Source organism: Oryctolagus cuniculus, chromosome 4, assembly GCF_051225735.1.
Source record: "Oryctolagus cuniculus isolate XC-2025 breed Fujian yellow rabbit chromosome 4, ASM5122573v1, whole genome shotgun sequence".
In the NCBI taxonomy this organism is placed as follows: Eukaryota; Metazoa; Chordata; class Mammalia; order Lagomorpha; family Leporidae; genus Oryctolagus; species Oryctolagus cuniculus.
Window position 1 is genome coordinate 32,958,116 of NC_142870.1, and position 144,179 is coordinate 33,102,294.

Below are 144,179 nucleotides of genomic sequence, written 5' to 3' on the forward strand. Positions count from 1 at the left end.
AGGAAGCGCCTGGCTCCTGGCTTCAGATTGGTGCAGCGCTGGCCATGGTAGCCATTTGGGGGGTGAACCAACGGAAGGAAGACCTTTCTCTCTGTCTCTCTAACTCTGCCTGTCAAAAAAAAAAAAAAATTTTTAGTTGAGATTTTAAAGGTGATACTCTTGTCTACACAGCACACATTTGAAACGACAACTCAGGATGTGTCAGGAGATTTCAAGGACTTGTTTGGCACTGTATCTTTTTGACCAACTTTAACAGTTCTTTTATTTTACCATGACCTGAATTATTGAAATTCAATTAAAAAAACCAGATTAGTGAACATGAGAATATCTAAAATGTCTGATTTCGTTTTCAAATTTCAAGTTTCTTCTAGCATTTGAAGTAAAATATACAAATATATACTTAAAAATAAATAGATTTTAGAGAATTAAAATTGGAGAATAAAACTCTCAAAGACAAAAAGTTTTAATGATTTTTAAATATGTAGCACAGGAAAAACAAAAAACTGAAAATTATGCTAGACTGTGGTAGATACAAACAGCCTGAGAGAAGTTTTAAATTTTTAAGTATGAATGACATACTTAAACAGGTGAATTTCTATGTCTTCTAGTTGGTTTACTTGTTAAAGATCAGCTGGAAGTGATGGAAAGAATAATAAATATGTTCTGTAGTTTTTACATTGTACTGTAGTTCATGTAATACTATTTCAAGATAATTTCCTTACAAACTTAAGCTATTCTTGATTGTTAGAGACATATACACATTTCCTGTATGAATCACAATGAAATCATTTAAGGATAAGGTAAACAGTGCAAGAATTAAAGAAAATGCTGATAAAGTTAATGTGTTCAAAGATATATTACTTTCTAATTAGACAGCAACATATTTTTCTCTTTAACATCATTCTAAATTGCAAAGATGTGAATTTAGAAAGAAAAACCTTCATCTTTTTGGATTTGAATATCTGAACATGAAAAGATAAAGTTACATAATGCAGATTTTAGCTTGTCATTAAGATTAGATGGAAATAGACTAATATTTGCTTTAAAACCACTAGTTTGTATTTTTATAATCAAGAATTCAGTTATTCTGTTTGTTAAAATGTATCTCTATTCTTTTACATAATAAATACTTAAAAAGTACTATGCAACATGCAAAGAAATATTCAACCATTGTTTTTCCTATAGACATGGTTCACGTCATGACTCTTTCAATTGGCATAATTATTTATATAAATATTTATGTGTAACTATAAAATTATTGAAAATGACTAATTTTATTTGTAGTCTATTTATCTTCTAAAATAAATGCACCAAAATTGGGAGCTTGATATGAACAACAGTTATTAAATATCATACATTAATGAAATATCATATTATTCCATTTACCTGTTCACTATCAAGTTAAATTGTTAAATATATTCTCTCAAACTCTCCTTGCAAAAGAGTTGAGCATAAATACAACACAACTAATATTCATGATATACAATTAATAAGTAAGAAGACGCAGGTAGCCCTGTGTATATAAAATCACATGGAAGGGAAATGACCTAAAAGCTAGTTCTATGATAATTATCTTTCCTTTGGTATTATAGTCCTAAGTCCTAGTTTTATGAAATAAAACTGTAGGAGAGAAAGGCCCAGAACCAACATATTTAGACATAAAAATTTAACAAAGTCTGCTTATTCCGTCTCTAATAGTAACAACACATAACTTTTAAATATCTGCACAAATTTCTTTCAGAAAATCCACTGCTCCATAACTAATCTCAATGTATCTGTAGCTGAGCATTTTAGATGATAATTTAGGGAGGATGGTTCCTGGTTCGCAAATGTATAATAAACATCTTTTGAAGAACAGTTTATAGACTTTCATAATTAATTCTAAAAATTCCATGAAGTGCATTCCTAGTTGATAATGGGTCAAAAATATCACAACAAATAGAAAAAAGTAATACATTACATTGCCTTTACAAAGCTTCTGTCATTCAAGGAAAATAGTCAGATATATCATATTGTTATATATTTCAAAAATGACAAGCCAGTCATGAAACTGGTTATTGGATAGAATACAGTTTTTGTAAGAGAATTAAAATGAGGGCAGACACATTTCATTCGAAGGTCATGCTAATATTTTTTCTTCTTCTTACACTTCCGGAACTTCTGGCTGTATTCATTTCCTCTATTGTTTTCTGAGCTGCTGTCACTGTCACTGGGTGGTTTTTGCCTCTTTCGTTTACTCAGCTGATAGAGGTCAGAGTCACTTGGTTGCTGGTGAGTCCATTCGTAAGAGCTGGGGCCAGCCTCCAGGTCTGGAACATGATTGAGTGAGGAAGACACGGGCGCGCTGCTTGGAAGTGGAGCTGTCATCTCATAGTAAGGAAGCTGTGGCACTGGATTATGTGTGAACCATTGCTGTGAAAAAAAGACACCCATCTACTGAAACAAATCCAAAAAGTTGAGACAAAGTTAACAGCTCATGTGGTTTATACAAATAGCCATGAGTAAACCACCAGACAATACAGCTATTTTCGTGAAGACAGACACTGACTTATCATGGTAGGGATGTAGGAGTTTCCTTAAATGGTTAACATAAAAATGTTTGTACCTTAATCCAGTATCCATTAGCCCTGTCCAACAGAAATAATGCAAAATATATATGTGGTTTGAAAACTTCTAATAGCATATTAGATAATATGTATGTAACCAATTATATGATTATAGATAATATGTATGTAATAATTAATATGTATGTAACATATAATATTTAACCCATATGAAATTATAAGATGTTTTACCTTTATTTTCACACAAAGCCTTCAACTGTGGTATGTATTTAATACTACAGCACAACTCAGTTTGGATGCTAAAACTTGATTAGACTTTAATTATATAAAATTTAAAGTTGAAAAGTATATTAATATACTCAAGTAATTTCGTATTTACTTAAAAATTTTCCAGTAACTGAACCACGTATAAATTTTTAAATTTTAATTTAAATTAATTAAAATTAAATAAGAATTTAAAACTCAGCCCCAAAGGTACATAAATGGTCCCATTTTAGTACAACACAGGTACTGATTATTAAATAAAGAGAGATGCTTTTTTTTTTTTTAACAAAACAAGTCCTTAACTCAAATTTCTAACTATTCAAAGCAGTTCAAAGGACCTGGAACCAACCCAAATGCCCATCAACAGTAGACTGGATAAAGAAATTATGGGACATGTACTCTATAGAATACTATACAGCAGTCAAAAACAACAAAACCCGGTCATTTGCAACAAGATGGAGGAATCTGAAAAGCATCATCCTGACTGAATTAAGCCAGTCCCAAAGGGACAAATATCATATGTTCTCCCTGATTGGTGACAACTAACTGAGCACCAAAGGGGAAACCTGTTGAAGTGAAATGGACACTATGAGAAACAGTGACTTGATCAGCTCTTGTCTTGACTGTTGATGTACAATGTAATACTTTATCCATTTTAGTATTTTCTCTTTGTTTTGTTCTAGTACTATTGGTTGAACTCTATAATTAACACACAATTATTCTTAGGTGTTTAAATTTTAACTGAAAAGTGATCCTTGTTAAATATAAGAGTGGGAATAAGAGAGGGAGGAGATGTACAATTTGGGACATGCTCAATCGGACTTGCCCCAAATGGTGGAGTTAGACTCATGCCAGGAGATCCCAATACAATCCCGTCAAGGTGACATGTACCAATGTCATCTCAATAGTCCAAGTGATCAATTTCAGTTCACAACTGATCACACTGATAGGTCTAAGAGTCAAAGGGATCACAAAAAAAAAAAGACTAGTGTCTGCTAATACTAACTGAGAGAATCAAAAAGGGAGAGAACGATCCATCGTGGGAAGCAGGATACACAGTAGACTCATAGAATGGCAGATGTCCTAAACAGCACTCTGGCCTCAGAATCAGCCCTTAAGACATTCGGATCTGCTGAAGAGCCCATGAGAGTATTTTAGGCATGGAAAGCCAAGACACTCTGGAAAAAAAAAAAAAAAAAAAACCCTAAATGGAAGATCTCTGCGAGTGAGATCTCAGTGGAAAGAACGGGCCATCAAAGAAGGAGGTACCTTTCTCTGAAGGGAGGAGAGAACTTCCACTTTGACTATGACCCTGTCGGAATAAGATCGAAGTCGGCGAACTCAAAAGGCTTCCATAGCCTTGGCAACTCATGACTAGAACCTAGGGTGATTACTGAGGCCATAAACAAGAGTGCCAATTTGTTAAGTCAACAACAGGAGTCACTGTGTACTTACTTCTCATGTGGGATCTGTCCTTAATGTGTTGTCCAATGTGAAGTAATGCTATAACTAGTACTGAAACAGTATTTTACACTTTGTGTTTCTGTGTGGGTGCAAACTGATGAAATCTTTACTTAATATATACTGAATTGATCTTCTGTATATAAAGAGAATTGAAAATGAATCTTGATGTGAATGGAATGGGAGAGGGAGCGGCAGATGGGAGGGATGTGAGTGGGAGGGAAATTATGGGATTTAAAAAAACCTAAGGCTCTTATCTATAAAATAAGGAATTCAAAGGAAAAAAAGAAGTTCTTGTTTAACAACAAAAACCACCACTAAGACATCCAGGGGCAGGTGCTATGGTGCAACAGGTTAAGCTACTGTTTGGAATGCCCATAGTCCTTACTGGGGTACTGGTTTGAGTTCCAGTACTCTGCACTTCCTATCCAACTTCCTATTTAACATTCCTTGGAGGCAGCTGATGACAGCCCCACTACCCAGTGTGTGCATTGCATGCAGGAGATCTGGATGGAGTTCCTGGCTGCTGACTTCTACCTGGCCTGGCCCAGACTGTTGTGGGCATTTGGGGAGTGAACCTGCAGATGGAAGATTCTCTCTCTCTCTCTCTCTCTCTCACCCTCTGCCTATCAAGAAAGCAAATAAGTCTTTAAAAAGAAATTCTAAACCAGGGGTAGGCATTTGGCACAGGACTTAAGTTGCTGCTTGGGATTCCCATATCCTGTATCACAGTGCTTGGGATTGTGACTCGCTTTGATTTCTAATGCAGTTCCCTAGTACTGTGCCTGGAAGGCAATAGATGATGGCTTGGGTTCCTGGCACCAATGTGGGAGCCTGGGGTAGATTTCCCGGCTCCTGCTTTGACCTGTCCAAGCTCTGGCTGTTGAGGGTATTTGGGGAGTGAACCACTGGATGGAAGATCTCGATTTCTCCCCCTCCACTACCTCTGCTTTCCAAATAAATAAATAAAAAAATAAAACTTTAGGGCCAGCGCCGCAGCTCAATAGGCTAATCCTCCACCTAGTGGCACCGGCACACCAGGTTCTAGTCCCAGTCAGGGCGCTGGATTCTGTCCCGGTTGCCCCTCTTCCAGGCCAGCTCTCTGCTGTGGCCAGGGAGTGCAGTGGAGGATGGTCCAAGTACTTGGGCCCTGCACCCCATGGGAGACCAGGAGAAGCACCAGGCTCCTGCCTTCGGATCAGCGCAGTGCGCCGGCCGCGGCGGCCATTGGAGGGTGAACCAACGGCAAAGGAAGACCTTTCTCTCTGTCTCTCTCTCTCTGTCCACCTTGCCTGTCAAAAAAATAAAATAAAATAAAACTTTAAACATAAATAAACTTGTCTTTAAAATTTTTTTCTAGACCAGAACCAAACTTTGAGATTCTCTAGAAGTAATGTAGTTTATCAATTGAGAACTGTCACAGTTTTGTCTTTAAAAAGAGAAATTTTTTAAACAACCTATGTCCAATAGCAATCTATCTGTTATTGATGATAACATATAAAAATATGTCACTAAGTGAAATTATTCAATTCTAAAACCATCGTTTAATGCAGTCATTTAAATGAGAACTCTACTCAGGATGAACTTGAACCACAGTGTTTAATCACTACCATCTGGCCCTTTCGGCTGCTGCACTGGCTGGCTGGTAAGGTATTGTGTGGGGGATTTAAGTGATTATGTTAGCGCAGTGCATTACCAGGGCCCAGTCTCGGGGCATCGTTTGCCTTCAACCTAGATTAAGATTTGAGCATCAAATGTTACAGAGGGTGTTCATGTTCTTCATAGTTTGCATCATATTACAAACTGAGCCAAACACATTTCAAACTCACCATCTTCTGAAAGTAAAAGGATTCTTGAGGCACAGCAGCATTATTAATTGGAAAAAATTGCATGGGAAAGGATGATCTGCCCATCATTTCTTCATTCCTTTGGGGAAGTAAAAGAAGAAGCAACACTATGTTAAAAATCTTATGTACCAATGTCATTTTTTCTCTTAAGAAAGATAGATTTTGATAATTATAAAGAGCCTCTTTGATAGCATTTACTTGAGATTAATTAAATACCTTAAATGCAACACACAAATAGTCAATTACATGGGTAAGATGGTGATATAACCCAAATTACACACTTATTAGAAAATAAAATCTCATATATTAACAGCCACATTTGACAGGAAAATGTTGGATAACATTACATTTATATAAAACAATGAATACTTATATATTAAGAGAGGAAAGCAAATCATTAATGATCACGGAGGGTACCTTTGATTTTCTCCAGACATAGAGTACAAAAAAGGTGAAGTTTTCATCAATCTATATTTAAATATATTTTTATGTTTAATGATAAACATTATGCTCTTTCCCAAATAGACTGCTGATGTTAACAAGTGCATCTACTTGCTGACGTCTTCCACATATCAAGATCAAAAATTGCTAATTAAAAACTGAGTTGTTCCAAAGTTTCATTTATAAGGGTAATATTTGTTTCTGTGGAAATGGTCAGTAAATTTCAATGTTACCAATACTGGCTAGATTTTATTGCTACTCTTCAATATTCTATTTGCTCCATAGTTTGTCATTTGTTTAATGTTAGGGCTACCAATCCTTAGGATAGGAAATGGACTGTGGGCAAGGTTAAAATCTGCACAGGCAGGTAGAAGCAAACATAATAGAAAGAGAATAAGCAAAAGGAGTCAGATGAACAGTCATATCTCACCTCATTTCTAAGTAGTGAGACTATTACCATAGAAGCCATGGGAAACATGCATTACATTAAAGAAGGATATGTACAACTTTAATGTGCCGATTAAAAATAAATACGTAGTTATGAAAGAAAAGAATTCGACAAGTGTCTGTTGTTAAAGAGCAATACATTGAACAAGCATTGAGGCCACCACACTGCTGGTCAGAGGTTCCTATAACCTTCAAAGAGCAATTTCCATGTAACAATAGGGTTGAGAAGTGAGTGGGAAGAAAAGATATGATGGGTGAAGATTTTTCAGTGTGAGGAAGCAGAAAAATATCACATTCTTATTTGGAGATATGGTTCAGAGAGATCGGAACGTGTATTGGGGAAGTACTGGCAAAAAAAAATGAAATTCTGAACGATGTTACAGAGTGGGGAAGATGCGACTTGGAAGCACAGGTGGTGAAACTAGCACCATTATGTTAACAGTGGGAGAGTCTCTAAAGCGGTCATCTTATGTGAATCTTGGGGCATACACGGCTGTCTGCCTGGGGGAGACACATACAATCAGGAACTCTCATGGACTGAAGTGTTACCCCCAAAGTTAGCTGTTCAAATCCTAACCCCCAGTTTCTGAGAAAGTGACATTATTTGGAAATATGGCCACTACGGATGTCATTAAATAATACAAGGTCATATGGGAGCACAATGACCCTTAATCCAATATGGCTGGTGTCCTGAAAAGAGGAAATTTGGAGAGCAATGCACCCTGTCAGAACACCAAATGAAGAGAAAGGCAGAAATTGCAGTAATGCTGCTACTAGCCAAGTAATACAAGATTGCCATTGAACCACCAAACTAGAGAAGAGGCATGGAGTAGATTCTCCCACACAGCTGTCTGAAAGAACCAATCCTTCTGACACTTTCATCTTGGACATTTAGCCTCCAGGATTGTGAATCAATAAATTTCTCTTCCTTATGCCTTGTGTTTCTGGTATAGGTTAAGTTTCCCTTTGGAACCAAAAGTGTTTCAGATTTCAGATGTTTTCAGATTTTGATATTTACATAAATTTTACCAGGTGGACATTCCTAATCCTAAAATCTAAAATATGGAATGCTACAAAATCTAAAACTTTTTAAGCATCAAAATTTGATTTTGGAACATTTCAGATTTCCAATTTTTGGATTAAGGATGCTCAGCCTCTATTTTACTACACCAGAGAAAACTAACATAGAAACGATATTCATTGAAAAGTAGAAGGTAGGAGAGGCAAAAAGAAGCCCAAAACCTCAATTCCAAGGAAGACTAAAGACTAAGATATTATAAGGACACCGTTTTTCTCTGTGTGTCATTTGTAGGACTTGATAACCTATTCTCATACTTCCTCTATAGTTTAATAAATATCTGCAGAATAAAGTACTGTGAATGAAATGCAGTATCAAGCAACATACATATAACTCAGTACTACCTGAAATCTGCGTTGATTTAGAAACAGTGTATTAAACAACAGTAGAGAATATGAGGATTTTACTGCCATCTTGTAGTGCCCATCTAGACTTTTTTCCTTTGCTTAAATCCTACTAACATCTTGTTCCTAACACCTGAGAAAAAAGAGGTATATTTTCCACTCAAAAAACAGTGGAAGGTCTGATATTAAACATGGCTCAACCTGTAAGTCTACACTGCTTTGCTGAGCAGAGTGGTAAATCTCCCCTTTTCTCCAAGCATCCTGCTGAATCCTTACTATGTGGCCAGCATTTTAAGCGTTCTGCCTTTATTATAAAATTTGACTTTCATTGTAAATTTTTCAGGTATTATCTTCCTTTGAGAGACGGGGGCATAGAGAAGACAAAGAACTTGAGCAGAATCACACTGTTAATGAGACGGCGGGGGTAGAATTTAAATTCAGGCAATTTCATTTCAGCATCTACGTTCTTCACTTCTTCTGAGTTCACTGATACAGAAATGCTGACGAGCATGAAGATGTGAGCCCACTGCATTCCGTCTGGGGGTAGGACGCTTCTCCAGACGCTAAGCCACTCTCCCATGCTTCAGAATGCTAATATAATGAACAGAGTTGGGAGGTGCTGCTATTATTAGCTACCCTGATAATATTCAGTTCTGCGGTAGAAGACAAGAAAACAAACAGGATGGATGAAACACCTAAGAAATACTTAGTGTAGAATATAAGTATGCTAGTAGTTTCTGTGATAGTGATAAAACTGTGGTAGGGGTAAGAAAAAGCAAGTAACCTGTAAGACATGGGCAGAATTCATAATATGTGTTAAATATAAATAGTAAATAAGTTACTTTCCCATAAAATAAGCAGATTCCTCTATCTTTATCTCCTAAGATAGATTGAATAGAAAATATGATGGAAATAAATAGGACTGTTACTTTCAGGTGCAATGGGGAAATACCAAGATCTGATAATCGTAAGATAAGAGTCGACAGACAATGTAGTTAAGCAAACAGGAATATACTTATGGATAGAATGAATACCAAGATCTGATTATGGCAGCTCTGGGCTAAAAGCTATGCCCCTCTTCTTTTCTTCACTCTGCCAGCTAAATTTGGATAAAACTAGCAGCCATCTAGCAGGCAACCCAGCAAGCTACTTCTGTGGCCAGGTATGACTGCCCTTACGACTTACTGAGAGAACAAGTGAGTCATCTTAGTTCTAGGAACATCCCACCTGACTGGATACCCTGTCTTGAATTCAACTCCTCTCCTCATAACCATGCTGTCAACGCGGAAGGCTGATGCAGCAGAGAAACAGAGTATGTGATTATTAGTGTGACCAGAGTTCAGCTAGCTGTTCCCTCTGCTCACCTGTACCCTACTGAAAGTGTGCTAACCTCTCTCTTTCCTCTTGCTTTCCATTGTGTCATTTAAATGGGCTTAATAAAGTGTGATTTGAACATGTTAATTTAATTGGAAAGCCTTTCTGTTCAGTGACCTCTCGAGAGTTTGCCATATAGTGCATTTGGAAGCTACTGTTGCATAGAGAAATCAGGCTACACAGATTTCTAGAATATTATGGAAAATTAACAGAGAAGTTCTAAAAATAGTAAAATAAATAGTTAAACAGCTTAATCTCAGAAGTCTTAGTTTCAAGGCTAGCATATTATCATCCATGTGACCTTGAGGACTGGTTAACATTTGCATCTGCATGCACTCAAATAGAAAATATGAGTAACAGTATCTCTATAATCCATCACAGTAAGACCTTGTATACTTAAATGATTTAGTAACTATAAAAAGCAAATCAAAAACTATAAAGAACCTGATGAATGCAAATCTCTCCCACCTACTGCTGAAAATATTAAGGGTGAAATTTAATGAAAGTATTTTCTGTCACTTTTCATGAGGTCAGGAGAAAATGAATTCCTTAATTTTTTCCTATGTCTAAATAGTAAAGTTTTATAATACCTCAGAATATATATATATATATTTACTTGTTTTACCTTTATGAAAATGTATTTTTTAATTACCTGTAGCTATGTGAATTTATCTTAACACAGTTCTCAAAACTTTGGTTAGCTGGTTCAGAAGAGCGTGAACTTCCTTTAAAAGAAATAAAAGAATAGTTTATGGTGAATTTTTTGGAGTTCTAATATTAAACTATAGACTAACTGAAATCGTTTAGCACTGAGTATTGATTTAAAAATCCCATGCTGATGTTAGATGTATTCACATCATTTTTCAAGTAATATTTACAGATTACATATATTACTATAAATGAATTAATTATAATCAAGCTTTGTCCAAAGCCATGGTCAGATACAGGAGTCCATAAGAATTATGTTAACTTGGGTATATATGAGTATAAGGTATGTGGAGTAATTTTGTTCCACACATTGAACAAAAATGGCAACAATCTATATTACTTTCCTCCAGCATAGAAGATCTGAGTTTTTTAAACTGCACACACAAAAGACAATTCTATTTTATAAAGGACACATCAGAATGTAACATGTCCTGGCTGACTTCTACCAGCCTGCCTGAGATAACTGGACAGTACCAGACAGCATGAAATAATCAGATATTTTTAAAAATGCAAAGAGAAGCACTTTTCTTTTGTGGAGGGCATTGTGTTTATTATGCTTTTTTTTCTATTTTATTTTTTTAAAAAACTTTTATTTAATGAATATAAATTTCCAAAGTACAGCTTATGGATTACAATGGCTCCCCGCCCCCCATAATGTCCCTCCCACCTGCAACCCTCCCCTTTCCCACTCCTTCTCCCCTTCCATTATATGTTTGCTTTTAGCAAATGACAAACAAACCAGCAATACAATCAGTAAGCTTGAACCATTTAGGGGAGGCAATAGAAGTATCACAATGATTACCACATATACTCTATCAGTTTCCTGAAATGTGAAAGCATGAGAATAATAGTACAACATTCTCTGGGCTTCTACTCATAGATGACCAGTTCCTGCTGTGTGTGCATGAGAAGGAGTTTGAGACCATTCATGTCAGGACATTTTCTTTTACCACTGGTAAGGTTTATGCTACTGCTGGTAGGGTTATGCTGCTGCCACTCTGCCCTTAAGGGTTCCAGTCCAGAGCAACAGGCATAGGACAGTTTCTCCAGAAGAAGGAATTATGCATCCACTGTATCTTCCAAGTAGTAGATTTCTAATGTCATGTAGTATCTGTGACACAAATATCAGCAAGTAGCCTCTCTCTATAAAAGCTAGAGTTCTATATCCCAGATCACTTATATTTGCTAAATTACAAGAGCCAAGAGCAACCATCAAAGCTACTTGCTGGCTGATTCTAAGAGAGAACATTTCACATTTTAATCAAGAAGAAATTCTATAGAGTTAGCAATGCAATTGGCAATGTTAATTATATAACCTTATGAAACAGGCATGTATTCTGAGAAAACTTAACAGTGATCACACAGAGACTGTTTTCTGTTGTTGTTTGTTTTCTAGGTTTTATTCTATGTGGATAGCAAAATGCCTTGACTTCTGAGAACAGCAACAGTCACAATACACAGTTGAAGATTCATCAGTGATAGGACCTACCAAATCGATATTGCACATTAATTGGTCTTCCATATAAACGAATTCCATTCAGCAAAGCTATGGCATAAGACACTGATTCTGGGTGTTTAAAGCAGACAAATCCAAAAGACTTCGGCTTTCCTTCTCTGTCTTTGCATATAGTCACTTTGGTTAGTGGCCCAGCCTATAAGAAACTTAAAAATTATTTTCTCATAAATCCAAAGATTTTTTTTTACAATCAGATAAATCAAGTACATTTAACTTTAGACTAAAATAATCTTGTCAGTAATGCATCTTCCTAATAATAATCATCATACTTTCTCATAGTTTCACTCATTTTCTGGTTCATCGAAGAAACATTCACGGCAGTAAGAACATATTTTAGCTGATAGTTTCAAATCTTAAAAGGAAAAGAGAGGTAGGCTGCCCTATTGTCAGATTTAACAAATTAATTTAGAGAGCATTTAAATCTAAGATTAAAATACTATTCCGTCTCCATACACATTAAGAGTGTTGAATGCTGGGGCAGATGTGGCGCAGTGGGTTAAAGCCTCTTCGGCCTGCAGTGCTAGCATAGGTTCGAGTCCCGGCTGCTCTATTTCTGATCCAGCTCCCTGCTATTGCACCTGGGAGAGCAGTGGAGGATGGCCCAAGCCCTTGGCCCCTGCACCCACATGGGAGACCCAGAAGAAGTTCCTGGCCCCTGGCTTCGGATTGGCTCAGCTTCGGACTTTGCAGTCATTTGGGGAGTGAACCAGTGGATGGAAGATCTCTCTCTCCCTCTGTGTCTCTCTTTCTGTAACTCTGTCTTCAAATAAATAAAATAAATCTTTTAAAAAAGTGTTTAATGCAAATATAAATTGTAATGATGAATTCAATGTTAGTTGTTCTCAAAAAAAAAAAAGAAGAAAAACTGGCAACATTATATTATTATTATTATTGCCAAGAAGACAAAAACAATTCTTTATAAGAGAAACTAAATTTATCATGAATTTTGACCTAGTAATCCTACTGGGTAAATATTCCCAAAGCAAAAATGTTTTCATATGTTTAAGACTTATAACAGTGAAAAATTATACTCTAAATTCAGTAACTGGCGATATTTCTTGGTGTATAATTAAAATCAAGTAAAATATCATACATTATAAATATTCAGGTTGTATTCACAGAAATACCTAGAAAAAGTAATAGAGAGTAAAAAAGCAGGGTCAAATATCATAGAGAAGTGTTCATTACAACTGAGAAAAAATTACAGCAGCTCCACAATCAACAAAGGAAGCACTCACAAAGATCTAACCATAGCAGATTCAATGGTGAATGGCCCATATTCTTATGGTTATTTTTCACTGTATAGCTGGATAGATATATTAAAAATTGCATTTATTCTAAAGAAAAAGAATCATCTTCCTTAAAAGTTCTGCTGTGTCTTAGGATTCAGTTTTTTCTCATTTCATTCTTTATGTCACCTGTGGAATAACTCATCCAACCTTCTGGCTTCAACAAATCTATTTTTCCACTCATGTCTCTTTCATGGGGAAAGCCTCCTAGAGAAATGTATGTGATAGTACTTTAAACTCAACATGTTCAAAATGGAATTGTCTGTCCCTTCTAAACGTGTACTCTAGACTTTCTTAGTTAAAAGCTCAGCATCAATAAATCTTAGTTTCTCCCTTCAAAAGATAATCAGAAATTTGAAAGAAGCCAGTAGAAGATAAATATACAAGAAAATAAAACAACTTTAAAAACTGATTTATTTTCTTTTACTGTATTTGAAAAGGGGGGGCAGATGAGAGAGGGAGAGAAAGAGAGGGAAAAGGAGGGAGGGAGAGAGAGAGAGAGATATCTTTTATCTCCTGGTTTACTCCCTAAATACCTACAACAGCTGAGGGTGGGTCAAACTGAATTCCAGGAGCCTGGAATTCAACATGGGCATCCCAAGTGGGTGTTAGGGATTCAAGTACCTGAGCCATTCACTGCTACCTCCCAGGCTCTGCATAATCAGGAAGTTGGAATTGGAAGTAGAGCTGAGACTCAAACTGTACTACTAACATTAGATATACTGATTTACAAAGGTAGACACTAGGCATAAATGATTTTAATTTGGATATAAATCAATTTAGATATTCCAAAACATTTTGAAAGGTAAAATTCAATGGGATTTGGCCAGCTTAGTGGGTAAAGCCACTGTCTGCAGCACCAGCAACCCATATGGGCACCAGTCCCAGTTCCAGCTGTTCTACTTCTGATCCAGCTCCATGCTAATGCACCGGGGAAGCAGCAGAGAATGGCTCAAGTCCTTGGGCCCCTGCACCCACATGGGAGACCTGGAAGAAGTTCCTGACTCCTGGCTCCTGGCTTCGGATGGGCCCAGCTTTAGCTGTTGTAGCCATTTGGGGAGTCAAACAGTGGATGGAAGATCTCTTTCTCTCTCTCTCTCTTTCTCTCTCTCTCACTCTCTAACGCTACCTTTCAAATAAATAAATCTTTAAAAAAAATTCAATGGGGCCAGTGTTATGCTGCTGTAGATTAGGCTGTGGCCTGCAACACTAGAATCCCATATGAGTGCTGGTTCAAGTCTTGCTTGTTCCCCTCTGATCCAACTCCCTGCTAATACACCTGGGAAAGAAGTGGAAGATAGCCCAAGTGTTTGGGCCCCTGCCCATATGGGAGATCCATATGCAGTTCTGGGTCCTGGTGTTGCAGCCCTTTTGGGAGTGAACCAGCAGATGAAAGAGGATCTCTTTTTCTATCTTCCTTTCTCTCTCTACAACTCTGCCTTTGAAATAAATAAATCTTAAATAAAAGATAAAATTCAACATGAGTGTTTGATATAGTGGTTAAGATGTCATTTGAGATGTGTGGGCATCTCATATTACAGTGTTTGGGTTTGAGTCCAGGCTATGCTCCCCATTCTAGCTTCCTGTTAACGTGCACCCTGGGAGGCACTAGGTGATGGTTCAAGTCCTGGGTCCCTATCACCCACTTAGGAGACATGGATTGTGTTCCTAGCTCCTGTCTTCTGCAGACCCAAGCCCTGGCTGTTGAGGGCATTTGGGGAGTGAACCAGCTCATGAAATATCTCTGTTTGTTTGTCTTTCTCTGCCTTTCAAATAAATAATAAATTAAAAAAGTTATATTTTGCCAGTTTTAAGCCTTTCTATAAGATACCTCACCTGAGCAAATACCTCCAGTACCTAGGCAAAAATAAACACATTAACATGATTTTTCCCGATGTATTAAATATAATTTCCTTATCTATTATGTGATTAACATTTTGATTAGGTGGAAACTATGAAAAAGGGCTAGCACTGTGGCCTAGTGGGTAAAGTCACTATCTGCAGTGCCGGCATCCATAAGGGTGCCAGTTTGAGTCCTAGCTGCTCCATTTCCAATCCAGCTCTCTGCTAATGTGCCTGAGAAAGCAGTAGAAGCTAACCCAACTGCCTGGGCCCCTGTACCCATGTGGGAGATCCTGAAGAAGCTGCTGGCTCCTGGCTTCAGCTCCAGCCGTTGTGGCCATTTGAGGAGTGAACCAGCAGGTAGAAGTTCTCTCTCTGTCTCTCCCTGCCCCCCATCTCTCTCTGTAACTCTGACCTTCAAACAAATAAATCTTTTACAAAAAATAAATTATGAAAAATGAGAATATATATAGACTATGGATCTACAAAACTGGATTCAAAACTGGATTCAGTCATCACTGACTAGAAATAATGTGTGGGTATAAAGTGTCCCACTTATCAGCTCCCCCCGTCTGCTTTTTCTGGAGCTGATAAGTGATAAGTGCTTTTTCTGGAGACAATATGAAGAGCAATTTTTCTTTCTTTTCTTAGAGTGATAAGTTTCAAATGATATTTGATGGGAAAGAAAAGGATTAGTCTTTTAAAGAGGCAAAATTATCCAGATGTCCATTAACTGAAGACTGGATAAAGAAATTATGGTATATATACCCAATAGAATGCTACTTGGTTGAGGAAGGAAGGAAGGGAGGGAGGGAGGGAGGGATCCTGTCGTTTTCAGCAAAATGGATGCAACTAGAACCATTATACTTAGTGAAATTAGCCAGTCTCAAAAAGACAGATACCACATGTTTTCCCTGATCTGTGTTAAATAGAGTACCCAAAATGTAATGTATTGGAGTAAAATTGACATTTTGGGATTTGATGATTGCTTACAGCCCTTGTCTCTACTGTTTAAGTGCAGTGTTTTTTCTTCATACTACTTGTTGAACTCTTTGTTCAGTGTAGGGTTAATCTTATGAGTATTATGAATAAATGGAAAATAGATCTTTGTAAAAATTAAGAGTGGGGATAGGAAAGGGAGGAGTAGGAAGGGTGGGAGTATGCGTGAGAGGGAAGGTAGGCCGGGAAGTGTCACTATGTTCCTAAATCTGTATATATGAAACTTGTGTACATTAAATAAAATCTAAAAAAATTTAAAATTAAAATTAAAAAAGCGGTTAAGTTAAAATGATGACCTATTAGAAAGATACACATAAAAAGTCTTAAAATCAACAGTACTTTTTCAATAATAGAAAGTTTTATGTCCAGGAGGGAAAATTATATTCCCAGAGAGAATTCTATCAAATTGTCTATATCTAATTCTTGGGTTGGGTAGGTTCAGTTAAATTAGAAGACAAAGATCCTTTCCAAACCAATAAGGCTATAGCTTTGTAGTGTGCTTTGAAATCAGGTATTGTGATACCTTGGTTTTTCTTACTCAGGATCACTTTGGCTATTAGGAGTCTACAAAGCTCTAGCAATTAAAATAGTTTGGTACTGGCATAAAACCCAATACATAGGGGCCGGCGCTGTGGCTCACTTGGTTAATCCTCCGCCTGCGGTGCCAGCATCCCATATGGGCGCTGGGTTCTAGTCCCGGTTGCTCCTCTTCCAGTCCAGCTCTTTGGTGTGGCCCAGGAGGGCAGTAGAGGATGGCCCAAGTGCTTGGGCCCTGGTCCAGCATGGGAGACCAGGAAGAAGCACCTGGCTCCTGGCTTTGGATCAGCACCGGCCTTAGAGACCCTTTGGGGAGTGAACCAATGGAAGGAAGACCTTCCTCTCTCTTTCTCCTCACTGTCTATAACTCTACCTATCAAATTAAAAAAAAATACATAAATCAATGGGACAGGATAGAAAGGCCAGAAATTTATCCATGTACATACAGCCAACTGATTTTTGCCAAAGATGCTCAGATCATACAGAAGTGTAAGGATTCTCTTCAACAAATGGTGCTGGTGAAACTGGATGTATGTATGTAGGAGAATGAAATTAGATCCATACCTTTCACCATATATAAAAATTAAGTCAAAATGGATCAAAGACCTAAATTTAAGACCTGAGACTATGAAATTAGGGGAAGAAAATATAGCGGAAACACTCCAAGACATTGGTGTAAGGGTCATGACCCCCAAACAAAGACACCAAAAGCAAAATTAAATAAACTGGATTACATTTAACTCAGAAACTTTTGCATGTAAAGGAAATGATCAACAGAGTGAAGAGACACCCAACAGAATGGGAAAAATACTTCCAAATCATTTATCTGACCAAGAAAATAACATCCCAAATATACCAGCAACTTAAAAAAAACTCAGCAATAAAAAGTCAATCCAGTTTAGAAATGGGCAAAGGGCATCAACAGACAGTTCTCAAAAGAAGAAATGCAAATGGCAACAAATATATTTTTAAAAATTGCTCAACATGACTAGCCATCAGAGAAATGCAAGTCAAACCTACAATGAGGTATCACCTCACACCTGTCAGAATGGCAAAAATGCAAAACACAGAGAATAACAAATGTTGGCAAAGATGTCGACAAAGAGGAACCCTTATACACTGTTGGTGGGAATGTAAATTAGTGCAAACACTGTGGAAAGAGTATGATTTTTTTAAAAACTAGAAAAAGACTTGCTATTGGATCCAGCATTCTCACTACTGGGTATACACCCAAAAGACTTGAACACAATGTATCAAAGAGATATGTGTACCACCATGCTCATAGCAGCACTGTTCACAATAGCCAAAATTGGGAATCAACCAAGGTGTCCAACATCAAATGAACGGGTAAAGACAATGTGATATATTCAAACTGGATTCAGAAACACAAATGCCCCATGTTCTCCCTTACATGTAGGAGCTAAAATTATAAAGAAAGAAAGAAATGTCTGTGTGTATCAGCACTGCTGCAAACACAGTTTTGTAAAATGCTGCTTTAGCTCTTTGTCAAACCAGTGGTTAAGAATATTCTACTAGTATAGTTTAAGTGATATGTGATTACTTTAAATTTACCTTATATGCGTGAAATGGCCATGTCTCTGATAATTGTTTATAGCTGTTGTCTATATTCCTACTAATGTCTTTTGCTTTTTATTTGTTGAACTTCTTATTCAGTGAAGTATTAAGCCTTTTTACTGTAATGCAAATTTAAAATATGCTATCTCAAAAACTAAAAACAGAAAGGGAGAAGAAACGAGGGTGGGAGGGAGAAAATGGATGGGAGAGAGAGGGAGGGAAGGGAAAACTATTATGTTCTTAGAATTTTATCTACAAATCACATTGAATTTGTTAAAAACTAATTAAAAGGTAAAAAAAAATAAAGAACCCCTTTCACCTCTGATACTCATACTCAATCTACAAGTTTAGCTTTGCAATTGTCTCTCTTGGGATTTTACCTTATTTTGATGGGGGAAGTTAATCTTGATTTCTCTTGATGTTTGTGTTATTACCAATTGTACAAATTGAGTGCTGTTAATTTGAAAACCCAAATTTGGAATTCCAGAGCATTTCCAATTTTTCAGATTTTGAATTAGTGATACTCAATCTGTAAAGTATTTGCAAATATTAAAATAAAATCCAGAATCATAAACACATCAGGTCCCAAGTATTTCAGATAAGGGAAACTCAACCAGCATCAGTAGCACCAGCAGTAGTAGTAGCAGCAGAGACCAGCAGTAAGGGCAGGCTCAGCTTTCTCACCCATTTTCCTTAGACCAGCTGATTATTCTATTTTCCTTAGACCAGCTCAGGTGTTCACTCAATCTCATCATGCTGTCCACAGTTTTCCTCTCACCTGACATTTGAAAAAAGCGGCCAAAGTCACATTGCTGACTTCCGAGCTCACAGTCCAAATCACTTCTCTACAGTTAGTACCCCATGCTTTTGTACATTCCTCTAAGTCACAGTAATTAACTTTGGCTCCCTTTTTAGGAAGACCAAGGAGCGCGTGTTACATTTGTATGGCCAGAACTGGATTTGGTATCTGCTCTGCAGTTTGGGATCATAAACCCTTTAGCTGAATGGCGGAATAAGGACCCCTCTAGAGGAAGTGAGACCTAGGTGACTACAACAGGTGAGTGTGTTTACAAACCACGGGAGGCTTCAGCCTGGAGGTAGGAGGTCTCTAGAAAAGTTTCCCAAGATTCTTTTGTACGAAATAAAGCGCCTTGGCCACGGAAGCAACTGGTCACAGCCATGCCAAATTGGCAGCTCCACCACCTCAAACCTCGTTTATCATGCTAGAATAAACATACTCCCAGCATCAAAGGGCCTGGGCAATGACTAATGCATAAAGGAACATTTAAAAAGCTACGCCTCCCATGTCGCGGCGGTAAGGGGCACGGGTGCTTATGGACCTGAGGGAAGACGAAGGCAGGGCTGCTTTCTGTCGGGCCCCAGGGTCCCCCACCGCCCAGCAGCCCCCTGGGGGAGATCTCAGCGCTGGGGGGTCGGAGGACCCCAGCTAGTGGCCCACCACCGGCGTTCCACAGCGGGGATGCGGATAAAGATGGGGCTGGGGCTCACACTAAGCCACTCCGCACCCCAGCCTCTCCCCTGAGAGACAGGTCCATCAACACCCAATTAAACGGAAACCAAGCACAGGAGGGGGCGGCCAGGGGCCGGGCTCCCGGGGGGAGGGGGGGCAGGTGAGCTCCACCCCTTCTGCGCCCCTTCCCCGCGGACGGTACCTGAAGGAACAGCTCGTAAAGAATCTCCTCCCGCACGCGGGCCTCTAAATTGCCCACAAACACCGTCCTGTCGGCCTCCTCCTGAGCAGGGAACATCCCTTCGGTGCGGGCCCCAGGATGGAGGAGGCGCCGAGACCCCGCCCCCTCGGCCGGCTTCGCCGCGCCGCCGGGGCGGAGGGGGCGGGACCGGCGCCGGGCGCGCGCGTGCGCAGGGGCGGGGCGAGGCTGCCGGGCACGCCCCCAGCGCCCCGCGGGAACCGCCCGCCCTCCAGGCTGAGGAGGTGAGAGGTGGGTCAGTGTACCTGGGTGGACCCTCTGCTTATGGCTGACCCTTTATTGTCTCTGGCACTTCGTTAGTTGATTTTTAATGTATTTGACCAATGTTTTAAAGAAAATGACCGCAGAGAAAATTTAAGATACCGCTGGTAGTAACCTCACCAGAGAAGCTCCTGGGCTAGTGAGCGAAGGTTAGGTTTGTCTCCAAAGGGTAAAGGAGTAAATCACTTATATTGTATAATTAAACTATTCGTAATCAGGCTTTGTAAGAATGAATACCTGCAGGGGCCGGCGTAGTGGGCTAAGCGCCCACCAGAGGTGCTGACATCCCATTAAAGGCTCCGGTTCCTGTCCCGGCTGCTCCTCTTCTAGTCCAACTCTCTGCTATGGCTGGGAAAGTAGTAGAAGATGGTCCAGGTGCTTGAGCCCTTGCGCCCACGTGGGACACCCCGGGCCTGGCTCCTGGCTTCATGATCAGCCCAGCTCCCGCCATTGCCACCATCTGGGGAGTGAACCAGCAGATAGAAGACCTTTCTCTCTGTCTCTCCTCTCTGTAACTCTACCTCTCAAATAAATAAAATCTGAGGAAAACAAAACAAAATAAAACAAAACACCTGAATGGGTACAGCAGATCACGTTGAGTGAAATAAGCCAAACAAGAAAAGAAATGTCAGTGTCTATCATCCGTATTGCTGCAAATATAGTTTTGTAAAACGTTTATACCTTTGTCAAACCAATGGTTAAGAATGTAATACCACCACAGTTTTAATGACCTGTGATTACTTTAAAATTTATTGTATATGGGTGAAATGGCCATTGTCTGTATTCCCACTGAACTAGGGTCTTTTTGCTTTGTACTGAGTAAATTTCTTACTCAGTGAAGTATTAAGACTTTTACTGTAATCTAATTTTAAAATATGTTATATCAAAAACTAAAAAGGGAGAAGGAAAGAGTGGCAGGGAGAGACGGTGAGGAAGGGAATATTATTATGCTCTTAGAATTTTATCTACAAATCACATTCACTCTGTTAAAAACTTTAAAAATTAAAATGTAAAAAGTATGAAACATAAATTTTAAAAAAAGAAACCCTTACGCAGGAAGCGTTACCCAGGTAAGTCTTTGAAAATAGCAAGAGATTTTAGGTGGACTCCAGAATTCATTTGAACTTGACCAGAGAGGCTACCCCAAGCAACACTAGGAATAGTAGAGCAAATTTTGTGACTGAAGCAAGAATTCTTGAGGATGACAGTGAGATTATAACAGTATCCTGCAGTGGGATCAGAGCTAAGCTTTGTATGTTATGTACCAGATTATTCTTGGGGGCCACCATTATGGTGTAGTGAGTAAGGTTACAGCCTGCGATGTAGAAATCCCATACGGGCACAGGTTCCAGTCCCCGCTGCTGCACTTCTGATCCAGCTCCCTGCTAATGCTAACAAGAGAAGGTGGCTCAAATGTTTAGGCCTCTGCATCTGCATGGGAGTCCCAGATGAAGCTTCTGGCTTCAGTCTGGCCCAGCCTGGCCACTGTGGTCATCATTTGGGGAGTGAACTAGCAAATGGACTATTTCTCTCTCTCTCCTCTCTCTCTCTCTCTCTCTCTCTCTCCTTCACTCTCTGAAATTCTGCCTTTCAAATAAACTAAATAAATCTTTTTTGAATAAAAGGTTGATTCTTAGTTGGGGAGGATTTTTTTAAATCTTAAAAACAATAAAGATAATTAAAAGGAAGAGCAAAGAAATCTCAGTACTTAGGTGCATCATTAACTGTTAACTTAGCTTCCTTTCTGAAGATAATGTATGACCATGTAGAACCCTGGAATAGTCCTGGGAGTATCATACAAGTATTAAGGACACAATTTGGTCTTTAGTTTGGTGTACTGGTGAGAATTAATTTCTACTGGGTTGATGGACCAGAAAAATAATCTGCCCTAATGAAAAGGAATGTGTCTTGGGAAATCCTAATTTCTGTTGAACTCTGACATTACTTATTTTTATGACATTGAGTAATTTCTCTTTGGAATTCTGATTCTGTTTCTTCAGAAATTGATATTGCTAAAGATAATTACTTTACTCAGCAGGTATTTTCTGATTACTTCCTCTGTGTCAGCCACTGTCATTAATCCTAGTGAAAGAAAAGGAAGTTTAGAAACCCGCGTAGTGAAAGAGGCAGAACTTCTATGCTTACAAGTGGCATGTTTGTCAGTAACTTCAGTGGTTACCTTCAGTTGATCTATCGTGAGTCTGTAAGTCCTTACTCCTCCCCATGATTTTTTTTTCTTTTTTTGCTGTCTTTCCTCTCTCATCAATATAATTGCAGTAGAGTAGAAAGGGGTTAAGGAAACAAGCACATTATACATGAATAACAAATATATGTTGATGCAATGAATGGATACTTGCAAGTCTCGGCTATGTGTAGATCTTTTGATATATTTGGGTTCGTTTACCTCATCAGTCTTACCTGAACTAATACGTTTTTCCCTTAACAACTTTTCAGATGCTGCTTATCTGGGAGCTGCACCTTCAGGTTTCATAGTAAAATATCCAGTTCATATGTAAGATTGCATACAATAGACCTTTATATTTGTAAATAATTAATGAGCATATCTATGTTATATTTATTTAAAATTTCATCATCCTTTTTCTATAAATGTGCATGATTCTGATGCCCTTTTGACTGTACATAAGTTTATGATCCTTGTAATTCTAGAGTACTAATTCAATGTAATGAGTTCTGAAACTCATGCAGTGAGCTGTTTGCTCAGAATTTGACCTCAATATATCATTTTCTAATTTTTCACATACTGTGTCTCCTAACTCATATTGAATGTATCTAGGGTAATAAACCCAGAAGTAGCTAAAAATAATTTAAGCATTTATTAGACCATTAGTCACATGTAAGATTTTATGTGTTAAATGCATGGAACACTATAATACATTTGTTTTTCCTCATTCATATCAGAATGTCTTATAAGCTGTATGAACACGTCAATACTGAAAATGTGTTTATATAACACCTGTATACACACATATTAACACACATATGCACACACATACACACACATGAGAGCTCCTTTTTTCTCTCACCTCTATTCAGCAGATGCGTCCTCCCTTTTGTAACTCACCCAGACAGCATCGTATCCCCCAAGGATTCTCTCTGCAGCCTAGATCAGCTAGTTTCCCCACCTCTGTGGTTCTCTAGTCCCCTAGGAATATTTCTGTCAAGTCCTCCTGACTGTGAACTGCTACTGGATAAATATATTTTGGGACCTAGGACTTATCTGTATTTCTATAATATTGAATGCAGTAGTTGTTGGGATAATACAACTTGAGTAAATGAACATTGCTACTTGGCATATTCATCTAAGTCTATGTCTGGGAAGTTTTGTGGCTTCATAAAAAGTTGCATAAATGAATGAATTAATGGAGAAACTTGGACATTTGCTGTTAAGAGTCTCTACTGGATGCTTTTAAGCAATTATGACATAATTTTATCTCTATTTTGATCCTAATCAAATTTTTCAAAGTAATCATAGCTTTTTGGTGTTGTTTTAGATGTGTTCAATGCTTATTGTATAGAAATATCTTTAGAATGTAAAGAAACAAATAAGAAAGTAAAAATTACAAATGGATCTGCCATACAGTAATAAACATTTTGGAGTAAAATCTTCCAAAAACAAAGTATGCATATAGCATATTTCAGAAAAAAAAATCAGACCGTATATAATATTGTTTTTTAGCTTGCCTTTTCCATACTAAATCTGTGATGGAGGCTTTGTTTACCAATGAATGTCTATCCACATGATTAAGTTTAATCTACAGTATGTACATAATTAGCCTAATCATCCACTGTTAGACATTCGTATAGTTTCCATTTTCTGTCTGATATAAGAATGCTTAGAAGAACATTGTTGCTGGCGCCGCGGCTCACTAGGCTAATCCTCCGCCTTGCGGCGCCGGCACACCGGGTTCTAGTCCCGGTCGGGGTGCCGGATTCTGTCCCGGTTGCCCCTCCTCCAGGCCAGCTCTCTGTTATGGCCAGGGAGTGCAGTGGAGGATGGTCCAGGTGCTTGGGCCCCGCACCCCATGGGAGACCAGGAGAAGCACCTGGCTCCTGCCATCGGATCAGTGCAGTGTGCCGGCCGCAGCGCGCTGGCCACGGTGGCCATTGGAGGGTGAACCAACGGCAAAGGAAGACCTTTCTCTCTGTCTCTCTCTCTCACTGTCCACTCTGCCTGTCAAAAAAAAAAAAAAAAAAAAAAAAGAACATTGTTGCTCAGACATCTTTATGCACATGCAAAGCATTGCCATACATAAAGTACCTTGGAAGTTTCTGTAGAAAGGTACTTTGGATTTCTGTAGGAAAGCTTGAATGAGTAATTGCCGAGTCAAAGGATAAGATTATTAAACATTTTTGATATATTGCTACATTACAGTTTGTATCAAAATAGGTTTTGATAAAAAAAGATCATTCCATCTCAATAAATATGTTAGCTATGATTATTACCTCTGTGTATATAGAAGCATGCCTGGTGCGTGGAGCTCAATGAATTTTATATCATCATAATCACCGTTATCATTATTATCAACCTCATTATTACCTTTATGTTAATTACATTGTTTGCATGTCTGTAAGTTTCTTAAAATATTTTTAAAATTTATTTATTCATTTGTTTGAAAGGCAGAGTGACAGAGAAACAAAGTAGAAGTGTGTGTGTGTGTGTGTGTGTGTGTTTGTATGTGTGTGTATTTGAGAGAGAGAGAAAGAAAGGGACAGAGGGAGAGACAAACAGGCAGATTTTACATCTGCTGATTTACTCTTTAAATGTTGGAAACAGCTGAAACTGGGCTGGGCCAAATCCAGGCGCTGGGAACTCAACACAAGGCTCCCAAGTGGGTTGCAGGGACTTAATTACTTGAGCCTTCACCTGCTGTGTATCAGCGTGTGCACTAACAGGAAGCTGGGGCTGGGAGCACAGCCAGGACTTGCACCTAGGCACTGTCATATAGGATGCAGTTTTTCCAAGCAGCACTTTACTCACTGAACCCAGTGCTCAACCTATCAATCATTTTTTTTGTCCAAGAAGGACTAAATAAATACATAAATAAACAATACTTCCTAAATTATTGGCATTTTTATAGTATTTAGTCATTTCTTGATATACTATTTAATACGGTAGTCACTAATAACCCCAAATTTCTCATATTGACAGTAAAATATATAATATTAAACAAATATAATTTACTATTTTGAAGCTATGCTATGTTTTATATTTTCTGAAATGTGAAGTTCATATTTTTCAGTATGAGCTCATTAAAATCATTAAGATGAAAATAATGTAGAAGAGGCATAGTGTCACATCAAAAACACAGAGAAGAGAAATTATGTTAAATAGCAAAGATTTATGTTTTCATTAAGCATAAACTTAGGAACAATTTTTTTTTGTATTTTTTTCTTTTTTTAAAGATTTATTTATTTATTTGAAAGGCAGAGTTAACAGAGAGGAAGAAGAAGAGAGGGAGAGATAAAGTCTTCCATCCACTGGTTCATTCCCCAAATGTCTGCTATGGCTGGAGCTGGGCCAATCTGAAGCCAGGAGCCAGGAGCTTCTTCTGCATCTCCCATGATGGGTGTAGGGGCCCAACACTTGGGCTATCTTCTACTAATTCCCCAAGCCATAGCAGAGAGCTGGATCGGAAGTGGAGCAGCAGGGACTCGAACTGGTGTCCACATGGGATGCTGGCACTGCAGGCAGAGGCTTTACACACTATACCGCAGTCCTGGCCTCTGAATTTTTTTTCCTAACGTGTAAATTTTGCCATATATTCTCCCCTTCCAAATTATTTTATTTATTTGAAATGCAGAACTACAGAGAGGGATAAATAGAGAGCTTCATCCCCTGATTCATTCTGCCAGAGGCTGCAAGGCCAGAGCTAGGCCAGGCGGAAGCCAGGAGACTAAAGCTTCATGCAGGTTTCCCTCTTGGGTGCAGGGGCCCAAGGACTCAGGCCATACTCCACCTTCCCAGGCACATTAGAAGGGAGCTTGTTGGGAAGTGGAGCAGCCAGGACTTGAACTGGTCCCATATGGGATGCCGGCACTACAGGTGGCAGCTTTACCTGCTACGCCACAGCTCTGGCCCCAAATTTTCATAATTTTTAGTCAATATCTCATTTTATTTTTTTTATATATTTATTTATTTATTGACAGGCAGAGTGGACAGTGAGAGAGAGAGACAGAGAGAAAGGTCTTCCTTTTGCCGTTGGTTCACCCTCCAATGGCCGCCGTGGCCAGCGCACCACGCTAATCTGAAGGCAGGAGCCAGGTGTTTCTCCTGGTCTCCCATGGGGTGCAGGGCCCAAGCACTTGGGCCATCCTCCGCTGCACTCCCGGGCCACAGTAGAGAGCTGGCCTGGAAGAAGGGCAATGAGGACAGAATCCGGCGCCCCGACCGGGACTAGAATATCTCATTTTAATGTGGACTTATGAAATACCCACAAGACCTCAGATTAGTTTCAGCTGATTTATAATAGAAATGAGACACTTCTGTTCTTTTTTTTTTTAAGATTATTATTTATTTATTTGAGAGGTAGAGTTACAGACAGTGAGAGGGAGAGACAGAGAGAAAGGTCTTCCTTCTGTTGGTTCACTCCCAGAATGGCTGCAGCGGCCGGAGCTATGCCAATCTGAAGCCAGGAGCCAGGAGCTTCTTCCTGGTCTCCCATGTGGGTGAAGGGGCCCAAGGACTTGGGCCATCTTCTACTGCTTTCCCAGGCCATAGCAGAGAGCTTGATTGAAAGAGGAACAGCCGGTACTAGAACCAGCGCTCATATGGGATGCCAGCACTGCAGGCGGAAGATTAATCTACTGCACCACGGCACCGGCCCCAACACTTCTGTTCTAATAGTATTTTTGTAGTGTTACCAAAACTTGAATCTTCTAAGAGCAAATGTAATTGCTGAACTTGTAATCCATGTACTTAGAATTATTCTCAATTTTTTTTCTTATTGAAGCGAGTTGCTTGCAGGAAAATAAAATAAAAATTAAGTAAGCATATCAATAGGAAACCTATAATAATTTAAAAATTATTGACATTAAAATTATTTTTATAATTTAAGCCTGAAGAGATAGCCTAGACTCTTGCATTTTAATATAGCCCTCTGCATTTTGGATGGAAAAACACATAGCCATGAAAACCCTCAATTTTACCCTGAACATCTGGATGGGATATGGATTTCATTATTGATTTTATGGTATATAAAGACAACTTAGTTTGTAATCAAAATGAACATAAACAACCACCTTTTTGACCCTTCCCATTTCTGGCATTTTCTAACAACGTATTTGCTCCAGGCGTTCAACAAACATATTTATTCTTCCAAACCACATCTGAAATTCTGAGGTTAAAAGGAATAAAGAAAGATATAATTAGCTTTTGCATTCCCTTAAATTCAACTTGTGCAGCTGCAGGTTTGTTTGTGACTTATTCCAGAGTCTTTGACTTAAAAATCTTTCTCACAACCACAAGCCAAATGTTGAAACCACCTCACCTTTCTCGACAAAGGAGGAGGAGCAAAAGTCAGTCCACTTTTACACTGAAACCTGCCAGACTCCGACAAGCCTACCACAGAGAAAGCTTCCTGAGCCACAGAATTTCTTTCAGTGAATCTGAGTGCCTTGTTCACTTTTATCCGATTCCAAATGAGAGTGTACATTTTTCTCTGTTTGATGTGCTGGGTAAGATCTGGTAAGAGACTCACTAATGATTTATTTTTACCAGTTGTGTATAAAATAATTAGTATGGTCTGAATTCTACATAAAGAATGTTGTAACGTATGAAAACAGATTCCTGTGAAGAAAGTTTGTGTAGGAGTGTGTTTGTGTGTGTGTGTGTGTGTGTGTGTGTGTTTGGGCAATTGAGATCTGTATTTTTTTTTTTAACTTTCCAGATCATTAGTAAATAGAAAACCTTTTAAAAGATGATATAGATAGTAAATAGAAACATTCAAAGGAAATAATAAATTAGTAAAAAGAAATTCATTCCGTATTTGAAAATCATGACTTAAAAATGTCTTATTTCAATTTCATTTGTTTAAATAGCCCTGTTATTGAAGAAAATTCTTACATGGGTAAATGCTCTATTGCAAAGTCAAGAAAATTACCACACACTACAAATTTTTTCTCATTTAGCATACTAAAGACACAAATTTACTTATGGAAATAAGGTAGAAAGTTGTTTTTCTGGTTTATAGTAATAAGATTTATTAATTTAAGTAATATCATGTACTACTTGTATAGCAAGGAGAACCACTAGTTCTACTTTATTATAGTAATAAAAACAGTAGCAAATTTAAATTCAAGATGAATAGTTGTCTGTAGGGATTTTGTGAAAGCAAATTTTTTTATGTTTTAAATTTCATTTTTAAAATATTCTCTTTTTGGATGGTAAAGGTTGATTTGTTTGTTTAAAAGGTAGAGTGACAGAGATAGAGAAAGAGAGAGAGGGAGAGAGAGAAAAAGAGAGGGAGAGACAGGGAGAAAAGAAGTGAGAGAGCTTCCATCTACTGGTTCACTCTCCAAATAACCACAACAGCCAGGACTAGGATCAACTAAAGCCAGGAGCCACAGACACCATCTGGGTCTCCCATGTGGGTCACCTGCTTCCTCCCAGGCACATTAGCCAGAAACCAGATTGGAAATACAGTGTAGCTGGGACTGGAACCAGGAATACAATATGGCGTGAGGGGGTTCCCAGCTGCAGCATAATCCACTGAGCCACAGTGTCTGCCAAAGTTCTTCGTTGTGTACTTGAATAACCTAAAAATAGCAGGTAGAAATTAGGGTTATTTCTTGTGTTTTCATTTGGGTATCTAGGTGATTACAATAGGCGGGCAGGTGAAATCTTTGCAGGGTGTATTAGGATTGGCAACTTTGGTTAGGTAGGTTTTGAGCCTCTCATTTCTTGATTGGGCCAAACATGCAAGTGGCCAGACTTCTCTCAGCAGCTTACCAAGCTTGAGTGAGAATGAATTGGAGTAAATGGACATTAACTATACCCCACGACCATTTGTTTCAGCCCCTTCCATTTAAAGATGAGGAAAGTGACTCTCAGAGATGAGCGGTGAATTTGCATCCGAGTCACAGGATATGTTTGAAAGGTGCTCAAGGCACTGGGGTCTTCTGTGTCCATGTCCAGGCCAGTGGACTCTTGAATTTCCCTTTCTCGTTTTTGCAGCCATTAAAACTGTAAAGGGAGATATATTTTAGAGATACAGCTGAATTATTTAGCAGGATTGCACTTAACTTCCCCATGTGTCTTTGATATTGTAAACACTTTTACAGCTTCTGTAATTTGAAACCTAACAAGACTTTCAGCATTCTTGTTCAGTGTACCTCTCTTTTGAGACTACTGCTAGCGTCCTTATCTTCCTACATAGTTGGCAATGAAATCCCTTATTGTGCCCCTGCTACTGAATTCCTAATCACAATGGACTGACTTAGGTTCGTCGAGATCCTCACTTTGTTAATTCTTCCTACAAGATTAAAAAAAATTAATGTTTATCTTTCTGTCCTCTGTATATTCAGCTTTTTGGATAATAAAATTACATTTTGCTATTTTCATTTTTAATTAACTGAAGTGTATTTAAATTATATTTCCTCTGAATAAAACTATGAAATAGATGTTTTATATCTAGAATCTTAAGGAAATACTGACATGCAGAAAATAGGAAACTGAAAAATGGAGATAGAGAAAAAATTTAGTATCATCGTCACAAACTACACATGAATAATTGTTTTATATCCTGTTAGTTCCATTAGAATAAATATGTGTACGTGCATAATGAAGGGCTTCAGAAAGTTTGTGGTATATACACATAATCCTTTTTTTAAAGATTTTATTTATTTATTTGAGAGGTAGAGTTAGGAAGTCAGAGAGACAGGTCTTCCAACAGCTGTTTCATTCCCCCAATGGCCGCATCAGCTGGAGGTGAGCCAACTCAAAGCTAGAAGCCAGGAGCTTCTTCCAGGTCTCCCATGTGGGTGCAGGGGCTGAAGCACTTGGACCATCTTCCACTGCTTTGCAGGCCATACCAGAGAGCTGGATCAGAACTGGAGTAGCCAGGACTTGAACCAGAGCCCATATGGGATGCCGGTGCCAAAGGCTGGGAGGCTTAGCCTACTACCCAACAGCTCTGACCTCAGTCTTTCAATTCCATTTTCTATGAACTTTTGAATCCCCTTGTATATGTATGTATTTAAAGTATAATATAGGGGCTGGTGCTGTGGTGTAAAGCCACCACCTGCAGTGACTTCATCCCATGTGGACGCCAGTTTGAATCCCGGCTGCTCCACTTCTGATCCAGCTCTCTGCTATGGCCTGAGAAAGCAGTAGAAGATGGCCCAAGTCTTGGACCCCTGCACCCCCATGGGAGACCCAGAAGAAGCTCCTGGCTTCTGGCTTTGGATTGGCACAGTTCTGGCCGTTGCGGCCAACTGGGGAGTGAACCAGTGGATGAAAGAGTTTTTTTTTCTCTCTCTCTCTCTCTGCCTCTGCTTCTCTGTAACTCTGCCTTTCAAATAAATAAATAAATCTTAAAAAAATAGAGTATATGATATATACATATTCTGGAGAAAATTAGAACTCTATATAAGACTATATGCAAATATTTATAAGATTTTCATTATTTTGGTTTTTATTTTATGTTATTTTACATAGTGAATGTTTTCTATTATTGTTCTTAGTTTTCAGAAACATGATTTTATTGCTGCATAGTCTCCATCTTATAGGTTCCGTATAATTTATTTTTCTAGTTTTCCATTGTCATACATTTTAATTGACTCCTAAATACTATTAACAATTTTGTGAGGGTAGGTGTTTAGCCTAGAGGTTAAGATGCTGCTTGATCCCAGTGAGAGTCAAGTTGGGAGTTGATAGTTTCTTTTCTTTTCTTTTCTTTTTCTTTTCTTTTTTTTTTTTTTTTTTTTTTTTTACAGAGGATCAGTTTAGTATGCATTAAGTAAAGATTTCAACAGTTTGCACCCCCATAGAAACACAAAGTGAAATATATTGTTTGAGTACTCGTTATAGCATTAAATCTCAATGCACAGCACATTAAGGACAGAGATCCTACATGAGGAGTAAGTGCACAGTGACTCCTGTTGTTGACTTTACCAATTGACACTCCTGTCTATGGCATCAGCAATCCCCCTATGCTCCAGTCATGAGTTTCAAAGGCTATGGAAGCCCCTTGAGTTCTCCGACTCTTATCTTGTTTAGACAAGGTCATAGTCAAAGTGGAGGTTCTCTCCTCCCTTCAGAGAAAGGTACCTCCTTCTTTGAAGACCTGTTCTTTCCACTGAGATCTCACTCACAGAGATCTTTTGCCATAGTGTCTTGGCTTTCCATGCCTGAAATACTCTCATGGGCTTTTCAGCCAGCTCCGAATGCCTTTAGGGCTGATTCTGAGGCCAGAGTGCTATTTAGGACATCTGCCATTCTATGAGTCTGCTGAGTATCTCACTTCCCATGTTGGATCACTCTCCCCTTTATTTATTCTATCGGTTAGTGTTAGCAGGTACTAGACTTGCTTATGTGCTCCCTTTGACTCTTAGTCCTTTCATTATGATCAATTGTGAACTGAAATTGATCACTTGGACTAGTGAGATGGCATTGGTACATGCCACCTTGATGGGATTAAATTGGAGTGTCCTGGTATGTTTCTAACGCTACCATTTGGGGCAAGTCAGCTTGAGCATGTCCCAAATTATACATCTCTTCCCTCTCTTATTCCTACTCTTATGTTTAACAGGGATCACATTTCAGTTAAATTTCAACACTTAAGAATAACTGTGTATTAATTACAGAATTAAACCAGTCATATTAAGTAGAACAGACAAAAAAACTACTAAGAGGGATAATGTATTAAGTTGTTCATTAACAGTCAGGGCTATGCTGATCAAGTCACCGTTTCCCATAGTGTCCATTCCACTTCAACAGGTTTCCCTCTTGGTGTTCAGTCAGTCGTCACCGATCAGGGAGAACATATGGTATTTGTCCCTTTGGGACTGGCTTATTTCACTCAGCATGATGTGTTCCAGATTCCTCCATTTTGTTGCAAATGACTGGATTTCGTTGTTTCTTACTGCGGTATAGTATTCTAAAGAGTACATATCCCATAATTTCTTTATCCAGTCTACCGTTGATGGGCATTTAGGTTGGTTCCAGGTCTTAGCTATTGTGAATTGAGCTGCAATAAACATTAGGGTGCAGACCGCTTTTTTGTTTGCCAATTTAAATTCCTTTGGGTAAATTCCAAGGAGTGGGATGGCTGGGTCGAACGGTAGGGTTATCTTCAGGTTTCTGAGGGATCTCCAGACTGACTTCCATAGTGGCTTGACCAGTTTGCATTCCCACCAACAGTGGGTTAGTGTCCCTTTTTCCCCACATCCTCGCCAGCATCTGTTGTTGGTAGATTTCTGCATGTGAGCCATTCTAACCGGGGTGAGGTGAAACCTCATTGTGGTTTTGATTTGCATTTCCCTGATTGCTAATGACCTTGAACATTTTTTCATGTGCCTGTTGGCCATTTGGATTTCCTCTTTTGAAAAATGTCTATTGAGGTCCTTGGCCCATCTCTTAAGTGGGTTGTTGGTTTTGTTTTTGTGGAGTTTCTTGATCTCTTTGTAGATTCTGGTTATTAACCCTTTATCTGTTGCATAGTTTGCAAATATTTTTTCCCATTCTGTCGGTTGTCTCTTCACTCTCCTGACTGTTTCTTTTGCAGTACAGAAACTTCTCAATTTGATGCAATCCCAATAGTTAATTTTGGCTTTGACTGCCTGAGCCTCCCGGGTCTTTTCCAGAAACTCTTTGCCTGTGCCAATATCTTGAAGGGTTTCTCCAATGTTCTCTGATAACTTGATGGTGTCAGGTCGTAGATTTAGGTCTTTAATCCATGTTGAGTGGATTTTTGTGTAAGGTGTAAGGTAGGGGTCTTGCTTCATGATTCTGCACGTGGAAATCCAATTTTCCCAGCACCATTTATTGAATAGACTGTCCTTGCTCCAGGAATTAGTTTTAGATCCTTGATCAAATATAAGCATGACAATAGGTCTGATCTGATTTCATCATCATTTTAAAAAAATCATCTATTATTTTTCACTTTATGTTTCTGTGTGGGAGCAAACTGTTGAAATCCTTACTTAAGGTATACTAAGCTGATCTTCTGTATATTAAGATAATCGAAAATGAATCTTGATGTGAATGGAAGGGGAGAGGGAGTGGGAAAGGGGAGGGTTGTGGGTGGGAGGGACGGTATGGGGGGGAAGCCATAGTAATCCATTATTCGTACTTTGGAAACTTATATTCATTAAATAAAAGTTAAAAAAAAAAATTAAGAAAAAGCCACAAAAAAAAAAAAGAAAGCAATTTCAACATGGCAAAATATAAATTTTTTTTTCACTTAGCATAGTTATATTTAGGATAATGTTGTCTAGAAAGCAGATATCTGTAAATAATATTATATTATACCTTTGAGTTCTATTATTCAAACTGTAATATGTTATCATAGTTTAATTGTCTAACAGACTTACTGAGCAGTCATGTCTGAAATATATTCTTTTCTATCATGACAAGGTATTGAGACAATGTCAACTTTAGGGAGCTAGTACTTAAATAATAGTTAAGTATTCTGCCTGTTGAAAGTTGTATTGGGCTGCTTTTGTAAAATACTTAGTTAAATAAAATCAACTTTCTTATGTTGCTAAAAAAAAAAAAAAAAAAAAAAAAAAAAAGATGCTGCTTGAAATGCCTACATCCCTTATCAGAATGCCTGATTTTGAAACCTGGCTTTGCTCCCAATTCCAGCTTCCTCTTAATGTGCATCTTGGGAGACAACAGGTAATGTTTCAGATACCTGGGTCTCTGCCACCCACATGGGAAGCCAGCAGTGAGTATCTGTCTTTTGGCTTTGGCCTGGCTCAGAACCTGATAGTTGAGGACATTTAGGGAGTGAACCAGTGGATACTCATTCAGAGAATGTGTCTGTTTTTCCCTCACTGACTGTCAAATAAGTTTTAAAACATAAATAAGAATATTGTGATATATGTTGGTGTTAATAGTAGTGAGTATAATGGAAACTAATGAGTTGATCTGTAAGAAGATTAAACATTTTAATATGTTTATGAGCTCTTCAAATATTTCACTTTGGAAAATATATTCTTCACTTGGAGTTCAGTGGAGGTATATTCTTCCTTTTCCTCATTTATAGTTGTGTATATATATATATATACACACACATATATATATAGGTTTCTTTTCTACACCATATTGAAAATATTTCATCGTCTTCTTTTGGTTTTTGGCTAGTTTTGATATTTATTTACGTACAGAAGTTCAAAATTCCATGCTATGAAATCAGTTTTATACTTTATGGTTTAACTTTGTTTTGTACCAAAAGTACCAAATTCTCAATCTGGGATTTTCTTCAAATTCATTTAATTTTTCTCTTACATGGAATGTAGATATCACTAAAATCAATAAATCACTAAATATCACCAATATCAGTAAAATCAAATAATTTTCCAAGCATAGTTTACTTAAAAATCTGTGACCTTTGATTGCTTTTCATTGCCATGGTTATCATGATTAATATGGTATATTTATGGGTGTGTCCATTCTGTTTCATGAATCTATTAATTCTTGATTCAGTTTCACAGGACTCTTTTTTGTTTGTTTTTTCAACTTTTATTTAATAAATATAAATTTCCAAAGTACAACTTTTGAATTATAGCAGCTTTTCTCCCCATAACCTCCCTCCCACCCACAACCATCCCATCTCCCACTCCCTCTCCCATCCCATTCTTTATCATGATTCATTTTCAATTATCTTTATATACAGAAGATCAAGTTAGTATATACAAAGTAAAGATTTCAACAGACTGCACCCACAAAGACACACAAAGTATAGAGTACTGTTTGAGTAGTAGTTTTACCGTTAATTCTCATAGTACAACACATTATAGACAGAGATCCTACATGGGGAGCAGGTGCACAGTGACTCCCGTTGTTGATTTAACAATTGACACTCTTGTTTATGGCGTCAGTAATCACCCTAGGCTCTTGTCATGAGTTGTCAAGGCTGTGGAAGCCTCTTGAGTTTGCCAACTCTGCTCTTATTTAGACAAGGTCATAGTCAAAGTGGAAGCTCTCACCTCCCTTCAGAGAAGGCTACCTCCTTCTTTGATGGCCCGTTCTTTCTACTGGGATCTCACTCACAGACATCTTTGATTTAGTTTTTTTTTTTTTTTTTTTGCCAGAGTGTCTTGGCTTTCCATGTCACAGGACCCTTTTTAATTGATTTATAATATAAGTATAATTTTAATCAACTATCTTCAAGATGCCATTCATTTTTGTTATATGCTTTTCCTTTCCCTCAAGATACTTCATTAAGAACTGCATTGAAAGTATCAATTAAGTAGAATTGATTTCATGATACTAACTCGTCCATTCTGGATTACAGTAAATCAGGACTATAGCATATGCTTATTCAGGCTGCTCAACACCTATGTAAAATTTTTCAGGTTATAGTTTTCTTTTATGGATTCTTTTTTCTTCTTTTTCTTCAAATATTTCTTCTTTTCTCCACCTCCTTTCTTTCCTTGTGATCCTCCTCCTCTTTCTCTTCCTTTAAAAATATTTTTAAGGAACTAGTTAACTTGAAAAATCACAGGAACCTAATTCAATCTAGCTTAAAAAAAAACAGAAATTCCTATCTCATAACTGAAGAGTTTTGGATCAAGTACCATTGGATTCATGTACTCGAAAAGGAATAGCTTCAGGATGTGTTTTATAAGGAAAAGCTTGAGATAGCTAAAGCAAATGTTGTCTTTTCTTCAATGGTCTGATCTCCAAAAGGATCCATTAAAGAATTTGTTGGATTACGTGCCTTCCTGTAGTCTAATCATAGGAAGGCTTATTGAGTATTCAGATTGATCTGGGAGAGAGAGAGAGATTGTAACTTTAAAAAAATATTTATTTATTTTCAGTTTTTATTTGAAAGAGAGACATAGGGACAAATGGAGTGCAACGTCCCATCCACTGCTTCGCTCCCCAGATGTCTGCATCAGCCAGGGCTGGGTCAGGCTAAAGCCGGGATTCCTGAATTCAGGCTGGGTCTCCCATGTGAGCCACATGGAGACAAATAGTTGAGCCATCATCTGCTGCCTCGCAAGGTGCAAATTAACAGGAAGCTGAATCTGAAGCAGAGGAACCAGGACTCAACCCAGTTACTTCAATATGAGATCCGGGCATCCCATCTGGCAACTTAGCCACTGTGCCAAACACCAGCTTGAGAGACACTTCCCCCCACAAAAAAAAAAAAAAAAATTTACTTGAGGGTGAGAAGTTTCCAAAAAGTTTAGAGGGCTTTGAAAAATCATAAAATATATTTTCAGCAATATTAATTGACATTTATATTTTTGTGGATCTGAATATTTTCTACTATATTTTTATGTTGATTTTGTTGATATGAACCAAGTTGTTGATTTCTATATATTTATATTAGAGTATCTAATTGGAATATTTTTCAGTTGCTGTCTTCATTTTTTTTAAGATTTCTTTTTTTTAACTTTTATTTAATGAATATAAATTTCCAAAGTACAGAATATTGATTACAATGGCTTCCCCCCCATAACGTACCTCCAACCCACAACCCTCCCCTTTTCCACTCCCTCTCCCCTTCCATTCATATCAAGATTCATTTTCGATTCTCCTTATATACAGAAGATCAGTTTAGCATACATTAAGTAAAGATTTCAACAGTTTTCTCCCACATAGAAACATAAAGTGAAAAATACTGTTTGAGTACTAGTTATAGCATTAGATCTCAATGTACAGCACACTAAGGACAAAGATCCTACATGAGGAGTAAGTGCACAATGACTCCTGTTGTTGACTTAACAAATTGACACTCTTGTTTATGGCATCAGTAATCACCCTAGGCTCTTGTAATTTGTTTTAGAGACAGCTACTGATAGAGAGGCAGAGAGAGGTATTCCAACCTCTGGTTCACTCCCCAAATGGCTGCAAAGACTGGAGTTGTGCTGATCCAAAGCCAGGAACCAGGACTTGTTCTGAGTCTCTCATGTGGGTACAGGGGCCCAAATACTTGGACCATCTTCCACTACTTTCCCAGGCTATTAGCAGGAAGTTGGATCAGAATTTGAGCAGCTGGGACTCAAACCTGAGCCCATACTGTAGGATGCTGGTGCCACAGGCGGAGGCTTAACCTACTATGCCACAGCACTGGCCCTGTATCTTCACTTTTTAAAGTAGAATTCTATATCAGATGTAAAATAGAATCTCTTCATTCTTATGATTACATCATATGTATTTTTATGTATTGCTGTTAAAGTGTAAAAAATAATTCAGTTTGATAGTAGATACTTTATATGTTCTTAATTTAAATGGAAATATGTTAGATAGTCTTTCCTACTTAGTATGATAATAACTATCTATGAAATAGGTAACATTTTATTATTTTAATGTTTTGTTTTTATGTTAACTTACTTAAAATAGTATTGATTAAAATAGTTTTTTCTTGTTCTTGTGAAATGCTATGTGTGCTTGTGTGTGTACTGTTTGAGAACTTCACCCTTAGTGGCATGGATTGATATAACTTAGGTATATTTGTGTGTTTGCACACGCATGCATGTGTTTGTCCTGTATTATATCTGATATTATGCTTATTCTAGATTTTAAAAATGATTTGGCAAGTGATATATAGTTTGTATTTTTGCAATAATAGTAGACCTTTGCTATGCTATATGAGTTTTCAAAAATTTATTTGATTGATATAATTTATATACAGTTAAATGAGACATTTAGTACATTCTTAACTTTCAAGAATTTTGAAACATACTTGTATCATATTTTATGTGTTATATAACAACCATACCAATCAAGATAGAAAAGTTACCTCCTTGCAATCAATCACCTCCCCATTTCTAATTCCATGTAACCTGGACTTGCTTTCTAACACTCTAGACTCGACCTCCTTTTTCTAGAATTTCATACAAATGAAATTAAACAGTTTTTAGTTTTTTCTATTCTGGTCTTTTGTTCAGTTTGCCATAAATGGTTTATTCCCTTTTACTGCTGGCTAGTATTACATTTTACAGATATACTGCAATTTGTTTAATCCATGAATCTTTTAGACATAATGAGTTTTTTCAAAGTTGGAATTATAATGAAGAGAGACTGCTTATGAAATTGTATATGTCACAGTGAGAATGTGTCTCATGGCCTAACACTTTGAATGAATTCTTTGGATCATACAAATTTGTATTTAACATTTTAAGAAACCATCAAACTAGCTTCCACACTAGTTTGTAATTTTATAATTTTCTCCAAAAATGGAATTTTCTCAGTTTTTTCACATCCTCAAAAATACTTGGTTTTATCAGTCTTTTTAATTTTAGCTATTGTAAAGTTGTTCTATGGTATATTATTTTAGCTTTAATTTATGTTTTCCTCATGAATGTTGAGCATGATTTCTTGAGTTTATGGACCATTACACCATCTTTTCTGAAATTCCTTAAATTCTTTTGCCAATTTCAAAATACTGAGTTGCCTTCTTGTTTGTGTCTACACACATACACGCACACAGATAGCCTCATTACAAGCTCTTTGCGGATGCACATATTGCAAGCCTGTATATTCGTATGCCTAATCCTGCTGTTTAAGAAATAGATATGTTGATTATAAACATGTGAAATTTGATACTTTTGTCTTTTGATTCATGTTTAGCTTGTCTCAACTGAGAAGTCATTGCTTACCTAAAGATTGTTCATATTTTCTCTCAATATTTCATGCACACAGCCTGCCTTCTGCCACAGAAGTAGGCTTAGTGAAGGAATCAGAGTTGAGAGAACAAGGAGGAAAAGGGATGGCACTAACTTTTATTAATCTATAGCTAGTTTTAGTGCCATTACAAGTACAGTCTGGCCCTTCAAGAATCTACCGAATGTCCTGCTGTTCATTAAGCTCTCTCCTCCAGCCAGTTGGAACTTCCGTGTCTCCCAGTCAGGTGTGACCTCTGGAGTTGTTCAACTCACAGTTCCCTGTGGTTTCACTCTATGCTTGAAGAGGTTTGAACTAGGAATAGCCCTAAGCAGACTACTTTGCAGATTACAGAGCTCTTCCTCTTCAAAACTTTCAACTTGGCAAGTTTGTCACATTCTGATCGAGTTTTCCCTTCATGGGCTGCAGTCTGGAAACTGTCTCCAGGCTCATAGTTATTAGATCGTGGGGTTCAAATGATTCATTTCCATTCTCCCAGATATCACAGCTTCTTGCTGTTCTGTGTCTAAACCTTTTTCCCCTCCATATATTTTATCCAGTGTTCTAGTTGTATCCAGCAATAAGACAAGTCTGGGATCAAATATCTATTATGACAGGAATTGAATTTTGTAGAGTTTGTTTGTTTCATTTTAATTGTGTTAAAGCATGCCATCAAATTTAGCATCTTTGCCATTTTTAAGTGTACAGTTCATTGGCATAAACTACATTCATGCTGTCATACGATCATCATCACTGTCTATCACCTGCACATTTTCATCTTCCAAAACCGAAGATCTGCGCTCATTAAACATTAATTCTTGTGGCTGGCATTGTGGTGTAGTAGGTAAGGCATCCCATGTGGTTGCTGGTTTGTGTCCCGGGTACTCTACTTTCAACCTAGCTCCCTGCAAATAGCCTGGGAAAGAGTGGAGGGTGGCCCAGTGTTTGGGTCCCTGATACCCACAAGGGAGACCCAGATGAAGCTCCTGGCTCTTGACTTCATCCTGGCCCAGAGCTTGCCCTTGCAGCCATCTGGGGAGTTGGACTAGCGGATGGAAGATCTCTCTCTTTCTCTGTCTTTCCCAGGCCCAATCTGTAACTCTTTCAAAATAAATAAATAAATGTTAAAATATTAATTCTTTATGAATTTAAAAATATTCTTATTAATAGATAGAGAACAGATTTCATGTATTCCAAAGATACAGTTCTATGAACATAAGGATACTTCCATTCCTTCCTCTCTCCTTCTTCCTTTCTTTCTTTTTCATTTTTTTAAAATTTATTTATTTTTATTTAGTAAATATAAATTTCCAAAATACAGTTTGTGGATTACATTGGCTCCCCCCCATAATTTCCCTCCCACTTGCACCCCTCCCATCTCCCTCTCCCTCTCCCATTCCATTCACATCAAGATTAATTTTCAATTATCTTTATATACAGAAGATCGATTCAGTATATATTAAGTAAAGATTTCATCAGTTTGCACCCACACAGAAACACAAAGTGTAAAATACTGTTTCAGTACGAGTTATCACATTACTTCACATTGGACAACACATTAAGGACAGATCCCAGATTTAAAGGGTGTCTCCAGAGAATGAAACGTATATGTCTCTCTGCCTGTCAATTATAAATGAAAGTAAATAACTAAATAGAGTTTCTTATAGATAGCCTATAGTTGGATTCTGTTTTGCATTCATTCTGCTGATCAGTATGTGTGTGTGTATGTGTGTGTGTGTATGTATGTGTGTGTGTATGTTTTCTTACTTAAAATAGTTTTTTATTGTTCCCTGGCATCTTTGTTATCATGTTAAAATATACAGAGAAGATACTTCACAAAGTGTGGGAACATGGCATTAAAAGAAATTTTAGTAGGGCCCCAAAATTTTGAAGTCATTTGTAGTGTTTCCATACTGAGCATTTTCCATGATCTTGGTGAAGACTCTTCATATGCATGAATTTAAAAAATTATTTGCGCCCAAATAAACTTACCGTTTAAAAATCATTTATGGGTTAGAGTGTGATATTTCAAGACATGTATACAATGTGTACTGACCAAACAGAGTAATCAGCATTTCCCTTTCCTTGACATTACTCCATGACTGGTGGCTTAGAGCTTCAAGTAGAACTGCCCTATGATCCAGAAATCCCACTACAGGGCATATACTGGGCAGACTTGAAATAATTGTATCAGTGAGATACCTGCTCCATTATGTTTATTGCGACACTCTTTGCAATAGCCAAATTATGGACTCAACCAAAGCATTCATCATTAGGTGAAGAATAAAAAAATATGGTATAGATATATTATGTGATACTATTTAGTCATAAAAAATAAAATTCTTCCTTTGCAACCAAATGAATAGTACTGGAGGACATCATATTCATGATACTATTAATGAAATAAGCCTGGCCCAGAAAAATACCACATATTCTCCCTCATGTACAGAAGCTAAAACAAGAGTTACCAAAAGCAATATGAACACAAAATGGTGAGTACTTGAGGCTGAAAGAGATAGGAGGATAGATAGGAGGAGGGAACCTGGATAACAGGTACAAAGTTAGAGTCACATAGAAGTTCCTAGTGAGCACAGGTGGGACACTATAGTTTGTAATAATCTAGTATAGATATTGTATGAAAAATCTATGCCTTTTGATTGGAGCCCTTAATTCCTCTACATTTAACGTCATCGTTGATAGCAAAGCACTTACTACTGCGACTTTTAGTTGATTCCTTTTTTTTTTTTTTTTTTTTTTTTTTTTTTTGGACAGGCAGAGTGAGACAGAGAGGTGAGACAGAGAGAGAGACAGAAAGTTCTTTCTTCTGTTGGTTCACTCCCCAATGGCCGCCACGGCCGGCACTGCGCCGATCCGAAGCCAGGAGCCAGGTGCTTCCTCCTGGTCTCCCATGCAGGTGCAGGGCCCAAGCACTTGGGCCATCCTCCACTGCCTTCCCGGGCCACAGCAGAGAGCTGGACTGGAAGAGGAGCAACCAGGACAGAATCTGGCGCCCCAACCGGGACTAGAACCTAGGGTGCTGGCACCACAGGCAGAGCTATTAGCCAAGTGAGCTGTGGCGCTGGCCTAGTTGATTTCTTATAGCAACATTCTTTGAATCCCTTCTCATTTCCTTTCTTTTGGATTCTCTAGATATTTTCTTTGTGGTTACCCTGGGATCATAAGTGATATACTAAAGTTATACTAATCTGTCTTAAATTTATATTAACTTTGCTTTGATTATGTTAGCATTAATTTTACAAACCAAGAGTAAAGTAAATGAATTTACAGTGAAGCAATATTCACAATAGCCAAGATATGGAATCAACCTGTGTCCACTATGGGTGAATGGATAAGGAAAATGGTGTATATGTTTATGTTTCTAAGTATTCCTATTTAGCTATGAAAAATAATGAAATTCTAACACTTGCACCAAAGTGGATGGAACTGGAAGTCATTGTTGCTAAATGAAATAAGCTGGGCAAAGTTAATGCTCCATGCTCTCTCTCCTATACAGAAAATTTTAAAAAGTTGATATAAACTTATAATAGTGATTGCTAGAGGCTGGGGAGGATGTGGGAGAAAGAGGGCGGATGAATAATGGGTACCTACACACAGAAGTAATAGGTTCTAGTGTTCAGCAGTACAGTGCGGTGGCTCTAGTTCAAAGTAAGATTATTCTATACTGTCTGAAGAACTAGAAGAGAGGAGCTTCTGGCTGCAAACATAAAGATAAGGAGATGGACATGCGAATGGCACTATTTGATCCACTTACTATGTATACATGTGTTACAATATTGCATGATACTACATAAGAATGAACAAGTACTCTTCGTTAATCAAAAATTTTTAAAATAACGTTGATCCAAAAAGAATTGCACACAAATCTCTACTCCTTTGCCGTTTGACTCTGCTCTACTTTATATTGCTGACAATACAATCTGCATCCGTATACATTGTGTAACCCTTGATATAGATTTACATTTTTTGCCCTTTTATTTTAAATACTGTAGAAAATAAAAATCTTAGAGAAGAAACTGCAATAGCATTGTCCTTGCAATATCCCATACTTATCTTTACTGGAGAACTTATAACTTCAAGGTACAGTCTAGGGTACTTCCATTTTGAACTTTTAGGATACCCACCAGAACTCCCAGCTTTTGCTATTCTAGGAATGTTTTAATTTCTTGTTTCTGAAAGATAACTTTGCTATATATAGGTTTCTAGGTTTACAGATTTTTATTTCAACCCTTTAAATATGCCACCCACTTCAGTCTGAACTGCAGGGTTTCTGCTGAGAAATCCACTGATGATGTCCCTGGGGATCCCTGTAAGTCTTCAATGCCTGGAATTTTAGTTTTCTTTCTGTTTCTAACGTTTAGCAATTTGAGAATATAAAAGCTAATTTTTTTGTATTATTCTGTAGCCTTTTTATTTTTTAATCTGATACTAATATCACCAATGAAATGAACTATATATCACAGTGATTCTAAAGTAGCACAAAAACACAATAAAATGTAAACTCCTAGTGGTATCTGATGGGCAACTGTTTTTGCTTACACAGTGGCATCAGATAGAAGCTGGTTGGTTGTTATCACTGCTTTCCTTGATTAGGTTCACTGCCATATCTGGCTGTTGACTGGCTCTCAGTCAGCTGAGGTGACTAGTGACCAGCACAACTGTGTAGATTAGCTATTTTAAAAATTATTTAAACCTATCTGTCTTCTTAGGCCACACCAGGATTGTCTCCATGGTGATGACGGAGATGTGGGTATCCCCATAGGCAGGTCCTTTTGAAGGCTCTGGTTGCTTTAGATGTGAATTAGGAAGTGCGAGGTTTGTGTCCTTTCAAGGGGTGGGGCTGGTGCAAATCGCCCACGATATGAGAATGCCTTCCCACTACGAGGTAAATGGCATGGATTTAGGAAAGGGTGATCAATGGAGCTGTTGTTGAAACAGAACACACCAACATAATACTTCCCTTGATTTTCTTTTGTATAAGTAAAATAGTATTCTGTTAGGAAGAATGTACCTAATTCCTTGCCTCCCCATTAATTTAAAATTTCCTGTGTCCTCTTTTATTCTGTGGGTCTTGTCTTCAACAAATCTAACATGTACTTAACATGACGTTATCAGGAACTGTACCATGTCACTTATGGGTGATGTACTTTAGGACAAGGGTGAAATGATTTGGTCCCAAACCTTTCTACTTGGAACTTTCATTCAGGATGCTTTTATCAATCTGATGTATTATTTAAGAAGAGAAATATGAAGTCATATTCCTCTATTTATAACCTGGATTTTCTACCTTGATATTTTTAGGATATTTTTCTCTTTCATCGAAATCCAAACCAGTTTCTAGGAAATCTCTTGGTGAGTGTGATTAACTCATTTTCTTTAGATGGTAGTGAGCCTTTTCAGCTTGCAAACTCTGGTATACAATTATATTTCCTTAAATGCTTTCTCCCTAAAAACATTACCTTCCTCAGAGAATAGCACTAGTGTTAAATTGATTCATCATTTCTTATCCTATACCTTCCTCCCCTCATTTCCTAATACAGGAAGAGCTTTCCATGTTTGTTTTAACATTTTCACTTTTCCCGAACTGGAATAATTCATTATTCTGTTTTCCAACTTATCTTATTGTTTATTAGATCTACAAATTTTCTTTCACTGGGTCTCTGCTCCTGTTTCTGAGACATGATCTTTTTTGGATTTTAATGAGGGTGCTGTGGACTTTTCTGCAATTTCTAGTAATTCTAGTAATTTCTAGTTTGCTGCATCTAGTAACAGATTTCTCTGCTGATGGTCGTGGGTGATGATTTTATTCCCTTATCTGTATGACAGAGATCTCACTGCTTTATTGCACACTACTCACTCATTCCAGGGCAGGTAAAATCTGCCTTGGCTGAGAGTGGACCAGCTATTTGGATGGATTTGTTGTGGTTGGTCCTTGTCCTGGTTCCAGCTGATGGAAAGGTGGATGTACATGATTCCCTACAGAGTTTTCTCGGAGAGGTCAGCATCATACTGCACTGTGATCCCATCTGTTCTGCCTCTCCATTTTATCATTCCACGGTACTAGGGACAAATGAAGTATCAAAGTGTTTAACTTATCCAAGTATCTCTTCACTGTTTGGGGATTATATGCAGATCTTGCTTCTTCATTGCCTTCCTCTTTCTTCTAAATAATTGTGATAACATTGCATTTATACTTTCAAAACTGGAATTACTGTAAGTAACTCATATTACCACTAGTATTAAAGTAACATATTAATTTATTTTTTTGCAGTATTTTCCTTGGGATAGATTCTTAGAAGTGGAATTACCAGGATAAAGTATACAATATTTTGTGAATTTTTTTTTGACAGGCAGAGTGGACAGAGAGAGAGAGAGAGAGAGAGAGAGAGAGAGAGAGAAAGGTCTTCCTTTTGCTGTTGGTTCTCCCTCGAACGGCCGCCGCGCCTGGCGCATCGTGCTGATCCGAAAGCAGGAGCCAGGTGCTTCTCCTGGTCTTCCATGCAGGTGCAGGGCCCAAGCATTTGGGCCATCCTCCACTGCACTCCCGGGCCACAACAGAGAGCTGGCCTGGAAGAGGGGCAACCGGGACAGAATCTGACGCCCCAACCGGGATTAGAACCCGGTGTGCCGGCGCTGCAGGCGGAGGATTAGCCTATTGAGCCGCGGTGCCGGCTGTGAATTTTTGATATAAGATATTATTTCCCAAAAATGCTCACCAAGTTAAACTTCCATAGCAGTATAAATATATACCCTCATTTACAAAAAGCATTTGAAATGATGTGCTTATCATGAAAAAAATTACAATTTTGAAAATTTCTGCAAAAGAAAATTGTAAGTAGTGATTGCTTCATTTCTTGTGATGACTATTGTTATTACACTGGCTTAGTTTTTTCATTTTCTGTCTCAGTTCTTTTTAGAAAAGATAGAAAGTTAGGTAGATAGATGATAAACAGAAGTCATGCAGAATGCCCTCATAGATGAGAATACCATAATGATAACATTTAAGCTGTTTCAAATTTTTGTGAGATTATATGTAAGCTTATGATTAGTGTGCTTATACTTCATATACATTATTTTTTAATGTAAATCTTAGGAAGAAAGTCAAGAAAAAGAAATATATAAAAGAACATGTATACCCCCCACAGTTATGCACACAGAGTTTTAGGGGAGCATTGTATAAACTTACACTGTCAGCATTCATTGATAGGAACATTTATTACTTTTATCCTTGCCAGTATTGAGTATTAGAAGGACTTTTGCACTTTTAACATTTGATACCAAAGTACAATACCTTTTGTTTTTGTTTGTAATCATTTGATCACTAATCATACAAAACAGTATTTTTCCTAACACTTATTATTCATGTATAAGTACTTTTCTGTAAAACTTCTGTTAACATTCATAATCACTTTAGTTCTTTTTTATTAGCGATAAACTATTGTTATTATTTTCTCTTTGTATGTATAAAAACAATTTTAAATTTTTAATCAGTTACAGTTACTTATGTTTTGTAACCAACGTGTTACTGTACACATGGTGGTTTCTCAGTGAATTCTGTTGAATTATAACAGTGAAATACTTCCTATCTTGCAAATTCAATTCTGTTCTGGGCAAAAGCAGAATCAAACGTTATCCCAGTACTCCATCTGACTTTTTTCCCCTTCTTTTTATAGATAATAAAAGACCATGCCTTGAATTCTCTCAGCTAAGTCTAAAGGATTCCTTTCAAGATTTGTTTGTTCCCAGAATAGAGATAATTCTGATGCTGTACACCAGGAACAATCTCAATTGTGCTGAGCCACTCTTTGAGCACAACAACTCCCTTAATGTGAATTTCAACACAGAGAAAAAAACAGTCTGGCTTATTCATGGATATAGACCAATGGGCTCCACCCCGTCCTGGCTTCGGAATTTTCTGAGGGTTTTGTTGAATAAAGAAGATGTGAATGTTATTGTAGTAGACTGGAACCGAGGTGCGACAACATTCATTTATAACAGAGCGGTTAAAAACACAAGAATAGTTGCTGAGAATTTGAGTGGGCGCATTAGGAATCTTTTGGTAAGTCTTGGAATTTTGTGCTTATGCACAGTATGCACTCTGCAACACAAAGTGACAATAAAATACTCTTCTCCCATATCACAGGAATTCCTGCTCTGATGTACTAACGCTGAGCCATCTTCTTTGTCTGCCTAAATAAGTATTTCAGTACATGATGTGCCTTATTCTTTAAAAAGTCTCTTAAATATTCAATTATTAAGTTTGTTTCTTTCAACTCTACCTTTATAGACTTCAGAATAGAGCAGTGATCCTGTGTGGAGAGAGAGAATAAACTATATAATCATTTCATTCCTTTGATTTCTTTCCTAAGGCACAGCTGATATGTTTGGAGTTAATCAAGTGTGAATTTGTGAAAATGAGGAGAAAGTAGCTAGAAGTGTAGCGTAATTCTGCCACCTTGGTCATTGGGTTTAATAAGTTCAACCTCAGTTCAATGTCATCTATAGTTTGAATGATTCTTATTTATTTAACTAACACTTTTAGAAATCCGAGTCTGTCCTGAGAAAAGTGGTGGTGATGGGAAAATAAATGAGAGAAAGAAGGTGATGGTGATGGGGAAAGAAATGAGAAAAAGAAAGGTGATATCTGCCTGGGGGGAGGTGAGCATCTTTGAGCTTGGAAACTGACCTTGTATTGTGTTATGGTGAACTTCCAAGCCTCTTTTGAAATTGAACTTAAATTTATAAAAATATTTATATGAATATTAAATGAATAACAAAAAGCTTGTGAAAAATAGAATTAAAAGATGTTTATTTGAGTGCAATTTTTTTAAATCCATATATCCTTGTCCAGGTTTTTCATAGTGCACCTTTTCCACGTGCTATTTGAATACTCCTCATATGCCTGGATTGTAAAACTTTTCACCAAATAATATTATTTAATTCCATTTCCCACCAACATTTTGAAGTACTCTTATAATTAAATATACATACCTGTTTATATACATGCTTGACCAATGAGTGATGTGTAGTAATCACTAAATAAAATCAGCTGCCATTATTACAGTGACATCACATCATTTGGACAGAATCACACCATCCTCACAAAGTTGCAAAGGACCTAATTGTTTCAGCCATTTTTACTGATAGTCTATAAATTGCATAATTGATTTTTCCTGATGACTGAGATCTTTTCTCTAACTGACAATAAGTGCCCTGAAGTATGGGATATTATGTGTGATAGAACCAGAACAAAGGATCTCATAGGCTCCAAACACAAAGAAAAGATAAGGCAATGAAAGGGTTGATTGTCTGGGATGATCAGTGTTAGTTGTGGGCCTATGTTGAAATGTTGTATGGTACTCCTTAAAAATATATGTTACATGCTAATCCAAAAATGTACTTGTAAAGTGTGGGAAATTTGGTTACGCAGTTAAATTTCTGACAATGCCATTGCTTACAAAAATTTCACATGAAGGAGAAGATATGATAAGATCAGTAACATTAAAATTCGGAGAGATACTCCCTCAGGGTTATAGACACTGATTGATCTGAGAAATTTGAGGACAGAGTAACTTTGTGCCTAGAAAGCCTGAGTCTAATTTTTATTCATTCATTCATTCATTCATTTTCTTGTTTGTTTTTATTAGTGGCAAATACTCCACATCTTTCTATGAATCACTGGAAGTGCTACTTTACAGGCTGGGCAGGATCTACTCACAAGTCTTGTGTTAGCTCCCCAAGAATGTTGTGGAAGAAACGTGTCCTTTGTGTAGGCTTCTGATGTCTCCTTCTGGAGAGAAATTGCTTAAAATTCATGCACCCTGTTTTGTCATCTCTGTTTTACTCATTTTCCTGGAAAATTTTGTACAACCTAACCAGATAAAATAAGAAGGCAGATTAGCATAAATTTTGAGGACCAACAGTCCATCTGGCTGCTATAACAAAATATAATGGACAGGGCAGCTTACAAATAAGAGAAATCTGTTTCTCACCCTTCTGCTTGTGGGGAAGACCAAGAACAAGGCCCCGACAGGTTGTCAGGTGAAGGCTCACTTGCTGGTTCATACATCTTACCTTTTCACCGTGTCCTCCCGTGGAAGACAGATCAAACAAGTGCCTTTGGGCTTCTTTTAACGAGGCACTAATTCTCTCATGAGAGCTGCAGCCTCATAACATAATCAATGCCCCATCCCTCAACTCCCACTAGCCTCACCTTCAGATGTAATCCACTTGGGGTTTAAGATTTCAGCGTGTTAATTTGGGTGAGAGGAGATACTCACAATCAGACCATGGCAACTGGAAATCCATCATCTCCCCTTCTACATATATATGGGCTTGGGCAAGTCATTGCTTCTGAATTTGGTTTCTCAAGTGCTATTTATTTAGTATTTCTTAGGTGCCAGGGATGGTTTTGGGCAAAGGATAAAAACAACTGAGTCATAGGAAATTGAGAATATTAGCTTTAAGATTTATAAAGCACAATTCAAAGTAGTTAGCACAAAGTTTTCGCCTAATAATGTCTATTATTATTGTTGTTATATCATGATTTGTTAATTTAGTGTGTTATTTTGCATATACTATTTTACATAATATATGTTACGGCTTTAAAAATTTAAAGATGTAGTTGCTTTGAAATTATAGTCTCTTTTCCTATCTCCCAGAAACAGATTAAAAAACTAATGAATTATAGATCGATATAGGACACGTAATTTGTGATTACCTGAACGAAAACCTTGACACTGCATTTTCAATTGCAGAAACATGGAGCATCTCTTGACAAGTTTCATTTCATAGGTGTGAGCTTAGGGGCTCATATTAGTGGATTTGTTGGAAAGATATTTCATGGTCAACTTGGAAGAATAACAGGTAAAATGATTTTGTATAAACTTACTGTTTCAACACACTTTTTAAGCAACAAGTTACTTTATTTAAAACTTGGCTGATATAATAATTGAGCAATAGAAACTGTGTACATTTTTTCTGTGTTATAATAAATTATTAGTCTTTGTTTCAGCTATACTCCAAAGCCTTATTTAGTTCTGAGCAGAGCTTAAGGTATTAAAAATGGAAATGAGAAGGAATAGTGTATTTCTGCAATTCTGTCTAAATTTGAACACATTATTTTTAGAATATAGAGGACAATGTAGTCAATTAAAGAACTGTTCATTCACATATCAGCTAAAAATATATCTATTTTTTTACTTTTCACAAACTTTGATATATTGCAATACTTTTAAAAGTTTTACTCACAGGGCCAACACCATGGCTCACTTGGTTAATCCTCCACCTAGCAGCATCAGCATCCCATGTGGGCGCTGGGTTCTAGTCCCGGTTTTTCCTCTTCCAGTCCAGCTCTCTGCTGTGGCCTGGGAAGGCAGTGGAGGATGGCCCAAGTGCTTCGGCCCCTGCACCCGCATGGGAGACCAGGAGGAAGCACCTGGCTCCTTGCTTCGGATCAGTGCAGTTCTGGCCGTGGCGGCCATTTGGGGAGTGAACCAATGGAAGGAAGACCTTTCTCTCTGTCTCTCTCTCTCTCTCACTATCTATAACTCTACCTGTCAAATAAAAAAAAAAAATTACTCAAATGCTTAAAGGGAGAGTCAATAGTTAGCACCCAAGTTTGAGGGTTTCTGGATCCTAACTGCTCTCCGATTTTCATAACAAGATTAACTGTATCCAGAAATCTCAGAGGCTAAATAGTGCTGGCAAGGATTTTCATTCTTTTAGGAGTGATGGTGATTTTAGAACTAGAAGGATAATATTCCTCCTTAAGCAATTCACATTTTAAAACAATTATTTATATCTGTGTCCATAGAAGATCCATAATAATTTCATGCACTAATAAAAAGTGATAGAGTCTATAGTTAAGTTTCAAAAAAGGAGGAGGGAGAAATAAATAACTTGTTTAGATAGTTGGGATGTTTCCAAAGCTTAAGTGTACCTTGAGTTATCTAATCTGATCATTGTTAATATTATCCTCATGAAACATAAATGAAAACTGAGGTTCCTTGAATGATATAAGAGAGTTGGAAAATAAGAGGTAAGCCACAATTTGCACAAAGTTTTCAACCACCCATTTTTTTTTTTTAAAGTTTTTATTGGGCCAGTGCCATGGCACAGATTAATCCTCTGCCTGTGGCGCCAGCATCCCATATGGGTGCCAGTTCTAGCCCCAGCTGTCCCTCTTCCAATCCAGCTTCCTGCTATGGCCTGGAAAAGCAGTAGAAGATGGCCCAAATCCTAGGGCCCCTGCACCCGCATGGGAGACCACGAGGAAGCACCTGGCTCCTGGCTTCAGATCAGCACAGCGCCGGCCATGGTGGCCATTTGGAGAGTGAACCAGGAGACAGAAGACCTTTCTCTCTGTCTCTCCCTCTCACTGTCTGTAACTCTACCTCTCAAATAAATAAATAAAATCTTTATTTTTTAAAAAATCTCTTTATTTTTTTAAATATATCTTTATTTTTTTAAAAGATTTTATTTATTTATTTGAGAGGTAGAGTTACAGACAGTGAGAGGGAGAGATAGACAGAAAGGTCTTCCATCGGCTTGTTCACTCCCCAAATGACTGCAACGGTTGGAGCCAGAAGCTAGAAGCCTCCTCCAGGTCTCCCACATGGGGCCAGGGACCCAAGCACTTGGACCATCTTCCACTGCTATTCTAGGCCATAGCAGAGAGCTGTATTAGAAGAGGAGCAGCTGGGACTAGAACTGGTGCCCATATGGGATGCCAGCACCTCAGGTGGAGGATTAACTACTGTCCTAGCACCGGTCCCCTCCACCATCTGTTCTTCTTTAATAACCACACTTAATCAGTTTGAAACAGTCCTACTCCAATTCAATGTGTGCTTACTGATATATAAATCCAGTTTGAATGTGGAAATGCTGCATTAGAATAATTTACATGAAATGAAATATTTCTGTCTCATTCAGTCAAGTGAACTAAATAAAACAGAAATTAACACAATGATATTTCTTTTCATAAATTGTCTTTTAAGATGATTATTTATTTAGATATTCTCAAGGAATTGAATTTTATCTCATACCCCTTCTTTTTGCTACTCTCCAGAACTTGTATCTTTATTTCAAATTGATACTCCAGATAATATCCACATTCCATGTATTTTAAATATTTTCTTAAAAGCATGCATAAATCTCTTGTGATAAATAAATGACTGGATAAGAATAAAGATGTTTTATCCCACATCCCAAATTTCATCTGATACCCAAGAGGCATTCCAGAGCTATAGAAAAATTTAGAGTGAACTAGTAAGGCCCACTGTTCTAGGGGGGACAAGATGATATTAAATAGTTCTTCCCTTCTCAGGAGAAATAGCTGTTATCAAATATTTTTACTACTGGTTTACTCCTAATTATTTCTTAAATTAATATTTGAAAAAAAGCTTTCTACTTTGACCAGCTCCTCCATAACCTTCTTGAGGCACCTCTAGTGTGGATTACCTTGACAATCTGTGAATATCAGTAATAAGTATTTTTCCAATAATGAAGATATTTGATATTCATTCAATTTAATTTACCTTTATTATGTTTTTGAACAGGTTTAAACTAACACTATGAATACTAGATTTTTAATGCAATAATGCAATATGATGAACACCATAGTGATAGCTAGTAATAACTGATTTTATTGATGGTTTATTTCGTGCATTTCAGGTCTTGACCCTGCTGGGCCCAAATTCTCTGGAAAACCATCCTATAGCAGATTGCATTATACTGATGCCAAATTTGTGGATGTCATCCATTCTGATGCCAATGGTAACAATGCACGATGTATTGCTTAATTATTTAAATGAAAAAAGGAAGTATAGCCCTGGGGAAGAAGAGATTACAAAAGGAGAAAGAGTTGGGGATAAAATGATTTTAAATCTGTAATTATAGAATGCTAATGTTTTCATTAGTCACGGCAGCATTGCCTGGGGTTAGTGATTTCCTGTGTTGTCAAATGGACTGCACACCTATGGTTTACCTTGTTTCAAGAGGTGTCATATTATCGTACAAAATAGAAACTTGGTAGAAGTTAGTTCATCCTGCCCATATATTGACAGCTTTATTGACTTGAACACCCTTCCTCCCATGCATACTGTTTCTGACATATCCAGGTTACCACTGTCTCTTACTGTGTCTCAGCAATGTGTATCAATCTGAGCGTAGCATTTCAACAACAACGTATTTTTTCTTCAAAGTTAGGGAAGTGATTTCTCTGTCATTTTAAATTATCTTCTCAAAAAATCTCTAACATAGTATTAATAGTGTAGATGATAGTACATTGGGCAGATTCTTAATAAATACTTAACTATTCTGAAGCCTTCCTTGACCTAATATTGATGGAGCGCTGCATTTATATCAGGCAGTATTATAAGTACTTTATGTGATTTAATTCTAAGTTTCCATGAGACCGATAATCATAGTTGTTTCCCCTTTTACAAATGAGGAAACTAGGGTCAGGGTGACAAGGTCAGTAAGTGAATGATCCAGAATTTGAAATCATGTATTTGATTCTAGAGTGTTCACTTCACCAGTATATTGTTCTGATGAACTGATAATTTAGATATGTTGTGGGAATGGACATGGAAGGGTGTGATTTCTATCTTGCTTAAATTAGAGACAAGAGGAAGAGACACTGAAACTAAATCTGTAACCCTATTTCTTCAGGTTTCCTTTCTCTTTAATCCAAGTACCATAATTGCTCTCATGTTATCCTGACTTTATCTTGTGATCGATACCAGTTTTTTTTTTTTTTCCTGTGAGATATAAAAGCCATATTGACAGTCTCTCAACTTCTAAAACTATACTCCAAGGAACTGAGGCTATAATGGGAACAATTCTGCTCCTTATTTAGAATAAAGGCTTACCTATTAGAAAGCGAATGCTCATAGGTTTAGTTTGATACCCCCAACCTCTCTTGTTTTCCTTGCTGCTAGCTCTTCATATCAACTTAATATCATATCCACACACAGGTATCCCTGCTGGTCAGAAACTTGTGGTCCCTTGTCTTAACTCTTCCTCTGAAACCTCAGCATTACTTCTGATGATGCCCTTTTGAATGAGCCCTTAATGCTTTTTATTATTTTTGCCTGCATTTTTGACTTTTAGTAATAACCTGTTATGGACTATCTTCTATTCCCAATGTTTTCTGGTGACTCCAACCTATCAGGTGTAATCTGGCACTGGATTGTCTCAGAGTTGGCAGCTCTGATAGAGCTTTCAGTGTCCATCACAAATAAAGAACACTGATTTTTGTCATTGCACATTAGCCAGGAATTTCTTAAACACTTAGGCTCAGCATATAATTAACAGAATACCTGCAGTGGAGGATGGCCCAAGTGCTTGGGCCCTGCACCCGCATGGGAGACCAGGAGAAGCACCTGGCTCCTGGCTTCGGATCAGCGCGGTGTGCCGGCCGCAGCGGCCATTGTGGGGTGAACCAATGGACAAGGAAGACCTTTCTCTCTCTCTCTCTCACTGTCCATACTGCCTGTCAAAAAAAAAATACTCTTTCCTTGAGTGCTAACAAATCTTCTACCTGCCTATACTCCTTGTCCTTTTTCAGCTGTATATGTTAAAGAAGCCATGTGGCACTCCAACGTGGAGGACTAGGTGACGTGGACAAACATTCCTGCTGAGATACTGGCACAAATGATCAGTGTTCAGAAGATTAAAAAAAAACATAAAGGGAGGCAAACTGGTAATTTGAAGTCACTTTGTGTTTTATGGAAGGTTTTCTGAGGCAGAGACTCGGAAGTGCATTTGAAACTCTCATAATGGGTCTTGTAAAACATTTCTTACTTTTTTTCTGGGAAACCAGAGAACAGCACTGCAGGGGCAGAGGTAAACTTGCAGAAAACCAGGATTTTTATGGTCTGTAGCCATCCTTCCAATCAGCTGAGTTTCTCAGACAAAAATTACAGAGATTTCTTAGGGAAATTTTAGATAGCTGGAACTTCTAGGTACCCCACAGATTCAAACAGCAGGCCTCTTTAGTGAGTCACATCACCTTTCATCTCACATTATTTTTATAACTATTTTGAAATACTGTTGTGTTTATTAACATTCAAATAAAAATAACCTAATATACTTGAAGAAAGATGGTCTGAAGCAATAGTCAATAAATAGTAAGCATTGGAAATAAGTCAATGAAAGAAACTGACAGGCCTACAGATATTGCAGTTATTATACATTGACTATAAATATATGCTTATTATTTTTAAAGAGGTAAAACTAATGCTGAAATTTTCAATATAGCATAAATATACATATGGTTGATTGTGTTTGATGAAAGTAATGAAAATTATATCCTAAAAAGTAAAATAATTTTCATTCAATGAATGAGCTTAACAGAAAATTGAAAACAGATAAAGATTGTTTGAGTGAGTGAACTAGAAAATAGATGAAAAGTAGATTTGTAGAATTAAGGAAATAGATATCAGAGATTGAACAATACTTGTATAACAGAGCGCTTAAAGGTAAATACAGTGCATACTCAGGAGATAAATCATGTTTTGCTAAATACAGCAAAATACAGCAAAAGTAATGTTTAAAGACTACCTCATGATTTCCCCAAATCAAGGAAATATAAATAATACACAAATTCACAATATTTAATTAATTCTAATAGAAGCAAATAATGAGAAATTCTCACTGAGAAACAAGATACTAAAGCTGCAGAAGGACAGCTATTGAGATACTACTGTGTAGGCCGGCGCCGCGGCTCAATAGGCTAATCCTCCACCTTGCGGTGCTGGTACACCAGGTTCTAGTCCCGGTCGGGGCGCCGGATTCTGTCCCGGTTGCCCCTCTTCCAGGCCAGCTCTCTGCTGTGGCCAGGGAGTGCAGTGGAGGATGGCCCAAGTGCTTGGGCCCTGCACCCCATGGGAGACCAGGAAAAGCACCTGGCTCCTGGCTCCTGCCATCGGATCAGCGCGGTGCGCCGGCCGCAGCGCGCCGGCCGCGGCGGCCATTGGAGGGTGAACCAACGGCAAAGGAAGACCTTTCTCTCTGTCTCTCTCTCTCACTGTCCACTCTGCCTGTCAAAAAAAAAAAAAAAATGATACTACTGTGTTTGTGTAGGAATAATAGACTCATACTTTAAATAAGGGTAGTACCCTGGCTGTTTCAAGAATAAAAATGGAACAAATACATTTTAAATTTAGGCAAATTAAACTGAGGGAAACAATTATGAATATAATGGCTGTTCTTCAGGCTAAAGGAAAATTATCCCTACCTTGTAGCTATTCAGGAAAGAAAAGCAATGAAAATGGTAAAATATTAAGATGAACGGACATTGCATTAAGTAGTGTTAATAACATTCTATAAGACTTAAAATAGAGAGTTAAAAACTCTCTCACATAATAGTATATACATTTGGGGACTAGTAAAAGAAGTTCAGATATTCTTTGTTCCTTTCATTGTAAGGAGAGAAGGTAAAAGTGACTCTGTATTGCTTCATGTTTATAAATAAACTATCCATGTTAAATATCCAGAATATCCAGAAAGAAAAGAATGAACAAGTATGTAATTCCCAAACTATTGTAGGACAAAAACAGAATATTTTTTTTAGAAAATGCAAAAGAAGACAAGAAAAAAAAATGAAAGGTAAATTACATGGAACCAGTGAAGCAAATAGAAGGTAGTTCATAAGGTGGTAAAATTAAACCCAACTATGTAATCAAAATCAGAGCATTAAGCCCATTTATTTTGAGTCATTAGTACTCTTAGGACTCCTCTGTATTAAATATCCGCATTGCTAAAAAGGATTTGAACCTTCAGGAGTCACTCAATGATCAACAAATCTAAGTACACTTTTATGTTATAGCTACATGCTTCTTGCCACTCCAACCCAACTTGTTCTGAGACAGAATAATTTTTAATGAATGTAATACCAGCAAGTTCTAGGCATTGTTATCTAATGTGAGAGTGAATCATCACACTGATCTACAAGGTCCTTAATGACTTGGCTTCATTTCTTCTGATGTTCACTTTTTCTTACAAATACTGTCTTCCAGCTACTGTGGCTTCCTTGAATATGCTGAATATACCCACACATATCCTTTTGGCTTGCTACTTTACATCCTTCAGGTCTTTGCTCAACTCCAACCTCATCAGTAGAAAATTCTCTAACTCATCTACATTGAAGTTTAGTGACCACTCTTGCCAGGCATTTTCTGCCTCTTTATTCTGCACAATTTTTCCCCATGGCACTTATTCTCATCTGACATACTTTATTTTAACTTATGTCTTACTTTCACTGGACAATATTTTCCACCATGACAAGGATTTTTGATGTAGTTTTTTTTTATCTTTTACTTACGCATTTATAGCACAAAGTACTTTGGCCCAGTGTAAACTGGTGATTTGGATATATGGTAGATTGATAAAGTACAGTTTTCACAAACAATTAATTTAATGGATTTTCAGAAAGACTTAAAAATCATTTATTTTAAATTCAAAATTATATAGTCACTCTCAGTGGGTTTTAAGGAGATATTATTTTATGCAAATGTCACCAACCTGGTTATATATAGTTTGTGATTCTTGGATACTTCTCTTCTCAGGTTTAGGCATTCAAGAGCCCTTGGGACATATAGATTTTTATCCAAATGGAGGGAAAAAACAACCTGGCTGTCCTAAATCAATTTTTTCAGGTATAAAAACAGACTTTTGAATGAATTAACATGATTCAAAAGGATAAAATAACCTACTTTTTTTCCTCTTAACTTTGGTTTAATCACCATTGCGTATAAGAAAAGTTATTGATCAAAATGGATTAATTTAATCCTGCTTAGTTTGTATAAGTAAAAGTTACATCTGGACATTGATGAGACTATTATGTTTTGGTGTCAACTGTTTTAATTCATCATTTTAGGAGAAGTTTAAGTGATTGAGGACGCAGAAGTAGCTGAAGTCTCATATAACACAAGTTTGATCTCAGGACTTATGCTTTACAGTCGCCATAGTACAATACAAAAAAAAAAAAATAGACTTGATGATTGGCTGTCTTGTGAATAGAGAAAGCTGAGGCAGAGCTCCGGGTGTGGATTTTGGCTCACTTGAGTCATAGCTAGAAACATCTTAGGTCTTCAATGGCAGTTGGTCAAGTAATCACACATGGCCGAAAGTCACAGCAGCTAGAGAAGTTTGGTCAAGGGGATAAGTACGTGAGACATTGTGCAGAAACAGAGAGGTAATAGAGTCTTTAAGTAAGCTGTTTTCCTAGTTACTTCTGAAATTGAGTGGATGCACTGAGTATGCAGGATTAGAAGAGAAAGATTCATACATTAGTTATTAAATATAGTAGCACTTTGTAGAGTTTGCTAAACTATTGAAATTAAGTATCTTTGTTGTGTTACTTATTACTTCAGAAAAGTATAAATGTTATGCAAAACACATGCAAATTTAAGGTTTCCATGATGCTATTTGTTTAATGGCGTGAGATGTAATCATGTATTAGAATCAACACTTTAATATTCTTAAGGTGAGCAATATTTATTAGCACTTAATATTTTACTGTTTCCTAAATTATGTAAACTTGGTTGAATGCATCAACAATTGTTTTGTTTTTAACCCTTAAGGAATTGAATTTATCAAATGTGACCACCAAAGAGCAGTTTACCTATTCATGGCAGCTTTGGAATCAAACTGCAATTTTGTTTCATTTCCTTGTCAATCTTACCAAGACTACAAGAGTAGTTTATGTGTGGACTGTGACAGTTATAAGGAAAAGTCATGTCCTAGGCTAGGTAAGAGAATGGTTATTTTGTTATAAATCTTTTTTGAAAATGAATAACATAATATTAGTATTTTCTGCTGAAAGTTAAACTATGCTTATATTTATTTATGGAAGTGTTAACATTTTATGGAAAATTATATGAGGAGATGTTGCATATGTTTCATTATTTACTGAATTTTTTAAAATTTTTATTTAGTAAATAAAATTTCCAAAGTACAGTTCATGGCTTACAATGGCTTTTCCCCCCTATAAAGTATTAAATTGTACAACAACAGTCAGGACAAGGGCTGATCAAGTCACTGTTTCTCATAGTGTCCCTTTAACTTCAACAGGTTTCCTTTTTTGTGCTTGGTTAGTTTTCACTGATCAGGGAGAACATATGAAATTTGTCCCTTTGGGACTGGCTTAATTCAGTCAGCATGATGTTTTTCAAATTCCTCCATTTTGTTGCAAATGACAGGATTTCATTGTTTTTGACCGCTGTATAGTATTCTATAGAGTACATGTCCCAAAATTTCTACTGTCTACTGTCTACTGTTGATGGGCATTTGGGTTGATTCCAGGTCTATTATTTACTAAATTTTTAAATAATATTTAATTAGAGGCACATGGTTGCCTGCCTTTAGAAACTGTTTATTTTAACTTTATTTGATAGTTTGTAGGGTGGTGGTGGGGTAGGGCAGGGCAGGGCAGGGCAGGGGGGAGAGAGAGAGAGAGATAATGAGAGAGAGAGAGAGAGAAAGAGAGAGAGATTCATTTACTTGTTCACTACCCAAATGCCTTCAATAGCCTGGGCTGGGCCAGGCTGAACCAAGAACTCCATCCAGGTTTCCCACATGGAGAATAGGGACCTATGTACTTGAGCCATCAAGGATGTGCATTACCAAGAAGAGGAGTCAGAACTTGAACCAGACACACTGATATGTGAAGTGAGCATCCCAAAAGGCAACTTAATGTTCATGCCAAATGCCCACCCCAGTTTGACTGCCTTTCTATGCTCACATATAGTGTGTATATAGATTCTATTTCTCTCTACACACACAGAGAGAGATATGCTTATAGTATATAATGTATATACATACATGTCATAGCTGAATACATGTATATTCTCATAGAGGGGCTATACTCATGGAGCTAACTTGTATGTTTGCATTTTATGTAATTAATTTAAATGCTAAATTTATCCAAAGAGTTATAAGTAAAATTTGAATTTATAATGTAATAGTACAAACTGTTACAAAGGAATTGTAGCCATATGGAGAATGTTAAGCTCTGATAATACTTTCAGGGAGTGGATAACTTCTTAACTTGAGTTGTTATTGTATTTAAAATAAATTCAATGTTAAATTACTTGAAAAATGTTTTTTGAAAGTCTTAAAAATCCATGATGATTATATACACAGGTTCTTGAGTTACTTTAGTGATTTGAAGTACTTTTTAAGCAATTTGATGAAAGTACAATTTTCTATGTTCTGTTATCAAAACTTAGGTTATCAAGTGGAGCTATGGAAAGATGTTTTAGAAGACAGAATGAAAGGATGGCCTACTTGGACCACTGTGTTTTTGGATACTAGTGGCACAAATCCATTCTGTAGTAAGTTATTAGTGTATTAAGCAAATGAACAAACTATTAGTTTTTTAATGTTCATTTACACTTTATCCAAAGTCTTCTTTGAATCTATTCAAATCTCATCACGTACTTGCAAGAAACTTTTAAAATTTGTTTGAGTAGTTAGACAAATTTGATTTAAGACTTGATTATTTCGAGACTTGAGTAATATTTTCCCAAAGACATAATCAAAGCTTCCCTCCCCCCAGATTTACATGATTATGTTTTGGAAGCTAGTATTTGTTGGATATTTGGAAGGCAAATATTTTCTCACCTCCTATAACTTTTATTTCTTTTTATGAAGAGTTTTGCAGAACAAAAATGTTTAGTTTAGATTAAAAATAACTGATCCTTCTTTAAAATCAGTTTATTGAAATACGGTATACATACCAAGAAATGTCCGTAAGTTGGCTCTTCACTTTGATACCTGTTTTCTTTGGAGTGCAGAATCTTCTCTGCTGGAAGCAGTTTGTCAATTTTGGCTTTGATTGCCTGTGCTTCTGGGGTCTTTTCTAACAAGTCTTTTGCCTCTGCCAAAGTCTTGAGAGTTTCCCAATGTTCTCCTCTAGTAATTTAATGTATCAGGTCATAGATTTGGATTCTTGGTCCATTGTGAGTTGATTTTCATATAGGGTGTGAGGTAAAGGTTTTGTTTCAACTTCTACATGTAGAAATCCAATTTTTTGAACACCATTTTTTGAAGAGAATTTTCTTTCTCCAGGGAATTATTTTGGCTCATTTGTCAAAAATGGGTATTGATGTGTAGCTTTATTTCTGAGGTTTCCCTCTTATTCCAATAATCTACATGTCTGCTTTTATGCCAGTACTAGTCTGTTTTGATTATAACTGCCCTGTAGTATGTCTTGAAATCTTGTATTGTGGTGCTTTTGGCTTTGTGTTTATTGCGTAAAACTGCTTTGAGTAATCGGGGTCTCTTTGTGTTTCCACATGAATTTTAGAATTGTTCTTTCTAGATTTACAAAGACTGGTCTGATATTTTGATGGTATTTCATGTAATCTATAAATTGCTTAGGGTGTATGGACATTTTTATGATATTAATTCTTCCAATATATGAACATCGAATCTGTTTTGCATTTTTTGTGTCTTTTTCTATTTCTTTCCTTAATGTTTTGTAATTTTCATTGTGGAGATCATTCACATCCTTGGGTAAATTTATTCTAAGGTATTTACATTCTTTTTTCACTATTGTGAATATGACAGTTTATATATGTTCTTTTTAGCCAGAGCATTTTTGGTACATAAAATGTTATTGATATTGTTATTATTTTATTGATTGCATGTTGATGTTATATCCTTTAATTTGCTGAGTTCTCTTTGAGTGTCAATAGTCTCACAGAGGAGAATTTTGTTTCCCCCTTTTAAAGGCCTATGTCATCTGCAAACAGGTATTATTTGACTTTCTCCTTTGCAATTTGTATTCATTTGATTTATTTATTTATTTATTTTTGCCTAAAGGCTTTGGCTAAAACTTACAGAATTATATTGGATAATAATTACAGACTGGGCATCCTTGTATGATTTTTCTTAGTGGAAATGTTTCCAGTGTTTCCCTGTTCAATCTGATGCTAGTTCTGGGTTGTCATATATTGCCTTAATTGTGTTGAGGTATGTTCTTTCTATTAGGAGTTCTATATGCTTCTTGTACATGGACATCACTTTCTTTCTCTAAATTAGGGAAGTTTTCTGTAATTATTTCACTAAAAAGTCTTTCTAATCCATTCTTTCTTTCCACACTTCACGAACTTCTAAGACCCGTATGTTGGATTATTTGATAATATCCTATAGATTTCCAACAGTGTTTTTTAGTTTTATAATTTCTTCTTGTTTTTGGTCTGACTATAAAATTTCCAGAGATTTGTCTTCTAACTCGGATATTCTTTCTTCTGCCTCACTGAGTCTGTTGTAAAGGCTTTCTGCCTCATTTTTTAACTTGATCTATTTTGTAATTTCTAATATTTCATTTTGATTTCTTTTTAAAATCTCGATTTCATGGGAAAATTTTCATTCATATCATGTATGGATTACTTTAATTCATGGATTTGCCTCTGATTACTTCTAAGTAAGCTGATGATCAATTTTTTGAATTCCATTTCTGCATTTCTGGCATTTCTTCTATCTTCATTTTTTTTTTTTTTTTTGTGACAGGCAGAGTGGACAGTGAGAGAGAGACAGAGAGAAAGGTCTTCCTTTTGCCATTGGTTCACCCTCCAATGGCCGCCGTGGCGGGTGCATGCCCTGATCCGAAGGCAGGAGCCAGGTGCTTCTCCTGGTCTCCCATGGGGTGCAGGGCCCAAGCACTTGGGCCATCCTCCACTGCACTCCCGGGCCACAGCAGAGAGCTGGCCTGGAAGAGGGGCAAGCGGGACAGAATCCGGCGCCCCAACCGGGACTAGAACCCGGTGTTCCGGCACCACAAGGCGGAGGATTAGCCTATTGAGCCGCGGTGCCGGGTCTTCTCTCTTCATCTTCACATTTCAGTATTGAAGTGCTGTTGTGTTCTTTTGGGTGCATGATCCTGTTGTCTTCCTTATTCTTGTTTCTTGAATTGCTGCATTTATTTTTAGACATTTGTGGAGATACTTGTGTTTTTTGTTTGTTTGTTTTTTTGTTTTCCCTGTGATGCTTTTATCTTTGGGCTATGCCTCTGTGGCTTAGTGAATACCCAGAGGCATGTGCTGGATGTGACCAGGGAGTTCTGTTCATTGCTCCAGGGTGAAATTATTTATTTGCCATACAGAGTAACAGAGAGAGGAAGAGACAGAAAAAAACCTTCCATCTGGTGGTTCAGCACAAAAATGGCTTAGGCTGACCCAAGCAAAAGCCAGGAGCCTGGAACTTCATCCAGGTCTCACATGGTGCAAGGGTCAAGTACTTAGGGCATCCTCTGCTGCTTTCCCAGGTGCATTAGCAAGGTGCTGGATCAGAAGTGGAGCAGCAGGACTCGATTCACTGCGCATATGGTATGGCAGTGTTGCTGGCAGTGGCTTAACCCACTGAATGACAATGCTGGCCCCAATTTTAAAATGTTTGTTTATTTTCATCTACTTGAAAGGCAGAGAGAGAGAGAGGGAGATATCTTCCATCTGCTGCTTCATTACCCAAATGGCTGCTATACAGAGGACTAGGCAAGGCAGAAGCCAGGCTCTTGGAACTCCTCCTAGGGATGGCAGCGGTCCTCTGCTGTCTCCCAGAATGAATTAGCAGGAAGCTGGATCTGGAGCAGAATAGCCAGGGTTCAAACCAATATTCCCATATGTGATATAGATGTCCCAAGTGGGACAACCAACTGTGCCACAATACCCACTTCATGTTTTACTTCTTAAAATGCTTACATATTCATTTTTATTTGAAAGAGCAACAGCTAAAGATGGAGTGATCTTCCATCTGCTGATTTACTCTCAGGGCTGGGTCAGGCCAAAGCCATGTGTAGCAGATTCAGTACTCGAGCCATCTGATTGATAGTACTTGTATATGTAATGTAAACCTAGATATTATATATACACAGGTATATAAATATATATATGTGTGTGTATGTGTCTGTCTGTGTATTTGTATACGTAGCAAAACAAAACCAAGTTTGAAAACTAATGTGAACTGAATTTTCTATTTTTGTTTCGTAGCCTATTATTTTGTTCTTAGTATAATTGTTCTGGATAAGACTATGAATGATGGCATTATTTCACTTAAATTATTAAACCATCTTGGAGTGGCTGAAGAGCCAAAACTTTATGAGTAAGTAAAATTTAGTATGTTTTCTTTTATAAATTGAATATTTAATTTATTTAGCATATAGTTCAGCATATAATCCACATAACGTAGATTTTATATGCAGAAAATATAGAAATGTTAAATATTAAAAGGATTTAGTGTGCTTAATTGAATTATTTTATTCTAAAGAGACACGTACAGAGTAGGAAAGGGATTAAATAACTTGTTTATGCTATGCAACTAGTCACTACAAAAGTGAGATCAGTTGAAAAGGAAAGCATTTTTTTCTCTTTGTCATCTCACTCTCAATCCAGTATTATTTCTACCACCCTTGTTTGCTGCTTCTCTTAAATTTCAGGATCATTGTATTCACAGTGGTGTGAAAATATGTCTACCAACTTCTGTTAATAACAGGACGATAAATCTTGGTGTTTCAGAATCACTCTGAGCCACAAAGCTTCCAAATAATTGGGGAGGGTTTTGATTTTTTCTCAATATTCCATGTAACTGTTTACATATATATATATATATATATGTTATGGATGTATGCATTAAAAATTTAAATGTATATATTTAGAGTAAGAGATACAGACATAGTAGAGAGAGAGAGAGATACAGAGAGAGAAAGAGAGAGAGTTTGATTCTCTGGTATATTCACCAAATGAACACAATAGTTGGAGCTAGGCTGGAGCTGGAGACATGAGCTCAATCCAGGTCTCCTATATGAGTGGTAGAGACCTAACTACTCTAGCATCTTTGCCACCCCTCAGTAACTACATTAGCAAGAAGCTAAAATCAAGAACTAGAACTCAGAAGTGAGCACAGGCACTCTGGTGTGGGATGTGAGCATCTTAGATGGTATCTTCAACCACTAGGCTAATATCTTGTCCCTGTATATGTATTTTTAATGTCATCCAGGTATCTGAAAAATGTCCTTTTTTTTTTCATCATTATATCTTTTTTTTAAACTTTTATTTAATGAATATAAATTTCCAAAGTACGACTTATGGATTACAATGGCTTCCCCCCCATACTGTCCTTCCCACCCACAACCCTCCCCTTTCCCACTCCCTCTCCCCTTCCATTCACATCAAGATTCATTTTCGATTATCTTAATATACAGAAGATCAGCTTAGTATACATTAAGTATGGATTTCAACAGTTTGCTCCCACACAGAAACATAAAGTGAAAAATAATAGATGATTTTTTTTTAAATGATGATGAAATCAGAGCAGACCTATTGTCATGTTTAATCCCAGTGAGAGTCAAGTTGGGAATTGATAATTTTTTTTTTTTTTTACAGAGGATCAGTTTAGTATGCATTAAGTAAGGATTTCAACAGTTTGCACCCCCATAGAAACACAAAGTGAAATATATTGCTTGAGTACTCGTTATAGCTTTAAATCTCAATGCACAGCACATTAAGGATAGAGATCCTACATGAGGAGTAAGTGCACAGTGACTCCTGTTGTTGACTTTACCAATTGACACTCCTGTCTATGGCATCAGTAATCTCCCTATGCTCCAGTCATGAGTTTCCAAGGCTATGGAAGCCCTCTGAGTTCTCCGACTCTTATCTTGTTTAGACAAGGTCATAGTCAAAGTGGAGGTTCTCTCCTCCCTTCAGAGAAAGGTACCTCCTTCTTTGAAGACCTGTTCTTTCCACTGGGATCTCACTCGCAGAGATCTTTTGCCAGAGTGTCTTGGCTTTCCATGCCTGAAATACTCTCATGAGCTTTTCAGCCAGCTCCAAATGCCTTTAGGGCTGATTCTGAGGCCAGAGTGCTATTTAGGACATCTGCCATTCTATGAGTCTGCTGAGTATCTCACTTCCCATGTTGGATCACTCTCCCCTTTATTTACTCCATCGGTTAGTGTTAGCAGGTACTAGACTTGTCTATGTGCTCCCTTTGACTCCCAGTCCCTCCACCATGACCAACTGTGAACTGAAACTGATCACCTGGAACAGTGAGATGGCATTGGTACATGCCACCTCGATGAGATTGAATTGGAATCCCCTGGTATGCTTCCAACTCCACCACTTGGGGCAAGTCAGCCTGAGCATGTCCCAAATTATACATCTCTTCCCTCTCCCATTCCCACTCCCATGTTCAACAGGGATCACATTTCAGTTAATTTTCAACACTTAAGAATAACTGTGCACCAATTACAGAACTAAACCAGTCATATTAAGTAGAACAGATAAAAAAACTACTAAGAGGGATATTTGAAAGTCAAAGTTACACACAGAAAGAGGGAGATGCGGAAAGAGAGAGAGAGAGAGAGAGAGGTCTTCCATCTGTTGTTTCACTCCCCAGTTGGCTGCAACAGTCAGAGCTGCATCAATCAGAAGCCAGGAGCTTCTTCCGGGTCTCCCATGCAGGTACAGGGGCCCAAGGACTTGGGCTATCCTCCACTCCTTTCCCGGGCCATAGCAGAGAGCTGGATTGGAAGTGGAGCAGCCAGAACTCGAACTGGCACCCACACTGTAGGTGGCGGCTTTACCCACTATGCCACAGCACCGGCCCATGAAAAATGTTCTTAGCTTGACTATATTGAATATATATTTTGTGTTGTATAAATTCTAAAACTAGGAAATGAATTTCCTTTTAAATGAAAAATGATATAAAGGTATATGTTACTAAAATCATGATTACCGTTCTGCTGTGTTAGATTTCTGGCTCACTAGTACCTTGAAGAGAAGATGAATGGACAACAGTTCAATTTAAGTATTGACTTGTGAATGACATTGGAATTTCAGGAGGCACAGTTGATGTCATCACATTCACCCCAGTCACATTTAAGCTGTTCCAGTACCTGGATTGACTAGTTAACTAAATCTAATATGTGCTGGACACACACATGCTGAGTACACAGTGACATGCAAACTTATTCAACCATTATATGTGAGCCAGTTTAAAATGTCCCTGCCTGCTTATTTATTTGCATGCTAGTATCCCAAACAGTTGTAGTGATACATTTACTGTTAGAGTATTATTAATGAAAATAATTATTAATATATTATTAAGGAAACAACATGAAAATATAAAATCAATTGCTAATAATACATGCAGTTTTTTTCCAGAAAAAAAACTTTCAAAGTCTGGAGTGTACAGAGAAAATAATTTTAAAAAGTGTAAGATGATAAAACATACTGATAATCTCTGTTACTCAAACAAAAATAAGACCATTTCTTCATGAAATGTCACCTTTAGAAACAATATCCTGTGTTAACAATCAGGCTCAATTGTTTTTACATTTTTTAGATAAACATTTTAATATTAGATTATGTAAGCTTAATTTTCTTGAAGTTCATAAAGGTATTGCACATAAAATTTAATAGCTGGATAGAATTGGTAGTGAGAGAGAAGCAATTATTTTTGTTTTTTCTCTTTTTTTTTTTAAAGATTTATTTTTATTTGAAAGGGAGAGTGACTGGGGGAGGGAGGGAGAGAAAGCCTGAGGAAGAGAGAGAGACAGAAAGAGTGAGGAAGAGAGAGAGAGAAAAGAGAGAGAAAGAGCGTCTTTTTCTACTGGTTCATTCCCCAAATGGTAACAATTAAAGAAACCAAACCAGAACTCCAATGCAAGTTTTTCACTTTCATCAAGCCCCCTCCCCCGTTTTAAATTAGGAGAAATTTTAATCCCTTTTCACCTAATTTTGAACGCTATTGAATGTATTATAGTAGTAAATAATAATGTTATTCCTGATAGTTCATGACTGAATTGCTTGAAATTTTTGCATATCTATATATTAATACATACGTAGTTTATTTTTTATTCTTGTTAGAAACATACTTTGTTAGCCTTGAATAATTCATTAATCTAACAAGTTATACATCACAAAATTTATTTGATATTTTACAAAACAATGGGGACCTAAACTGAAATAGGTAGGGTTATTATATTCAAGGTCACAGAATACTGGAGGAGGCTAATGCATAGCCACAACCTTAAGGAATGAGTTCTATAATAGAAGACCACTTAACAGGCCACCAGAATCTGGAGGGGAAACAAGGCAGCATTTGAAGGGAAGGTAAGATGGTCAGGAAACAAGTTACTTTCAAAGGCATGGAGATCAGAAAATACTCCCATTGAGGAATGGAGTCCTGACTGCAGGTCCTAGAGGAAGTGTCTCGGTTGTTCAGCAGGCAAGGAAACCATGGGTCTTTATTTACTTGACAAACATTATTCATTAAATAAAAGTTAAAAAAAAAACAAAAAAATGTTTTACCAATCTCATTTTTTATTTGTATGAAAGAGAAACAGATACACATTTGGGGATAGACACACATTAGAGAGTTTGCAGGAGAGCTGGAAAATTGAACATGGTTTCAAAGGAGGGTCAGCATATTTCATTGGTAAAGTCAGTAGGAATTTATGATAGATTGGATATGGCAGCTGAAAGAGAGGATGGTATAAAAGATGGCCAGGCTGAAGCTATTAGTCCAGAACTCAATCCAGGTCTCCCATGTGAGTGGCAGGTACCTAACTACTTAGGCTATCACTGTGGCCTCCCAAAATTAGCGGGGAGTTGGAGTCAGGAGTGGACCTGGGATTCGAGCTCTATAGGAGATGTGGTCATGAGTAGCTTGTTATGTATTGCATCAAAGAGCTGTCCCTCAGACAAATTCCAATGAGTATTTCTAGTGAACCAGGAGCTGTGCTGAGAGCTGGTGTAACTGTGATGAACAAACAGACTTGCCTTTACCCTCATTAGGATTACAGGATAAAGACAGGCATAGATTAATTAATTAGTTAACAAAAATTGCATAAATAAAATCCATCCATCAAAAATGTCTTAATACAAATTATAGTTTTTATGGAAACTTCATATAGGAGATACACTGACAAATGTATCTATAGGCATATTACTTGAGACTGAAATGATGAACAAAACTAATTTTCCTGCTGAATTCCAGGCAAAAAAACCCAGTGAACATCCAGAACCTGAAGCAGGAAGGAGCATGACACACCAAGCGTTGAAGGAAGCTAAGTAGCTCAGTCTGGAAGCAGCAATAGCAAATTGTAGCTGCAAGACATAGAAAGCACCTAGACATTGAAGGAATAAGAACTCTCAGACCATATTCCAGCATCTACATTTTATTCACTGGGCAACTGAAAGCCACTGAAGTATTTTATTTTGGGCAATCTGGCTGAGATGAATATTGTTTGATTTTGGAAAAGCATTTTGATCCCAATGGATTGGAGAGGGAAAAGACAGGATGCTGTGGTAAGAACGGAGACAAGAGACAGCATGTCCCACATTAGAGAGTTTGCAGGAGAGCTGGAAAATTGAACATGGTTTCAAAGGAGGGTCAGCATATTTCATTGGTAAAGCCAGTAGGAATTTATGATAGATTGGACTTGGCAGCTGAAAGAAAGGACGGTATAAAGGATGAATCCCTGTTGTTTGACTTGACCAATAAAATGCCATTTAATACCTTGAGACAATTTTAAGTTTTCATTTTGTGGGTTTTTTTTTTTTTGCTTATTATTATTTTTTAATGACAGGAAAGTTTGAGGGTTGATGAGTTATTTAGATTTGAGCCTGCTAAGCTTTAGGCACCTTGAGATATCTAATGGACATGGTGAGTGATGGTGGATGTATATATCTGGAACTCATTGCACAGGCCTCCGCTGGAGGTAGAGATTTGGTGGCCATGAGTTTGAAAGCTTGGTTTGGTTTTGATTTTTTGGGGAAAGAGAACATGTTCTCATCTGGAATGTTGACCTTGAAATAGACCTGAGAAATCTAGATAAGCTCTTAGAAGGGGATTTGAGATATGCCCAAGGACACTACCTTCTGTGAAAGAGAAGGGGGTAACCCTGCCCATGACGGAGCAGAGATAGACTCAGAGAAATGATGATGCCATTTTTGGGTTGAGCTGCTGTGAGGAACCAAAAGGAGACAGCAGGGACAGAGAGGTGGTGGCAGGGAGTGCCAGGGCCAGCAGGTCTCTTCTGCTGTTCCGTATGTGCTTGTTACCTTTGCTCAGGCAAGTCCTGGTTGCCTCCGAGGAGGAACTTTTAACAGTTTTAAAAATCAATTTCCTTCTTTCTGTCTGTCGTCTCCTCTCTCCTCCTCTTTCTGCTCCATTACCATCTCCCTCCTTCCCTTCCCCCTTCTCCTGTGCCTTCTCCTCCTCCCTCACCTTTGCCCTAAGTTTTAGCTAGTGAGAGAAAGTAGTAGCAGAGTAGATGGAGCTCCTTTAGGAGTCAGACATCCCCACATTGAAGTAAAAGACTACAAGGACCCACGTTGCTGACTCAGTGGTGAGGAATGAGCAGAGCAGTGAAGAGTGCCACGGCGCTGTGTTTCTATATTAGCCGTCCGTCTATTAGTGTGTGACTGGGAGAGGCGCTAACGGATGCTCTGACGCTCCTCTGTCAAATGGTGTTACTCGTGGTACCTCAGAAAAGGAATTGTGAGACAGTTCAATATGCTCAAGAACATGAAGCTTCATTACAATTCTGTGTACACTGTATACGCCCTGGAAATACTTACTAAATACTACCTATATTTTTTATTTTGGAATCTCAGGCTTTTATAAATTACTACTATAATTAAAAATGTTTGCTAAAGAGGCACAGAGAAAATAGGAGTGATCATTTGAGTATTATAGTCTTTTTGAGGAAAAATGAGTTGTTGAACATTAGTAAAACAGAAATATAATTTACCTAATTTCAGAGAAATATACAATCTGAGTACGTATTCTTAATAGACAAGATTTCTCCCTTTTCCCAGAAAGCATTCTCAAAATGCTTCTATATGGGAATATATGCATTATGATCATTATAATTCTTATTTTATTCTGTTATTATTTATAATCTGAATTGTTTTAATAAATACCTTAACAAATATTTTGTTTGGCCATTTCCTCTCTTAGATTGTCCTAGGTATCCCATCTCCTTAAGATTACACTGATTTTATGATTAAATTATTTCAAGTATAACTGTCTAAATATATCAAACTTTCTGTTTAGGAAGAACAGACCATTTTATAAATTTCAAGAAGTCAAGATTCTTGTTCAATTTTTCAGAGACATTGTAAATATTTCAAGCATTGTTTTGACATATTTCCAGAGTTCAAATCTGCAATGTTCCACATGCAAATACAAGATTCACAGTCTCATGTTAAAATCACTTACATATCCAGAAAGGTAAGAAAATGAAATTTTAATTTCAACATATTATCTTTAAAACTCAAAAATATTGGTTTGTTATGTTATTGCTTAATTGCTTAAGAATTCATGCATTAAAATATTTGTTTTTTTGTATTTCAAGCTATTTTAACATGAATATTAGAATATCAGAAAGAATAAAAAGCATTTTTAAATTTTTGGCTTACATGAATTTTATTTTCAAATCACATTATCCAAACAAAGAAAAAATATATAATTATTTACAAAGAAGTAAAAAAGATGAAGCTATTAAGACAATTATCTGCCTTGGAAACTTATCAATAATTTGTTATATATATATGTAAATATGCATATGCAAATGTATACATGCATAGATTCCTCAAAAATTCATGGAAAGCATATTATGAAAAGCTATGAATTTCAATTTTTTGCACCGAGATAAACTTATATTTTAATTCCATCTTTCTACAAATGTTTTCAGGTACCCTTACACATTCACGGAATGGTTGAAAATCTTTTTATACAGTCCTTTAGTTGAGACCCAATGGCTGAAAATCCTGTAGTGAAACATATGGTCATAGAAGATAAAAGTCATTGTGACTTCCAAAAACATGTTTTTTCAACTTCACTACTCGTTAGTTAGAGAGAGGAAAATGTTCATTTTCATGTGCTTTATCTAAGATTCTACAGATTTCTAGAGATTCAACCCCAAGAATATACTGACAAGACTGAGGATCTTGGATATAAACTATAACAGCATGAAAAGCAGCTGACTCTACATTAGTTTTATGGTTGCCTGTCGACTGGTCAATTAAAACACAAATGTCTCCATTCAATAATAATGTGACCCTACCCGTGTGACATTTTTCTTGAAGATAATAGACTATCAGTGTTTTTCTTAGTCCATTTAATATGCCCTTCTTGATTCAGTGTTCTCACAATGAAATAGGTTTCCCACTATCTTCGTTCTGTTCATTTAAGTATACATGTTTGACATAGGACAACTTGTAATGCCATCAACAAAACACTTGGAAAATCCCAAGAACACTAAGAACTCTTCTACAAATTGGTATGCTGTGGGATATGTGAGTTGCTCTAACATCCAACTCCAGCTAAAACTCAACTGAGATGGATTTGTCCATGGCCAGCAATCTCTCATTAGTTGACTATGATGCTTTCTCTTTATGTTCCTGTGTTAATGTATTTGACTTATCAGCTGAATAAGAAAATATGGAGAGTAAAAATGAACATAATAAATGAAAATAACCTATGTTTATATTAACTCTATATTCACAAGGAGGAAAGGTGACAATTCTTTGAAATGTAAGATATTTCATCGTAACTTTCAGTATTAGAAAATTTAGGTAGTCCAAAGTAATAAGTAGGATGCCATTATAATGGCAACAAACTGGGAGTAATTTTATTGTTCTTTGCCTTTGATTGAAACACTTACAAAAATCCCCTAGGATGTTTTCAGAAGAAAAATTAGTGTCATCATTTCCTGTGAAAGTATATGAGGAGGAGAGGTCATGCCTTAATGGTCTACAAATGTAAAATTTTTGATCACCAACTGATTTATTAAAAGCTTCCACTAACCATAACCATAGAATAGAAATACATTTGTAGTCCTCCAAAACTGAACTCTAAAGAAGGCAGAGTTGATGCATTATCACATCCCCTAGGCTTCTTCATTAATATGAAGAGTTTTCAAGAAGTTCATGGAAATTGTGTATTTTTATCTTTTAGTCATTTAATGTTTTCATTTTATATATTAATTTACTTTTCCACAAAATGTTTTTTAAAAGATTTTATTTATTTATTTGACAGGTAGAGTTATAGACAGTGAGAGAGAGAGACAGAGAAAGGTCTTCCTTCCGTTGGTTCACTTCCCAAATGGCTGCAATGGCCAGCGCTGTGTTGATCTGAAGCCAGGAGCCAGGTGCTTCTTCCTGGTCTCCCATGTGGGTACAGGGGCCCAAGCACTTGGTCCATCCTCCACTGCTATCCTAAGGCCACAGCAAAGAGCTGGACTGGAAGAGGAGCAACCGGGACTAGAACCGGTGCCCATATGGAATGCCGGCGCCGCAGGTGGAGGATTAACCTAGTGTGCCATGTCGCCGGTCCCCCTTTCCACAAACTTTTTGAAACCCCTCATAGACTGATATGCCTCACATAAGAACAAGCATTTCAGAGATAATTATAAATGTGCTTTCTGGTATCATTAGAGTTTTTACTGAGCAAAAAAGATTATATCTAGTAATTTTTAGGAAGAATATTTTATTATAATATTAAGGGACAAGGTGTTTTAATTCACATTCTAGTCCTAGAAGTATTTGTTTTAAATTAATAATTTCTCTGTAATCATATTATTAGGGTACAGGAACAAGACAAAGAGGAAAAAGATCAGGAACTCAGCAGACAGAGCTGGTTTATTCGGAGACAAACATGAGAGGGACACACTGCCGTGGAGGGTAGAGCACATGGCAGAGAGAGCCCTGTTCTCTTACAGAGTAGGGTTTGTGTAGTTAAAGTGCTTGGGGTCCTGCATCCAGGTGGCGGAACCAGTTGGAATTTCATGTTCCTGGCTTTGACCTGGCTCAGTGCTGGCCTTTGCAGCCATTTGGGAAGTGAACCAGAATATGGAAGACATCTCTCTGTCTCTCTCTCTCTAATTCATCCTTTCAAACAAAAACAAAATAAAATCTTAAAATAATAGAAATAAAAATGATTTGGGCACCCAAGCAGTATTCCTGGGAATTGTTTGTATTAGTGAATTGCTTTCCAGATGAATCGTAATGGATGCACTTACTGTCTACTACATTCCAAGTGCTTTTATTGTGCTTGTGACTATACTGTAAAATACTTTCTTCATTTTGTTTGTTAGGAAACAAACCCAGAAATGATAGATAATATATCTAAGGTTTGTCAGCTAAGATATGCATTAATAATTATTTGAAACCAAAACTTTCTTGGGGTTTTTAAATAGTTGTTGGTTTCTTTTGCTTTTAATCACTATTATTTTTACAGTAACAAACCTTTTTTCATTGATTGGTATAGTAATTATCATTGCAGAACATTAGGAAAAATTAATTTATATATAATTCTACCACTAAGAGATAACTATTATATTTTGCCATATTACTTATAAGTACATATGTAGCAGTGGGATCATGGATTTAATTATTTACATTGTGTTAGAAATGGGATCTTATAAGAACTTTTGGTCCTTTTTCATATAAATAACATTTGGATCTGTGCTGGACCATAAACTGCGTTCTAAGCTTTTTTTTTTCTAAGTTAAAGTTTCCATGGCAGTCCATCTTTTGTGAAATGTTTGACTTTATTTTCCTTTCACTGTTGTGTCCTTTCATCTCGAAGTCTGGTCACCTTAAACAGTGAATATCTCTCCATAGGTAATTATGTGGATTTTAAACAATTTCCTTGTTATATAGTTGTAGAAGGGACGTCAAAGAGGAGGAGCAATTGCAGGTCCTCCGCCATCTCATGATGTTCACACCCTGATACACAATGTTGGTGAACCCGCAGTCACCGCTCTTCATGTGTGTTCCTTTTAAAGTCATTTATTGTAGCGGGTTGGGGGAGGGAAAAGGTAAACACGTGTGTCCACTCTTACATTTGTCTCACACTCTTATTCATGTGTTGCACAGACAAATGCTGCTTACAACTCATTCGTAAGTTAAGTAGGAAATAGAGTGAGGTTACTGGGATTTACTCCAGAGCAAAAAGTATTACATAATTTTAATTTTTATGTGAACTATAAACAATGGCTACAGTATTACTGAGTTTGTGAAATTTGGATGTAATTAACTCTGCTTGGAAGAAAAAAATACTAAAATACATTTGTGTGTTTAGCACGTCTAAACATTCCATCCTGGCTGGGGATACTAACAGATGTTGGCTAAATGTATGCTTTATGTTTAATTTTCTAGATAATTGGCCTAACAATCTAGTTGCTTTTCCTGTTTTGATCTGTCCTTACACATGTATATTAATGAGAATTAGCACTGCTAAATTATTGGGATGTGAGTTAGAAAAATTCGACACCTTGTGGTACAAAGTCATATAACCACTACCACAAACAGGATTTGGATCAATTTCATCAGTCACAAAACTCTTTGGTGCTACTTCTTGGGTTTTAACCCCACTACCCACCTCCATCTGATAGGGACCATTATGTCTGTTTTATCTTTTCCAAATATTATATATGTAAATGGAGTTACATAGCATGTGGCTTCTTAAGTATGGCTGCTTTCATTGAGCCATATATATTTAAAATTCATCTGTGTTGTTCAGTGGAATGTTATGAATGAATAGTATTCCATTGTATGAATATAGTTTGTTTATCCATTCATCAGTTAGAGATCATATTTTGTTTGCAATTTTTGTTGTCTATGGATGAAGCTGCAATAAATATTTGCATACAAATTTCTATGTGAATGTACATTTTCATTCCTCTTGGTTAGATATGCAGAAGTAGTAGTGCTGGATCATGTGGTGAGTGTGTGTTTAGCTTTATAGGAAATTGTCAGATTGTTTTCCAAAGTGACTATACATCTGCATTTCTATTAGCAATATGTGTGAGTTCATTGTTCTGCATCCAAACTGCACTTTCATGTTTTTGTGTTGTTTGCTAAGTTTTCAGGTTAACTTTTCTGGTGGGTATGTAGAGGTTTTTAATTTGAGTTTTTAACTTGCATTTCTCAAATGACAAATGGTGTTGACAACCTATGCATTTTAAAGTAGGATGTTTACTTATTTTAATTTAATGTGATTATGGATAGGGCCAAGTCAGTCACCTTACTGTCTTTCTGTTTGTTTTCAGTTTCTTCCATCTGTTCTTTGTTCCATTTTTCCTCATTGTTTGCTTTCTTTTGGATAAAGTGAGTAACTTCAGTTCATTCCATTTTAGCTCCTTTGTGGCTGTGTTAGCTATACCTTTTTAAAATTACTTTAGTGGTTTATCTGGAGTTTATATATTCTAATTTTTAATTTATCACAGTGAACTTTACCACTTCATATATATTAGGAGAATCTTAAAGTAGTACATTTCTATTTCTCTGGTCCTAGCTTTTGTGTTACCCTGGCATATGTTTTACATGTACATATGCTAAAAATCCCATAATATGTTGTTCTTTTTGTTTAAACGTTCTATTAAAAATGCAAACAATTAGGAAAATATATATTTATCCAGTTAGTATTTATTATGCTCTTTAAACCCTGCAAGGTTCTTATGTTCACTTGGTACAATTTACCTTCTGACTGAAGAACTTTAACATCTTTTTTGTAGTGTATGTTTTTGAGTGCTGAATTCTTTTAACATCTGTGTGTCTGAAAAAGTGTTTATGTCACCTTCACTTTGAAAGATAATTTTTTCTGAGTAGAGAAATCTGGTTTGGAAAGTTTTTACTTTCAGTACTTTAAAGATGCCACTGTATCACTCTATGACACGACTTATCTGTGGTAAATCTGCTGCTATTCTTTGTTTCTCTGAAAATAAAACATCTTTTTTTTCCTTTATCCGGTTTAAGATTTTCTTTTCATCACTGTTTCTGAGCAATCTGGCGATCCTGCGCCTGTAATTCTCTTTATACTCCTTGTATTCGCACTAGGATCCATGCATGGTAGAAAACAATGCACCAACATTTTTCATGCACTGAAAGTAAAAAATGGTCAGCTTACTTACATGAGCATGAATGGATTCTTGTGTTTGAAGCTTGTTGATCTTCATGAATCTGGGGGTTTATAGATTTCATCAAATTTATTCTAAATTTTCAACTGTTTCTTGAAGTAGATTTTTCTGTGTTTCTTCTCTCTTCCTTTTTGGATTCCAATTTCAAGTTTGTTACACCGCTTGAAGTTAATCCATAGCTCACTGATGCTCTATTAATCTTTTAATTCAGTTTTCTCTCAGCATTACATTTTGGACAGTTTCTGTTGCTGTATCTTGAAGTTCACTATTTTTTTTCCTCCAGCAATTTCTAATTTACTATTAATCTCATGCAATGTATTTTTCCTCCCAGGCAAAATCATTTTAACATCTAATGAATTGGTCTGTATATCTTTCTTGTCTCTACGTGCATTTTTGAACATGTGAAATATGTAATAACTGTTTTAACGCATGTATTTGCTGATTCCAACATCTGTGGTAGTTCTGATTTGGTTTCGATTAGTTCTGGGTTGGTTTCAATTTTTGCCTTAAATGAGTTAATGTTTATACTTCTTTGGAGACCAGTTATATTAGTCAGCTTTTCATCACTGTAACAAAATACTGGAGGCAGGCTAACTATCAAGGAAAGAGTTATATTTTGACCAATGTTTCTAAATGTTCATGTCTAGCACTGGCAGACTCCATTTGATTTGGCCTTTGGTGATGGCATTCTTGATGGAAGAGCACTGAAGTGGCACAAGGCATCAGAAGTCAAGAGACAGGGGACCTGTCTATGTCACTCTTTTATAGTCTCTCTCTCCTTTCAAAGACACTTGGATTCAATTATGGGCTCCATCTGAAAGATCCAATCTAATCAGTTTTCCCAACTAATCACTTGCCTGAGACCTAAACTCTAATGTGAATAATAAGATTAAGTTTCTAGACACTTACTACAATCAGCACATGACTTTGGGGATTAAACTCTGCAAGAGTTTTGGGGTAAGCATCCAAACTATAGCATTAGTAGATTTATATACAAAAAATGAAGAGAATCAATTACCAAAACTATTTGGTAATTTTTTTAAAGATTTATCTATCCATTTGAAAGGCAGAGTTACAGAGAGGCAGAGGCAGAAGTAGAGAGAGAGAGATTCTCCATCCACTGGTCCACTCTCCAAATGGCCACAATGACCTGAGCTGGGCATCCAAAGCCAGGAGACAGGAGCTTCTTCTGGGTGTCCCACATGGGTACAGGGGCCCAAGGACTTGGGCCATCCTCCACTGCTCTCCCAGGTCACGGCAGAGAGTCATATCAGAAGTGGAGCACCCGGACTCAAACTGGCAGCCATATGGAAGTCTGGAATTGGGAACAGCAGCCTCATCTGCTACACTGTATCACTGGCTCCGATAATTCTTGATTACATGCCAGACATTGTGCAATCTATTACACTGGATGCTATATATTTTATATTCTTATGAATATTCTTGAGGTTTATTTTCAAGATACTGCTGTTTATAAGTAAATTGAGGGTAGAAGTCTGACCTGACAGCTAAGATGCCCACATCTTACATTGTAGTGCCTGGATTTGACTCCTGACTCTAGCTTCTGATTCCAGCCTCTTGCTAACGCAGGTGCTGGGAGGTGGCAGTGATGATGCCAGTACTTGGGTGTCTACTACTCACATGGGAGACCGGGATTGAGTTCCAGGTTTAGAAGCTTTGGCAGTCCTAGCTCTGGGTGCTGGCATCTGGGGAAGAAAGCACAAGAGGCGAGCTTGCTGTGTCTGTATGTCTCTCTATGTTTCTGTCTCTGTGTCTCTCTGTCTCTCTGTCTCTCTTTATCTCTGGCTGCCTCTTTTTCTTTGCCTGTTAAATACATTTTAAAAATTTATAAAATGAATAAAGTGTGTTCCTTTCAGGTCCTGCTTTTGTATGAGGCAGGCCTAGAGAAGTGCTCATTCTAGGCTTAATCATCCACATTACTCTGGCAAGACTCTTGTGTCCTGTACCTGGTGGCCTGTGAATCACTGGTTCATCCTGTCTGACAGGTGGGGACAGCCCTGCATGACTGCTTGAACTTTTATCCTGAATAACTTTAAAAAAGAACATTGGATGGGTAGAGGTGATTATGTTACCCAAAAGCCTTAGGGAGTTTTTTGAAATGAGGAAGCACATGTACTTCTTGTATTTGATCTGATTAATGTGGATTAAAATTCTAGGAAAACCTAGACTGTATTTAAATTTTACAGAGACTATGTCACTGGTTATCTTGTGTTATTTTTATTAAAGTTCACATTTTAATTTCATTAACATATGTGTTCATTTCTGTCAACTTGTGTTAAGCAAAGCATTAGATCCACTATTCAGTGTGCTTTTTAAAATTAAAAAAGTAAACCCTTGTTCTTCTTTTTGTAGTAGTTCAAATTATGTATCAAATATTTTCTTCTATTTTATGGTGTTTACACTCTCTATTGCCTAAGAAGAAGAAACTATTAACAACATAGAATAAAAACATCAAAATAGAGTCATAGCCATGGAATTAAATGACTGTTCGCAATGTATAAAGAAAGAAAATAAATTTCTTATATGTTTTGAAGAGACTTAACAGTTACATGAATGTGATCCTGTCTAAACTGTCTTATAATGCATGCAGAGGCTTTATTTAATATGGGATATTTATTTTAAAAATGTATTTATTATATTAAAAATAGATTATAATTCAGTGGTAATACGATTGTGAGATTTATTGTATTATAGTAAAGAAACAAAAATCATAACATTATGAATATGTAAAGAGGGCTAGTACTAAATGAGACAATTTATATATGTATATAAGGCTTATGACACACATCACTTATCTAGACTCCATATAAACATGGTGGACCCAGGAAATTCAGTGCACTGAGGGAGCACTCAATGATAAGGAATGTAGCAGGATAGATAGATAATTAATTAGCATATGCATTTGTTTGGGGGAAAAGTCACCATTCATTCACTTATTTCTTAATGAGAAAAGATGTCTTATTTTTCAATTATGTGTAATTATTCTAAAGATAAGCATACAAATTCTAATATCTAATAATTTAATCAAAAACCGCTTAGGCCAACATCCAAAAAAATCTTATAATATTGAAGTATTATAATTTTTAATTTACTGCTATGATATTAAAATGATAATATCAAGCTGCCTTTATTGTATGAAGTGGAAAATAGTGTAGTATTCTGTAAATGCCTTCATTTTATTACTTTCAAACTTTAGCAGATTCATAAAATTAGTTTATTTAAAAATCAAATGATTCAAACAAAAAGGCTTCTAAATGTTTTACAAATAGATTCAATGGTATTTTTACTGAGGAGACTGGTGGCAAAGCATCTCTTGGGCAAAAACAGTGCATGTCAAATACAGGTGCTCTACCAGCACCTGTGCAGGTAACTTGGATGATTCACTTTGACTAAGTTATTATTATTGATATAGGAAAATCTCTTTTATTCCTGTCATTTTTTTCATTTTACTCTTTTCTTGACATTTTACCAACCTTTTCTTATTTTAGTTGATTACATTTTACATGGTTTTACCTGATTTAGCAAGAAAATAAATAGTTAGACAAAATGCCAACTTCCCCATGGTACTTTACTTCTCGGGAAGCTTAAATAATACACGCGCACTCTTTCCAACAGAAGATTGTAGGCATTATTGTTTCCATTTTAGTAAGTAACTAAAATTCATTGATACACTCATTTTGGCAAAATTTGTTGATGTATTTCTGTGGTGGCTGTCTTAATAGGTTATCCCTCTTAGTATTTATGTTTGTTTGTTCTACTTAATACTTTTGGTTGAATACTGTAATCAATACACAATTCTTCTTAAGTGCTGAAACTTAACTGAAAAGTGATGGCTGTTAAATATAAGAGTGGGAATAAGAGAGGGAAGAGATGTGCAATTCAGGACATGCTCAAGCTGACTTACCTCAAATGGTAGAGTTAGAAACATACCAGGGGATTCCAATTCAATCCCATCAAGGTGGCATGTACCAATGCCATCTCACTAGTCCCAGTGATCAATTTCTGTTCACAATTGATCATAATGATAGGACTAAGAACCAAAGGGATCACATAAACAAGAATAGTGTCTGCAAATACTAGCTGATAGAATAAAAAAGGGAGAGAACGATCCAACATGGGAAGTGAGATAGACAGCAGACCCATAGAATGGCAGATGTCCTAAACAGCACTCTGGCCTCAGAATCAGCCCTTAAGGCATGTGGATCTGGCTGAAAAGCCCATGAGAGTATTTCAGGCATGGAAAGCCAAGACACTCTGGGGAAAAAAAGAAAAAAAAAAAAACCTAAATGAAAGATCTCTGTGAGTGAGATCCCAGTGGAAATAACGGGTCATCAGAGAAGGAGGTACCTTTCTCTGAAGGGAGGAGAGAACTTCCACTTTGACCATGGCCTTGTCTAAATATGATCAGATTCGGTGAACTCAGGGGGCTTCCATAGCCTTGCCAGCTCATGACAAGAGCCTAGGGTGATTACTGATGCCATAAACAAGAGTGTCAATTTGTTAAGTCAACAACAGGAGTCACTGTGCACTTACTCCTCATGTAGGATCTTTGTCCTTAGTGTGCTGTACATTGAGGCTTAATGCTATAACTAGTACTCAAACAGTATTTTTCACTTTATGTTTCTGTGTGGGAGCAAACTGTTGAAATCTTTACTTAATGTATGCTAAAGTGATCTTCTGTATATAAAGATAATTGAAAATGAATCTTGATGTGAATGGAAGGGGAGAGGGAGTGGGAAAGGGGAGGGTTGCGGGAGGGAGGGACGTTATGGGGGGAAGCCATTGTAATCCATAAGCTGTACTTTGGAAATTTATATTCATTAAATAAAAGTTAAAATTTAAAAAAAAAAATAGAGGCAGTGGCCTGACTACTAAGAATTGAGTGCACTTTTCAGGAAATTTAATATTCAACTCTACATCCCATACAATACAAGTTTCCAATGAAACAGCAAATATAGGGGAGGTTGGAACACAGAATTTCTTATTCTATTAAGCAAACAGAGCCAAATGAAATGGAGGGAAATCCAACTCTGTACTTGGAGGGTTATCTGGATATAGGCACAGAAAATTCTGTTAATGTAAAAAGGAAAAGGAAACTTTTCCATTCATTAACAGTTATTTTTCTATGTTCTCTTTCACAGGCCACCAATTTGCAGGTATAATTTTGTACTTACTGAAAGAAAAGAAGTATTTCTGGAGCCAGACACATGTGTAACAAAGAATATATAAAATGCTTTCTTCTATCAAATGGAGCAACTTGACAGTGACTTGAAGAACTTGTAAATGGGAACAGTGCAGTCTTTCTTTCAGAATGCATTGTTCAGTCAGATTAAGATATTTCTGTGCTTTGACTAAATTCTTAAAAATCAAAAATATAGGTAAAACTGCATGGGATAAAGCAGTCTGGAAATATTCTAAAAGTTGTTTACTTCTGTTTACCTTATGTGCTTACTAAGTCCTATGTTTATCATTGAGTGTTTACCTCAACTACTTATTAATAAATAAATATGTCTTCAAAAAGAGAGAAGGCTACTGCTTCAGTATACTGCCCGCACAGTACCATCCTACATCTCTCAGACTGCAATAGTAAAATAAGTGAATGAATTTTTTATTTATACATTTGTTTGGGAGAAATCACTTCAATTAGTGTGAATCTTGTAAATACGAATTTAACTTCTGCTCAGTGATGTACGTGGCATTTTGAGTAATGCTTTGTAAATAAAGGCTCTGTTTCTTTAAGGCACAATAACTAAACAACTGGGGCCGGAGTGCTTAAGGTCAGATCCCAGATCGATTATTCACCAGTGGTGTGATGCTGAGGAAGTTCATCCACCTCCCCAGGTCTCAGTCACCTAAAGAAATGTTGTGAAGCTTGAGTCAATAAAGTGCTTAAAGCAGAGTTTGTCCTCAATGGTGCTAACGTTCTAGATGATGATAGCTGTTCTTGCGTGCATCACTATGTTCCTGGAACATACCCATTCACTGAAAAATTGCAAGAACTCCGGTCTTCATGGGAAGAACCTGAAACAAAGGTTACGTGTTTACACAGGATTGCACAGAGGACCAGAATTGAAACCTAAGAGATTAGAGCCCATGTTCTGAATCACTAGGTTATGTTTCTCCAGATCTCCGTATGAATCATTTGTTAACTAGATTTACTAATGGTCACATTCAAAATAATCATATCTTTGACAATCTTGGAGTTTACCTGTGAAGTCCAGGAATTTCTAGGCTTGAGTTCTGTCTTACTTACATCTGATGCCTCCCACGGTTTGTTTTGTGTGTATTTCTCAAGCAGTCTGTGAGCTACAGCCAGGATCCTGGTTCTTTATTGTCTGCAATATTTGAATTGTAGGACTGGCATAACAGAATACTGCCGACTGGGTGGTTCAGGCTTCGGAATTTTATCTTCTCATCGTTCTGGAGGATACAAGTCAAGATCCAGCTATTGGCAGGTTTCATTTCTTATGAAGCCCCTTCTCGGCTTGCAGATGGCAGCCTCCTCTTGCCATCTTCACATGCTCCTACCCTTGTGCGTGTGCATCTCTGGAGTCTCATTCTGTATTCAAATTTCTGCTTATTTTAAGGCCATCAATCTGATTGGATGAGGGCCCACTCTTACCACTTATCTTTAAAGGCCCTGTCTCCAATACACATTCTGGCACACCAGGGATGAGGGTTTCAAACTCTGAATTATGAGGGGGGAAACCAGAGGGCAGCCCAGGACACCTGCCTTGACCCGTTATCTCCACAATGAGGGCCTTTGCTGAATAATCCACCGGGAAGGTGAATTGGGGCCATTGTTAGTGCCCATCTGCAAAACCTTAGTGTGTGAAAGCCCTTGAGGCCTTGTATTCGGACTCCAGGTAGAAACAGCACACTTTAATCTTCCCCTTTGGATTTAGACAGTGCTGCCTTCATCTCCATAGTGTGATTCATTCATGAAATCAGCTCCCTCAGTTTCTGCCACGACCCTGCACTCTGCAGCCTGCCACTCCAGTCCACAGAGATGCTGTCTGTCCTCTGCCACGTAGGCATCTGCTCACAAAAGTTTCTCACATTTTTAAAGAAAAATACAGACTTCTGGAATTTCACATTTCTGATGCCTTCCACTACATTGCCAGATATCCCCTGAAGCTTTTGAGTGTCAACTTGACGTTAATGATATCTAAAATTAAAATGCACTACAGAAGTAACAGCAGGAGCAGAAATCTTATTGCAATATAGCTGGTTGGTTAGGGCTTCTGGGTAACAGAAAAACAGTAGCTGACATCCCATAGTACATTAGACGCCATTAACCACATAATGAACCGTCTGTGCCATGGGTGATAGTGTTCCTAGCATAACTCAAATATGTAAACTTGAACATGCATTTAGTGTTCCCTATTGCAGGATCTTCTCCAGTATCCTACTTCCTTTCTCCTTTTCTAAAGGTAAAGGTTAACATGAAAGCCTCCAGAGCTTGTCTGGGTGGGGGAGGAAGTAGATTCTTGTGACCTTCAAATTCCCAGCCTCCTACCAACATTTTCAATTGTACTTCTTTTTTTTTTCCCAAATGTGTGGTAACCATAGTTTGAAAATAAATGTAATAAGGACAAAAATGGACTTTGTGGAAGAGCATAACGAATTGCAGGTATTCTATAGCAAATTATATCTGAAACAACAGGAAGAACAAGTAGTCACCATGAACAGAGTACGTTATGCCAGACTGCCTTGTAGACCTGATGTTCTGGATCAGATACAGCAGGTGCAGGGACGAGATGTTTCAATTCTTTATGGATGCCTACACTTGGCAAGAGTCATAGAACCTGACTGAACACTGCCTTTTGAAGCCTCCTCTGCAAGTTAGCTTGATTACATTTAGGCTAATATTTTTTTTTTTCTTTTTTTGACAGGCAGAGTGGACAGTGAGAGAGACACAGAGGGAAAGGTCTTCCTTTTGCCGTTGGTTCACCCTCCAATGGCCACCGCGGCTGGCGCACCGCGCTGATCCAATGGCAGGAGCCAGGTACTTCTCCTGGTCTCCCATGGGGTGCAGGGCCCAAGGACTTGGGCCATCCTCCACTGCACTCCCTGGCCACAGCAGAGAGCTGGCCTGGAAGAGGGGCAACCGGGACAGAATCCGGCGCCCCGACTGGGACTAGAACCCAGTGTGCCGGCACCACAAGGCGGAGGATTAGCCTAGTGAGCCGCGGCGCCGGCTCTAGGCTAATATTTTTAACATAAAATAATTTCGTTTACCTAATTAACACACTGCCTATTTTCTTGAGGTCTATTTTACTGATACCTTCTTTGAGTTTTCATTGCATTATAAAATTTAAATTAACAAAAAGATGGTAAAACAATGAGTATACCTTTGTTAGCCAAAGTGATCATCTGAAATGAAAAATGGACACAACCACAGAACCCCTGGATTTCCCTTCTTGTTTTTAAAAAATTATACTCCAAAGTAATAAATTACATTATTCAAATTGGCTGTAGTACCTATCTGATTTACTGGATAACTATTTAGATGTGTGTATGTGTGTGTGTGTATGTGTTGCCCATATAGACAAGGTGCAACTATGTAAGTTTACTTACAATTGATTATATTCATAAAAGTATTGTGAACCATGATATACATATACATAATCCTGTTTTTTCACATTATTATAATAATAGCAAGTATATAATGACCACTTAATATGTGCCAGTGTGTGCTTTAAGTCCTTTACTTGCAATATTTTATTTACCTTTATACATGTGCTATAGATTATATACTTTTATTACCATAAATGGCTGAGAAAAATATTTTATATGGTTAACAATACTGGAAAGACACATTTGCTGCATTTTCACTGTTGTCTACTGAGTAAATACAGACATTCTGTGAATGTTTGTGAATGAATAAGTGGATGCATGGTTGAACAGGAAGTCAGTTCCCCTGAGAAGAAACACAGGACAATGTGGGGAGGTTGGCTCAGAGAATCTATGATGCCAATAGTTAGCGCCTGCCAAGTGACATGGAGCTTGCTGAATGTTGTGACCATGTTGGCAAATCAACAGACACACGTGCTGTTTGTCTGGCATGTGCTATTGGTATCTCAGGATGAAGACATGGCTAAAAATTATCAAATACTTGAGACCTACCCCAAGACAAATGCAACCTGCTTTCCCAGGTGGCATAAATAACATTTTCTCATTGTCAGAGAACATTAGGGAATGCTTTCTGCAGTTACCAAATGTAGGACTTCAAAGCATAGATAACATTTTCATTCATAATTTTTTCCCCCTGTGAACATGTGGTACTTGAGAAAAGAAGAAAACCTTAGAGGTGAACAGCAGATTAAGCAGATGGTGTTGATGAGTTGAATTTGGATTTTGGTATCATGGCTTCAGTTTCTGGAATGCTAAGCTCTTGGCTCAAGGTAGAATTATATCTCACAGGGACGCAGAAAAACGTGTCTGCACGCAGGCTAGCAGTCATGATTAAAGTGCTTTAAATAGAATGCAATATTGCGGAAAGTGTTTGAAAATGCACTGGGACCCTGTTGATTACTCTTCCAGGTTTCCTGTGTGATTCTTATCAGCACCTTCCCATGCCAAGCTCGGGTTTGCCTTCAGTTCTTTCTTCTCACTTGTGCTCTTTCTTGACCTTTTCCATGTTTAACTTCTCATCAGTCCTCAACACACTCCCTTGTTTTGTCTTAGCCTCCTCCTCTGTTTTCTAGAAATGTCGTTCCATGTCATGTCATAGCATGGTAGGTTATAACCAGCATTTACTTACATTATCTTTACTTGAATGTAGCTATCAATAAAATGTGGGCACCCCACTACTAGAATTTTTTTGTTTTGTATTTTCAGGGTCTCAAGGAATGTCTGGTCTATTTAGGAGAATTCATAAATATTTGTTCAACAAACATGTGCTGATAGGTATTGATAAATGCAAAATTAAATAAGTGAAGCAGTAAGTTGGGTTTTTTTTTAGCCTAACGACTGAAGAGTGGGCACATATCAGTGGGTGTAGGCTATTTACAGGAACAAAACATTACAGTCAGTTCTGAACAGAGATCAGAGTGCTCTCTCAGTACAGCAAATTTGAGATTATCAAAGTCCTAAGAATGTCGAAAAACGGGATTTTATTATTAGATGATTTTAGCCAAGACAAACATTTAATAATAACTTGCATTTAGAACTGATTTTTTTAAAAAATCCCACACATATTGATAAAATACTAAAGCATTCATAACTACCTGTATGCACTGAAGTATGGCAATTGTGTGATAATTGTCAGGACCTTTCTTAATAATTGTTTAGGAAAACAGAACATCTGAAGGCAAACAGCCAAGGTGTTTGGAAATCACAGGATTTTTATCAGTTGAACTTGTTAGGGTTTTCAAGAATTTTTTTTTCAATCTCCAATACATGTTAGTGTTGTGTATTCTTCAAATCTTTTTTTGTTGTTGTTTTGTTTTGTTTTGACAGGCAGAGTGGATAGTGAGAGAGAGAGACAGAGAGAAAGGTCTTCCTTTTGCCGTTGGTTCACCCTCCAATGGCCGCCGCCGGCGCAATGCGGCCGGCACACCGCGCTGATCCGATGGCAGGAGCCAGGTGCTTCTCCTGGTCTCCCATGGGGTGCAGGGCCCAAGCCCTTGGGCCATCCTCCACTGCCTTCCCGGGCCATAGCAGAGAGCTGGCCTGGAAGGGGGGCAACCGGGAAAGAATCCGGCGCCCCGACGGGGACTAGAATCCGGATTCTTCAAATCTTGATAGGAGAAATATTGACTTGGGAAAACGCCTATAAAAATGTTTTTAAGACGTGACCTGTCAGAGTGAATGCAGAAGTAGGAAATGTGCTTATTCTTATTTATTTATTTGAAAGTCAGAGTTACACAGAGAGAGGGAGCGACAGAGATCTTCCACTCCACAGATGGCCGCAACCAGCCAGGACTGGGCCAGGCAGAAGTCAGCAGTCAGGAGCTTCATCCAGGTCTCCCACATGTGTGGCAGGGGCACAAACACTTAGGCCTGCTGCCTTTCCCAAGTCATTAGCAAGGAGCTGGATCAGAAACAGAGCAGTAGGAACACAAACCAGTGCCCATCTGGAACGCCAGCATTGAGGGTGGCGGCATAATCTGCTAATGCCACAACACTGACCTCAGTGGGCTAATTCTTGGTAGAACATTCTTTGGGGCTAGCACTCTGGTGTAGTGGGTAAAGCCCCTACCTGCAGTGCCAGAATTCCATATGGGCGCTGGTTCGAGTCCTGACCGTTCTACTTCCAATCCAGTTTTCTGCTACAGCCTGGGAAAGATGGTCCAAGTTCCTGGGACCCTGCACCCATGTGGAAGACCCAGAAGAAGCTCTACCCATCATGCCACATCACCCTCCCCAATAGCACTAGATTTATCCTTATCTAACTTCCCATGGGGGAAGTCAAGAAAACATACAGAGTCCAGGTCTGAAGATCTTTGCAATACACGAAAATTAATTACAACCTTCTAACCTCTTGGAGGAAATGGCAATAATTAGTGCAAATAGAACATTTGGACCAAGAATATAGCCAGGTGGGTTGGGGGGAAACTGACCCAGCACTCTGTGATTCCACTTCACTTGCCAGTCAAAGGTGGATGATCATCTATCCATGGGAAAGTAATTACTTTCTGAGATCAAGAGAATATTCATTCTCCCTATTTGTTTTGCTTCCTAGTCATCAGGAACTTACAAACTCTGGGAAGTTACACCAGTAGAAACATAGACAGGCAGTGATAGCCTGCTTGCTATGGTGCAATGTTTGAATAATGACCCCATATGGTCAAAATTCCCTTTAACCATTCCTATGCGTAACTTGCCCATCCTCCCAAATTCTGACTCTGAACTCACACATGCATCTCACTTAGGCCACTGGGGCAACAACATAGGACACAAGCTACACTCGAAAAGTATTTCCTGCCCTTGGATGTCAGAGACATCTTGTTAAAAACATCCACGCAAGTGTCTGAGAGGAGAGACATGAAGTAGAGAACTGAGCTTCTGCAGGGAACAGTTGTCACTGACCAGAGTGACCATGGACAGACTGGCAGAGACAGCCCAGACCTGAGGAATTATACAGCTGACTGACAGCATCCAGAGCTAAACAAAGTGATTAACCTGTTTTGTTATGTGGTAAAAATTAAGCAGCACAGTTTCTGGGAAAAAAAAAAATACAGCTAGGGTGTGGATAGTGGCAAGAAAATCTACTGTTCTAGAAGGATGTGTTGTGGAATGTGCAAATTAAACCTATCTATGTAGTCATTCTTTTTTTCATTAAACTTTCATTGAATCTGTATTATATGCCTGATATTTTGCTGGGGGCAGAGCCATGCATAATACTACCAGCTTCTTGAACTCATTGAATATAGTATTTAGTGGGTCAAGCAGGAAGAAAATAAAACTATAATTTTAGAGACTGATAAAGTGGTGAGAAAAATAAATTAGTGAACAGAAAGAGTGACATTGGAGTATTGAGTCCATCGATTTAGGGAAAAACCTCTGAGCAGACGATACGAGTATTAGTGCAGAGGTGTAAAGCCTGAGCTACTCAGGTTAAAAAAAAAAAAATCAGTAGGGGAGCATTTCAAGAAGAAGGTACAGGGATTGGGAAGACCTAGGGTAGAAAAATTGTACTGGAGAAAATGAGCAAGGTCAGAGGAGCTAGAGAAGGTGGGGTTGATTGGTGACATTGACAGGAGCCAGACAGTAGCACTGTGTCCATGTTAGTAGTCAGGATTTTGTACTAAGTGTAATATGTAAACATGGGTGTAATTCAAGCTTGAGAATGGCAGTGTTAGTACGATGTTGCATTTCCGGTAAAACTGGAAGTGGTGAAACCATTAAGATGACTGAATGATTGTGGTGACTTTTACTTGGATCATGGTGATTTTGGTTCAAGTAGTGTTGGAGTCAGATATTTTGAAAGTAGAACCATACCTATGCCAGATTATTAAATATGAGCGATGGAGGAAAGAGTTAATTTAGGAATGACTCCTATTGTTTTGGTATGAACCAAATTTTAAAAGTGACTTTAGTGACCATAGGACCTACTGGGAAACAGGAAGGTTTTGCTGGGAGGTGGTTGTGACAGGAATTAGTAAATTAACTTCCAACATGTTAAGATTTGAGATGGCTACTAAAATCCAGTGAAGGTAACCAGATAGCTCTGTGGAGATATAAAGTGTAGGATTAGCAATTTAGATTATCAGAATCTTCTTTAGTTCATCATATCTTGGCACTAAAAACTGCCAAACCTCTGGTATATGATGGACATTTGGCTATGTCCCTTGGAACGTGAGACTTGGGGACATAAACTAAAGCAGTCAAACACTGAGATGGCCAAGAAGCCACTTTCTCGGACAGCAGAAAACAACTATGCTGAAAATTTAGTAAACACAAAAATGAAAACATCTGCACTTCTATGAAAGTGCTCTGACACAAAAAGGGGAAATATTAACAGTTGAATTACAGAAAGAAAAGTTTTCCTTAGAAAAGTAGATGATAAATTTAGAGTTAACATTTTGATTTGAGAAGCCAATGATATTTTAGAAAGTAGCTATCCTGAGTTTTTGAAAACAAGATGTATGGATAATAGAGGAAGGATGAAAAGTAGGAAGAAAGACCCATACACTACCATGCACATGAAAAGTGCTGAGATAGGGGCCGGTGCTGTGGCGCAGCGGGTTAACACCCTGGCCTGAATTGCCAGCATCCCATACGAGCGCCGGTTCTAGTCCTGGCTGCTCCTCTTGGGATCCAGCTCTCTGCTCTGGCCTGGGAAAGCAGTAAGAAGATGGCTCAAGTCTTACCCAGAAGAAGCTCCTGGCTCCTGGCTTCGGATAGGTGCAGCTCTGGCAGTTGCAGCCAATTGGGGAGTGAACCATCGGATGGAAGACCTCTCTCTCTCTCTCTCTCTCTGTGCCTCTCTTCTCTCTGTATAGCTCTGATTTTCAAATAAATAAATAAATCTTAAAAAAAAAAGAAAAGTGATGCGATAAGAAAGGACCAAGAGAATTTAGAAATACTTTCAGAAAATAAAAAATCAACATTAATTTTTAAATTAGAAGTAATAACTTCCATTTAGGTCATTTTTTTTTCTCCAGATTGTCTTGGCTTTCCATGCCTGAAATACTCTCATGGGCTTTTTAGCTGGATCTGAATGCCTCAAGGGCTGATTCTGAGGCCAGAGTGCTGTTTAGGACATCTGCCATTCTGAGTCTGCTGTGTATCCTGCTTCCCATGTTGGATCCTTCTCTCCTTTTTAATTATGTCAGTATAGCAGACACTAGTCTTGTTTATGTGATCGCTTTGACTCTTAATCCTATCATTATGATCAATTATGAATTGAAATTGATCACTTTGACTAGTGAGATGGCATGCTACCTTGAAGGGATTGAATTAGAATCCCCTGACACGTTTCTAACTCTACCGTTTGGGGCAAGTCTGATTGGCATGTGCCGAACTGTACATCTCTTCCCTCTCTTATTCCCACTCTTATATTTAACAGGAATCACTTTTCATTTAAATTTAAACACCTAAGAATAATTGTGTGTTAATTAAAGAGTTTAACCAATAGTATTAAGTAGAACAAAAAAATACTGAAAGGAATAAAGTAGTAAGTTGTTCCTTGAGTCAGGACAAGGGCTGTGAGTGAGATCCCAACAGAAAGAACGGGCCATCAAAGAAGGAGGTAGCCTTCTCTGAAGGGAGGCGAGAACTTCCACTTTGACTATGATCTTGTCTAAATCTAAGAGTAGAGTTGGCAAACTCAAGAGGCTTCCATAGCCTTGGCAGCTCATGACAAGAGCCTCGGGTGGTTACTTACATCATCAATAAGAGTGTCAGTTGTTAAATCAACAACAGGAGTCATTGTGCACTTCCTCCCCATGTAGGATCTCTGTCCTTAATGTGATGTACAGTGTGAATCAATGCTATAACTAGTACTCAAACAGTACTTTACACTTTGTGTTTCTGTGTGGGTGCAAGCTGTTGAAATCTTTACTTAATATATACTAAATTGATCTTCTGTATATAAAGATAACTGAAAATGAATTTTGATGTGGATGGGATGGGAGAGGGAGCAGGAGATGGGAGGGTTGTGGGTGGGAGGGAAGTTATTGGGGGAAAAAGCCGCTATAATCCAAAAGTTGTACTTTGGAAATTTATATTTATTAAATAAAAGTTAAAAAGAAGTAATAACTTCCACAAACTGTATCATGAATAATGTATAGAAAATTTGAGACATGATTTAAAAATGGAAAGGAAAAGATGCATGATAAATTGTTGAGACAATATAAGCAGGAAAGATGAGATGTTCAATTATTGATAGTTAACATTTGTGAACTAACTGGCTTTAAAATAATATTCAAAATAATGAAGTATAGAGAAGATTGATAGGGAGCTATATGTGGTTTGGTGAAATTAATGAAACCAGAACAGTTTTTACATATATATATATATAAAACTTATATATACTTATACATATAATAATTTTTATATATAATTTATGTATTTACATATATTATATATATAATTCCAAAGCATTCTTTAAATGTTAAAATATAAATAAGAGGGAAAAAGTGGACTTGTTTCATTAGATAATGTACAATTAGATAAAGTTACCAATTTGAGGGACTTATTTGGCTGTTCTAGGAAATTGGACTTGATTTCCTGATATTTGCAAGGTCCAACAATCTCTAGATAGGTACTCCCAAAAGTTTATAGGAAAAAGGATTTAAAAGATAAATTTACTTTTGTGTAAAAATTTTAAATTCATGTGTAGTAAAGAAATAATGTCTGTCTCCTATTTTGAAAATAGTTATCATACGTGTATCTGAGTTTGGCCATATAATTTGAGTTTTGTTTGGTTTATTCTTGTTTGTTTCTATGTATTTGATTATTAAAATTTGAAATTGAATCTGAGAACCACTTGACACATCAGTTATGTAATACACTTTTTAACATTATTTTCTAATCATATGCATTATTATTTCAATTCTTGTTTGTATTATTTGGTGATGTTTTAATTTCTAAGTTATAGGAGGCTTTTAAATTTGTATTATTATTTTTTTATCTGTGAAATTATAGCTTAAAAGTTCCTTGTGGATATTTTGTCTTTGGAATATAAAGATCATATATATTTTAATATACTTTATTTAAAAAATATTTAGGGCTGGCATTGTGGAACATATCATATCTCAGTGCTGATTCGAGTCCTGGCTACTCCATCTCCTATTGAACTTCCGGCTAATATGCCTGAGAAAGCAGCAGTTGATGGCCCAGCTGCTGGTGCTTATGCAACCTGCATGGGAGACCAGGATGAAGTTCCTGGTTCCTGGCTTGCACCTGGCTCAGCCCTGGCTTTCTCAGGCATTTGGGGTATGAATCAGTAGACGGAAGATGTCACTCTCTCTCCCTCTTTCTCTGACACTCTGCCTTTCAAACAAATAAATCTTTAAACAGTTTTTAAAGGGCGTGGATTAACTTTTTAGAAAATTGTTTATTAGAGATAGAGTTCGACACAGAAAGAGAGAAAGAGAGAGAGAGAGAGAGAGCGAGCAAGTGCACTCCCATCTACTAGTTCACTCTCCAAATGCCAGCAACTGTTTCTAGATGGGGGCCAAAGCTGTGAACTGGGAACTCAATTCAGGTCCTCACCGTGGGTGATAGGATCACAACTACTTGAGCTACCACACTGGTCCCAAATCCACATTAGCAGGAAGCCATAGCATGGGGGCAGTGCTAGGTACTGAACCCAGGCACTGGCATCATAACCAATGTTTTAACCTATAAACCAAATGCCTACCCCAGTAATATGTTTTAAAATATTGATTAAGTTGATACTTTTCTAACAATATAAATTAGTACATTTTTGAGATAGAATGATATATTAATCTAGGCAGATTATGGATTTTGGAAGAAATGTAGATATTAAGATTTACTTCTCACAAATCTTTAATAGTGATGTCTTTCACACACTTAAGGAAGATAAAAGTCATATATTATATAAAATAGGGTTCCATAATATGAACAGATGAAATGTTTTGCAATTCATAAGATTCAAGGATCACTCATATCGGAGCCTTAAAAAAAAGAAAACTGATTTCCATTGTATTAGGAAATCTGTAATGAGTACAGAAAACCCAGCAATCATTTTATTTCATTCTACAAGAAAAGTATTTTAGATTAAATCTGTATCACTCTTCTAAGATAGCTATAACAAGCTAGATGGCTTTCAACAACACCAGTGTAGTCTCTTATAGTTCTCAAGGCTGGGAACCACAAGCCAGGGCTTGTAGATTGGTTCCTTCCAGGGGCTCTCACAGAGAAATGGCCCCCTGCCCTGCTCCCGGCTTCTGATAGTTGTCAGAAATGGTATGCTGCCTGTTTTAGGGAGGCATCATCCGAATTTCTGTTTCTGCCATCACATAGTATTCTTACTGTCTATACAATGCTCTTATTTTAGGGATTCTGTGCTGGATTCAGGAACCAAAATAATCCAACATGACCTTACCTTAACTACTTCTGTAAAGACCATGTTTCCAAATAAGGTCACCGCCTCAAGTTTCGGGCCGAATCAAATTCCTTGACAATTCAACCCAAGGAAAATATCTAAATCTCATCTCAATAAAAGGTTAAACAAAACAAAATTTAAACTAGGAATTAAAAAAATGATAGCTTTAACATTCTTAAACCAACGGAGCTTTCGCTTTGATTAACAGTGAAATCAGTCAAGTTATTTTTGTTGAAATCAGAATTAAGGAAGTTTGTTAGCACTGTTCTTAGTTATTTTTATCTTGTAACATTTGCGCAAAGCAATAAGCTGTTAGGAGAATATATATGAGTATAACATAAGTATGTAATAGAATATATTTTAACATATATTATTCATGCATGAACAGTGTAAATTTATTTCGCCCTTTCTAGGGTTATCATTAGTTTTATGTAACATACCATCTTCCAAGAAAGCATAGTAGAATCAGTTGCTCTTATTACAATTAAGAATGCAGTACAGTGGTATGATATAAAAGAACTCACAGAAATGAGCAACTTACCTATGACATCAGTGAGAAAACATTGAAAAACAATTGAATAGGAGATGTACTTCATGTTGAAAAAAGCATAGCATGTTTGGTATATTATTTTTATGTAACATTATTTTTATGTATAAAAACATCAATTATAGAAAATGAAAAGTGAAATTGCAGTTAAAAAATCACAAAGCTCCATCAGTATCAACATTTCTCTCAGTTTCCCATTCTCTCTCAGTGCTTCATTCTGACATGTGTCTATCTATAACTTCAAGAGGCATGGAATTTTATCCTACTGACAAGCTAGCAACTTTGTCACAGTTCTATGTGTGTTAGCAGAAAATAATACTTTTCTGGCTTGAAGAAAAAAGAATCTATTGCTGATACCATGTGCATAGCCAGAGTATGAAAATCTCGCAGATCCAACTTGTACAGGCTACACAAAGCAACTAAGTGGCAACCCTGAGCTTCAGGATCTAAAAAATTTTTTTTTAGCAGGCAGAGTGGACAGTGAGTGAGAGAGACAGAGAGAAAGGTCTTCCTTTGCCGTTGGTTCACCCTCCAATGGCCGCCGCGGCGGGCGCGCTGCGGCCGGTGCACTGCGCTGATCCAAAGCCAGGAGACAGGTGCTTCTCCTGGTCTCCCATGCAGGTGCAGGGCCCAAGTACTTGGGCCATCCTCCACTGCACTCCCAGGCCACAGCAGAGAGCTGGCCTGGAAGAGGGGCAACTGGGACAGAATCCGGCGCCCCGACCGGGACTAGAACCTGGTGTGCTGGCGCCGCAGGCGGAGGATTAGCCTAGTGAGCCGTGGCGCTGGCCAGGATCTAAATCTTTTATGATTGACAGTTCACCTGGTTGCAATTTTCCCCAGGGGGACAAATTCTTTATGCTATATTAGACAATAAGTAAGACTTTCCCTGATCCAAAAAGAAGCACCAATTTTATATAGATGGTCCCTGACTTAGAATGGTCAACGATTTTTTTGATTCATGATGATGCAAAATCAATACACATTCAATAGAAACTATGCTTTGAAACTTTAATTTTGGTCACTTCCCTGGTGAGTGATAGGCAGTATTACTCCCTTGTGGTGCTGGGCAGTGGCAGTGAGCCACGTGTCCCTGAAGATAAGCACCTGTTGTGGTGAACTGTGTTGCTAAGCTGTGACCTTTAGTGGGTTAGGAAGACTAAACGTATGTTCAGTCTATAATATTGTCAACTCGTGATGGGATTCTGTGGATGTAAGATCATCATAAGCCAAAGAGCATCTGTATTGTTTCCCTAGGCAATCACCTGTGGAAACAAACATGAAGCCCAAGTCCAGTGTCTCTGCTTGCAAGATATGCAGAAATTCATGAGACTCAAGAATTGTCTCCCCACAAATTTCTGTTTATTTCAAAAAACAGGGTTCCCCTCCACATAATATCCCTTTAATATCCTATTATATACAGAAATGGTATCAACAATTATTCCTAGCATAGAAAGATACTATGAATTTGATTTTAATTGGTACTACTTTAAATAACAGTGATTGTAATAACTCTGAGTCATTTGCAGTATAAAGAAATAATAAGGGGGCCAGTGTTGTAGTGCAGCAGGTTAGGCCACCAACTATTACAGTGGCACCCATATAAGGGCCAATTCTAGTCCCAGTTGCTTTGTTTCTAATCCAAACACTCTGCTAATATACCTAGGAAAACAGCAAATTATGGCACACATACTTGAGCCCCGGCCCATAACATGGATATCAAGACTGAGTTTCAGGCTCTTGGTTTCAGTCTGGCCCAGCCTGGATTGTTGTGGTCATTTGGAGAGAGAACGAGCAGCTGGAATCAATCTCTCTTTTTTTCTCTCCCTCCCTCCCTCTCTCTCTCTCTCTCTCTCTCCCCCTCTCTCTCTCTGCCAATCTGCCTTTTGAATAAATAGGAATGTAAAAAAAGTAATAGTAATGTTATAAAATGACATGACAATGGCAATGATCATTTCTAATTTTATAGTGATTGTTAATTTTCTATTATAAAATTGATAGACCATGAAGAATCACATAAAACAAATGTGTTTAAATAATAAATTTGGAAAGTGAGATTGCTATCTGGGAAAAAAAATCTCAACTGAAATTCCCAGGAAGTATCCTCTCTTAAGATCAAACTAACATGACATTGCAACACTGAAACCAGCCTGGGGATCTCTGTAGAGGTCCAGGGTGTACCAATTGTCCTTTTATCTGGAGGACACAATAGTTAACTCAACATAGAACATGTTCAAAGCTACCAAGCAAGAGATAAGGAATGTAGCCCCTAGGTATCTTTGCACCTGGCCCTAAACAGCCAAAGTCCCAGGGAACGGAAACATTTTTTAATCATTTTATCAAGACAGTAGGTACTCTGCCTGCTTCCTCTAGGTTACAAAATTTTGAGTGTAACTATTTACAACTGTGGAATGAATACACAGTCTACCTGTTTAGGACTGAAATTTGATGAATAGATCTATATGTGAGAAAATCTATGCCTACACCTATAGAATGGCTATTATTTTATTCCTGAGATCTTGTTTTTCATAATAAGCCACAGGGGGACCTTATTCCTTCCTTAGGATTCCTGTGTCTTGAGCACTTCTGAGTGCATTTCCTAAGAACCAGGATTACTGGGATTCAGATTTTCATGGGGGAAGCCTCCCGCAACAGGGTTATGGCAACTGAGAGCAGTTTCCAGTCCAAGTGTGGGAGCCAGTCTTCCTCGATACAAACCTTGGCCCACCCAGTTACTACTGTGTGCCCTTGGTGTGTCACATGAGCCCTCTGTGCCCCAGTTTTCTCACCTGAAAAAATGGTGATATTAACTACACCTTCTTTAAAGGATTGATATTAGGATTAGATAATTATGGTGTTTGGCACCTATTAACAGAATACACAGAGATATAATGGTACTATATGTGCATGTGCCATGGAGGTTATAAGCAGATTGTTGGGCACTAGTTACAGAGCAGATATTCCCATGTAGGGGGAAGGCGGCTATACCTTATATCTCTACATTGACCAGTCCTTCTGTGGACAGTGCATGCCAAGGAAGGGTTGTCTTTTCAGTTCCTTAGGAGTTGGTCATGGCCCAGGCTGATTATAAGTTCAATAGTCTCAAATCAAATGCCTAAAACATTTGCTAAAATGTATTTCAAATTTACATATTTTCACTTTACTTGAATGGCAGAGAAAGAATGTGACTGAGTGATAGAGCAATCTTCCATTTGGTTCACTTCCTAAATAAAGGAACAACTGGGCTAGGCCAGGATGGACCCAGGAACCGGGCACTCAATCCAGGTCTCCCATGTGCATGGCAGAGATTTAAGATCTTGAGCCATTACCTGCTGCCTCCCAGTGTGCACATTAGCGGGAAACTGGATCAGAAGTGGAGCCAGAACTCAAGTCAGGCACATGGCTGTGGGATGCATGATCCAAATGGTGTCTTAACCAATGAACCAAACAAATGCTCACTGAAACACGTTTTAGAGAGTGTATCTCCCAAGACCCACCTTTGTGGTTTGAAAACTCAAACTTAGAATCACTCAACTGTTTTACAAGCATCTCCTGGAAAGAAGTGGAGTTCCTGAATCCATAATCACTTTAATCTCTTCAAGAAGCCTTCCTCAAGCTGCAGTAACTTTTGGATAGGTAGGATTTGCAACACAAAGAGAAACAAATTTGAATTTCTGTTCTGCTGGGGAAGCTACCTGCATAAACATGTACAAAAGTGTGTGCTGATTGCAGATGTGATTACTTCAAGATATGTGTGGGGTGGAAAAAAAGACTGAGTATGAATTGCGATGGAGGTTAGGAAAGGCTTGACTGATAATAGAGAGAATTATATCAGTTTTTGATGGATGTTGAAGGATTAGCATGCGCAGAGACAGAGCTCTGGAGAGAAAGTAGCCTGATACAGTTGTAAAATATGAGGCAGAAGGGAGAGCAAATGTGACATAGTCTGGCCAGATTATAAAGTTTTGTACATCACAGAAAAGGTGTTATTCTACTCAGGGATATTTCTCCAGAGTCTAGTCTACCTCCATCTACAACTTTTCCCATAGGTTATTCCTGTGTTTGAAAATGCATTGGCTGTAATTCAAGGCACTGTAAATTTATATGGAATACAAATATATATTGCAAGGTGGTGCTTCATAATCATAACCATGGCTCAATCTATAAACTCAAGTCAATATTCAATGCTCATTTGGTTCATGTCCCCTTTAGCCACTTGGTTTCTATTTTAACCAAGGAAAGTTAGCCTAGGTTAGTTTGTTTTGGCAAGTTTCCTTTTTGGGTTGTGCATAGGAACGTCACTGGTGAGCTGATCTTGGAAGCAGATTCTAAAATGGAGGTTTGCACACAAGAAGGCTTCATAGGATATTCCCAGCACTGTGGTGGAGCAAAGGCAGCAGGATCGTGAAGAGGAAGAAACAGGTTGCAGTAAATCACAAGGATGGCACCAACAAAACTACCTCATGTTGGGAGAAGGTGGCTACACCTTGCATCTCTACACTGGCCAGCCCCTGTGTAAGGATGTCCCTGAGTAGGTGTGCACTGGGATGAGGGGACCTTACTAAGGAATGGATATTATTGCCAGCAGTCAGCTATTAGCACTCCCAAGAGCTGGAGACTGATGATTCGCTCACTTAGGGGGCACCTAGTAGCCGACCACAGCCTTGTTAAACAAAGCCAGGATGTGGAAGAAGGACAGGAGATGGTCATTTAGTGCTTGACCACCAGTCCACACACACTCTTCTGCTTATTTCTGGTCACTGATACCTGTTTACCATATTCAATATGCAAAAATTTTCTCATGACTCTGCCCATGGCCCCTTCTGTCTAGACACACACTGACACCTATTTGTTTCTGGGATCTTTGTGCCTTCTAGTATATTTCTAGGAAACTATGGATAAGTTTTCTCTTTCTCTTAACCAGGACAAATGTATGTAAGGTAGTAGGAGTGGATGTTTTTCTAGTACAGGAAAAAAATTTTCTCTTTCTACATTTAAGTATTTTTTCAATAAGCTAATGCCTTCTGTTTTCCACCTATGTTATGAGCTTTTTAAATTTTCCTGAAGGCTTCAACTTTTAGAAAACAAAAGCCAGAAAGAATTGGAGGTTATTATTCTTCTCCATTAAACCCTCCTGTCTATTCTTTTAAATCAATGAGCCCAGAACAACTTTGCTTCTGGAACTGGGAAAGAGTACATGGGGAAATAATGGAAGAAAAAAAAAACTTTAAAATTAACATTGCAAGAACATTATGGTTGTTTCTTTTTTGTACCATAGAATAGAGAGTTCATTTTTTTAAAGTATAGAATTGGGAACAAGTCAAGAGAACTACAGAAGGAGAAATCTGCAGAACTTCATAGCCCTTGTCCCATTATAATCAAATTAGTTACAAGTAGCGGGCATTTGCACAGCAGTTAGGATGCTTCTGTGATGTCTACATCCCATATTGGAATACCTGGGTTCAAGTCCCAACTCCACAACGGGTTCCACCTCCCTGCTAATGCGCAGGAGGCAGCAGATGATGATGGCTCAAGTTTCTGAGTTCCTGCCACCCACCTGGGAGACACAGATTGAGATTAGCTTCCTGAGCTTTGCCTGGCTCAGTTCTAACTGTTGCAGTATTTGAGGAGTGAACCAGCATCAAAGATCTCTCTGCTTTTCTCTGTCTCTCTCTCTCTCTCTCTCTCTTTGCATGTGTCTGTCTTGTAAGTAAAATGAAAATAAAGAACATTTTTCAAAAAAATTACTATGGTTTCTCAGAATATTCATGGAAATTATAAATACTAAAGGACTGGCTCTGTGGCGTAGTGGGTAACATCACATATGGACTTGGGTTTGAATCCCAGCTCTTCCACTATCAATCCAGCTCTCTGCTATTGTACCCAAGAAAGCAGCTGGATGATTCTCCTGGCTTCAGACCAGACCAGCATTGGCCATTGCAGCCATTTGGGGAGTGAACCAGCAGATAGAAGATTGATCTCCCTCTGTCTCTTTGTCACTCCCTCTCTGTCTCTACCACTCTTTCTCTAAATTCTGTCTTCCAAATCAATAAATAAAATATTTTTTTAAAATGTACGTACTGAAAAACTGTGCAGGAATTTCAAAAAAAATTCCAACAAAATAAAAACTACTTAATTTCATTTTTTCATGAAATTTTTTGAATCATCCTCATATTTTCACTAATATATTCCTGGCATCTGAGAGATACTTAGCACACACACACAAAAATCCTGTATGCTATTCAAATTTTAATAGTGGCTAAAAATTACCTTCTTCTATTCAGGTTTATTGGTCTCCAAAGTAAAGTTAAGTGCCTTCTTTTTCATGCTTCCAGGCAATAAATGTATACACCTATACTTACAATCAAAATTTTGGTTTGCAATTGTTTGTATAGATCATTCATCTACTGCTTTAGTTCAAGGGCACTTCAAAGCCAAAGGGGATGTAATATGTATTGTTCAGTCGGAGGTGCTTGCTATTGTCTGGGTAGGTTTTCTGCTGCTGTAACACAATGCCAAGGAGTCATGCATGTGCAAGAAAAGATTGTGTGAGCATCTTCACAGGAGGAAGAGGAGAAGAAAGGCAGAAAGGAAAATAGAAGAAGCTAAATTCATCTTCAGTCTCAGGAACACACTCCAATGATAACTAACCCAACCCATCAATAAAGGCATTCCTTTATTTTCTCTATTCCTAGCCTAATCACCCCTTAAAGGTTCTGCCACATAATATTTTTACATCAGTTATTTTCTAGCATGAATTGTGTGGGATACATTCAAATATAGTACCGATGAACTGATTTTTCACTCTGAGAGTGACTCGTAGTCACAGAAATATAGGTGAAGACCTAAAGTGTCACATTCTTTGAAGTGTGCCTGTCACATCTCAATCTATAGCTAACTTTTTTTTTTTTTTTAAAGCAAGGAAGTGGGGTTGTATATGTTTAGAAACTGGTTAAATGATGAGATAGACCAAACCTTTCAGTTCCCTGAACTATCTGCCTAAAGCAAAGCATTATTTATCCAAAGGTAGCATATACAAATGCATTAAAGTTTTATTTCTTTTTCATGCTATTGTCATAAGGTAGAATTCTATAGAGCATAGGTAAAATAAGATCAACTTTTACGAGTAAGACATACAACACATTGTCACAAGAGGGCACTGTTTTAACATGAATTGCTTTTAAACAGCAGACATTTCTTGGTTTTTCAAGGCAGTTATTTTCATCCGCATAATTAAATAAGAATAAAACAAAAAAAAAAGCATTTAAGCAGGTATTTTGTTCTATGCATATTATTTCTGTTTATTATTGCTAATCGAAAGTATTAATCCATAAGAAGAATGTGCCTGAACATCCATTTAGAAAGATGGATTTACTTAGTTGATAGCTTTTGAATTTCAGGGTTTTAAATTCCACTGTCTGAGTTGAGTGTGCCAAAATTCTGACATAACCATGTGTGAGTCACATCTGATCTGGCCCAAATTCTAGTCAAGCAAAGGCAAGTCCAATATACAAGAACTTAGGGCAAATTAATGTCGCAAGATTCTATGTTTCAAATTCTCAACCTCCCAAATGCCACAGAGGCATGAGCTATTTGGAGATTTTGGGAAAGAATAAGTTGCACGATGTGTTTTGGTGTGTGGGCTGCTCTTGATCTCTAACATAACTTATACACAGGGCACTCTCAGGCCAAAGGCTCCAGCAACCCTCTCTGGGAAGTGATTGCCCCTCAATTGAATAGAGGCACCTGTTCAAAAGATAATGCTCTTGTCCAGGGTCAGCTCACAATACTCTAACTGCATGATCTCCACATGGACCCAACTGGGATTTCTGGGCTTATTGAATTGGAAACTGCTCAGGTGGCGCCTGGCTCTCTGTGATTGTACTAACCCACCCACAACTCAGGTGCTTTTTAAAATGCCATCTTATCCTTATGAATTACTAACAGTTGCTGGCAGCAACCAACAAAGGTTCAACTCCCTTGTGTGGTTTACAGAGCCTGTATTTTAGCCGACTAGCTCCTCCTCTCCACAGCTGGGCACACTCTTCTCCCATCTGTGTGTTACATTCTCTTCCCAGTGTCCAAGGTGAGCCCTGACCTAAGGCAGGAGGAGGACTTCGCAGAGCTTGCATGGAAGACTTATTTATTTTTAAAAAGATTTTATTTATTTGAAAGGGAGAGACAGAAAGAAAGATCTTCCTTCTGTTGGTTCACTCCCTAAATGGCAGCAACAGCCAGAGCCGCGCCGATCCGAGGCCAGGAACCAGGTGCTTTTTCCTGGTTCATGGGAATGAGAGTGAGGGGCCCAAGGACTTGGGCCATCTTCTACTGCTATCCCAGACCACAGCAGAGAGCGAGATTGGAAGAGGAGCAGCCGGGACTAGAACCTGAGTCCATATGGGATGCCGGCGCCCCAGGCAGAGGATTTACCTACTGTGCCACAGTGCTGGCCTGGAAGACTTATTTTTGATTCAAAGCAGATGGCTTTATTCTAAATGTAATCATGGGACACACACCTTGATTCCAGCCCCATGCTTCTTTCCTCCACTACTCTCTGCCTTGAAATTCGCTCAATCTCCTGGTGAGTAAAGTATCTTCTTGGCTTAAATCTATGTTTCTGAGTTTGCATTTTGGTAATTAGCTCAGTAGTCCTGTTATTCTTACTACCTTGAATGCTCAGAATAAGTCTTTTAGCTTTGGCTTCTCCTGAATCTTTGAATTATAAACCGTCATAATACCCTGTTCCTTCCTAAGATTGCCTCTCTCTTTTCTTCTTGCTTGTTTTCTTCCACTCTCTGAGTTTCAAAGTATTGACTATTTGACATGCTCTCTTGGGGGATGGTGACTTCCTGTGTGTGATAGAATTTTTGCATCTTGCATGTCATTTGCAACCCTTTTGTCTTGAATGTGTTTGAAATAGATTTAATCCCTAGTACTTGCCAACAGCAAGGATAGTCCCTCAGACCTTGAAAGCCCAACAGTCTCCTAGCACGTGTCTGGTGCCGCGTGTCCACGTGCAGAGCCCAGCAATTTCCTACTTGCCCTGCTCGTTGATTTATCCACCAAATTCCTTTGCGTGTATCTCAGAAGCAGCCCAATCAATTGCAGGATTGCTGTAAGCTGTGCAGTAAGCCTGCCTTATACATGGAATTATAATGGAATAGGGGCAGAGCAGAACTGGTTTTTTTCATTTCTGACAGGGATTTAATAGTTGGTGAGTTCTCAGGGTGATGTTTCTTTTCCAAATGAGGGAAGTACTATTTGTTCCCTTTTGTTGTCTTGTTGTTATTTCAATAGAATATTTTAGATGTTTCTTGACTTCTGTAATGAACAAGTGCTCTCAAAAGACTTTGAGAATTTGCCTAGAACTCTAAGGAACATGTTTATTCCTAAAAAATAAATTTCATAAAGATATATTGCCTGGTTTAATTTAACCATGCATTTTAAATACATATGTTAGCTTGAATGCTTTATAACCATTTTACAAAATAAGAATAAGAGTCTGGGAATATACCGAAAAGATCCACTGTCCATTGATGTAACATAATCATAACCTTGTTGTTTCATTTGGCTATGGATGACAATGCCTAGGATGGAGGAGAAAGCAGTCCATTTCTTTACCAGGCACTTGGGTTTTAAAGCCCAGCTTAAGACATAGAGCAATTTGGAACTGTGCCTGAAAAGTAGCTGTCCTCCTGGATTCTTGAAGTTAAGTTACAGGAGAGAGAAAAGTCACAGAGGAAAGCAAAGATGGCCTGGATATGGATGGCTAGTACCTGTTCTCACTTGAGGCTGAGCCTTGTGTTGGGGAGGTGGATTCTTAGATACAGGATTGGGGAATCCAAGAATAGTGGTAAAAAGCAGGAATCTGGAGTTCTGCCCTACCGGCTCATGCAGCAGCAAAGAAAGAACTGTGAGAGGCTGGAAGCGTGTTATATAGCCAAAGGAAGCCTCTTCGTGACCCTAGGACGACAAGCGAGGATTCTTCTGAGGCTTTGGATGGGAGAACAGTAGTATGCATTGCCAAGAGCTGACCTGAAGAGGCATTGTGGTTGTGCTTGGGGCAAAAAGCATACAGAACTGAATTTTGCATAGGTTGATTACTGAAGACTCATTAGGAGTAAATGTATCTCGGTTATTAATCCTTGTGGCCGCCTGTTCCCCACTGCAAAATCTCAGCATTAAACAGCAGTTCCTCCCTAGAACATAGAATCTAGAATCAATGCTTAGGAACAGGGTGGGGGAGAATCTGAATTGAGACTTTCATTTTTTTACCCAGAGGCTATGTACACAATTCATATATGCATCAGGCACTGTCATCAAATTGTAGCAATTTTTAGCCTTGTAACTAAGAAGAAGTAACATTCTCAGTAAAGTGATTCTTATTATTAGAAACATCAAATGATGGGAAATATCACAGTGTGCTGGATCCGTTGTAAACTTGCAACACATTTTGTACTCATCCCCCTAAATTGGTCCCATAGATACAGTTAATCTTCATATAGATAAATTGGAATTTGTATTTAAACTGGTAAGATTTTAAAATCTGTTTTAATTCCTGATAGGAAAAATCATACTATCTCAACAATTTTCAGTCTAAAATATGAATATTTTAATGCACTTTTTAGTTTCATTAAATTTATCTTATACCAAAAGAAAAGCTCATTGTGTTCTACACTCAAATAACTGAAATAAAATGATTAAAGTAGAATGTGGATAGTATATCAGTAAGTATAGTATATCAGTATGAAATAGCATTGAAAAAGGTATCTGTGGTGGGCTTTATATGTAGTGGTTAAGACAATACTTGGAACGCCTGTATCATATATTGGTGTGTCTGGGTTTTAGTCCCAGCTCTGCTTCCATATCTAGCTTCCTGCTAATGAGAGCACCCTGGTGGGCAGCAGATGATGGCTCAGGCACTTGGGTCCCTGCCACCTCTATGGGAAATACAGACTGAATTCCTAACTCCTGGCTTCAGCTTTTCCCAGCTCTTATAATTCTGGCAATTGGAGAGTGAACCAGCAGATGAGATCAATCTCTCTCTCTCTTTAGGTAGATAGCTGCACTTTCGAAACATTTTCTTTCTCTACCTTTGAAACAAGTAAATAAAAAGTTTTAAAAGTCTGCATATTGCAAAACATGAAATCTAGTCACGATAGTATATTTGGTCTCAAACTAAAATAAAATTCTGAATAAAGCAGAAAGGATATACTAATGACATTATTTTAAAAATATGTTATATATAATAAAATAAAACTTTATGCCCCATAATCACCATTTCATGAATTGAATATAGGTAAATTTACTTATTAGTTTGTGATTGAAAGAAGGATTTTAGAAAAGCAGACTCCAAAAGTAGTATTTTTGAATTGAGTATTTTAAGAGACATTTTAAGATGTGGGGCTGGCATGGTGACACAGCAGATCAAGCTTCCAGCTACAATGTCAGCATCCCATATAAGAACTGCTGCACTTCCAATACAGCTTCCTGCTAGTGCGCCTGGGAAAGGCACTGAAGATGGCCAAATTAACTGGGCTCCTGCCACCCACCTGGGAGTGTGGTTGGAGTTCTCCTGGTTCAGTCTTGGCTTTTGTGACTATCTGGGGAATGTACCAGTAGATAGAGGATTTCTCTTTCTATGTCTCTCCATCTTTCTCTATAACTGGCTTGCAAATTAAATAAATGCATAAAACCTTAAAAAATCTGAAGGTTATTTATCTAAAAGTTAATGTGGTACAGTGAAAGTCATTCCTTCTTATATCATAAAATGATTTAGTCCTAACTGATAAAAGTCACTGGAAGTTTCATGAAAAGAAGTAGTCCCATTACTAGGACTCTAAATTTCTTGATTCTAGCCTGAGTGTCCCTCTCCATCTGTCTTTAAACAAATAATGAAATTGCCATCTTGTTCACTGCATTGTTCCTGGGTGTGGCACATATCTGAAAGCCTAATCATTGTTAAATAAGTATCGGTTCAATAAATGGACATCCTGTTCCAACACAGTAATAATATGGTCAAGGGTATAGAGAGGAATGCTTTTCACATAGAAAACAAAATTCAATTGACAGAATTTGAATGTGGTACAAAGGTTTGAACAAAGTAGGATAAAATGCCTGCCTGATTTTGCAGTTGAATTGTGGGAATTTACAGCAAAAATTAGAAGCTTGAATGCCTATTCTTAACATGCTGATTTAGTACACAGAGCAGCACCTACTCACAAATATGTACAATTTTTTAAGGAAATATGTGGTTTTATAAGCACCGAATTAAATAACAAGAAAGGTAAATGATAAGACAATGAATTTTCCAGTTTATTAAGAAAGATTCAGTTCTTTAGAAAGTATATAGTCTAATCAGCATGTTCCCCCCCGAGGATAACAAAGATTTGGGACTTTATGATAATAGTTGTTTTCTAAATACTCATGCTCAAGTTTGAGGACCTCCAGTACAATGTTGAACAGAAATCACACATGGAGGCATCCTTTTCTTGTCCTAATCTATAGGAATCAAACATCTAGACAGCCACCATTATTTGTAATATTATTTACCACCTTGCCTAGTGATGCGATCAACCACTCGGAGGAGTTTCTTTCTTTAGTTTGCTGAGAGTGATCAGCAATGGCTATTGAATTTTACCAAGTTCCTTTTTCTGTAGCGGCTTAGTCCATTTTGTGCTGCTATAACAGCATCCTGGTGCTGGTAGTATATGAAGAAAAAATTATTTGGCTCACGTTTCATGTTGGCTAGGAAGTTCAAACACCACAGCACTACCATGTGGCTCTCTCACAATATGGAAGATGGCATCACATGGCAGCATTGTGTGTATGTGTTTGTGGGAGACAGAGAGAGGGGCTGCTGGTGGGAGCACTGGAATCACATAGTGGGATAGGAAGCGAGAGAGAAGGAAGGGACGAGGCTCACTGCATTACAACAACTTCCTCTTAAGGCAGCTGCTGTGAGACCTGGTCTAGTCAAGAGGGAACTAACCCAGCTCCTCAATTAAAAGCTTTAATCCATCCATGAGAGCACATAACCTCATGACACTGCATGCCCATTTAAAGGCTCTGCTACTTCAATATTGGGAATTAAGTTCCAAAATGAGATATGGAGGCGGTGTACCATAGTTATTAATGTTTTAAAAGATTATTAATTTGAACAGCAGAGTGACACAGAGAAGGAAACACACACACACACACACACACACACACCGAATATCCTCCAAATGCTAATACAATACCCAAATGGCAGCAACAGCTGGGGACTAGCCATGTTGAATCCAGGAGCCAGGAATTCCATTGGGGTCTCCCACACGAGTGGCAAGTTCTGAAGCACTTCTGCTATAACCCAGACACATTAACAGGGATGTGGGTCAGAGGCAGAGTAATGGATTAGTTAGGACTTGAGCCAGCACTCTGATATGAGATGGTCTTAATCTGCTACATTATAACATCTCTTCCTTCAAAACAAACCACATTTAAAACATATGCAGCTTTGAGTCAATCATATGATTTTTCTTCTTTTTTCCGTTAATACAGGGAATTATATTGATAACTTTCAAAACATAAAAATGTTTTTTTAACCCAATGTATCTAAAACATTAACATTTTGACATACATTCAATACATTTCTTGTAGTGAGAATATTTATCATGGGATATATCTTTTAAGACATTTTAAGTGTACATGTAATTCAATATTGTTAATTATAGGAATGATCTCTAGAACTCATCTTTATAACTGAAAATCTGTACCTGTTACATGGCACCTCTGTATTTCCTTCTCCTCTTAATCAGCATTCTATTCTCTGCTTTATGAATGAAAGTTTTTATAATGACTTTTATTTGATACAACACCAAAAACAAAGTAATAAAAGCAAAATTAGATAATCAGAGTGACAACAAAAAGAAGCTCTCTACAGCAAACTAAAAACATTTACAAGGTGGAATGGCAACCTGCAAAACTATAAAAGCTATGGGTGGATAACATAAAAAATCAGGGGCCAGTGCTGTGGCATAGCTGGTAAAGCCACTGCCTGCAGTGCAGTTATCCATTATGGCCATTAAAGTTCGAGTTCCAGCTGCTCCACTTCCAATCCAGTTCTCTGCTATGGCTTGAGCAAGCAAGTCCTTGGGCCCCTGAACCCATGTGGGAGACCCAGAGGAAGCTCCTGGCTTCGGATCAGACCAACTCCAGCCTTTGTAGCCAGATGGGGAGTGAACCAGTGGATGAAAGACTTCTCTCTCTGCCTCTGCCTTTCTGTAACTCTGCCTTTCAAATAAATAAATAAATCTTTTTTTTTTTAAAAAATCAAAGATCAGTAAGGAACTCCTATAATTAAATACCAAAAAGAAAAAAAGCCAAGTTGAAAAGTAGGCAAAGGGTTTGAATAGACACTCCTACAAAGAAGACATGCAAATGACCAAGAAGTATATAAAAAGATGTGCAAAAGTACTAATGATCAGGGAAATGCAAATCAGAACCACAATGAGTTATTACATCAGACTTGTGTGTGTGTGTGTGTGTGTGTGCATTGACAAGGATGTGGACAAATTGGAACATTCGTTCACTGTTAATGTAGTTTCTATGGAAAACAATATGGAGGCTCCTGAAAAATTGAAAAATAAAGCTGCTAGCTGATCTAGGCATCTCACTACTGATTACGTATTGGGAAAAGTAGATATTACACTCTTGAAGGTATATTTATAATCCTATGTTCACGGCAGCATGATTCATAACAACTACAATGTGGAAAAACATAACACGTGCAGTGGTGAGTGAATACGGAAAAGTTGTATAAACATTGGATTACTGTGCGGCAATAAGAAAGAAGGACTGCGCTATGCAGTAATCTGATGAAATGGCAGGACTTTTTGCAATTGGAGATAAGGCGGATAAGGAGGATGAGTACCCCACTACCCCACTTGTGAAGAATCCAAACTACTCAAACTTCTAGAAACACAGAACAGACTGGTGACAGCTTTTTTTTTTTTTTTAAAGATTTATTTATTTATTTGAAAGTCAGAGTTATACAGAGAGAGGAGAGGCAGAGAGACAGCAAGAGAGAGAGAAAGGTCCTCTATCTGCTGGTTCACTCCCCAGTTGGCTGTAACGGTTGGAGCCAGGAGCCAGGAGCCAGGAGCCAGGAGCTTCTTTCGGGTCTCTCATGCGGGTACAGGAGCCCAAGGACTTGGGCCTTCCTCTACTGCTTTGCCAAGCCATATCAGAGAGCTGGATCGGAAGTGGAGCAGTCGGGACTTGAACCTGTGCCCATATGGGATGCTGGTCTTCAGGCCATGACGTTAACTCACTGTGCCACAGCGCCGGCCCCTGGTGACAGCTTGTTAAATAAAATTTAGCTTCTAGGATTTGTATAGTTTTGGTATCAGGATAATTCTGGCCTTGTAAAACAAGTTATAATTGACCCTTTTATTTCTGAAAGAGTCTCAGATTGTTATTTTACTAGATGTTTGAAAGAATTCATGAATGTAGCTGTCTACATCTGGAGTTCATTTATTTTCCTTAGTTTTACTTTAGATGCAGGTATTTGACAATGCAATTTCTTTTATAAATTTAGGGCACTTCAGATATTCCATTTAGTCCTGGGATTTTTTTTGTGATTTTTGGTGGCTGGGTTTTATTTCAAGAAATTTGATCATTTTATTCAAGTGATAAAACTTGATATGCAATGATTCCCATTATTCAGTTTTCTCATCAATGTCTTTCCTGTCTATAAAGACTTACTCTCATAATTCCTGATATTTGTAATTTGCATTTTTTTCTCTCCCTCAGAACTAATTTCTAGCCATGTCAGTTCTCTCCTTTGTCTAATTTCTAGTTCATTGACTTCTAATTTCTCTCTGTTTCTTTTCTTTTCTTTTCTACTTGCATTAGAATTAATATGTTCTTTTTGCTTTAGAGTTTAAGGTAGAGAACAAATTCATTTATTTGAAACATCTTTTCAAAATATAAGTATTTATGTAAAAATTTTATTCTAAATTCTGTGACTTTATCACATATTTTTATTTCAAGCTATAAGTTATTTAAAGATGTGTTGCTTAATTATCCAACATTGCACACTTTTCCTAGATAGCTTACTTTTACTCATTCCAACTGTCTTCCATTATGGTTGGAGAATGTGCTTTCTAAGACTTTGGTGTTTTGAAACTGAACTGAGAGGAATTTTGTGGCCTAGTTAAAGGGTTTTCATAAATGTTTTATGTACACTTTAATAGGATGTATATTCTATAGTTTATGTAAATATTAGTTAGGACCAGGTTGTCAAAATCACTTTTTCTTATTTTTTAATCTAGTTATATTGTTATAAAATTGACATTTTCATCATTATAAAATATCTCCATTTGTTGTAATACTTCTTGTTTAAATGTCTACTCTTTAATATAGTTGCATAAGATCTCTCATGCTTGTTTCTGGGGCATATTTTAAAATAATTTTAATGTATATGTGCATTGATCTAGTCAATGTCTTTTTTTAAAAACAGATTTAGCTCTTTTAAGACAGAGTGACAGGGAGAGGCAGTGGCAGGGATCTGCAATTTGCTAGTTCATTCTCCCAAATGTCAACAGCTGCCAGGTCTGAGTCAGGCTGAAGCCAGGAACCAGCGACACCATCTTGGCACATGAGTGTCAAGGGACCAAGACCCCGGGCCATCATCAACTGCTTTCCCAGGTGCATTAGCCTGGAGTTCTATAAGAAGCAGGGTAGCCAAGACTCGAACCAGCACTCCGATATGCAGTTGCTGGGTGATGAAAGCATCAGTAACCTGCTGTGCCACCACACCTGCCTAATAATGTCTTTTAATCTTTAATTTTGAGTATTTATTGAATTTCCATGTGAAATAATTGTAGACATGGTTGGCTATAAGTCTGCTGTTTTGCCCTTTATGTTCAATTTGTTCATAATTTTTCTTTCCTCTGTTCTTTCATGTTTTGAATTAATTAATTTTCAGTATTCTATTTTAATCACTCTATTGACATTTAGCAGAATATTTTCATTTTATGTGATGATTCTTTAGAAACTGTAATAAGTATTCTTAGCCCATCAAAGTTCATTTGAGTAGTGAACTGTTTCTTTCTTTGAATTGTAACATTATACTTTATTAAACCTATCATGTCTATGACTATTTTTAACATGTAATCAATAGGAAAAAATATTGTTGAAGCAGTTTATCTTTTCTTCCTGTGACGTATTGAAATCCAGTCTGTATTTCATACCTAACAGAACATTTCTATTCAGACTAACCACGTTTCCAGTGCTCCTGTGGGGTTACTGGCTCCTATGTGGATGGTATATCTGCCTGAGTTCGAGTCCCTGTCCTGCCACTGACAAGCAGTGTTTCTTTGGGCAAATTATCTACCTGTAGTATGCCTCAGTTTCCCCCTCTGCAAAATGGTCATAATAATATGAAGGTATTTCAAAAAATTCATGGAAAATGGAATTCAGAGATAAGTTTGCTTGGATGCCCCCCCTCCCCAAAATTGAAGTCCATGCATTGTTCTTCCATAGTATTTATTTTATTTGCTTGAAAGGCAGAGCTACAGAGAAGAGAGAGAGAAACAGAGATCTCCCATCTGCTAGTTTAGTCCTCAAACAGCTTCAATGGCCAGGACTGTGCCAGGCTGCAGCCAGGAGCCCAGAACTCCATCCAGTTCCCCCTACATGGGTGGCAGGGACCCAAGTACTTGGGCCATCTTCTGCTGCTTTCCAGGTGCAGGGAGCTGGATTGGAAGTAGAGCTGAAGGGACTCAAACCAGTGCTCTGATATGGGATGCTGGTGTCCCAAGCAGCAGCTTAATCTACTGTACCACAATGCCAGCACCTTCCATGAACTTTTTGAATAACCTTTGCATGCATGGGTTTCAAATGTTCTTGCACCAAAATAAACGGCTTAATTCCAATTTGTTCACAAACCTTTTGATGTATCTCATCAATAGAACCAACTTTACATTGTTGATGTGTACATTGAATGACTTGATACTTGTGAAGTTCTTTGCTGGCACAAACTAACAACTGTGGAAGTGTACATCAAATAAAGATTCAAAGAAAGGACCCACAGATAGGACTTCTTTTTTAAGATTTATTTATTTATTTGGAAGTCAGAGTTAGAGAGAGAAAGAGAGCGAGCGAGAGTGAGCGAGCTTCCATCTGATGGTTCACTCCCCAAATGGCAATAATGGCTGGGGCTGGGCCAGGCCTAAGCTGGAATGTCTTCTGGGTCTCCCACGTGGGTGCAGGGGCCCAAGCACTCAGGCCATATTCCACTTTCCCTGACACATTAGCAGGGAAGTGGATCAGAATTGGAGCAGCCAAAACTTGAACTGGTGCCCACATGTGGCACCAGCATGGAAGGCAGAGGCTTTATCTGTTATGCCACAGCTCTGCCTCCCACAGATGGTTCTGGAACACTGGACAAGCTGGAATTTGTAAGCAAGAGAGGCTGATAATGTGCTTGTTAACACCATCATAGAGTGGCCCTGTAAAGTCAGCGATAGGCTGTGCCTGTATGATAGCTCTTCTGCATCATGAATTAACTCCTGATCATCTGTCATTGCTGCTGAGAGGGGTTGCCTTCTGGAGGTGAGAAATAACAGCACCCTGATGATGGCACTGGCTCCACTCCTGCAGGATGTGTGCCCTGAGCATCTGTCCAGAGCTTGGAACTGTGCTGGTGGCATGCAGGAAGCAAAGCACCCCCAGAACTGTGCCATCGTGATTGTGCGGCATCATGTTGGGATGGGAGGTGGAGGCGCTTCCAGCTCTTAGAATTTTGAGCAATATTTGTGCTGCTTTTACAAGAGAAAAAGTACAGCTCATTCAATGGCTTCCATTCCCTCTTCATAACAAGGCCAGGTATCTCTTGGCATCAGACCCCTCTGCTTGCACCTGCCCTCAGCCAGTCCACAGCAGTCACAGAGCACTCACGGATGCCCAGCACTGTCCTGGGTGCAGTGGGGAGGAATATGGATGGAAGGCCTAGTTGCTGTCCTCAAGGAACTTGCTACCCAGGGGGAAGACAGACTGAATAGCAAACAATAACCTGAAAGTTGAAGCAAGGACTAATTAGGGGCACAGTGAGTGCTATTGGAGAGCCTGGTAAAGAGGTGATTTCTTCTGGTGGGACCAGGGAGGGGGAGATCAGGGAGAACTGGGTTTGAGGATGAATAGGATTTTGATAGCAGGGTGTGTGTGTGTGTGTGTGTGTGTGTGTAACAGAGTGGGACAGAGAGACAGATAGAAGGGCAGTATCTGAGAAGACGCATGGCATGACCAGTTAAGCTGCTGAATGCAGGTGCCTGGATGCTGTATTAGAACACTAATTCAAGTCTCAGCTGCTCCACTTCTGACCTAGCTCCCTGCCAATGCACCTGGGAAAGCAGTGGAAAATATAGAGACATTGCAGTAAAACTACTTCCTTTTTGTGATTTGTCCTTCTATTTCTCCAATGTTTTGAGTAAGATATGCTTACTTTTTTAAATATTTATTTGAGAGGTAGAGTTACAGAATGAGGCAGAGGCAGAAAGAGAGAAAAGTGTTCCACCCGCTGGTTCACTCCCCAGATGGCCATAATGGCCAGACCTGAGCTGATCCAAAGTCAGAAACCAGGAGCTACCTCCAGGACTCCAGCTGGGTGGAGGGGCCCAAACACTTGGGCCATCTTCCACTGCTTTTCCAGGCCACAGCAGAGAGCTGGATCAGAAGAGGAGCAGCAGTGACATGAACCGGAGTCCATATGGAATTCTGGCGCCACAGGTGGAGGATTAATCTGCACCACAGCGCCAGCCCCATACTTACATGTTGTTTTCCTCATGTGTTTTCTGTGCAGGGTCTTTTGAATATCTTGAATATGTAGGTTTGTATTTTATCCCACATTTGGGAAACTTTTGATGTTTAATTTTTTAAAAATATTTTTTCTATCTCATTCCTTCCTTTCTACAATCTTCCAGTGTTTTAATTATGTTAGTATTAATCTGGCTCTATTGTTTTGTTCCTCTATAGTCTTAACTTCGGATGATTGCTCTCAATCTGTCTTTAAGTACATTCATGTTTCTCTCTCTCTCTCTCAATGATTTATTTATATTTATTTATTTGCGCACACGCGCACGTGCGCGCAAGAGAGAATCAATCCACCATGCGTTGAATTACTCCCTAAGTGCCTACAATAGCCTGAGCTGTGCCAGGTCAAAGCCAGGAGCTTCATCTGGATCTTCCACCTTGGTGAAGGGGTCCAAGCACTTGATCCCTTGAACTTGAATCTGCTGCTGCTTCTCCTAGGCCACTAGTAGGGAGCTGGATTGGAAGAGGAACAGCTGTGACGTGAACTGGCACAGATGCAGGATGCTGGCATAAAGCCAGCCGCTAGCCATCTTAAATTGTCTACAAAATTACATGATGATGTCTTATAGAAACTCTGAGTTGTTATTTTCCTTTGACGAGTGACTCTTTTCTGACGTTATTCATCTTTTTGTACTGAAATATCAAACTTTCACTTCTTTGTGGTGTGCTGTCAATGAAATATCTGTTCGTTTTAGTCTTCCAGCTTTGTTTTCTGCTGGAGACCCATGGAGTCTCTTCAGTACCTGTGCAGTTTAGCAACCGTCCACCATCTCACTGGGGTTTACATACAGGTTTCAGTGACTCTCGGTGACTTTCACCTATGAGATTCCTTCCCACTCAAGTTTCCAACTCTTCTATTCTATCTGCCCAGATTTTTGTACTCTTATTCTTCAAGCTAGTAAAATTTAAGCTTTATTCACCAACATCCAATTGTACATAGACTGAGTATCAACAGATAGAAAACTTCTAAAGCATACTTAAACCAGAAACTTCATCTTTCAGTGGTTAATGCTCTCTCATTGACCAAATAGTCTATTTTTTTTGGTGGTCATTTTCTGTTTTCAGTACCATCAAATGTATTTCTAAAGCAATTTTTTAGCTTATCATTTTTCAATTACTTTTGGATTAGGTAAATGTTACCTTTTTTTTTCTTTTTTAGTAATTGAAACTTTTGTCTAGTACAATTTTAAAAATCTTCCTATATACATGGACCTTTCAAAATTCAGAATCTCTCTGCAAACATTAGAACAGGGTTCATATTCCTTATTTTTCTTATAGACAACTGTGCTCATTAGACCATTGTCTAATCTATACACTTGAAAATAGAAAAGTGACTTTAAAAAAGTGCTGCTTGTGTGTATCTTAGCTGATACAAGGAGGTAAAAAATAACAACCACATTTCACTGGTGAATTCTCTTCAGTGATGGTTTTCAGTGAGTAAAAAGTTAGTTTTATAGTTTGGAAATATAAGACACAACAGTAATAATTGTTTCTGATGATATTCTGACTTTTTCTTTTTTGTAAAGTCGAATTCTCCTTTGTTCCCAGTCATGACATTTATGCATTATGCAATCTCCTATACAAAATTTGCTTCCAGCTTAAGTTGAATTTTGAACAGCTGAAAACCAAATTTTGAAAAAAAAATTGATTTTGGTTAATATTAGATAGAAATGACAACAAGGAAAAAAATAAAGACTTAGGTTTTTCATCTTGTAACATTATGTTGATACAACACTGAAAAATCAACAGTCCTCATTTATAAACAAATTTATAAGCAATTTTCTATTGTTTATAAATACTGTTATAAAATACTGTTTCTCACTATTGTCAAAACTATTTTATTAAAGGAACTTTCTGCATCATAAAGGATTTATAGAAACATGCAATACATAATAACACAGAGGTTACCAGAGGGAAAATGGATGTAAGACTGAAAGAGATAAGCCCTGTGCAGGAATCTAGATGACACACAGTTGTGTGCATGGAACTCTATTACTTTCTACCAAAACGTTTACGAAATAGCAGTGAGATTCCTGTGAACTGCTAATTAATGTGACTTCCATAGACATTTCATTAACCTCAACACTTTAGGTTTCCAGTAGATAGACTGCATGTATTCTCATCTTTAACCTTTCTATAATGTTCCCTAAGTACAGATTTCATTGATTCTTAATAGCAAGAGAACATTTGTAGTTTATAAAACATTTTTTTTTTTTTACTAATATGTGAAGTGATAGCGTCTTTCATTTCACCTCTAGAGCTAATAATGTATTCTAGGTTAACAAAATTTTCTAATCATGCTATCATTGCTTTAAACTTTACAATGAACTCATTATTTCCGTTTATTACTAGCTTCATTATGGCAATATGTAGTTAATGAATCTTCAAAATATTTCTTGGGAGGTTAAAGAGTACCTCAAGTAAATGCCAAAATTAATTTATTTATCTGAATTTTCAGTAAGTTTTCCTTTTAACCTCCTAAGGATAACGACTTAAGTTAAGCTGTGAAAACTCTTTGGTTAATGAGATTGCAAAAGTTCAAATAGACTAATGCATTTTCCTTTCTCACCGTGATGACCATATGATTTTTAAAAACATTGAAAATGTTTAATTTTAAAGGCTGTTAATGTCTATTTTATTCAAGTAGGTGAACTCCCCAATTTAGTTTATTGGTTAAAATTTGAGTAGCCTTTCTTTCTTTCTTTTTTTTTTTTTAATGCTCTCTTAATGGTTCAGGTCTCCAGAGTTATCAGTACATATAATATCTTATGAATAGAAATTCGATACAAATATAAAGACATAAAACTTTCAACAGCAATCTTTAAAGTTCATATTGTAAATCCTAAGCAACTGGAAGTTAACTCTTTGTATTTATAAATTGTGAAATACGAATGGAAATACCATAAAATCTTAACAAAATTGTTATTCAAAAACTATCATTTTTGAAGAAATTCTTCTAAACGTACACATAAATTAATAGCATAGGAAATGGGTAGAGTTTCCTAATATCTGAGTAGACAAAGATTTCTCTGAGTGAAACAAAGTCTACTCAGAAACTTGTCATATCTTGATGTTTAAGGGTTTCCAGAAATTTGTAAAGCCACAGGGCACTTATATCAAGGATGTACAGGAGATAAGGGAAGGGATGGAGGTGAAAATAAGGAACGATTAGAAATAGTCACTTAAGAAGAAATATTTTTATTAAGAAAATAAACTACAGGCAGTCATTTCAAAACATGACTTTACTAGGAAATATTTTCTGAATGCTTCACAGCTGTGAATGTAGACATAGATGTAGTCACAGATGTTTCTGTAGAGTATGGCAATGACAAAAGCTGAAAAGCCTATTTGTTGGACCACTAAAAGCAATTGATGATGGATACATTGTTTTTATTTATATTAAAAGGAATAAGCTTGATTTTTAGGGGGTGTGATAACTTCCTGAAAATATCCTTCCACAAATTCCTTGGAGTATGCAAAAGCACAACTCCAAATAGCTAGTTCTAATAACATCTATGGAACATTTACAGTTTTACACTATCCTTACAAATTTATAAGATAAAGATAAATATTTACCAAAAATATTAAATAATAAAATAAATTGGATCCTACAAGTAGCAAGTTAGGTCACTCTATTTCATTCTTTTTTTTTTTTTAATTTATTTGACAGATAGAGTTAGACAGTGAGAGAGAGAGAGAGACAGAGAGAAAGCTCTTCCCTCCGTTGGTTCACCCCCGAAATGGCCGCCACGGCCAGAGGTATGCCGATCCGAAGCCAGGAGCCAGGTGTTTCTCCTGGTCTCCCATGCGGGTGCAGGGCCCAAGGACTTGGACCATCCTCCACTGCTCTCCCAGGCCACAGCAGAGAGCTGGACTGGAAGAGGAGCAACCGGGACTAGAACCAGCGCCCATATGGGATGCTGGTGCCACAGGTGGAGGACCAAGCAAGTAAGTCATGGCGCCGGCCCCTCTGCTTCATTCTTAATGGATGATTTTTGTATCTTTATTCATGCCCTAGGTAGAGCAATGCTCTGGAGACCTTCCACGGCCACAAGTATAAGTGTGGCATGTAACTAATTAGTCTACCCACAAGGAGCTGGTTAAATTAAATTGAAAGTAATTTCCCAATTGGGATATCTTGAAACTAAAAAAATTCTAATAATAGCTTTTGTAAGAGTATAAAAGTTAGAAGGAAATAACATTTTAAATTTAATTTTGTAAAACATGAAATACAAATTTAAATCCCAAATTTTAAAGTTTAATCGTATATAGATTATATAGTGAATCTGTGCTAATAGACAACAGTTGCTTATCAAATAAGTTTTATGCAAAACCTTTGGGAGAGTTCAGGCTCCAGGCAAAATTGTGAAGTATTTGATGCTATGTGAAGATCTGTTTCTGTCCCTCAGAGGTAACCTACATTTTCAAAAATCTATAGGCTTAGCAACTTTCACTGGTCTGAATTTCCTGTTAATTTAGTGGGCAACATTTGCAAACCTATCCTGCAAACACTTTATCTTTTCACCCTCTTGTACATAAGAAGATCAAGGAAAATAACTAGTTAAGATATACAAGCACTCTAAATATTTTCATGAAGGTGCATTCTTCTTACTATGGCTTTCATTTTACCAGTTATAAATGTAGCAATATATAATAACTAACGCAAATATATCAAAGTATGGGATTAATCTCAGGTGAGATCACTGGTGCACACAAGCATAGGAGGATCTCTCTCAAAGGCACAAAACTAGGTTGCACATATTCAGTAGTATTTTCTGTACATTTAACAGTCTAAGACTTGGAAATTGAAGCCCAGAAACACCAAGAGATATGAATTGTTTAAGATGCACACATGGCAATTGTGCTTTGAAGCTGTTCACACTAACATTCAGCAACAGACAAGGTAGTCCTTGTATCCCTTAACAAACCAGCCTCCTTGCTTTTTATCTATGAACTCACCCCTTTTCCCGTGTTATCTTGATGGCTGTTAATCTGATTGCTCTTGGTGCTGGAGGAAAAAGATAATAGTGTTGACAAGACTTCACTGACCAGCATGTGTATTACCTGACTGAGTGAACCTTTACTGGATGCTCAGCATGACAATGGTGACATAAACCAAAGCAGCGGTTGGGTATCCACTGCTTTGCTTCCCTGACAATTGATGGAATGACCTGGAACCAAGTGTGAACACATGAAAATTCAAGAAGTCTGTACAGTTAGTGACCAGTGGAGATACTAACTCCAGTATCTTCTGATAGATGTGATCCTCAAATGTGATTTATGATTTATTTATGATGGAGCTCTGGTGCCCATTTCCCATGAAGTTTACACAGTATTAGCTGATAAGGAAATAATCAGAATATTAGTGAAGTGTCTAGTTGAGATGTACCCATTGCAAGGAGGTGTTTTCTTGAATTCTGATTCTCTGAAATGGTGATTGACTTCGTTCCTGCTCTCATAACTGCTCCCTTTGAATACTACCGTTTCCCAAGGACCTGAAGTCTGAAAGATCTAGCAATTTTCTGTTTTCTGCCTCACAAAAATTATGTAGTACCAAATGCTGCAGAATATTAGACTATGAAGACACACACAATCATGTTTCTCTCTCAGTGCTGCTAGTATTGGCATGTCTTAAACATTTCTGGGTTATTATGAACTAACCTTGAGTTATGATTTTCTGCTAATGTATCACAATTGAAAAAGGATGCCGAGATACCCTTTGTTTTTTTTTTAAATTAACTTTTATCTAATGAATATAAAATCCAAAGTACAGCTTATAGATTACAATGGCTTCCCCCCCCATAACTTCCCTCCCACCCACAACCCTCCCTTCTCCTGTTCCCTCTCCCCTTCCATTCACATCAAGATTCATTTTCAATTATCTTTATATACAGAAGATCAATTTAGTATATATTAAGTAAAGATTTCAACAGTTTGTACCCACATAGATACACAAAGTGTAAAATACTGCTGGAGTACTAGTTATAGCATTAAATCACAATGTATAGCACATTTAGGACAGAGATCCTACATGAGGAGTGAGTGCACAGTATCTCCTGTTGTTGACATAACAAATCGACACTCTTGTTTATGGCATCAGTAATCACCCTAGGCACTTGTCATGAGTTGCCAAGGCTATGGAGGCCTTTTGAGTTCACCGACTCTGACCATATTTAGACAAGGTCATAGTCAAAGTGGAAATTCTCTCCTCCCTTCAGAGAAAGGTACTTCCTACTTTGATGACCTGTTCTTTCCACTAGGATCTCATTTGCAGAGATCTTTCATTTAGGTCATTTTTTTTCCCACAGTGTCTCAGCTTTCCATGCCTGCATTACTCTCATGGGCTTTTCAGCCAGATCTGAATGCTTTAAGGGCTGATTCTGAGGCCAGAGTGCTATTTAGGACATCTGCCATTCTTTGAGTCTGCTGTGTATCCCACTTCCCATGTTGGATCGTTCTCTCCCTTTTTAATTCTATCAGTTAATATTAGCAGACACTAGTCTTGTTTATGTGATCCATTTGACTCTTAGACCTATCAGTGTGATCAGTTGTAAACAGAAATTGATCACTGGGACTAGTGAGATGGCATTGGTACATGCCACCTTAATGGGATTGTATTGGAATCCCCTGGCAAGATTCTAACTCCACCATTTGGGGCAAGTCCGATTGAGCATGTCCCAAATTGTACATCTCCTCCCTCTCTTATTCCCACTCTTATATTTAACATGGATCACTTTTCAGTTGAGTTTCAACACTTAAGAATAATTGTGTATTAATTTTTTTCAGTATTGAAATTTATTTATTATGTCTACAAATGTAAATAAAGTAAATATGAATCACAGTATCCATGATTTACAGATTGATTAAGGGCATGTGATAATTTAACATGCTCTCTGAATACCATACACAGAGATACATAATAATGGTTGGCTCACTTTTACAAGGTATAATTTTTCTTTTAAACTTTTATTTAATAAATATAATTTTCCAAAGTACAGTTTATGGATTACAATGGCTTCCCCCCCCCCCACAACTTCCTTCCCACCCGCACCCATCCCTTCTCCCGCTCCCTCTCCCATTCCATTCACAGCAAAATTCATCTTCAATTATCTTTATATACAGAAGATCAATTTAGTATACATTAAGTAAAGATTTCAACAGTTGCACCCACACAGAACATAAAGTGTAAAATTCTGTTTGAGTACTAGTTATAGCATTAATTCACATTGAACAACACATTAAGGACAGAGATCCCACATAAGGAGTAAGTACACAGTGACTCCTGTTGTTGACTTACAATTTGACACTCTTGTTTATGGCATCAGTAATCTCCCTAGGCTCTTGTCATGAGTTGCCAAGGCTATGGAAGCCTCTTGAGTTCACTGACTTTGATCTTATTTAGACAAGGTCGTAGTCAAAGTGGAAGTTCTCTCCTCCCTTCAGAGAAAGGTACATCCTTCTTTGATGGCCCGTTATTTCTACTGGGATCTCACTCACAGAGATCTTTCATTTAGGTCCTCTTTTTTTTTTTTTTTAAAAGAGATGTCCTTTTAATATGTGATATGCATATTTATATTTTTAAAAAAAATTTGGACATGTTTTTCCAAAAATTTCCTCTGGTATTTCCAGTGTGAATTAATACATTTCCTTTATTGCCTTAGACTTATCACTTTGCATATTATTTATTGATCTCACATTAGGTTGGGAATTAGCTCCTTATAGCCAAGAATCAGGATTTATTTATTTTTATGTATTTATTGCATAGTCCAGGCTTACTGTCATTTGCATACTGTGGAACCATAATTCATGAGGACAGATGTGTAGTGTAAGGACCTATAGTAGCTTGGATAAACAATATTTAATACATTCTGGAGGTCAAGGAACTTGATATCTGTATGCAAATACCTTAAATAGTGGAAAAGTATGATCAGAGACAGAAAAAAAAAGTTCCAGACTCTTAGATGTTTAAAACTTCTGAGGGAAATATTTGAAGTCATAGCTTAGGGAATGGAGTAGCTCAAATAGGCTAGTAGCCAGCATTAGTGGTTCCAAGACAGTTAAGAAGCTGTATTAATGTTCTCATATGATAAATCAAATGTGTGATTAAATGGAGGACCAAGCAAGAGTCTGTTGACTTACAGATGAAAGACCCAAAAAGGTGTAGAAACAGGGCAAGATGCCACAATTTTCAAAGAAAGTATTTTTCAATCAGGAAAGAAAAACTGGAATGTGATACTAAATAAACAGACAACTACATTATAATATGGTTTGAGAACTCACTGAAGGTGTAGGTGTTGATAGTAGCCTCTACTTAGCTCACAGAAAATTGGTTTTTAATATACTAAAACTTGTATTTACTGCCACTAAAGAAAACAGTATGGACATTTCTTTACAATAGAACTAGAACTGCTTTAGAATCCATCAGTAATGCTACAGAGTATATATCCAAAAGGGATGGAATCATTGTGTCAAAGAGATATCTACTACATTGTATTGAATGTAGCACTGTTAATGGATAAACAAGTTAAAGAATCAACCAAGGTGTCTATCATTAGATGAATGGATGAAGAAAACGTGTTATGCATACACAGTGAAGTATTACTTGGCTAAAAAAAAAAGAATGAAATTCTGTAATTTGCAACAAAATGGCTAGAACTTGAGGACACCATATTAAATTAGATAAGTCAAATACAGAGAAATACCACGTTTTTCCTTCATATTTGGACGCTAAAATATCTGAATTAGAACACAGAATGGTTACTACCAGAAGCTTGGAGGAATAAGAGGGGAAGTGGTAGCTGGAATAATAAGTACCAAATCAGAGTTAAACTGAAGGAGTAAGTTCTTATTGTTACACAGCATAGTGGGGTGACTACAGTTCACAGTTACCTATTAAATATTTTATTAGCAAACAAAGAAGAAGCACTAAGTTTCCAATCATACAGTAATGTCAAGGAAGGGGATATGTTGACCATTCTGAATTGTCAGTACGCATTGTATATATGTACTGGAATGTCACACAACAGTTCATAAATATCAACAATTATCATTAAGAAAATGTTTTATAAGTTGTATTTGATATTATAAGTTTCTGCTTATATAAAATTCCTAAAATATCAAAATCATAAAGACAGAAAGTGGAATGATGATTGCTAGGGGAGGTATGGGGAATCATTGTTTAATGGGTTCAGGGATTCAATTTTGCAGGATGCAAAGAGTTATGGAGTAGATGGTGTTGATGACTGTGCGGCATAATGAACTTATTTAGTACCACTGAACTGTACACTTAAAGATAGTTAAGTTGGTAAGTCTTGTCTGTTTTTCCACAATGAAAAATGAAAAAAATTGTGTTTAGAAACAAAGACCATTTTATCAGATTGTTGTGTCTGCTTACCTATGGACAGATATTTTTTGATAGCTCTGCCTAGATGTTATTGGTAATCTCCAAGGTATGGGAAAAATTGATCCATCTTAATCAAGTGGTGTGGATATAGTTGTGTCAGCCAGATGATACTGATGCTATAATCTTAATGATAACTTACATTTAATATGCTTTATACATTACCCTTTAGAAAGCACTCCATAGATGTTATTACTGAATATCGTCTTCCTCTTACCACATTTGTCTCTCCGGTCTCTGCTGACTACAGAAAATATCTTTTCCACAACACCCTTCAATCATCTTCTTCCCGTTGTCAAAACTTCTTTTAAATCTCAGGGTCTTCAAGAAAGTATTTCAGACAAGCTTCATCAGTTTCCAGTCACTGATTCAACAATGTCCTTAGAGAATTTCTCTTCCCTTCCCAGTTTAACATTGCTTTCAAATACCTTTCCAGTAAAATGGAGTTGTTTATACGGTTTTGTATTTCTTCCTGTTGCCTTATGAGCATTTATCCATATTGACATTGATTTCTGTCGGGCCAAGAAGTACGCAAGATGAAGGAAATGGTATATGATAGCTAATGTTTATCAAGAGCCAGGTGCTGCCCTAAGTGTTCTATAAGCATAAAGTAGTGCAATACACATTATCCCATAAGGGAGGTACAGATTGTTGCAAATGTAAAGCTAAGGCACAGAGAGGTAACAGAGCTTTCTCAAGATTGGCCAGTTACTAAAGAGATAAACTAGAGTTACCCCAGAGCCCCAGCTGTGGCATCGAATCTCAATAATGCCACTGATTATCTGGGTGGTCTTACAGCTTAATCTCTATATGACTCAGTCTCCTTTTCTGTAAAAAACGATTGGTCAGTACATATGTAATAGATTGATAATAAGAGAAATGACACAAGTACAGGACTTAGAAGGACCTGGAAGATAGCAAGTTCTTATTTTCCTGTTAATTTATCAGTGTTGTTTATGACTATGTATTAAGTGATTTTGACTCCATGAATAACAGAAATGTTAACATTGAATTTTACATTATTCAAATAATAATAATTTAATTATTTAATTGCCTAATAAATTCATTTTGCTTTTAAGAGTTTTTCTTCTCCAGATTTCCAACCAGAGATATTTTTTAAAGATTTGTTTGTTTATTCAAAAGGCAGAGTGACACCGAGGAATGAAAGAAGTGAGGGACAACGTGGGTGGGGGGTAGAGAGAGAGAGGGAAACAGAGAGATATTTCCCATCTACTGTTTTACTCTACATGCACATGGTAGCCAGGATGTGTCAGGACAAAGCCAAATCCAAGAGCCTGGAACCCCATCCAGTTCTCCCACATAGGTGCTGGGATCCCAAGTTTTTGGGCCATTATCTGCTGCCTCGCAGGTGTATTGTCAGAAATCATGATTGGAAGAGGATCCTGCAGTCCAACCCAGCTGCACTGGTAATGCAATTCTGTGTCCCAAGTGGTGATTTAACTCCCTATGCCACAAGGCTGTTCTCTTAGCCAATTTTTTTAAGCCTTTGCAATAATGTATTCATTTCTGATATTTGGTAGAGGAATTATAGGCATCTTGTATTCTCATTTTCCTTTACTTTGTCATGCAGGAGAAAGGTTTTGTTGCTGTTGGTATAATGGTTTAATATTAACTTCCATTCCCTGTGTGGTAGTTCTGATTTAATTGGTGTTAAGAATAAAGCTTGCTACTTAAATGCTTTCATAATAACAAAATTTGTGTTTTAATATATTCTACTCATATATCATACTTTATTTTCTTTCCATTCTTACTGTTTCATAACCATGACACCTGAAATTTTATAAAATGTTATTTGGGGGCCTGTGCCATGGCTCAATAGGCTAATCCTCTGCCTGCGGCACCGGCACCCAGGGTTCTATTCCCAGTCGGGTCCCCAGATTCTGTCCCGGTTGTTCCTCTTCCAGTCCAGCTCTCTGCTGTGGCCCGGGAATGCAGTGGAGGATGGTCCAAGTCCTTGAGCCCTGCATCCACATGGGAGACCAGGAGAAGCACCTGGCTCCTGGCTTCGGATCAGCGCCATGCGCTGGCTGCAGCGACCTTTGAGGGGTGAACCAATGGAAAAGGAAAACCTTCCTCTCTGTTTCTCTCTCTCACTGTCCACCCTGCCTGTCAAAAAAAAAATGTTATTTGGGGGCTTTCTGGGAATGTCATTTACACAGTTATGTGTCAAGTTTGTAGTGTCTTTAAAGCATACTAAGAAATGGAATACATAGCAAAGTAGTAAGCATCTCTCTTTAGTACAGATATTTGTGATTGGTATGACTTTCTCCCAGAGGGCAGTTAGCATCATGTTATGACTGTGTATACAAGGAAATATTAGATAAAGTCCCTTTTTTTACACAGAATTAATTTTTTTGCAAAATCTAAAATCTGTGAATGCTAGACTTGTGAACTCAGTGTAGCTTTGCAAATGGCATAAACTGATGGAATTTTCTGGGCATGCTTCATTTCATAATCTGAATCCCAAAGAACATTGTGATAGCGCTGTGGCCTAGAGAGGATCATGCAGAGAATCCCTGTAGGATGTAGGGCTTGTAGCTCTGGGTGGGCAGCCAGGATGATGTAGAGATATTTGTTACATATGATCTGCAATTAGAGAAGATTTATAAGAAAGTATTACATTTAATATAGAGAAATAAAAAGTCAACTTTCCATATGTTCTTTTCCCCGTAGACTGTGAATTCTTGAATAGCCACAAAATCTTCATTAGTTATAGAAAAAGCAAACAAAACATTCTTTTTCTGTGACTCCAAGTACAAGGACATCTGATTTCTTTTGGACATCCCAAAGGCAATGTTCATAAGTCGTCACTGACTTTTCCCCCGTTAGATGCATATGCCTGTATTATTAGTTAGAAACTATTTGGATAAAGGTGACTTGTTAAATCTCAAGTATCTCAGAATCTCAGAGTTTGAATGCTTAAATAAACTTACAATTCAAATTGAGAAACCAACATCTTTGCAGAGTCCTGAAAAAATTTCCATTTATAAATTAATCAGGTGCTGATGTTGTGATACAGTGGGTTAAGCTGCCACCAGCAAGACCAGCCTCCCTGGTAGAAGTCCTGGCTGCTCTGCTTGTGATCCAGTACCCTGTTTATGTACCTGGGAAGCAGCAGAAGATGGCCCAATTATTTGGGCCCCTGCCACCCAGGGGAGATCTGGATGGAGTTATAGGCTCCAGGCTTTGCCCTGGCCCAGCCCCAATAGCTGTGGCCATTTGGGGAGTGAACCAGCAGATAGAAGACCTCTCTGTCTCTCTGTGTCTCTGTCTCTATCATTGTGTCTTTCAAACAAATACATAGAACTTAAAGAAAAAAAATTAATTCGATCAGAAATTTGGGCAGTATTTAGTCTCCAGTATATTATGTACTTTGGGTAATAAGACAAAAGTAATGAATTTCAATCAAAGCTAAAGAAAAGCTAGTAGAAACTGTTTCTAAAACTGAAATGTATAGAGCATTCTATGGTTTTAAGGAAAACATAAACTATGACCCAAAATAAGTAATTTCGAGTTTCATTTTGGAGATGGTAGAAATTGCTGTAAAGGAGTTCAAGAGTCAAGTAAAAAAAGCATTCCATTGAAAAACCTTCTAGGCACGGTGTTAGAATACATGTTGCTGGTTTTGAAAGAGTCGTGGAGAGGGTATGAGATGCCAGAACCCTGAAGTTGGGCAGTTATCCCAGATTTAATAAAGAAGCAAATGGTGAATCCCGAAAATGCTGTATCAATGAAACTTACATTGATCCTGGACACGATTTCAGGAAGGTCCATTAAATGAATGTTTAGAGCGCACTTAGGCTAAAAAACTGGCAGCAGAGTTTGACTAAGCGCAATTGTGCCAAGCTTACCTCTTTTACATTGATAGCTGTTGGAGAAACGAATGCCTTAGGTTCAGGCAATATAGATATTTCTAGGCTAAAGCTATTTTGGGGAATACAGTTTTCTTTCCTGTGCCCAAACTTCCCCTAAAACTGATTCCTGGGGAAAGAATGGTTGACCTTTGTTCAAGAAATATATGATGGTTGGCAAAAATGAACAAAATCATGACTGACTCCATGGGCTGCTTCTGCTCAGTTTGTTATTAGATCATATCTGTGCCCTTGTCAGGTAACGCAGAAGTCACACTGCACATACCGTTACAGAGACAAATTTCTTACCTTCTCTGCTGTTTAATGCTCTCCAACAGACTTATTACGGTACCTCGTCAATTAGATTGCCAACTGGTCTCAAAGTACCTATCAAATGTCTTACAAATTATGAGAGCATTAACTTTTAATTATTTTATTATTAAGTAATAAGACCATGCACATTGGTACAAGTCATAGAAGACACATTGCTGCCTACTCAAGAGTCATTCTCTATTTCAATAGCTAATAGAACTCTCATTCATACAGGTGTTAGACTTTTGTGTTCCTCAATGGGTCCTCCTCAGCCCTAGGATGAACGGTGATTAATCTAAGCCTATGGTTTTTAGCTCTATCTGATGCAGTGCCTCTACTTCGTAACAAATTATTGAATGCCCCTTATTCTATTCTAAAATGTTAATAAAAATATAATGTATGCATTCAAATCATTAAAAATAACACTTTGCAAGATTAACACAAATGAGACATAGCTCAAAATCAATTGATCATCTGAAATGCTTATAGTTATGCAAGAACATTTATATATTTAAATACAGGGCCAGTGTTGTGGTACAGCAGGCTAGGTTTCTGCTTGCAATGCCAACATCCCATATGAGCCCCAGTTAGAGTCCCGGCTGTTCCACTTCCAATCCAGCTCACTACTAATGCACCAGGAAAAGCAGCAGAAGATAACTCAAGTACTTGGACCCCTGCATCCATGTGGGAGACCCAGATGGAATTGCTAGCTCCTGTTTTTGCCCTGGCCCAATCTCAGCTATTGCAGGCATTTGAGGAGTGAGCCAATAGATGGAATATTTCTCTCTCTCTCTTTCTCTATCTCTCCCTCTCTCTCCCTGTGTGAGTGTGTGTGTATGTCTTTCTCTCTATAACTCTGCCTTTCAAATAAATAAAATAAATCTTATTTAAAAATCAAAAACAATAGAATATAAAAAATGTTCTTATCTATAACTATTTCTTGGATAATTATGAATACAAAGTTACCAATATGGTGAAGCGTATGAGTTTCAATGGATGATCAAATATCTAAAATATCATTCTCATATTGATGTGGCTGATCTGAATTGGCAAATGTGATGCATATCTTCTGCTTTATCCTTGTCTCATTGTATGCTACTCTGTCTGATTTTGTCCAAGGAGAATGAGTGACCTGTATTGGATATATCAAGACACTCCTTCACTCTTAGGCTTCTGGGTGTATTCAAGAAATTAGATGGAAGAGGGAAATGAAACTGTGGGGGAGATGGAACTAGGAATTATTCCAAAGGCTCCCTCCCTAATAGGGTTTCTTGACTTCTCTCTGTCTCTCCTAAGACAAATGATCCCTTGTGTAACAAATGTAGTTTGTTCCTTATGACTCTCTAATGCTAACCCAGAGTTACAATTCTAATTCTTGTGATTCCTCCTCCCTTCTCTTTTCACACTTATAACCAACATCTGAATTAATAACAAAACACCACTGACAGTTCAAAGATGAGAAATATTCAACTTCCTCTAAATGTTAATTCTTTGTTTTAAAGATTTACTTTTATTTATAAGTCAGAATAAGAGAGCAGGAGAGACAGAGAGAGAGAGGGAGAGAGAGAGAGAGATAAAAATATCCTTCATCTGCTGGTTCACTCCTCAAATGGCCACAACAGCCGGGAGAGAGGAGACAGGAGACAGGAAGAAGCCAGGAGCCAGGAGCTTTCTCCAGATCTCTCATGTGGGTACAGGTGCCCAAGCACTTGGGCCATCTTTGGCTGCCTTCCCAGGCCATCAGAAGGGAGCTGGATCCAAAGTAGAGGAGTAGGGATTGGGATGGTCATCCATGTGGGATGCATGTGGAATTTCAGGAGGAAAATTGATCAGTGTCTGATTCTCTTCTGGGAATCATAATTTGATCATCTATGTGGCGATGTGTGTTAAGTTTCTTTCGTGGATGTACTTGCATAAGACCATGCTGACAAATGTTGGAAAAGGTGAAGTCCCAGTGAATGCCTTTGTGAGATTATCAGACTCAGTACACCTTAGCCATTTTTTTCTTTTTTTTAAACTTTTATTTAATGAATATAAATTTCCAAAGTACAGCTTATGGATTACAATGGCTTCCCCCCCATAACGTCCCTCCCACCTGCAACCCTCCCCTTTCCACTCCCTCTCCCCTTCCATTCACATCAAGATTCATTTTCGATTCTCTTTATATACAGAAGATCAGTTGAGCATACATTAAGTAAAGATTTCAACAGTTTGCTCCCACACAGAAACATAAAGTGAAAAATACTGTCTGAGTACTGGTTATAGCATTAAATCTCAATGTACAGCACACTAAGGACAGAGATCCTACATGAGGAGTAAGTGCACAGTGACTCCTGTTGTTGACTTAACAATTTGACACTCTTGTTTATGGCCTCAGTAATCACCCTAGGCTCTTGTCATGAGCTGCCAAGGCTATGGAAGCCCCCTGAGTTCAGCGACTCTGATCATATTTAGACAAGGCCATGGTCAAAGTGGAAGTTCTCTCCTCCCTTCAGAGAAAGATACCTCCTTCTTTGATGACCCGTTCTTTCCACTGGGATCTCACTCTTGGAGATCTTTCATTTAGTGTTTTCTTTTAAGTCCTTTGATCTTTCCTGCTTTCACTAAGTGCCTTCTCATAGAAGAACATGCAGAAAAAATTGGTCAAGGTCCTCAATCAAATTAGATAACTAGCTCCCCCATTTCCTAGGACATTTTGGTCTCCAAATAGCTCTCGTTTTTATTTCTGTTCAAGCAGTCTTTTTCTCTTCCCTTTCCAACATCAGACTTTCCACTGTTTGTTTTCTTTATCTCTTAAAAGAGACACCTACAATAAAGGAAAAAAACAACTGTGACATATTAATGCAGCTGCAAATTTTGCGTTGCTATAGGGAAAAAATTTTTTGTCTGTTTATAAGGAAGAAAAAATAAAAAATATGAACCCAAAAGCACAGAAGGTAGAAACCACATTTAGATGTTTATCATGGAATCATCTTTATAATCCATCTGTTACAATTCCACAGACAAAATTAGGAGTAATTGGGAAGTTTCTTCTCATTTTATAAATTTAGGCTCTTAGGCATACTATCTCTGTATCTCTCTCTCTCGCTTGCTCTCTCTCTTCCTCCCTTCCTCCCTCCCTCCCTCCAGCTCTCTCTCTTTCTCTCTCTCTATTTCTCTCATACACACACACACAGACACACACACACACACACACACTTTTTGGCATTTGATTTCAACTTGGTTTTCTGGCCACCCGGTGGATTTGAAGTCTTGTGGGACATACAGATCATCTGCCTACAGCTTTGTTGCTGTAAATATAGTATATTTCATATGCACTTATTGTTTTAAAAAGAATACAGTATTAAGAATGCATAAACAGTACAATTTACAAATTATAGCTTTTAAAAGATACTGGAAAAAAACTTAATGTGTTTGAAAGCAGTTCCTGTGTAAAATTTGTCACCATTCTTACTAGTCAAGTATTTTTATCCCAATTAAATATAAGTCTAATTTTATCTCACGTATGTGATCCTGATCATGCAAATTTTAAAGAAACAAAAAATTGATTTCTATTGGGCTTTGCCTACATTTCAACTTTTCTGGTTGCTATAGTTCTTGTTTTAGCTACCATGAGGGCTGCAAGTCAGGTCTTCTGGGGTTACAGCCGCTCATGTGCTCTTGCTTGGTTGTAATGTAAGCTGACTATGAGGAAGACCCAGTTTAGATCTCTGACTGGACAGGTAGGTTTCAGGTTTACCTGCTAAGAGGTTGCCCTGAGGTATAACTAGGCAGAGAGAGTAGTTTGGGCAAATTAACAGTTTTTAAAGATGAGTTTTGATGAACAGTGGCTTGCAAGACCACCAGGGCTCCTACTAGGGAAAGGAGAGAATGTTTGATTTGTTTGGCTTAGTAATTAGATTAGAGAAGCATTTGGATAGACAATGAGTCCTGTGACTAAGGGCCAATGTGGGACATGGCTCAATGACAAAGAGCACAGGGTCAACTAGACACACCCAGAGGCAGTAGAGTTGCCTTTTTCCTCTCTGTAGTCTAGTGCGACTTCTTCCTCCTGTCTGTAGCTCTCTGAATGATTGCTGGGCAGAGGACAACATGGTCACACTTGAGGATGGACAGAGATAGTAGCAAAAGTGTAAAATGAATCCAAAGCATTGTCCTGTGGGCCAGAAGACAAAGAGCAGTGAAGAGGCCAGATAACCTCCCTGCTCTGTCTTGGGAAAGTGAAACAGTCGGCAACACATATCAATAATTTATCAGAAGCTTTTTAGAGAGTAAGACTTCTAACAGACACTTCAATAGTCCCTCCTTAGTACCACCCAGGACCTAGACAGATTTTTAGATAATATGAATTATTCATGTATTCCACAAATACAATTCAAAGCTTATACCTAAACTATGAAGGGAGTTAAATAAATGAAGGGCACTGCCTCTGACTCAAAGGACACCAACACCCTCGCTGCTAACAGAGACAAACAGGAACTCCATGCTGTGTACATGCACATGTACCATGCACCATCAGGGACTGCTTCTAATGTCTTCTCTTGTTCTTTTGGTCAGTGCATCATTTGGCTCATTTTCTGCTGCTACCGTGGCTCACTCACTTGGAGATGGACTTCCCTCACCATATCAACCTGTATAGATCTTCGGTTATTTCTTTTCAAATGTCTGGTTACCTTAGAACAGCAATAGAATATGGTTTGGACCATGAGACTTTGAGACTTAAGTGATGGCTGACCGTGTTTTGATTCAACATGGAGCCGGCTAGTCAAGCACCTTTGAACTTTTTCTATCTATCACACGTCTGAGGCTAATGGTTCAATTTCTACATCGATGGTATTTTAACATACAATAATGCAGATCATTTCTGTGAAGGGTTTATTTTTCAAGTCTAATAGTAAAAAGTGCATTCCTTACTGAAATTCAGTGTTAATGTATACTCCAAATGGCATGTGAAGTTACTTTTACTAATTACTACCATGTAATATATCAAATTGTGTGTATTTTAGGACATTCAAGGTAGTTTTCAAATATTTCAACCTTTGTTGGAAAGTAATCCTTTCATTTTAGTTTATTAGACTTTAAAACTCATCATTTGCCATTTGCTATTTAGAAAACATTTAATTCTATATTCCTACTCTATTTTACTATTTATAACATTAGATTCTCTCAAAACTCTCCTAAACTAAAAAATCTATGACTTTGTTAAAATAGAAGAAATAATCTATGAACTGCATTAAAAAACAGAATAAAATGATGAAATAATTTTTGTCTCTTTCAGGTGTCCATAATGAATACATTTTCCTATGTAACAGTTTATTAGCATTAAAAATAGTCACTCAAGCTTAATTTCATTTAGTAGTGTTTTATCAAATGAGTTAGTCTGCTAAAGGGCACTTAAAATTATCTATAATTTACCAGAGAGCACCAATCACCAACCTGATGCATAGCCTCAACCTTGAACAATTTCTTCAGTGGCAGGAAGTAATCCTAACCTTTAAGAAAGAAACCAAGGCTAATTTGACATGTGTTCATCCAGAATCATAAGTCCTTGTGACATTTGAATTGTGTAATATCAAAGCCAGTATGATCCCAAAGTATTGGATAATTTTTATCTTTTAAGAATATGCAGTATTTCCAAGACATTAAGAGTGGACCTAAAACCCAGAATACTAAATTAAGGCTTCAGGGAGTTCTTATAACTGCCTATCACAACGGAAGTTCCTCCAGAAGATCAAATATTTGAAGTCCTAGATAGTGTGCTAAGTTATCTTCAAGTGACAGTTGGTATATATATTATTTAAATACATAAGAAATCCCACATAACTGTATCTGCCTTTGTGAATAAAAATAGATGGCAGTAATGATGTTTGTAATGGGCATGTGGATAATTGGAAGTTTTAATATCTGTGGTCTCCTTGTTACTAGGTTATATCCCATAACCCAAGGCCCACTTGTCTATTTCAATACCTTTTGTTCTATCAGACAATGTTAAAGTTAGAGGTTGTGTGCCTTCTTCATATAGATGCCGATCTATTCAGATATGCCTATCTTCACATAGATAGTATGTTGATAATTATTTCTGTGTATATTTTTCATTTGTTAACTTGATATGAATCCATTCATGTTTTTCATGGTCAAAAATGGTGTCCAAATATAGCAGCAGGTCAGGAAATGTCTAATATAAATTCACTGGTAACCCTTGAAAATTATTTCAATCCATATGTTTAATATCTCCCTGAATAGTTGTGTATAACTGCAATTATTACTGCTATGTGGAAACATTGATTTGGCTAATATATAAAAGGTACATAGTAAATACAAGTAGGCTTGCATAGAAATCGTATTCTTCAAATATTGTCTAATTAGCATTTTCCCAAGGATTGAAGTTCCCTAAATCTCTGTTTATTTTTCCATTTAGCTTCATAGGAGCACTTTATTATTATAATGAGTCAAAGACCTATTTGATTATTAATGATATAATTTAACACTTTCAGATAAATATTTGTGACACAATTAATTTGTAATGGGATTTTGAAGTGCAAATTACCTGTTTTTCTTTAACTAATTAGAGTGAAATATGTACACTACCAATTCACACTCCATTTACACAACCAACTCCAATTTGTTCATAGCAAAAGATTTAATTTTGCAGGTCTCATGCAAAAAATTGACGTGTTAATAAACTATATCTTTATTCTCACTTTTAAGTGATTTGTTTTTAATTAGGATACAACACTACCACAGTTTGCATGGAAATAAAAACATATCACAGGGAGAAACAGAGTTTCTTAAGGAGATCATTTTACCTCTGGTCATATTCAGGGTATCTATGCTTTTACAGTAAGGACTTGAATTCATGAATATTTGTTAAATTATGCAGCTATCCTTAAGATGTCTTTAAATTACGCTTCTCTTGTTTATACAGCTAGTTTTTATGTATTTACAACTGAGATACATTCTAATTATTAATGTAGAAGAGCAGCATCTGTAAAGTTTAGAATATAATATTTATTTTGTAAAGAACATGCTGCATGAATTTCAAAGCAATTTGATTGGTCCCCAGATCTACCATAGAAGAAATAAAAACCCTTATGAAAATTTCCCAGCATTAAGTCTATTGATGGCCTATTTTATATGCTCTTAAGTTCTTCAAATGTTACTTCCAGGAAAAGGAGAGCACCTGATAATAAAGCTATTCTTCATCTCTAATATTCTTAACCCTCCTTAAGTGTGCACAGAACCTTGTCTCTACTCCTGGTCGGAATGCTGTGTCTCTGTCTCCGTCTCCTTAGAGACTTTGTGGCTGTGGAAGAGAGAAAATGTTTGCTCATTTTACTTCCTATAAAGTACCAGTGTCTTAGAATCCACAGCTGGCATCTATTTAGACTTTGAATTATAAAGGTACTTCAAAGAGTTAGTGGGAAAATGGAATTAAATGTCTGAATTATTTTGATGCAAAACAATGTTGAAATCCATGCTGTTTTTTCATTATATCCATTTTACATGTAAATATTTTTTGTATTGAAATAGTCATACTTTTAATTTTATTTTTCCGCTAACTTTTTGAAATGTCCTTGTATCAAAAGAGTAACATTAACCTTTGTTAGTATTATGTTCCAGAAATTCTGTTGATACTAGTAGTTATCACACTTACTGTTTCAATTCATGTTACTGCTTCTATTTTTAAAATATGGGGCCAGAGCTTTGAAATACTCACTAATTTGCTGTAGATTTCATGGTTTGCAAGAAGAAGAAACCACATTGGAACCTAAATTAATTCTAAGTTCAAGGACTTTAATATGCCCCTGCTGAATAGAAGAAGCTGGACTCAACAGCAAACAGGGAAAGACAGTTTTCCACCAGAAAATGAATTATTCTCAAACTTTAAAGATAAAATTTGTAGCTGAAACACAAGACTAAACTTATAAGTAATTATTCATGGGTATCAAAGAATTAAGTCTAATAGCATAGCAACATAGGATTATTATGAATATCTGATCAAAAATCTCTCTTGATTCTCAAATCAGATACAGAAATGCATTTAATATGAGTCCCATGAATCATTAATACTAAGCTTGAAAACAGAATTTTCAAAAGAAGATTAAGAATTTCAACAACAAAGAACTTATCTAAATAGTAATGAAATTATATGAAACACAGTACTCCACTCCCTAGGAAGTCTGGTTAAGAATTCAGCTTGTTCAATATTATAAAATGTGACAACTGAAAAAAAATTATGAAAGATCTTTTTAACTTTGGGTTTAATGTAGTTAACCATCTTCCTCTTGGGAATTAAGAGGGCAGCTTTTCTGTCAAAACGTTTTGTTAATTCTTTTCTGGTTTCCACTTCTGGAGAGATCTGGAAAGGAGAGAGACCAGGGATGACTTGGGTAAAAGAGCAATATTCAACTTAAAACATTAAAGTCAAAAGGCAAGCATTTGGCTCAGTGGGTAAGTTGCAACTTGGGACACAATATCCCCTATCAAAGTGCCCAGTTCAAGTCTCAGCTTCTCTGCTTCCAATCCAGCTTGCTGCTAGGCAGTAGAGGATGGTTCAAAAAGTGGGGTCCCTGCAACTCATGTGTTCCAGCCTCCTGGAACTACCTTTCCAATAAAAGGAGAATATATAAGCATTTATTAAACGGTGGTAGAATCAAGATGGCAGCTAAGCAACAGGTTGCCCTGACTGCTCTCTACAGAGATAGCAACGTGAACAGCTGTACACACAGTAACACACCTTCACCAGAACCATGGGAGGGAAATGAGAGACCACAAGGGCCTCATCTTGTTATGGCTGTAAGAAAAGTGGCATTGAAGAAAGAAAGGGAAGTGGTGCCCACGTCACCCCCTCCCCCAGCTCCAAGGAACCTGATGTGGAGATGCTTTCCCCTAGAGAGAGGGAGAATGAACTGAATCAGAACATCAGGCCCACTGCAGAAAATTTGGTGAGACTGATGCCCTCAGTCCCCAGGCCAATACCGTTGGAGTGAGTATATGAGTATATGAAGCCTCCATAGTGAGCTCCTGCCACTCTTACTTCAGCCTTTGGCAGAAAGCAATACTCCACCTGTGTGGAGTGGTGGGGAAAGGAGTTTGAGATCATGTCCCAACGCCCAGAGCTCAGAGCTAGGCTTTCTATGCTGACTCAGTAGATTGTAAAGCTCAGAGGCCTCCGGCCCCTGGCCATTGTGGGTGGCCAGTAGGCTGCCTTTCTCACTTTCTCCCAACCTTGGGCAAACCTGAGGCCATGAGACTGTGTCTTGCAGAGCTGGTAAAGTCTAAGCCTGGGTGCAATCTAACTGCTCCCATCCCAGGGAAAGTGCCTGTAGAGTTTTGGATTTACTTGAGTATCAGCTAGGATCTGTGCCTGGGTGAGACAAACTTGATTTGATGTGTAGCACCACCAGCCTCTAACAGGCCTGTTGTGCACCCCCAAGATTACATAGGACCTGGTGACAATGAGACCCAGGGATGACCTACCTAAGGCATGCCTGGACAGCTAGAGGTTGCCTCTGTTACTCCCTTCAACTTTGGGCAGACAGCAAGGAATCAGAGGACTGCTTTGGGACTCAGTGCAAGACCAGTAAAACCCAGCACTGAATAGATCCTAATAGTCCTAGTCCTCAGGCCAGTTCGTGTAGAAAGAGCTTTTGAATTTGCTTCTGAGTCCAGCCAAGTTCTAAGCAGTCTTTTATCCCTGTCAATCTCACTAATGGCTGAAAGATACAGCTTCAGGCTGTGAAGCTGGCTCAACAGCAGATCATAGGGAGATGACTTGTGGGCCTACACCCAGCCTGCACTGGTTTTGGTTAGACTAAGGACTCCAGAAGTGATCTGCAGTGTGGTGTTTGTGGACAGAAGACAAGAAGTCTGACACTATCACAGGATCAAGAAGACTTGTAGGAATGGGCTACCACTCTTTAGTCATTTCCCCAGTTCATACTGAATAACACATCAATTGAAGACATGAGGTAGATTTTGGTTTGGGGAGGATTGTAAGAATGAATCATAGGGCTGGCGCTGCAGCGTAGCAGATAAAGCCGCTGCCTGCGATGCTGGCATCCCATACAGGCACTTGTTTGAGTCCTGGCTTCTCCATTTCTGATCTGGCTTCCTGCTGATGACTTGGGAAAGAAATAGAATCAGTAGACAAATTGTGACTTAGGGTGCTATCTAGTACTGAAACAGCACTAGGATCCATAGGCTCAGAGAAAACAGACTGCTTAGAATTTCTAGAAGTGTAGTCACAAATAAAGCCAGATTACTACAAGTAATTCTTCATCATACAGATGATGTTGTACACTGACAAGTATCAAGAACTTCCAGGGAACCATGACCTCACCTAAAGAGCAAAATAAGGTACTAGAAATAATCTTGAAGGAATTGTCATTTCCAAACACTCATATGAGTATTTCAAAATAGCTGTTTTAAGGAAACTCGGGGAGATATTCAAGATAACATAGAGAAATAATTTAAAAATCTTTTTTAATTGTGCTTTTCTCTTTAATTTTATATTGATAAATATATTCCATGTACTTCATAGGTACAGTTGCAAGAAGACAACAATTTAATATTCTAACAGAGATTTGATAGATGGAAGTAATTAAACAAAATCAAGCAGAAATCCTTCACTGAAAAGTAAATTAAGTGAAGTCAAAAAAATGTGCTAAAAATATCAATAGTGGAGTAGATAAACAGAAAAATGACTTGGTGAGGTAGGAAACAGTTTGAGGATTTAATAAGAATCAAAAATAATGAAGAGAGTTTATGAGAAACAGGGATAGCATGAAATGAGCAAACATCCAAGTTATTGGGATTCAAGAGGGACTTGAGAAAGCATAGTCAGAGAAATAATGACAGAAAACTTCCTAAACCTAGAGAAAGATATAACTCTTTTTGTACAGGAAGGTAAAGGGTCAACAGATTCAAGCCAACCAATGCTACCCCAAGACATATTACAGTTAAGTTCTCTAAGGTTAAAGACAAAGAAGAGTCTCAAAGAGTCAAAGAGAAAAGAACCAAATGACACACAAAGGGTCCCAATTTCCTGATAGCAGTCTTCTCAGCAGAAATCTTACAGACAAGGAGGGAGTAGGGTGAGAATTTTACAATACTAGAGGGAAAAAAATTGCCAGCCAAGAATATTGTATCTGGTAAAGCTATCCTGCAGATATGAGGCCAAGAAAAGGACATCGGTCCGAGAAAACAAAAGCTGAGAGAATTTATCACCACCAAACCTGTGTCACAGAAATTTTGAAGGGAGTTATTCAAATAAAAGAAAAAGACACTAGCAAGTAAGAATAAAATATCCGAAGATACAAGAATTATTGGTAAGAGTAACTACAAATTCAGAATTCTGTACTATAAACAGGGTGCACAAACCATTTATATCTTTACTGTGAAGATTAAGAATCATTACATTAAAGTTTTGAGAAACATGACATTTTGAAGGAGGTCGAATGTAACATCTAGAAATTTAAAATGTTGGGAAGAATGGAACCCAATTAAAGAGTTTTTTAACATTAGAATTTTTATAGAAAGCTTTTATTTAATAAATATAAATTTCATAAATACAACTTTTGGATGATAGTGGCACTTCCCCCCATACCTGCCCTCTAAGCCCCAAACCATCCCACCTCCTCTCCCTCTCCAATTCCATTCTTCATTAAGATTCATTTTTAATTATCTTTATATACAGAAGTGTACAGTGACTCCTGTTGTTGATTTAATAATTGATACTCTTATTTATGTCAGTAATCACCCGAGGCTCTTGTCATGAGCTGCCAAAGCTATGGAAGCCTTTTGAGTCCACAAACTCTGATATTATTTAGACAAGGCCATAATCAAAGTGGAAGTTCTGTCTTCCCTTCAGAGAAAGGTACCTCCTTCTTTAATGGCCCCTTCTTTCCACCAGGATCTCACTCACAGAGTTCTTTTATCTTGGTCATTTTTTGCCACAGCATCTTGGCTTTCCATGCCTGAAATGCTCTTATGGGATTTTTAGCCAGCTCCAAATGCCTTAAGAGCTGATTCTGAGGCCAGAGTGCTGTTTAGGGCATTTGTCATTCTATGAGTCTGCTGTGTGGCCTGCTTCCCATGTTGCATCGTTCTCTCCTTTTTAATTCTATCAGTTAGTATTAGCAGACACTTGATCTTATTTATGTGATCCTTTTGACACTTAATCCTATCTTTATGATCAATTATGAAATTAAACTGATGACTTTAACTAGTAAGATGACATTGGTACCTGCCAACTTAATGGGATTTGGAGTCCCATGGTGGGATTTGGAGTCCCATGGTTAGATTTTAGCTTTACCCTTAGGGGTAAGTCTGAGGGCATGTATGCTGAACTATACCTCTCCTCCCTCTCTTTTTCCCACTCTTACTTACAGGGATCAATTTTCAATTGGATTTAAATGCTTAAGAATAATTCTGTGTTAAGTAGAGAGTTCAACCAATAGTATTAAGTAGAAAAGGAAAATAGTAAAAAGAATAAAATAGTAAGCTGTTCCTCAACAGGACAAGGGCTGATAAAGTGTTGATTGTCATAGTGTCAGTGTTTCTCTGTCTTTATAATCATGTTAAGTTGTTATCACTTAAAAACATATAACCCAAAGAAGTTTTTTTTGATAAACCTAATGGTAAACACAGCCCAAGAACCTCTAAGAGATTTAACAAAAATAATAAACCAAAAATCAAAGCATGCTACTGGAGAAAATCACTTATCTACAAAGATTCTAAGAGAGGGGATGCTGATGCTGCAGAACCAAAGACAAGACCTTGTGAAGATATTCTTGCTATTTATGACTGGAACTTCTCTGTGCTCACAGTTCAACCTACCCCATTCTCTGAGCTTCTCCTTGAATCATTTCTTCAATACCCTGACCTTAAAATCTTTCAGTCTCTTAGGGACCTTCAGATTATTATCATGTTAACATTGATGCTAATTTCTTTGATGTCTCTTGATTTTTTTTGTTTGTTTTGGTTTGGTTTGCTTTGGTTTGGTTTGGTTTTTTATTTTGGCCAAAATTCCATGAGCAATCATTCACATGAATTCTCTACTTCCGTGTTTCTCTTTTGTTTTGATGAATCAGCTTAGAACATAATCCCCCTTGGCTACATGTAAGTTTATACCTAATCCTCATTTATAAGAGAGCAATTGAATGCAGGGAGCAAATTGCAAAGCCACACCATTGTGTTCCACTTTGAATTTATAATTGGCAGTACCATCACTGCCTAGCCATCATGCCCCAATTAATTTGCTCTCTGGTACCTGGATAGGAGCTTTGCTTCTCTTGTCTTTTAAACTTCCAACACCTGAAAAAATCTTCATTTTTTTTTTTTTTTTGGTTCTTTCTTCCCCAAGGATATTGAATCAACCAGAAGAGGATTTTCATAAATTTTTTTAACCAAATCCACTTTCTCATTTCTGTTTATATGTCCTGTCTTTTCAGCCATTATTTTGAAATTATCTGGCACCTATCTTGCATTCTCTGATTATCCTCATTTTGTAGAAAAAAAAGGAAAGTGGACATTGAAGTCATTTTCTCATTTTCTATACATAGTTTAGAGTGAAACTCATGAGTCTGTGGACTAACATTGGTGTACTTGGAAGCACAGAGCCTAGGAGGACAAAAGAGCTGAAAAGATACTAAAGGAAGCTACTGATGGAAGACAAGGACCCTTTTGCTACTAGGAGTCTCTCTTTTTTTAAATATTTTATTTTATTTATTTAAAAGAGAGAGGTCTTCTATCCATTGGTTCACTCCCCAAATGGCCGGAACAGCCAGAGCTGAGCTGATTCAAATCTAGGAGCCAGGAACTTCCCCTGGGTCTCCCATGCTGCTGCAGGGGCCCAAGCACTTTGGCTGTCCTCTACTGCTATCCTAGGCCATGGCAGAGAGCCAGATTGGAAGTTGAGCAGCTGACACTCAAACTGTGCCCATATGGGATGCCAGTGCTGCAGGCCGGGGCGTTAACCCACTGTGTCACAGCACCGGCCCGTAGGAGTCTCTTGAGGTGAAATGTCAACATTCTCACATAGACTAATTTCAGCTCATTCACTTCAACAAGCTGAGAGGGGTTTGAAATTTTAAGTCAATGAACAGAGAATGGGCATTTGGCCTAAAGGTTACTGTGCCAGTTGGAGTACCTGTTTATTGTATCAGAATACGTAGGTTTGTCACTCAGCTTCAGCTCTTAATTCCATCTTCCTGTTAATATAGACTATAGGTGCCAGAAAGGACAGCCCAAGGAGTTGGGTTCCTACCTAGTTGCAAGGTCTACATTGAGTTTCCAGTTTGTAGCTTCAGCATGCTCAGCCCCGGTTTTTACATGTATTTGGGAAGTGAACCTGCTGATGGGGGTTGGCTCTCTCTCTCTCTCTACCTCAAAATCAAATCAATTAAAATTTCAAATTTTAAATGTAGAAAATTTGATGTCTCAATTTAGCAATTAGACTTTACATACACATTATCATAGGGATATTTAATTTAAAACATTTCATTGATAAAATGCAATTGTACTAGCTGTCTATGTTTCTTCTAATCTACATAAACAGGAGTGAACAGAACCCAGAGCTTTCACAGATGCTTAAAGTTAGGGAAAATTTTTACAGCTAACTCAGAGATGACAAGGGTTCAGAAAGAGAAATTTGAAGACATCGAAAATAAACCTCAAAGAATTAGTTTTTTTGATAAAATGTCAATTCTATACCCAAATGACTAATGATCGTATGAAAATAATTTCACCATTTGCATTGGTTTGTGTGTTCAGGAACATTTGATATAGTGTAGAAGTTCCTTTTTAGCAGCAGATTTTTAATAAAAAACTTTGCTATGAAGTACTGGTCCAAAAATAAATGAAAATCTTTGCTTTTGGAGAAGTTATTCATTAAGGTCACCAAAACACATTTGGATAATGCTAAAATTATCAACTTAAACAACTACCCACACAAGTCAGTTTGGACAAATGTACATACTCTATGAAATTAATGCCACTTCAGACTTGGTGAGGGGTGTGGTTTTTTCATTTTATAATAACAAATTCGGTTAAAACTCAGATTCTGAACTGAATATTAGGGTAAATACCTCAAAGAGATCCTTACATATGTAACTCAATCTTTAATTTAAAAAAAAAATACCTTACCCAGTTGTCTCTTAAAATATCACACAGGTTCTTCCTTTGTTTATAGCCTGAAAAAGTCTCTAGATTTATGTGTAGCTACTGCCAAGTGGAAGCTCAGGATGTCAACTCTGCTCTTGTGGCTCTTTGGTCTAATTGCTATAAAATATTTAACAAAAAATGGGTTGGTTAAGAAATGGAAAATTTGAACTATATGCACTAAATTTCTGCTTTGTGTTATCAACTTGAAAAATAGGTTCATAGAGCAGAAATGACATTTATTTTACTACACCATAATATATTTCGGGCTTTTTATCGCCAGCTACAGAATTCTCCCATCCTTTTAATTATGTTAACAGTCTTTAGTGGCCGAGCCTGGCTTACCACCTCCACTAATTCACAACTCTATTATATTTCCCAAGGGATGCATTTCCATAGTTCTGCCTGGTTATCAATTTTGTTTTTGCTCCATTTTTTTGATTACCATCCA

General features: G+C 37.6%; 2 protein-coding genes across 16 annotated transcripts; one reads left to right on the forward strand and one right to left on the reverse strand.

Annotated features, from left to right (window-relative positions):
- Positions 1-431: 431 nt before the first annotated feature.
- On the reverse strand, positions 432-20,110 carry RBM11 (RNA binding motif protein 11). 8 transcript variants are annotated; one of them, XM_089330652.1, is made up of 6 exons: positions 19,960-20,108; positions 18,971-19,064; positions 12,018-12,180; positions 10,473-10,545; positions 6,119-6,215; positions 432-2,412 (listed from the first exon to the last, which is right to left on the reverse strand). In XM_089330652.1, the coding sequence occupies exons 5-6, from the start codon at positions 6,203-6,205 to the stop codon at positions 2,125-2,127; spliced, it is 375 nt and encodes a 124-aa protein (XP_089186778.1). In that variant the 5' UTR covers positions 6,206-6,215; positions 10,473-10,545; positions 12,018-12,180; positions 18,971-19,064; positions 19,960-20,108; the 3' UTR covers positions 432-2,124. The 8 variants fall into 8 exon arrangements, with proteins under 8 accessions (XP_089186778.1, XP_089186777.1, XP_089186779.1 ...); XM_089330651.1 differs by having other exon boundaries at positions 12,018-12,190; XM_089330653.1 differs by lacking the exon at positions 18,971-19,064 and adding an exon at positions 18,667-18,815 and having other exon boundaries at positions 12,018-12,190; positions 19,960-20,104.
- A 27-nt stretch (positions 20,111-20,137) lies between these two features.
- LIPI (lipase I) lies at positions 20,138-82,943 on the forward strand. Of its 8 annotated transcripts, none has more exons than XM_051859445.3 (12): positions 20,138-20,240; positions 22,732-22,789; positions 44,396-44,446; positions 46,768-47,153; positions 49,852-49,960; positions 52,769-52,870; positions 57,667-57,756; positions 58,684-58,851; positions 60,331-60,435; positions 64,093-64,204; positions 71,168-71,344; positions 82,199-82,942. In XM_051859445.3, exons 4-12 carry the CDS (start codon positions 46,857-46,859, stop codon positions 82,284-82,286), a joined length of 1,248 nt encoding a protein of 415 aa, XP_051715405.1. In that variant the 5' UTR covers positions 20,138-20,240; positions 22,732-22,789; positions 44,396-44,446; positions 46,768-46,856; the 3' UTR covers positions 82,287-82,942. The 8 variants fall into 8 exon arrangements, with proteins under 8 accessions (XP_051715405.1, XP_008265348.1, XP_089186774.1 ...); XM_051859446.3 differs by having other exon boundaries at positions 20,188-20,247; XM_008267126.5 differs by lacking the exon at positions 44,396-44,446.
- The last annotated feature ends 61,236 nt before the right edge of the window (positions 82,944-144,179 follow it).

Excerpts from the sequence above, each read along its gene's own strand:
- RBM11 (XM_002716763.6), bottom strand. The coding sequence starts at position 20,055 with ATGTTCCCTGCTCAGGAGGAGGCCGACAGGACGGTGTTTGTGGGCAAT. Across the intron at positions 12,181-19,959 it reads TTTACGAGCTGTTCCTTCAG|GCTGGGCCACTAACCAAAGT; the intron begins GTACCGTCCGCG and ends AGTTTCTTATAG. Across the intron at positions 6,216-10,472 it reads ATAAATTCACATAGCTACAG|GAATGAAGAAATGATGGGCA; the intron begins GTAATTAAAAAA and ends ACTTCCCCAAAG.
- LIPI (XM_089330646.1), top strand. The coding sequence starts at position 27,937 with ATGAGAGTGTACATTTTTCTCTGTTTGATGTGCTGGGTAAGATCTG. Across the intron at positions 44,447-46,767 it reads AGTTTCTAGGAAATCTCTTG|ATAATAAAAGACCATGCCTT; the intron begins GTGAGTGTGATT and ends TTCTTTTTATAG. Across the intron at positions 64,205-71,167 it reads GAAGAGCCAAAACTTTATGA|GAAGAACAGACCATTTTATA; the intron begins GTAAGTAAAATT and ends CTTTCTGTTTAG.